General features: G+C 34.2%; 5 protein-coding genes and 1 long non-coding RNA gene across 11 annotated transcripts; 3 read left to right on the forward strand and 3 right to left on the reverse strand.

Moving 5' to 3' along the window:
- Window positions 1-3,473: 3,473 nt before the first annotated feature.
- Window positions 3,474-32,758, reverse strand: LOC126825196 (leucine-rich repeat-containing protein 74B). 5 transcript variants are annotated; one of them, XM_056101931.1, is made up of 15 exons: window positions 32,675-32,758; window positions 32,136-32,190; window positions 30,827-31,738; window positions 16,606-16,801; window positions 15,704-15,876; window positions 14,846-14,953; window positions 14,282-14,375; window positions 12,205-12,254; window positions 11,358-11,525; window positions 10,775-10,890; window positions 10,150-10,228; window positions 9,714-9,809; window positions 8,785-9,027; window positions 6,223-6,308; window positions 3,474-5,418 (listed from the first exon to the last, which is right to left on the reverse strand). In XM_056101931.1, exons 3-15 carry the CDS (start codon window positions 31,355-31,357, stop codon window positions 5,331-5,333), a joined length of 2,028 nt encoding a protein of 675 aa, XP_055957906.1. In that variant the 5' UTR covers window positions 31,358-31,738; window positions 32,136-32,190; window positions 32,675-32,758; the 3' UTR covers window positions 3,474-5,330. The 5 variants fall into 5 exon arrangements, with proteins under 5 accessions (XP_055957906.1, XP_050410652.1, XP_055957907.1 ...); XM_050554695.2 differs by having other exon boundaries at window positions 32,663-32,706; XM_056101932.1 differs by lacking the exons at window positions 30,827-31,738; window positions 32,136-32,190; window positions 32,675-32,758 and adding an exon at window positions 27,692-27,784.
- A 98-nt stretch (window positions 32,759-32,856) lies between these two features.
- On the forward strand, window positions 32,857-36,662 carry LOC126825197 (coiled-coil-helix-coiled-coil-helix domain-containing protein 2). The gene is made up of 4 exons (XM_050554699.2): window positions 32,857-33,015; window positions 34,530-34,665; window positions 35,091-35,313; window positions 36,101-36,662. The coding sequence occupies exons 1-4, from the start codon at window positions 32,978-32,980 to the stop codon at window positions 36,106-36,108; spliced, it is 405 nt and encodes a 134-aa protein (XP_050410656.1). The 5' UTR covers window positions 32,857-32,977; the 3' UTR covers window positions 36,109-36,662.
- Window positions 36,663-37,177: 515 nt separating this feature from the next.
- Window positions 37,178-57,019, reverse strand: LOC126825194 (kinesin-like protein KIF22). Of its 2 annotated transcripts, none has more exons than XM_050554694.1 (16): window positions 56,895-57,019; window positions 53,474-53,640; window positions 52,776-52,903; window positions 52,152-52,324; window positions 51,309-51,454; window positions 50,909-51,082; window positions 49,579-49,654; window positions 48,828-48,872; window positions 47,954-48,122; window positions 47,448-47,613; window positions 44,318-44,709; window positions 43,338-43,499; window positions 42,974-43,036; window positions 41,541-41,665; window positions 39,763-39,822; window positions 37,178-38,837 (listed from the first exon to the last, which is right to left on the reverse strand). In XM_050554694.1, exons 2-16 carry the CDS (start codon window positions 53,626-53,628, stop codon window positions 38,817-38,819), a joined length of 2,055 nt encoding a protein of 684 aa, XP_050410651.1. In that variant the 5' UTR covers window positions 53,629-53,640; window positions 56,895-57,019; the 3' UTR covers window positions 37,178-38,816. The 2 variants fall into 2 exon arrangements, with proteins under 2 accessions (XP_050410651.1, XP_050410650.1); XM_050554693.2 differs by having other exon boundaries at window positions 53,474-53,637; window positions 56,895-56,920.
- A 238-nt stretch (window positions 57,020-57,257) lies between these two features.
- Window positions 57,258-81,103, forward strand: LOC126825126 (ecdysteroid-phosphate phosphatase). Its single transcript, XM_050554619.2, has 12 exons — window positions 57,258-57,393; window positions 61,262-61,315; window positions 64,269-64,455; window positions 65,882-66,074; window positions 67,229-67,398; window positions 68,462-68,670; window positions 69,664-69,790; window positions 71,406-71,526; window positions 73,409-73,528; window positions 76,577-76,669; window positions 77,143-77,385; window positions 78,822-81,103. The coding sequence occupies exons 1-12, from the start codon at window positions 57,275-57,277 to the stop codon at window positions 79,079-79,081; spliced, it is 1,896 nt and encodes a 631-aa protein (XP_050410576.1). The 5' UTR covers window positions 57,258-57,274; the 3' UTR covers window positions 79,082-81,103.
- Window positions 81,104-87,700: 6,597 nt separating this feature from the next.
- Window positions 87,701-90,754, reverse strand: LOC126825128 (uncharacterized). The gene is made up of 3 exons (XR_008788567.1): window positions 90,347-90,754; window positions 89,957-90,071; window positions 87,701-88,753 (listed from the first exon to the last, which is right to left on the reverse strand). It is a non-coding gene; the product is annotated as an uncharacterized LOC126825128 (long non-coding RNA).
- Window positions 90,755-91,564: 810 nt separating this feature from the next.
- LOC130013146 (xanthine dehydrogenase-like) lies at window positions 91,565-143,568 on the forward strand. Its single transcript, XM_056101756.1, has 15 exons — window positions 91,565-91,668; window positions 117,385-117,501; window positions 118,302-118,359; window positions 119,225-119,321; window positions 120,086-120,194; window positions 123,751-123,877; window positions 124,224-124,285; window positions 125,404-125,478; window positions 126,003-126,065; window positions 128,129-128,273; window positions 136,030-136,197; window positions 137,391-137,467; window positions 138,868-138,962; window positions 142,991-143,004; window positions 143,564-143,568. The coding sequence occupies exons 2-15, from the start codon at window positions 117,451-117,453 to the stop codon at window positions 143,566-143,568; spliced, it is 1,146 nt and encodes a 381-aa protein (XP_055957731.1). The 5' UTR covers window positions 91,565-91,668; window positions 117,385-117,450.
- Window positions 143,569-144,179: the final 611 nt, after the last annotated feature.

A 144,179-nucleotide genomic window follows, 5' to 3' on the forward strand; every position in this document is an offset into this window, starting at 1 on the left:
ATTGAGCAAATTACATAGAAATAATTATGGTTTGACTTTCTTAGAAAATATGAAATTTTAACTTTAAGACAAAATAAACATTTTACCATTGGTACTCGAATCGTGTACCATAACGCGGTCCAACACCATTTGTAACAAGGGTCTCGAAGAACGATGCTTGACATATTCCACGAGTCATGTCAAACGGTAACTTCATATTCTTATCTGAAGAGCATGCGCAATAAATACTCTCTGTGTACTGGTATAACCAGGCGCTAGAGATTGCCATTCGATTGAGACTTCTGGCGTATTTCGCCGAACATAACTGATTTGAAATTAGAGTAAAAACGGAAACTGTTTACGAACATTCATTACATTATTATATGTGTTGCGATCCATTTGTGTCAATTTCTAGGTCACAAATATTAGCGATTTATCTCCTTTAAAGTAATCAAGTAATGCGGAAATTTGAAACACGTTTTAACATCCTATCTTTCCCCTCCCTTTTCAGGGATTAGCTGAAAAAGACGAATGGTAGACTCAGGGGTCCCTAAACTAGTTAATGATCTTGTGTAGTCATAAATTTACGTCATTTTGATGAACCGTTAAGATATATTATGCATAAGCTAATAACACCAGGATATACTCTAGAAAGCAAAATTTATGTTTTTTATAGTATGCCTGAAGTTTTTGCACACATTTGATGTGTAACAGTCTTATCGGAAATTAATTTTTGAACCCAATATTGAATTCAGTAACCCCGAAATGAAATGAAATGGGGTTTAACGTCCTATACTGTTCATCTCCTATGCTGGGCTAATGAAGAAACCATTGAATGTAAATCAGTTTATATACATTCATATTACAGGATTATGTGCGTTGCGACCCACTTCTGTCAATTTCTAGGTCCCAAATGTTACCTATTTAGCTCCTTTAACTCTATTTTTATGTCAAGCTTGCGGCAATTTGCTGGATTTTGTTGCGCTGTATAAATGAGATTTAAAGACGACAAGTCCGTCTAATGTCTCGAATGATAAATAAATGAAATGAAATGGGGGTTTAACATCCTACTGTTGTCTCGATAATAGAAGTGAATAAGTTTATTATGACGTCACAAGTAGAAAATATTGAGAGCCAGAGACTGGGTAAGGCACAGGGTTCGCTCTCGGCATTTGTCGAGAAAATTCCTCGTGGTTTTCCGGTTGGTTTCACCCTGTCAATGTCACTGGCCGACAAGGAACAACGTCTAGTTCGGATGGGACGAGAAAACGAATACCTCATTTACTGTTTAAATATATATTATGTAATATTAGATAAAGAGCTGGCAGCTTTCACTATGATAGTTAAAAACTACATACTGTAAAGGAAATATGCTGAAAATTCCAGTCAAATTGCTTCACTCTAAGCCGAGAAAATCGATTGTCATTGTTTGTCATGATAATTAACAATGTCTCGGTTATCCACTTTACGGTTAATGGGCGTTGAACAGCAGATCAGATTCAAATCTAATGAAAATGGGACACATCTCTTATAAAACTAAGAATGAATTCAACTTTCATTAGAGCTAGATCTATATGCGCTATAGAATAAATTTAAAAGCTGTAATATGACGAGAAATACTTACAAATTATGTTTCCATACATCCGATGAAATATGTTCACCAAGGAAGGTGAGAATCAGTAAATTTATCAGAGAATATCTGAAACACATCTTGACAGCTTGAAAATTCTGTCTCGATTGATAAAAAGACAATAAGTAACCATAGATATTTTATAGAAATGAAGAAGTATAACGCACTTTTATTATGACGTCACAATCGACTTCTTGAAAAGTAGAAAAATATAAAAATAAAATGTAGTGTGTTTAGGGGTGTTTTGTGCGTTTGTGTGGGGGTATGGGGGGTATTTTTGTTTACAAGGATCACTATTAATGATTTTGAAATGATTAATATAACCTATAATTATGCTTTGATGGTTAGGTATGGAGAGGTATCTAGATAGGGGTGCTGGAACGTCCGGGGCCCTAAGGGTGCGTATGTTGATTAAAGGGTTCCCGGGTTCCATTACGGAGAAATTTTTGGAAATTTTGTTCCAGAAGAGATTGGATCAGATGTCTTCTGACCGGTTACTATCTGAATTCCATCTGATGAGAATGCACTAGTAACAAGAAACGATTTGAGGCGCTTTGACGTAAGGTACCAAACAAAAATCTTAAAAACAGGTTCCATCTGATAGTTACCCGTTGAACCATCTCAGCTCTGATGAAGGTTGACAAGATATAGTCAAAATATCGACCATAGTGTTTATTTTTTGTTTGTTGGGGCGGGTTACCCCTTATAGACACGCCACTGTCTGGCAGTGATCATTCATGATACCTGTAGTGGTACTGAACAACTCCAAAGCTGTTTTAGGTGGCACAGATTTCAGCTAGCTGTGGTCTGGAAATTAGAAAACTCTTGTCAGGGATACTCCACCACTACAAATGTCTGACAATTATATAGCTCTGTCAGGGGTACCCCACCACTACAAATGGCTGTCAGAGTGTTTTTGTAACACCTGAACATGTACGGTACACTGCAGTGAGATTTTCGTGCGGTACACTTTTGAGCTAATCTAGCCTAGTTGGGGGGCATGACATTTTGGGCGTGGAATACCACACCCACCATATTAAAAAGCCACCAATCGATGCGCAATTGTCCAAGGAACTAGCACGTCAAGTGTCATGTCGATCTGTTTTCGAACTAAAACAAGAACAACCGTACGTAGCTAATGTACGAAAATTAAATGTTGTTTTTTTCTATTTACTACAGACGGATACTTATAACTCAAAACTTTCTGTGGATTAAAATTATGTAGAATAAAATTATTATTGTTCTTCGATAATGTCATGTTGTTGTTTTCGTACGGTGTTATTTATTTCTTTTTCGGTGGATTTGGGGTTTTAAAATCGAACTCTATATTTGTATAAATTACATCAGACACAAAATGGGTAGTCCGGTCTCCTAACCGTAAATACGAACGACTTTCCTTGTTGTTTTCAGAAAGTTACAACATCTAAACCATGTTTTATGTTATTTCTCGCATATTCTGGGGTGACTGTTGCCAGATTTCAAGAAAATTTAATAAATCAGCTCACGTTGATTCCTCAGGTTGGAATAGGACTATCAACAAGTTTATTGTTTTATTCAAGGAACACATTTGTTGAGATGGGAAAGGGCGGTAGAAATGTAGTTTCACAAGAGGGTGTGTTTCGTATAGATAACAAAACTCACCCAGTTGCTTGGGTACTGAAAATCGGCGTCTCGTCCCAAGATATACCGACACGTGCAAGCCCTCTCGAGAAGACTATTTTGAGCTTGATGCGTCAAGGGATACAACCAGTTTCATAACTCCTTCTCCACTTGCACGAATTTTATGTATTTCAATTGTTGCCAATAACAAAATGACGCTAATAGTTTGTAAGGAGAGATGGTTGTATTTTATAGAGTAATTAACTAAAGATATACAAATGTTTTTATTCCATTAAACGGACGGCTAATAAACAAGTATTATCACAAATAGACAATTTTATCACATACAAACAATTTTATCATGATAATGCTGCGTTGGTATCACTCTAAGCTTTTATTAACAAATACTTCAAATGAACAAATACTTAACACAACATGAACAAAATTTAACTTAAAAACTAACAAATACTTACAATATGAACAAATCTATCACATTAATAAAGTTGAATTTCATAACTTATAATAATATTGTAAAACATTAAATTGTTTTGTAAACTGTAAGTGGTGGATTAAATTGTGTCATGAAATTAAAGTTAAATATAAGTACCCTAACAATGATTTAAAATAAAATAAAATAGAAAAAACATTGGCCATTTTAAGTTAACAGCCTCACAATATTCACTAGCAATTATCACTCTTCGGTCGTAATGGGATTGTTATTGAGAAAGCAGAGATGCTTTTCCCAGAAATCATAAACAAATACACAATATAATTTTGAAGATATACAATATATAAGGAATAATAATTAAGGCTAAATTTGGTAACTTTCACATTTTACTAATACTCATAATCTTTACTCAAAACTACCAGGAAAACCCCGCAAAAAAACGTACAGGCAATTCTTATAAAACACCAGTTTTTACACTTTGCCCAGACTATCATTTTCCCTTATAAATACAATCTGTTTAAACTAAAGATGTAAATTTCATCTGTTTCTATTATACTTTTGATGTCCTCCATAAAATCTGACTGGATTATATGGAAGGTTGTATCAGGGTTCACAGGCGAAAACTCTTAATATTTATAATCAACCATTGTCTCCCAGAATTCCATGAACGATTTCATTGGCCAATCCCCACCATCAAAGAGAACGTAGTTTATTTAAAAACACATCCCGATCCAAGTGTAGTGAAGATATATAAAAGGAAATTTGAAAAATAAAAAACGAAATGGACTAGGATCTGAGATTTATAAATAGAACAAGAACTTATTTTCACATGTAGGTAATCACATAATATAACATTATGAGTATGCATCATTGTATGTATCATGCATGAAACATACTGATTACTAATATTTATATATTAAAGAAACATGATATGTAAGATTTAGATAAAGACCTGTGGACTGTTTCATGAAATTTTAACTAAGATAAAATCCAAATTTTAGTAATTTGATTGGATAATATTAGATTGATTTTAGTGCTTAGCCAATCAAAATTGAAGTATCTACTAAAATTTGGATTTTATCTTTAGTTAAGATTTCGAGAAACAGGGCCCTGGCCATTCTTGCTGTAATATAATAGCTCAGCAGACACTGATAATGAAAAATTAATATATTGAAATTTCAGTCAAATTACTTTTTTCTGGGTGTGGTTATGAATGTTTGAAATTCTAACAAGAAATAACCATAAATTGCCAATCATAATCTGGATTGTCAAGGACCATTGCCATGATAATAAACAAAACCCTTTTTTTGTCAGTCTTCGTAAGTGAAGTCATGCATTACCTGAACATTTTTACTTGACTGGCCATATTAGCATTTAAAGCAGATACAGCTGGCATTGACTAATGCACTAAATATCTCATCCGCACAATGATCTAGAGAGTTGATTATGGGTTTGTCAGGTGAATAAACATCTAAATAACATAAGATTTGAATAAAAAAGCCCTGCAATGGTCAAATTTAACTCTAGCAAAAAGATTCTTTATATACATTTAATAAACATGTCATAGTGAATAATTCACATGTTATCTATTTATCTTTTCTACCTGTATTAATGTATAAATATATCACAGACTGAATTGATGTAATTATAAAATGTTTAATATGAAATATGTTTTTACGTAGTAATAGGTCTCATACTGCTTATCACCATGTTCATTTGTCTTTCTTTCTCCTGGAAATCTGTATGACCTATTACTAACTCACTGTAATATAAAAAAAACACATTAATGAAGGCATGCATACACTATACTGTTTGCTATGAAGGAATTTGTCCCTATCAGCAACACTGTTGTCTAGTGTCTACTCTTATTTCCCCGGACAGCGTCACTATAGGTCTACACTCTTATATTGAATTCCAACTGCCCAGGGTTCTTTTACGTGCACGCCAATGTGCATCGGGTACATGGGACCGCCGTTTTTTTGGCACTTCTGAGTGACTAGATACTGTTCTTGAAAGGCTCTCCCCACCCAAGACTTCCTGGTTGTTTTACTCACTGGACCACTGCAGCTCCCAATAAACATAGGTTATGAATGGAGTTTAACATCTTTTAAACACAGTTATTAGGTCATCTTTAGACTAATTTCCTGATTTTGTCCACAAAATTTTCAAAACTTCCAAGGAAAATAAGTGGTTGGGAATATGTCCTAGTTAAAGAATATAATTAACAGAAATAGTTAATAATTGCATCTTAGCATTGATTAGAATGGGGGAAAATTGGCCACACAATTTTCAAAACTTCCAAGGAAAATAAGTGGTTGGGAATATGTTCCAATTAAGGAATGTAATTAACAGAAATAGTTAATAATTGCATCTTAGCATTGATTAGAATGGGGGAAAATTGGTCCCAGCATGCTAGCTTCGAATGAAAAGTACATACATCCCTCCCACAAGCCTGTGAGATAGAGGAGGGTAGATGGGGAGCATGTGCCACTGCTATCTCAGAGGCCAGCAAATTATCAGATAATGTCTTTTGGTACCAATGATAACATAAGTAGGTAATACGAACCTATAATTTATTTCACCATCTCCATCTCGATCTAATTCTTCTAATAACTGTTGAGTTTCTTCTTCTGTTAAATTAATTCCAGTTTCCTTTTAAAAAATTACATAAAAGTTACTCTTGTACTAGTATATTATTTACTCTGCAAAAAACTAAATTTATTTAACCTTGATATTTGTCATGCTACAATTGATTAACGAGTTGAGAACCTCAAATGTGGACAGTGATAATATATTGCTATGGGGTGAAATAAGGAGAAGATGCAATAAACACAGAGAACATGCTGTTGCACTAATTCAAAAGGGCACAAGTACCAGAGTCATTGTTCAAAGGTCATCACACTACCCTCCAGATCATTTCCAACGGATCGCCCAAAGCCTGGTTATAATGTATTTTCATTGAATCCCAGTATATATATGTAATTGTTTTGAACAATTTACAGACTACTACTAGCATAAAACACTAATACAGAGAGTACAAAAGTAAACGGAATAAATTTTCTTGCTCGGTAATTATGTGTCACTTATTCATCAAATATTAACCCAGAAATAAAGTTTAATAATTCCATTAGAAGTGCAGGTTGTGTATTCTCAAAAAGCATTAGTTTTCTAATTAACCATTACCTGATTTTTTAAGCAATATAAATCCACACAAGCTATATTATAAACTCGTAAACACAAGCTATATTATAAACTCGTGAACACAAGCTATATTATAAACTTGTGAACACAAGCTATATTATAAACTCTTGAACACAAGCTATGTTATAAACTTGTGAACACAAGCTATATTATAAACTCTTGAACACAAGCTATGTTATAAACTTGTGAACACAATCTATATGATAAACTTGTGAACACAAGCTATATGATAAACTCGTGAACACAAGCTATATTATAAACTCATGAACACAAGCAATATGATAAACTCATGAACACAAGTTATATTATAAACTCATGAACACAAGCTATATTATAAACTCATTAACAGAAGCTATATTATAAACTCATTAACACAAGCTATATTATAAACTCATGAAAACAAGCTATATCATAAACTCATGAATACAAGCTATATCATAAACTCATGAACACAATATAATATATAATTACCATAAATTAATAATATATAATTTTTATGATATAACAATCCAACAAAATATAATATTTGGCAGGCACATGAAAGGGATTCTATAGGGTTACTAAATTGTTCTATAAGGGATTAAAGGTCAATGTTAAGGAAATGGATCATAAAGTACAAATTTCATGCATCAAATATAACCATGTATACAGTGTTTTGTTTGAAAAATCTGCACTTAACACTGCTGTATTAAGGCATAAGTTTTATGTCTAACAAATACACTTTTAGTCTACTGGCCATCTCAATTGCTCACTACAAGTGGCGGTTTCCTACTGTCTATTTAAATAAAAATAGGGATGTATTTAGTCAAAGTTGTGACTCATACCTTTTTTATATAAAAAGATAATTGGTTTTGATTAATCTTGCTTCAATTTCTTGGGCAGTTATTGATTGATTGATTGTTAAATTAAATAGTAATCTGACACGGAAAATGCCTTTCAGTTGACATTTCAAAGAAAGCATTCGGCACTTCCACAATAGCAATTACAACATAAAGATATATGTGGCATGAATTGTTTTTAGCATATATATCTGACATTATCATTTGCTGGTATATCAATGCAGAATAGCTAATATATGAGGCATCAACTGTGGCATATATATGTGGGATAGATGTGGCATTAGCATTTGCTGGCATATAAAGGTTGGATAGCTAATATGTGGCATCAATTGTGGTTGGCATATAAAGGATATAAACGTGGAATAACAAATATATGTGGTATCAGTTGTGTTTGGAATACCTGGCATTAGCAGTTGCTGGCATATAAAGGTTATAAATATGGGATAATACATAAAAACTTACTTTTTTAATCCTCTAATATAAACAAATAAAACAAAGTTGACAGAATATAAATGGCTGACTGAGAATTGACAGTCTCTACTCATGCTAATGAAGTTCCAAGAAGTAGAACAATCAAGTTAGATAATTATGGCTAAGGCAGATACACAATCCATCTAACCATCATTAACTATATGCTGTATTGTAATTCATATTCATTCATAGTAGTCGATAAATGAGTAAGGCATATTAATTATGGGTGAGACAGAGATATTTCTTATGGATGGAGGGATTACATACATGTATCATGCCTCCTTTGCCCTATATTTTGAAGCATCTCTAAACAACATGCTAAAATTTTTGAGTAATCTTAAAATTCAGTACCAGTTTAATTTGCAATACCCCTGATAGAATTAGTCATATACTTCATCATAAAGCCTAGCCCCCTTGGACAAAATTTGGGTTACTGAGCACAGTTTTTATTCTCTGTAAAACTTAGTACAAATTCCTAGAATCAAACAATTGGAGTGATATTTGTTTCTCCATCTTTGAAAATCAAACATTTTTGACCACAACACTAGGGACTTTTCTTTTAAAACAAAATTTATTTTTTCCAGTAAAAATCTATGATCAATACATTTTTAACTTACCACTAAACCAGTTAAGAATTCTTCATGGGTGACACTCATACTCTTATCTTTGTCAAATTTATTAAAGAAATCAACAAGTCGTAAGTTATTTTTCTGGATATAGCTGTGTAGTTTAACCATGGGATGGACTCTAGCTTTAGGGTTGAGTGGCGGTTCCATACCCCCATGTCTCATCTTTAATTCTGGGAACTGTTCCTGTACTTTTTTGAATATCTCATTAAAATCTTGATTCACTAATATATCCTAAAATTACACAAAAGTAAGAAAAATCCTTATCATTGATGAAAATGTCATATAAAAATGGGCAACAATAAAGGAATTTCAGTTCATTCTGCCAGCGGTCATAACCCATATTCGGTTTACAGGCAGTCACTGACTGAATCTTCGCAACCGTCACTATGAAAAATAGGTATTTAAATCATTCTAATAATTTCTAATTCCAGAACAATCTTAGTTTTTGCACCTGCATTCAGCGTCGGATAATTATGAGTAAGAAGCGGTAGCCTAAGTAAAACTTTCAACATAAATCATCTTAGATTAAAATCAAAGTAAAACTCCTTCATAATCCTTTAAATTATTAATCCACATTCTTCATTTATACTCCCAGAGTAAAAGGGAGCCACAGTGGCTTAGCGAGTAAGATGCTGGCTCGCTAACCTGTAGGTTGCGTGTTCGATCCCTGCATTGGGCGAAAAACTTCATCATGATTTTCCGACGTGGTTTCCCCTTGTCAGTGGTTCAAGACAGAGGGCCTGACAAGGATGAAAAAACCAAGGTCCCATTGGCGTGCACGTAAAAGATCACTTGGCAGTTGGAATTCGATATAAGAGTAGGCCATAGTGCTGCTGCCTGGGCAAAATTTCCCAGAGGAAAAAGTGCATCTTAGGTATTACTATTACAGGATGAACAATACATAAACTAATACTTACTGAGAAGTCTAACGTCTCCAATATACAGTTAGGATTCTTTAATATAGCAGCACAGATTCCCCAACAACCAGCACTCTGCATCGGATTCTTACCAATCTTTAAAAATTAAATGTAGTACGGAACATAAATTTATCTTATATGAGCAGAATAACTGTTGTTTTTTCAAATCTAATACCAAAATAGGAGAGAATAAATGGACAGACATCATTCATCTTTATCATACTTTATCTTTAAGACTAAATCTGGTTTATGGAGGCTACAATAGGGCAACAAAATTAAAATGATTTAAGCCCAAACATGGCAGAATAAAAGTTAAAAATAAAAAGTACTTTCTTTAAATAAAATGTTTTAATTTGGTCAATTTTGACTTGTTATTGCCATTTACACTATTTAAAAGCTTCACATTACTAGTAAAAAAAATACCATCAAAATATACCTTAAGCACTTTTAAAGTTTCATTAACAGCAAGACCTTTACCAATTATTACTGCTCCCTCGGTATTAATTCGATTGTTTCTAAAATGAAAAAATAATAAACATAGATTAATGAAGCATTTTATCAATCTCACAAAATAAATGTAATTACCTTTGAATAATTTCATATTCAAAATAACTGTAGTATCACCTTATTATGGAAATTCCAAGCAACAACCTACTTAAAGTGAGATATTGGTTTTTCACAATTAATGGTTAAATTCATAAATTAACAGCTAAAGTCAGACTTGTGTACAATCTAATTTGAATAAAAGAAATGAAATGAAACAGGGTTTAACGTCCTACTGTTCTGCTCCGACTGGGCAAATGAAGATGGCTAATTTGAATAAGCCTGATGTCACTAAAGTGTTAATGTCTCTTTAAGGTTTGTTAAAAGAGAAATTTTTTGCAGTTGATCTGATGTCATACACATATGCTATTACATTTATTGTCTAATCGACCTCTTATATCCATTTGTGATGCATGTAATAAGAGACAATTAATTATTAACTAGAAGATCAACCAGAGTTGACAAGCATGAATATAATTTCAGTTAAAAATCAATACGAAATATGTAACAAGACTTACGAAATATCAAGGTCCTCAAGAACAGAATTTCCTTTTAAAGCATCTCCAACAGCAAAGGCACCTTCAACACCAAAACCATTCCATGATAAATTAATCTTCTTCATAAATACATTTGTCTGTAATGGAGTAGGTATAAAATTGCTACAAAGATATCGTTTTCTTTCATTTAATTTTTTTTTTATACAATATTTTCTGTCATAGATTTTCAGGAGTATTTCACAAGTTAGAATCCAAATTATAATTCAAAATCAAATTTTGGAAATTCTGTGCATTAAAGGGGAATAACTCATCATCAAAGAATATAAACCCCTTCAACACTCTAACTTCTGCTTGATCATTTTCATCAAGAGTTCATCTTGGATAGAGTGCACTTTTGTCCGAATAAAATCTTTGATTACTACCCGAAAATAACTCTTGTTTGCCATAAACATCTATCTTCAAACCCTTTTAGCTCCCCTCAACTGACTGCCTCATACCACTCACACGCCTTATAATAAAAGCAAATTGAAATACTTCTCAATGATCCAAACCATGCTCCGAATCATCTAGGTATCAATAAGAGTATTATTATTATAAATGTTACCTTAACACCTTGAGCAACACTGACAGCACCTCTTCTTCTGATATGATTCCAACTGAGATCTAATTCTTTAATACAACTATTCTCTGATATAGCTGGTCCAAATACCACTCCAGCAGTCTCACAAAAATTATTCTTACTCAGATTCAAATATTCCAAAGTTTTAGTTAACTGTAAAAAAAATTAAATAAGCTACCTGTCTGAATTTGCATGAAACTAAAGAAAAATTTGTAAGACTTTTTCCCTCAAGGTTAATTAGATCATCTAGTGCAAACTGAAAACTTAATTTTTATCTAAAAATAAAATTATAGACTGAAAGTGATTAGCAAACTCACAATAAAATAAATAAAGACCCAAGCTTTACCTTACACATGCAGTTTGCCTTCTGCTTTAAGTGACGGCTGTAATCGCAATGGTGGCATATTTAGATTTAAAAGTGAACCTATTGAGGCACTTGTCTGTCAAGGAAATATAGTTTACGAAAAGGGTTTCTTTGTTTTTACTATGCTAAATAAATATTGCATGGAACAGGGCACTGTAGTCGATATTGGCACTCATACTCTCCATGCCAACATATTTATGTTACATGTCAATTTTTACGCCACATATGATTCATCTGTATATAAGATCCAATTAATATGTTTGAAGGAAAATTTCATTGATAACCTAGTCTGGTTTGCATTAATTTATTCATATTTAAAAGATCTCAAGACTAACAGTGAAGATGATCCACAGTACCGATCCCTCCCATTTCACTCCCTGTCTCCACACACATTTCTCCACAAAACCCAAACATACACAATGCACATGCAGATTTGAATGTTAAGCTAGTGAATGTAATAAAAATTACCATTATAGTGTTAGCGAAATGTACAGCAGATTTATCATCAAAGTCATTACCTGAAGTAAAAGTGATTAAAACAAAACAACAGTGAATCAGTGCTATTAATGTATTAAATAATAAAATTAATTAATGTGATAAAAAAACAAACTTGTTCCAGACTAGCCGATAATGTTTATCTATATTTAATTTTGATTAACATTTGTATTAGATTGTGATAGTAGTCTTTTATAAAGATTTAGTGATTTGGAGGTTTTCACAGATTCGAAACAGTTCTAATTGGCATCTACAAATTGGATTGTATATATTCATTGAGGCAGATCTACCATACCACCACGGAATGCTTGTGAATAATACTAATACTGTACTCTTAGTTGTTCAATGCTCAGATTTTCAATAATAAGAAGAGTTTAAGGTTATTTGAATACGTTATTAATCAAAATTAATTACATATTTTGAATGTGAGAGTGGTAAAAATCATCAAAATTAACTATATTTATTTTCTTAGTGAGAGTGGTAACGATCTTGGTGAGAGTGGTAATAATCTTGGTGAGAGTGGTATTAATCTTGGTGAGAGTGGTAATAATCTTGGTGAGAGTGGTAATAATTTTGGTGAGAGTGGTAATAATCTTGGTGTGAGTGGTAATAATCTTTGTGAGAATGGTAATAATCTTGGTGAGAGTGGTAATAATATTGGTGACAGTGGTAACACTCTTTAAAATTAACTACGGGTACATATATTTTCTTGCTGAGAGTGGTTAATTATAATTTATATTTATTTTCTTGCTGAGAATGGTAATAATCTTCAAATTTAACTATATCTATTTTCTTGGTGAGAATAGTAATAATCTTCAAATTTATCTATATCTATTTTCTTGGTGAGATTGGTTAACTATATTGTAATGGTAATGGTAATAATCTTCAAACTTCAATATTTATTATCTTGTTGAGAGTGATAATACCTCTCTAAGTAAACTAGTATGTTTTATGGACTGTCTGGTAATTTGTCCATTTCAAACAAATTTTGTAAAATTTTAGGTAGAATAAATATTTCTTTCTATGGAAACAAGTCAGTCTGAATTAAAGAATAGACTTTGGCTAGTCTGGTCTGCAGAAAAAAATAAATCTGCGATCTTCTAAGGAGCTCAACACACACAAATGACACACAAGTCTCACGCATGGGTTTACTAAAAATTTCCCCTATAGACTTCTCTTGGTAGCACGTACAGCGGGTTGTGAGCTAGGTGTAAAGAAAGGAGATCATCTGCCTATTTCTGTATTTGGAACCACGGTGGCTTGGTTAGAACACATGAGATCACAAACCAGGAGAATCTGGGTTTGATCCAAGTGTAGGCTAAACCATTTTCTCAAAATTTATCCCAGTGCTGGCCGAGAAATTTTTTCTTTCGGGATGGCTGGAGGGCCAGGCATGTAAAAACATCTAATCATCTGGATTGGATGAAAAAAAAATGAGGTATGGCAGTATTAGACCAGTTGGTGCAGAAAAGTTAAACAAAATTACAATACAGAAATAGGAGAACAATGTTCGCTAATAGAACCCATGTTTTTGGCAATCTGGTTAAAACGCAGATCCTATTTCGTTTCGTTTTTATAGTTCAAAATTTTGTTTTACTTGTCTTTACTACACTTGGATCTGGAAGAGTTGTTATTTAACTCGTGTTCTGAATTGTGTCAGGGATAAGCCAATGAAAAGGTCTGTTACGGCGAGCTTTAGGCATGTTTTGCACGGAACTGTGGGTAATCCACTAGTAACATCAATGCTGATAGGTTAATCAAATGTCTGACGTCATAGGCCATCGAAAGTATAAAAAAACGAAAAGAAATATAGATCTGTATTTTAATCAGATTGTGTTTTTTGTTACCAAAACCTTTATTGTGCATGGTATTAAAATGAGAAATAATTGAATATGTATACCCTACTTGTGATAATAACAGATGAAATAATTGAATATGTATACCCTACTTGTGATAATAACAGATGAAATAATTGAATATGATAATAATGTATAACCTACCTGTGAGAATAACAGGTGATAAATTGAATACGATAAAATGTATAACTTACCTGTGAGAATAACATGTCTTAATGTATCATTCTGTAATAATATTTCACACAAACTTTGTGCACATTGATAATTTAATTTATTATCAGATAAATCCTGTAAAAAAAAAAATACCCAATAAATTCATCAAATTTACTCGGAATAGACTAACTTTACAAGAAAAAAACAAATGTTATGTTAAAGAGTCAAATACAACTACTAGATCTTACCCTGCACTCATCAAGAACAGGGCCATCTTCTATCTGGCAAACACAAGATACTGATTCCTCATCACTGATTTTTACTATAGTTATCAGGTAACTTTCCTGTTTCCACTTACTAAAATCTCGCACACAATATTACCCTTTGCATTATGTAGGGTCCGGTCATCGGTTCATCCCACAGTTCATCACACAGAACCTATTCCATTATTAAAATAGCTTAGAATAGTAACCAGTTGTCATTATGTGAGGCCCCGTCAGTCACTTAAACTGTCTGTGGGCTATTTTTTTTTTATTAGAACAGCCTATCATAGGTGACCACTAATAAAATAGCTACATGATAACTCAAAATGAAATAAAACCTACCAGATGTGATATAAAACAATTTTCTTTTAACATTTGACATACTGCCATACCACCAGTAAATCCTAGCCAATTATCAGCTAAATTTAACTCTGTTATTTCTGTATTGGACTGAAATATAAATACATCGAAATGAAATGAAATGGAGTTGAACATCCTGCTGTTCTCCAACTACTGGGCTAATCAAGACAGGCACCATACAGTGTGATATGAAGGAAATTGTGCCCAGGCAGCAGCGCTACAGCCTACTCTTACATCAAATTCCAACTGTCATGTAAACGGGATGTGTACTCCGTCCTGCATAACTCCTATAAAAAATCCTATTGAACTTTCTCGGCCAACACAGGGATCGAACACAGGACCTCCAGGTTAGTGAGTCAACATCTTACGCAGTGAACCGCAGCGGCACCCAATATACATCGAAATTCACTTTATACCATCACATAAATTTAGAATTGGAGTGGAATAGATGTCCTATCCTACTTATCGCTGAGGGGATATATCTTTAAGTCAATGACTTTTCCTCTGACCACCTGGTAGAGAAGCCTGATTATAACAGAATCCTGTCTGGCGACATGTTAAGCCGTATTTTGTACTAAGAACCTAAGTTGCTATTTTTATGAAAAGGGCTAAATATTATGGATTCAGATATACAAACTACAAGGGGCAATAAAAATGAAAGGAATGGGTTTATATTGAGACTAATAATATGGTTTTTTTTTCTACGTTTATGTCTGTAATACTTGGGAAAACAATTTCTATTGTTCTTCGAACTCCAAATGTCAGTGGATGTTTGATAAGCACAATTAAGACTAACAAATGACGTCCGTGGTCCTCCCAGAATATGTAAATAGATCTTACCACTAAAGACATGGCTATAGCTTTCATTCCATTAGCACCTAATCCATGATGACTTAAATTAACTTTATTATCCTGCATGTGCCGTAGAAAGTAAGAAACAGGAATTACACCAACCAGTTTACATGCTTCTATATAGGCTGTTTTACCACTGTGATCATAAGTAGGTGTATTATCTACAATATCAATTAAAACAAAATTTAAAGAGCACATAAATAGACCATAACAAAATTAAATGTACTTAAAGCCAGTGTTTATTATATACGTTTCACCACTGTGATCATTTAATAAGTAGGTGTATTATTTACAAATCAATTTAGAAAAAGGTTTAAGTGGGCTCTAATTTATCCAACATGATTATTATGGGAGGTCAGGGAATATAATTATTTTGATGTCTATTAGTATTTGAATAATGTTTATATTTGTAATGTTGTCTTGTCATTTATTTGTATTTTTCAATAATAAATGACATTTTACACCTTAGCAAGATGTTTTATTTGAGTTATTGGATTGAGGGGCACAAATCATCTTAAGACCTGTTTACAAGGAGTGTAGCAGCATATACACAGCATGGACAGAAATCCATATTGATGTCATCCATTAAAGCAGAAAGTAGGAAACAGTATTTCAAAATTATATGGACAATCAACATGATAATCTTGAAGATTAAATTTCTTAACCCAAAATCTGTGCAACATGTAAATTTTTAAATTTTAGCTTTTTGTTGGTTGGTGTGATGCAGCTGACATAAAATAACCAAATTTTTACAAAATTTTCACAGAGAATCTCTGAAAAAACACTTCAGACAGGGGAAGAAAGATACACACCCTACCATGGGTCCCCCATAACCTAATATCCTGCACCCACTGCCCACCCAATCATGAAATGAGAATTAATTAACTCACCATCTCCTTCTAAATCAGTATCCCAGGCCTTATCATCAAATATATCCACTTTTTTAAAATCCAGATCAGATGTGACTTCACGGCTACTAAGTTCCACATCAGATTCTGTATCTGAACCAGTTTGTAAGGTTTTAGATTTAGAGGTAGCTGCACTAGCGGTTCCTGATTTTCTGCTACTGCTGGTTCGACTTATAGTCTACAAGATAAAATAAATGTGATTAATTTAATTTATGTAATCTTTAATATCTTTTGTCAAACTCCTAAAATTTGCTCTGTAATGTCTAATCTTTTCAATACTATAAAAATATGTCCTCCAATAGTAACCCATTCTTATACACTTAGTTCTATTAATTCCTTGGGGGCAAAGGCGGCTATTCTGTCCCACTAGCCTGGAGGCCGCGGGTTCGCTCCCGGTCTAGTCGTTCAGATGGGACGACAACCTGAGGTGTTGCATTTTGGCTTGGTACGCGTATTGGTGCCTTCTTACTGACATCAATAAATACAAAAATATGACTAAGTCAAAAGTCAACAAGACGGTACACAAGCCAAAATGCAAATCGAAAATAAGAAATTAGAAAAAAAAGGCCATGTGCTACGCTGTGTATTATTTTTTAATTTCCTATTTTCAAGTTGATTTTGGCTTCTATAGTGTGCTTTCGCCTCACATTTTGACGTAACTTCTACTTTGCGACTTTTCGACTTGCGGGTTTTGAAGGGGTGAAAAGTAGAAATTATGAACAGTAGTTATAGGCTTCCATACAATTAATATATGGACCATATACAATATTATGATTAATACATGGACATATACAATATCAAATAAACATTTATATGAATATTATTAATATTCCACCATTAAACAGTCACTAATATATGGATATATTATTATTCCATCATCAAATAGTCACACATTTGTCATTAATATATTCTTACCTTACGCACTGGCCTTAGAAACATTTTATTCATTATAAATTGATAGAATCCTCAAATCTGACAGAAATATAGATTGGATGGTTTGTTACATTTCTGTCATACATGCTCAATAAAATAACAAACTATAATCTATTTGTCATATAATAATGGCATTCTCTCCATAGAAATCAAATAAATATCAAGGGACAATTTACCAACCACAAATAATGAATCAAATTCATAATTTATGATTTGGAGAAGCTATAGTTTAATGACAATACAAATTTTGATGAATTCAGGAAGGTATTATTCATATTGGCTCTCTTGAAGAAGGAGAGAGGAATGGGGTTTAATGTCCACTTGACACAAACTATGTCATTACGGGACTAACATATGGTTCAATTTTATTTCAATAATTCACTTGTGCGTAGGGGGGTGGTGAAAACCCAAGAGATTCAACGGTCAACCCTACTGCTTGTCATGTACAATGCCACTTGATTCAATGACATACCTTCAGATCTAAGGTGCAGACATTTAATCATTTGACCCCTTCACCCCAGTCCCATCGGTTTCCTTGAAACTTGGCATTATGGTAGGTTTTGTGGACCAATGAATACAAATTCCCATAATTGCTATCTAAATATGGCCATCATGAATGAGCTGATGCCAGTTCTTGATACCATTATTTCAGGAATATGATTTAAATATGATTGCTGTGTGTCGTACAAGTAGGTTGTCAAACTATTGTGCAGATCAACAGATTTCCAGAGGCAAAATATCAGTGGGCATCTACTTCCCTCTTGTTCATCCCAACGATAAAAATTCTCTAGCATGAGGCTTTAATCTTTGCTGCGCTTATTTCTTGTAAAATATTCTAACGACTTGAACCCTGAAAATCTTGTTAAAGATGAATTCATTTCTTAGTAGTTTCAATCAATGAAGAAGTGCTGAACTTTTTACTATTTACTTCAGACTCAACAGAACAATGACAATAATAATAAGTATATCTCCATGCCCTTATAAGTTTTAATTAGTAGAAACTTGAGACTTTTTATTACGAACAGGTTTAAAAATAAATATTACTTGGATAGTTATGGTCATATTTATAAACGACATACAGTTAGGTTATTACACTTGAGCCAGATTATAATTTTGTAGAACTGTGGGCTACAGATACTGTGAGACACCCAGAAAGAAAAGTCATGTGCTATGAATCTAGCACTGTCTTTTTTATTCCTAGCCTGTTGATTGAACCAATTTTTTGAATAGATAATTGAAAGTACTTATACTTTGGTTCAGCATTCACATATGAAATATCTGTTCACTTAAAGGACAATATTGGTGCCAGTCATTGTCACATATGAAATATCTGTTCACTTAAAGGAGCTAAATCGCTATTCTTTAGCACATAGAAATGGATGCAAATGGGTCGCAATGCATATAATAATATAATATGAATGTGTATAAATTGATTTACATTCAAACCTTTCTGTTTTTACTGTAATTTCTAATCAGTTATGTTCGGCGAAATATGCGAAGAGTCTGAATTAAATGGCAGTCATTGGTGTCTGGTTACTCCAGTCTACACCGGTAGTATTCTCCTACATGGGATATGTTTAGCCTTGTTCACTGAGTCGCTTCATAAAACTGGCGCTCGAAAGCATTCTGGCACACGATTCGTGTGCCAATTTTAAATTTTTTATTTTGTTTTAGATATTGGATATTAGAAGCCCAACTTTTCATAGTAAGATAACAACATCAATGTTGATTTAAATTGTTCAATAAGTCGTGTTTGCAATGTCGAAGATTGTGGATGATATTGAGTTAAAGACTTGACTCCCTTAATACTCTTAATCGCTGCAGGATCTAAAGCCAATGCTATAATCCTGCTCTGCACATGGGTGAAAAACATACAAATGCTATGTTTTGATGTTTTATTTTGGGTTTATAAACAGCAAACAACGAAATTGTCTCAATTAAAATTGTAATATCTGGCAATACCCCTTTAAACATGTGCATGAAGAACTATTTTTGGTGAAATGTCCCTTTATGGCATGTATATAATTTGGTATGCTATAAGAATACATATATTTGTATAAGTGTGAGAGATGAATAGAGCTATGTAATATTCTATTCACCTGAGTTTGACTATAGTTATAAGGTATAGAAACCTAACTATTTCACTTATAGTGTATAGAACACTGTCACACGTATAACAACAGTGCTCACAAAATAACAAAACTCTTTATTTACACCATTACCTATTGTTCTCTTATCAAACAATGACAAGTTTATTGACACTATATCATTGTTTATATCTATACACATATCATAAAAGTATATCTTTAGAACACCCTGTAACACTTCTTATTTATATTTCAAATTAAGAAAGTTGACAATTTTTTTTGTACTTTTGTATTAAATAATAATAATATATAGTAATAATAATATGACTAGTGTGGTTTCTCCTTGTCAGTGGCACATGACAGACAGCGTGGTAAGGAACAGTGTCTAGTCGTTCAGATGGGACGAAAAACCTTTGGTGCTGTATACACACTGACGTGCATGTAAAAGAGACCTTGACTGTTGAAAATTGAAATAAGAGTAGGTTGTAGCACCACTATAATTCCTGGCAATATTTACCTCATAGTACACACTGCATGGCTTATGTCTGTCTTCATTACAACAGTCATTATAGAAAAATAAGACATTAAAACTCATTTCATTTCATAATGTGACTAACTCTAATTACAGGAAAATGTGGGATTCATTAATAGGTGATATGAAAGGACCAACACTCCAGATCATACACAATAACAAGTAGTCGTAACAAATAGAATACTGGTTCAAAAGTTACCTTAGTCGATCAATCCTATCGTAACTAAACTTAAATTTCACATTAGTTTCTATCTATTCGACACCACCTATCTTTAAATTTCTCTAATTTTCTATGAACACACCGACAATAATTCATTTTTATCTATGACCATCCAGCATAGACGTACGGGCTAGATGAATGTTAGTGGGGTAGAACCTGAAATACCTGAAAGAATTTCAGGATACAGACGGCGGTGCCGGTTGTCTGTGAGAGGCGAAGGAGCGGAGCTTACCGTGTATATATGGAAAGTAGAAACATCCAATCTGACTAGAAAAAATACTGGATTCCCGGAAAAACACCCATGGAGCGCATACAGGACAAAAATTAGGTAGGTCTACTCGAGTGACGTCAAAGGTTGCAAATAAAAATTATCCGATCTCTCAGTAGAGAGCACTTGATCTATATGTTGATAAACTTGATAATAACCAGAAGTCTCTAGAAATATCAGTATAAATTTATACATAAATGGTCCTGTATACATAGGCTTATGAACTCGATGCATGTTTGAAAATGTATCTTGCCGCAAACGTGCTTTCCTGCTATTCCAACCCGAGAATACATCCCAAACAACCAATCAATCCTTGCGGAGTATGGGGGCTTCATGCTCCCCGAGAAAATTTTGAAAATTTAACTGCCACAAATGCATTTTTCTGCTATTCTAGCCCGGAAATTAAGTAACTTTAAACTTTCCAAACGGTTTGCAACCGAAATCCCACTCTGTTCCAACCTGAATTCCAACTATCCAATCAAACTGTTGCAGCTGCATTCACAAAAAATAATCGATGCCCGAAAAATGACGTACAAAGAAGAGTGACTCCAGACAAAATGCTTTAATCCATAGTTAATTCAGTACAAATTCGTTGTATTTAATTAAAAGTAAAATTAGTGTGTTATTAGATTTCTGATTTTGCCAACCAGATAAAATAATAAGTTTTGTTTTCACTTTACCCATCTGCCCGAAAAGTCCCCCCCCCCCTCTCTATGACTTCCCTTTATACTGGGATGAAACCGGAGAAAACCCATTATATCTTGGCACCTATAACTGTCCTTATGACCTGAAGCGTATCTGTTAAGACCACACAGTCATCTCTAATCAAAGCTTAAGATCATTACAACTACATTGCATTTATTTGGTAAGTTGAGAGAGCTAATTGAAAACTGCACACAAAATATACAGACAGAACAATAGATACAGCAGAGACAAGAGCCCACAATAATGCTATGTTCCCACTGTCGTGCGATGTGTTATGCCATCAAAGATCGTATATAATACAGTTCTATGATGTCATTTCTAATTAATATAAACCATTTTGAATAATTAAATTGGCCCTACCTACCTCCATTACGGAACTGATATGTTTCTAGGTGTTCATGTAACTCTTGTATATGATTTAGACGGTTTCTAAGATATTTTGTTGATAACCCATGGTAGATATATAATAGGAATGTAACAGTAGAGGTCAGATATAGTATATCATTATATACTATAGTGAATACGTGTAGTAATGGACTAATAATTGTAATATGAGAGATATCTACAAAGTTTGAAGACAAAAAAAATACTGATAACAGTAAACTGTCCATTTTCAATATTATCATTATATAAGTCTTGTATACACATACATGGTGACTTAATGGGCTAAAAAAGGGTCAGAACAAATATTGCAACACAACTAGACCACTTAGCCTAGATATCCAGGAGAAACAAAAAGATTTAAACCAGAAACAATATTCACGTAATATCTGTTTATGGCCCATTTGAAATGAAATGGGGTTAAAATATTCATGTAATATCTGTTTTTGGCCAATTTGAAATGGCATCAAATGGGGTTAAAATATTCACATAAGATCTGTTTGTGGCCCATATGAAATATTCATGCAACATCTGTTTGTGGCCCATTTAAAATGAAATGAAATGGGGTTAAAATATTCATGTAATATCTGTTTATGGCCCATTTGAAATGAAATGGGATTAAAATATTCATGTAATATCTGTTTGTTGTGGCCCATTTGAAATGAAATGAAATGGGGTTAAAATATTCACATCTGTTTGTGGCCAATATGAAATGAAATGGGGTTAAAATATTCATGCAACATCTGTTTGTGGCCCATTTGAAATGAAATGGGGTTAATGAAATATTCGCGTAATATCTGTTTGTGGCCCATATGAATTTAAATGAAATGAAATTAAAATATTCACGTAACATCTGTTTGTGGCCCATTTCAAATGAAATGAAATGGGGTTAAAATATTCACATATCTGTTTGTGGCCCATATGAAATGAAATGGGGTTAAAATATTCATGCAACATCTATTTGTGGCCCATTTGAAATGAAATGAAATGGGGTTAAAATATTTGCGTAATATCTGTTTGTGGCCCATATGCAATTAAATGAAATGAAATTAAAATATTCACATAACATCTGTTTGTGGCCCATTTGAAATGAAATGAAATGGGGTTAAAATATTCACGTAAAATTTGTTTGTGGCCCATTTGAAATGAAATGAAATGGGATTAAAATATTCATGTAATATCTGAAATGGGTTAAAATATTCATGTAATATCTGTTTGTTGCAAATTTGAAATGAAATGGGGTTCAAATATTCATTTAATATCTGTTTGTGGCCCATTTGAAATGAAATCAAATAGGGTTAAGATATTCACAAAATATCTGTTTGTGACTCATTTGAAATGAAATGAAATGGGGCTAAAATATTCACGTAATATCTGTTTATGGCTCATTTGAAATGAAATGAACTGAAATGGGGATAAAATATTCACGTAATATCTTTTTATGGCTCATTTGAAATAAAATGAACTGAAATGGGTTTAACATCCTACTTTTCTGCACCAACCGGACTAATAAAGTCTACATTACTTTCTAATGAAATCATCTTGCCATTTTATGCGTATGGGTTTATAAAAGTATCAATAATTCTGAAATTATTTCTAAAACAAGCCAGTTCCTTCTTTATAAAAGTTATTTTTATGTTCAGACTTATTCAAGTTGCAGTAAAAGTTCTCCTAAGTTAAATATCTATTTATAGGAAACAAGAGGGGGAACAGGAACACTCCCTTAAAAGAGTAGCCGGGGCTGGACAGGCCAGTAGATCTGAGTAAGTACTGGAGGCTCTGGAGCAAAGGATGATATCAGTGGAGAGAGTAGATATTAATATATTTAAAAATCCCTGCTCTACAGCAGAACAAGAACAGAGTTTTGGTAGAAATAAGAGGAGGGTTTAGGGTTAAAATACCCTTTATCAAATAATAAAATATCTATATTAACCATGTATCATATATTGCCTGTTAGAATATATTGTGATTTGATATACATAAATCTTTGTTTATTTAATAATTATATAACACCAGAACATTGTTTAATAAACCACATACAAACAACCTGATCTAATGTCTCTCTGAATACAAGGGGTTTAAAGTTTCATTAACACAATACATGTACTTATTTTAGTTAGGGCATAGCAGAGAGAGAAAGAGAGAGAGAGAGAGAGAGAGAGAGAGAGAGAGAGTTTTAACATCCACCTGACATGAACTTCAGGACTAAAATATGGTTCAATTTAATTTCAATAAAATGCTTGAACGTAGGGGCATTCAGCTGTGGGAGGAAACAGAAAGTCCCAGAGAATAACCACAGGGTCGGACAGGCGACCCTACTCCTTGACACATACAAGTGGGGAATCGAAACCATGCCACTTGATTCCATGATGTAACATGCATGTGTTAAACCATTTGCCCTCCCCGCAAATCTAAACAGAAATTAAGTGGATTAGGCACAATGACCACACTTAAGGAGATATAAGCATTATTGACAATCTAAAGTTTCCATAGTTTTTAAACACTATACTGGCAAAGAAGTGTACCGGGGCGGTTCCAGAGGGAGGGGGGGTGGCTCAGCTGCATAAATTTTTTTATTAATCAACACTTTTTATGAGAAAAGTTTCTCGGCCGTGTGCTTTATCCTTTATCGTCAGATGTGGGACAGGATGGGCACTCAAAGCACGAGATAAAGACATAGACATTATGTGATATCACAATTAATACCTTGCATCCATGAAATTAAATCACAATGTCATTGTATTGACTCATAATATAAATTGACATCAAATGAGGTGTTGAATTTCTCTTTAAAAAGCTCAATGTGTATGTATATATGCCAAAATGACGATAGAGACCATGTGTGGGGGGGGGGGGGGGAGAGATACATTGTCTCAGGAACCTGGCAAACCCCCTCCTGCAAAAATTCCTGGATCCGCCCCTGTGTACCTTATTTCATATGGTTTTAGGGATCAAGAAAATAATCTTTTTAATTTAGAACTTAGATTGCCAGAAACTACCCTAACTCGGGCTTCCTAAACTGCCCTGTCATGTGCACAGCTGTGGCACATGAAAAATTGTCCCATAATACGGAAAACTATTCACATATCTCCGACGGTTTGAGGCAGTCTAAGAAACAGCAGTTTCAGATTGTTTCTGCTTTTTCATGGATATTTTTGGGGGTAATAAGTACTAAATGTTTAAGCTGAGGCTCAATGAGTGACTTAATTTTCCGTTTTTAGCTTCGGAAGAACAGGAAAACAAATATTTGACACAATTAAAAAATTTCTTTTAGCTATAAAAAGTTTGATATCCCTACCTTCCTTTTCTTAATTAACAATTCACCTGTCAATAATCGTATCTTGACTCTACCATTAACCATCGCATCAATTGGATCCCTTACAACGTAACACAAAGTCTTTGCATAAGAATGTCAGATAAGATTAACCTTTTTTTTAGGCTACATTATTTTCATCAAATTTATTTTAATAATTGTAATAAGAATCCTATGATGTTGGAATATTCTGATTTAACTTAAACATAGAATCAACATCTAGCACCGATAATTCCTTCAAGCAGCTTGTCATTGAAAATTTTTCAATCGATACAGAGTCATCTTCTACCTAATGCTTCCTTTTTAAGACACACCTGAATGATAATTTAATCAAGTCTTTGGAAATATTCCAACAAAATTAATAATCTTCTAAAGCTTAATATATTTTCTTAAAGACTTCAAGGCACAATAGAATAAAAATACTTGATTTCAACTATCAATATAGCAAAATCTATAAGTCGGCCATGTTGTCTTTGAGCCTTAATGATATCAGGATGTTGTAAACATTCTATACCTATTGTTAATCTTTCATTGCCACTACACAAGACACAGTGATCATGCACTGATCTAAATAAACCAGGAATCAATTCTCTGATTTTCTACAGTTCTATGGATAATTATATCTAGGTTTCATCTACTATCTGGTATAAAGAAAGTCAGTATTGACTGGAATTGATTTTATAAACTTTTATACTTTATCAGATTTATCTTGTTTTATAATAAAAGAGTGAGGAAAGGTTGAACATAAATATTTATTTTGGATATATTCCAATTTCCAGTTGAACAATTTTTGTGTTAATCTTGCTTAAATTGATCAGTTCAGACAAGAAATTAGACGTTTTGGCCAGTGGACTTTTCTGCCATTTTTTTTTAACCCGTTAAGCGTGACGTTTTTTAAAACGTTAACTACCCCCTATTGTGTAATTAATTTGATGAAGTGACGAAGAACTATGTACTATGTTCTAAGAATAGGTTGGGGAAAATACCTCCAAGGCGTTATATTACGCTCTACACACAGTGAGTGGCAATTGTCCAGCACGTAATATAACGTCCTACACATGCTGCGAAGGTGGGGGAATTCCCAAGGGACAAACTATGTTCTAAGAATAGGTTGGGGAAAATACCTCCAATGCGCTGTATTACGCCCTACACACAGTGAGTGGCAGTTGTCCAGGACGTTATATAACGACCTACGCACTTAACAGGTTAAGAAAGTGGACGTTTCAGCCAGATTTATTTGTTTGTTTTCTAGTACGGATTTTTTTCTTTCTGCGACTTCTGGCATATTCTGCTTAATATACTGCATTCCTTCTTCAACATCCCAAAGTGGAAAAATGAATCAAGTGGATCTAGATGTCCACAAAAAAGTCTGAACTCATTTTTGGGGAATATTTTTGCATGTCTTAGTGACTGGATGATGTGTCTCCAAGTTGATTGAGCAAGGTGATAAAAAACATTACTGAATCTGTACTTGTGGCCCATACACTGCATGAAGAGTAAGATCTACAGAGTGTTCAAAGTTGATGTGTCACAACCATGCTTCTCCAAAAAACAAAACATTAATTCATATGTTGTCTGAATCATTCTTTGTAAAAGTATGTACACTAATAGAACAAAAACTCCTGAAACACGACCCTGGATGACATACAACTGCATAAAAATACTGAGTGCCATTGTGTAGTTACTGTCCATACCATACTCCCTTTAAAGTAGCTAAGTCTCTAACTCAATATTATCCATTGAAAACACGAATTATTTGTCAATTTAAATCAACATTGATGTTGTGATCTTACCGGGAAAAGATGGGCTTTTGATATCCAATATTTAAGGCAAAATAAACATTTTACCATTGGTACATGAATCACGTACCACAATGCGTTTCAGCGCCATTTGTAATGAGGGACTAGAAGAACGAGGCTAAAAACTTACATTACTTGTAAAATTGGCTGAAACGTCCTGGGCCGAAATGTGCACTGGCCGAAACGGTCGTCTGCCCATTCCTGCATACAAACTTATAAATATACCGAGTCAATTTTTTTTATAAATATACAAAAATACCAACGGTAGATTAATTATGATTCAGAGTAGCACATGGAATTTTTCACAGAATTTATACCCGTCATCCAAATCTGGTAAAATCTATACATGCTACTGATATTTTCTGTGTTTTTTTAGATTGCCAGAAAAAGAAAGAATCAAGAGTATAACAACATCAACATAGTCTTCTGTGAAGCTCCTGCTTCTCAGTGAGACATTTTTTTTATAGACATTAATTGTATCTTTAATGGTACCTAGCCAGTATCATAATAGCATGAATGTATTCAAATGGACTGATTGCATATACTGGTTTTGCAACCAGAGGAGCATGGAGTAGTTGTGGCAGGGAGTAGGGGGGATACAAAGTTTCATTCAAAGCCATCCATATTCAAACTCTGTGAGTCAATTTACCCTAATCCTTGTCAAGCTTGAGCTAACAGACCTTATGATTTAAAGTAAATTCATTATGCCACTAAAACATCAAACAATCGAGCAACCGATAGTGGAACCAATAAAAATTCACAGAATTTTGTGAAATATATAACACCTGATATCATCCCCTGATTTTGAAGACATTAAAAATTAAACTTACTTTTATCTCTGGTTGTGTTTTTGATAATCTATCTCTAACTATTACCAGACGGTCAGGCATCACAATAGTCTTACTGGTATACATACTTTAAATTATCAACTATTAATTTCAATGAAATTAATACCATTTATGAAGGAAAAAAAAATCCTGGTACACATTAAATCAACATAAATTTATTTCTGTGTTCAGGTCAATTTCTGAACAAATTTCTTGTCACAATACACCGCCAATTGATTTCCAAAAATTTGTTTTTGTTCATACCATTTATTATAAGAAAAGAATCCTGGTACACATTAAATCAACATATAATCCATTTCTGTGTTTTGGTCAAATTATTCTTGTCACAAGAAACCACTAATCAAATCTTAATAACATGCATGTATAACATGTCTCTCAATTTTCCTCAAAGCACAGATTTTTATTTTATCACTTTAAAAACATTGATGAAATCACTAAACCCAAAAATATCTAATTTCAGATAAAGACCAAAAATACTCCATTCATAATTTCCATCAAATTTACAGATAACACAGAAAACAATCGATTTTCTTTTTTATCTTGTTGAATGAAATGACGTTAATCACTGTTAATAAATCTAATCCTGAATATCTGCATATGGCGCTGTCTAGATTTATACACACATAATTACATTTTTTTATGATTCGATCAGGCAATGGTATTATCAACTTAATAACGTAAAATTATAATAATGATCAGCCAGGACACTTTCATTTTCTATGGGTGTCTATTTCTCATTGAAGATTTTCTTTTATAAATGAGGGTGTAATGGTGTCTATAGGTTATTGAGATAGAGAGACTCTTTAATCTATAGACAATGATAATATTTAATATTGGACACGTCTGTTCTTCATAACCTCTTAAAAATCTCTTAAGTTGCTTGTCTCAGATTGACAACTCTTGCCTTGAAAACAACTTGAATATTTCTAAGGCATGAAAGATAAGGGATTTATTTATAATGTAATGAAGATTATTAAACAGATTATATTCAGCCAGAGTATAATAATACTATTTGCTTATTTTAATTCACTATTTCTTCTTTTAAAATGCTAGGTTTTTGATATTTATACAAAGTACTGTACATGTACCCACTGTCTCGACCATAAAAATAAACACCATTTTACTGCTATTAAAATACTCATCAGTTGTATTCAACAAAGCTTGTACTTCTATATTCACTTTCCACCAAACATACATAAATTAAAAGTTCATTCAACTTATTTCTATTTTGGGTAAAATATCCTTAGTACAAAATTAGATATGCTTATTTTTTAAATCCACAATATTTTTCGAAGTAATCAAGGGCCATAACTCTGACAGTAATTATCAGAAATCCTTAATAGATGACCTTAAATATGATATATAACTTTAAAATGAATCGGATGATAACTTTGGTCTCTGGAGCATCTATAAGATTTTTTTTCAAAGTGATTAATGAACATAAGTCTGGAAGTAAATACTGGAAATCTTTGAAAATCAATAGGCTTCTTCGTAGCATTATCTTAAACACTGTGTATAAAGTCAGTTGGTTACCAACTTTAGCCTCTAGCGCATCCACAAGATTTTTCCAAGTGATCAAGGGCCATTACTCTGGTAGTAATTATCATAAATCATTGAAAAGCAATAGACTTCTTCATCTCGTGGCCTTAAACACTGTGCATAAATCTAAAGTCAATCAGATTTTAACTTTAGCCGCTAGAGAATCCACAAGCAATTGTGGGCGTCGGACAGCTGGACCTACTGACGACAATATACGACCACATTTAAATGTGGGCATATAAAAAGGAAAAAATGACCCACAACGGTGGCATTAAACTAGCAGATATATACAGACATGAATTTTATAAAGAGGCAGGCAAATAAAATTATGGAGGTGTACTTAGGGAGGCAAGGTGGGAGTGATACCATGAGAAGAGGACTGCGAAAGGGTATTCAGTGGAAGATCTGCCACTGAGTGTGTGCCCAGGTAAAATCATGTGATCTCCACAAGTAATGTGTTTTACTAGACATATTTTAGAAGTATCTAAATCCCCTTTAATTTAAAACATTTCGTGAACTCCTTCCCAGATTTCTTTAGTTTTGGATATCCAGCATGTTGCTGCAGTATTTCATTCAACTGTACACTTGGGGGTAAGATACTTATTATGCCCCATTAACATATAGAGAGGTTGTTATAGCTACATATCAATATTGACATACAGTGTTTGTCATTAGATGTTAAGTGTTTGTTATTTGTAGATTATTGTGTTATAATTACTGTTTGTTTTATCATGGCTAGATATATATTTATTGGCTCATCTTCACCAAGTCAAGTGTGAAAAGTTCAACAAGCTGAGGCTTTTGATTGGATGCACCTGACAAGCAGTCGGGGGGGGGCAAAACATTTTTTCAGGGGGGCAGTGCCCTCCCTTGCCACGGGCCTGCTGACAAGTGGACACTCACATTGGAAAAGAAGAGAATGGAGTTTAATGTCATATCAATACAATACTTCAATCATATGGAACTTTGCATACAGCTAAATTTTGTTTCTATGGCCACATGTGCAATGCTATAGAGAAGAATTCTGTCCAGACATCCATGTTTCCACCTACTCTTCATCAAATACCAACTGTCAGTGGTTCTTTTATATGCATACCAACTGTCAGTGGTTCTTTTACATGCATACCAACTGTCAGTGGTTCTTTTACATGCATACCAACAGCATTTACACATGATCATCCAAATGCCTAGGCAATACTTTAGTTGTCAGCCCCACAGGCAGTACATGTACATATGACAAGTAGAAACCAGGCTCAGATTCTTCTTGCCCCAACCAAACCCAGACCAAAAGGGGCAACCCTTCTCCTTTTCATGTACAAGCCTGGAATTGTAATCATGGCCATTTTAAGACTAATAAAAAGTAACTTTCTTTTCAGTGGTTACGTGTGCAATGTTGGGGGGGGGGGGAATTTTCACAGACATTCTGATACTTTTGTACACCCAGCCTTTATGATTTAGAATGTGTAAATAGTATCTGGTGTTCCAGAAAGTTTAAGTATGCCCTGCCTGATGTACATAGTTTAGGATGAATCTTTGGATTTTTTGAGGGAATCAAAGACAAAATAATAAATAACTCACCCTTGTGTTTTCCCAACAATTAGTAGGATGATGTACAGATGGCAATGTTGTTTCTGCTAAAGAATCTACATCATCTGCATCTAACACGATTGGAATACATGTACTGTTTCTACTGAATAATGACGATTCCCTTCCATTATTTCTTTTAGAAGAATCAAGTCCCAGGTAAATTAAGTCTACATCATCACTCTCATTCTCTAAATCATCTAGTTCTTGAACAAATTGTTGTAGTTTTTCTTCTGTAGCAGAACCAAATTTAGTTTTAAATTCAATTCCATTATTTCTTGTTTCAGAGTCATCACCAAAGCTTTGGTTGGCAAAGCTAACATTTAAAATCGAATTTTCGAAGCAATTTTCATTCAGTTCTATCTCTCCATTCACCAAAACTGTTGGACTACTGACTGGAGGTACTTTTCTTGGAACTTTTTTTCGTTGATAGCGATTCCTAAACACTTTGAATTGTTGTTGTCTGGGTTCTGGAGCTGAATGACATCCTCTTTTGTGGTTCCCTGATAATTTGTTGATCTCCATTTTCAGAATTTTGAAAAGACTGTTAGATAAATGTGTAGTCACGTTGCAGAATTAAAACTTTATGAATACATTTTAATTTTTTTCCTGACATACATATATAACTGACTCGGTCGTGCTGTTCTGTATTAAGTTATATTTGATCTAAGATGATATGAATTCGTCTACTAATGGAAATATCATTATATTCCCTTCACGATTTTTCAAGGATTATTATGTTCTATTAACATGAACACAAAAGAAGTTTATATTTCTCAGTCCATCAATATGTAATTATGAATAGATTTGTGTAAGACTTATCCTTTGGTTTGAATAAAAGGCCTACTATATGATAAGTTGTAGGATATTCTAGATCTATAAGTTGGGGCTTGAAGATTACTGAACCTGAAACATATTATTATATTAAAGTTATAAGAATGGAAGGATTATTGTGGTAAATAATTTAAAATAAACAGCTTATTGTAATATATGAGCTCCTAAAGAAAATCAAAAAAAAAAGAAGAAAAATCTGTGCATACTTTTGTTTGGAAATTGTTATTATTTGGTATAAAAATACCTATCTATATCAAAAACACATTAGAAATTATCAACCCATATCTAATAACATATTTCGAAAATAGAAAATAGAAAATATCCATTATTGATAAGATCAGAGTTCAAAATGATTGTCGTTTTTTTTTTTTTTTTTAATTGACTGCATATCAAAACACATTAAACGTGGATATAATATATCAAACAAAAATATATTAGTTTGGCAATATAGAGCAAATATAAAAAAAACCTGGTCATCTTCCAATATTTAATTTCCACAAATATCATTTAACCATGATCCACACCTTTTAAAAGAAAATAATAATAAAAAATAAGTAAATGTTTAAAGGTTTTAATTTTTTTATTTACATTTTCATTGAATAATGAATTTCCCTGTGGCCTGTACGGTTGTCAATGTCTCTGGGTGTAATTCAACATATTATTTGAAGTGGCGTTTTGGGCATTTTCGATATTGCAAAATCTGAGAAAGATTTGTCAACCCAAGCAATGTGGTATGAGTAAGTTCAACAGCGTCCCATGCAGTAATTGCCTCAGTCCAGAAGTGATTGGATTTTCTATAATTAACATGGCCTAGTATGCTTTTTGTTTTCTTCAAAAATATGATCTTTTAAAATTTATTTTCTTGTAGATACTGCAGGTGAGTAGTAAGTTATGTAAATGTCAAACAGATTGAATGCATAATAAGCAATCATTATTGTTTCTTGTGTTAATAAATATGTGACTTTTATATTGATAAGATATACATCTAAGTCATACTTATAGTCTTACTCAAGCGTAAAATTAATTCTTTACATAGTTATCATTACGAGCCTTACGGCCGATTTTTATCTCTTCAAAGTCAAGTTTGGACACGACTCAAAAAATCACTTCAATTTGTAAACAAAACCACGTGGTAAAAAAACTTATTTATAGTAACCATCATTTGATTGGATAGATTTTATCCTATCAAATGCAAAATATTATTTTGCCCGAACCACTTATTATATAACGGAAGTAGCGTGTTACAAAAGTAATTTTGTATTTATTTGCTATTTATTTTAAAGAAATTCGCCAGTTAAATTAGAACTAACCATGCCACGAAGAGGAAGAGCCAGTTCCCCTATGTCTAGGTAAACTAAGGGCAAAACTTAATCCACATATAAGTTGGAAATTAATTTGAGACAGTTGAATTTCAGGCGGTAGAAGTCGTTCTGGACAAGACAAGGTCAAAACTTCCAGAAAAGATTTTATTTCGTCATTTATTCGTACTTCGTAACATCCAAGGGCTTAACTGCACTAGACGTAGATCGAAAATGAAAATATAGCTCATCATAGCTCTTAAAATAAAACTGATTATGTTCAACAACGATTACATTTCTGTCCGAGACAGAAACCAGAAATGTATCGTTACGTTATGTATTAATTTATACTGAGTAGTGAGTACGTACTCAAGTCAAGTGTAGATAAATAAGAAGATAAAGAAGACTACTTTTACTCATTAAGGTACAGGATCCGACAATCGATTGATCCAACAACACATGACGATTCAATCAACTCAATAGATTTTAAAAAACGGACGACTTGATAGTAACGTCATCTGTCGAATCAATCAACTCAGTGGATTCTCAATTGAAACGCACGATCGATACGATCGACAATGATGGAACGTCATCTGTCGAATCAATCAACTCAGTGGATTTTCAATTGAAACGCACGATCGAACGTCATCTGTCGAATCAATCAACTCAGTGGATTTTCAATTGAAACGCAATTGAAAGTGTCGATTGAATCGATTGTCGGATACTGTACCTGTGTCCTTTTACTTTAGGTGACCTTACATTTTTTTTACTTACCAAAAACTGGACTACCATGTACCAAGTTTTTTTTATGAAAATGTGGACATATTTGGCCATCGCTCCTGTCCGTCCGGATGGGTTTGATTTTGGCACATATTGGATCATAACTTCCTGTAGAATTCTTAAGTCTTATAGAGTTCATGCATAATGATAATGAGCTCCAATTAAATATTTTTATTACGTTAGTTTTAAACTTTTTTATTAATTAGAACTCTGCGTTCACATACATGTATAACACCTTCGCAGTGGCACAGTGAGTAAAGCGGCATTGCTCAGTATCCTATCTCTAGTGGTCCCTTGATCCAGATGATAGCCAAGAAAGTTTCTAATGATTTTCCGGCATGGCTTCCCTCTTGTCAGTGGTGCAGGTGGAGGGCCTGCAAGGATGGGACGAAAAACAGGGGTCCAATATACATGTTGGCATGCATGTAAAAAAACTCTTGACAGATGGAATTTGATATAAAAGTAGGTCCTAGTGCTGCTACCCAGCCAAAAATTTTATCATATCACACTGAATGGCTTATACCAGTGAGTCTCAGCACAGTTGGAGAAGAAAAGAAGTACAGACACAGGTCACAGGAGAGATAACTCACAAAATACCTTGTGACCCAATGACGATCCTTGCCAATTTTAAAATAAACTACCAAGAACTCTGATCTGTATGGTGTTCCACACTGGTAACAATATGCATCCAGATTTTAGCATACATGTACTCATATAAATCAGTAATACCTTGTTTTCATAGTTAAAACATGTATTGAAGTGTACTTTACTATACTTACTTTTAGGCCATCTCCTAGTCGAAATCTACCAGCTCGACCACCACCATCTGCTCCTGCCCCAATACAAACACAGCCAAGACAGCCTGGTTTAATGGCACAGATGGCTACAACTGCTGCTGGTGTTGCTGTAGGATCAGCTGTGGTTAGTATGTTATGAAAAACCTCTTTGATTCAGCTAAAAATAGTCGGATGTCAATTATTACATTTTTATTTCAAGACATTATTGTCAAGTTGAAGTCTGTTTGTCTGCTTGATTTAGTTTATCCTTAAAGGGGAAGCCTAAAGATTATCAACAGGTTTCCATAAATTTAGAAATAATCAGCCCTGTATAACAAGAGCAACATTGGTTTAATCTGTGGACCTAAAATTTTAAATGTAGACAGGTACATATATTGTCTTGCTGGATTGAATGAAACATGTGATACATGACCTCCATTTTAATTTCTAATTTACAGTTAGAAGTCTGTTGACATAAATTAGTAAAATATAAGGAAGAGTATTGTATGCAGAAGAAAATCTGCTTTAATCATTAGACTTAAAGACTGAACCTTGTATTTGTTTTTAAAGGGTCACACTATTGGACATGCTATGACAGGTGGTATGGGCGGTGGAGGAGGAAACCAGGAAGCCCAACAAGCACCTGCCCAGCAACAACAACAACAACAAAATGAACAGCGCAATCCCTGTCAGATGGAATTTCAAAGCTTTGTGGATTGTGCCCAAAATAATCATGATATAACATTATGCCAGGGATTTAGCCATGCTCTTAAAGATTGCAAACTACAATATGGTAAGAGTTTAATACTAGCCAGAAATACTAGTTTTTGTTACTTTCTTGCACATAGCCAAGATATGTCTGTCATATCATTTCCAATAATTTTTATGTTTAACCAAGTCATATTCTTTTTTATCGCTCTGTCATCAGTAGAAAAAAAAACAAATACAGTACCTAAACTCTTGACTTATTCTACATCTTGTATAAAAGAAAATACATGTGTATCGGTAATCAATCTACACCTATTAGGCAAAAGCTGAAAGGAAGTCCTATTGTTAGAAATTCATACTTATCATGATGCATACAATTATATTTTTAACAAGAAAATAATGTAATGAATTTGGGTACATCCATCTGCCCCTCACGTTATTTGGGATACAATAACTGCTTCTAATAGGCGTGAATATCTTGACCAGAGTTCGGTGATGAGCCTTTTCTGCTGACGCTAAGCATCTGTTGTCACAGCTTGGGAACAAAATAACCCTGCTTTCTAATTGGTTAGAATTTTCAAAACTAGGTGTAGATGAATTTCTTTTAACATATTTAAAATAACTCTACTCACCTATATGTAATTATCGAAAGTTGAAGCAAGGGTACACTTTAGATAAAGGTATATGGGAACAGCTTCCACTGAACACAACAGACGGTAATGGAAAGCTAGTAATCAAATTTAAAACATCTATATCTCGGCAGATCGATCTTGTATTTAGCATACAATCTAATCTAAACAAAGTGATAATGCTTCTTTGATGATTTTAATAAACTGGACACAATAACTTACAGTAGAAAGTATATTTTTCAGGACTATGAGAGGGTAATGGTAAATGAAATGACCGTAAAAATGGAACAGAATTATACAAGGATATACTGAATGAATGTTGAAATGTTATTTATTAATTATATCTAGAAGTTATATACAATTTTAACTAGATGTTTGAGATTTCAATATTTTATAAAGTGATGTTTTGCTTTGTACAAATTAGTCTTGATTAATATACAATAAAATTGTTGTTTGTTATAGAACTCGTACATATATTAGGGTTTTTCTAAAACAATAACTTTTTTGATTGTCTAATTTCTGGTAATACTTGTATGTCGTGTACCTGTTCATAGTAATATTTTGTAAATAAAACAATCAGCTACCACCTTATCAGTAGATATTATCTCCGGTAAAAAAAAATATGGTTGTGTCTTAAATTTCAGGCCGTTAACAATTTTCAAAACTTTATATTATAACTAGAAAGAGAAAAAAAAAGGTACCAGTGTTCCATCCACAATTTAGTAATAAGTTTTTGAATTCTTGTTTCTCCACAATATGTAGCTCAATCAAACATGAATAAATTATGTTCTTTTAATAGATTGGAGATACTGAAAATTGTCTTGTTTTATTCAAATTGATGAAGATTATATTCTGATTAGATATCCAAATATGAGACACATCACCAATGACAATGTTTTTTATATACAGCAGTCATTCAGATTTTGTGGTCCTTTATGATATTCATGTAAAATTAAATTTCTCTTGGGGGAAACACAGTAAGATCGATCATCTACGAAGAAAAAGATTTAGTCAAGATTATCATGCATTAACCTCTGTCAGCCGGCGAACATGTATCAATATCAAAAGTAGCACTACGGGGCTGAGGCAATACTGTTAATCTTAATAATCTGAAACTCGCATGTGTAAACGGAAAATTAACACAGAGAGAGATGGAGTTTAACGTCCACATGACACAAAGTAGGTTACTTTGGGACTAACATGGTTCAATTTTACTTCAATAATTCGCTTGCACATAGGGGTCTTTAGCAGTGGGAGGAAACCGGAGGACCCGAAGAAAACCCACAAGGTTGGAGAAAATTTAATAGGCACAAGAAGGCATATTTTGAAGAATTTATTACATAATGTACATTATTCAGTTAAAATTTGTTTAAAACAAAATAAATAAAGGACATGAGCAATTATACCATACAAGATCGGTTGCTAGGCAATAAAACATTTGCCCACAGTAGCCAAGTCGTCAGTGGAGTCAACAAGGGTTGTCGTATATCAGAAATTGTTGAGAATCAATAGGCTTCTTCGTTTCGACTTTACACACTGTGTATAAATTTAAAGCCAATCCAATATTAACTTAAGCCTCTAGGGCGTCTACAATTGCTTGTGGCAATATATGACCACATATGCGTATAATAAAATGAACTTACATAAAGGTAACTTAATGTACAGAGTTTAAGATAATACAATTTAAAGTACATTTTGGTCTATGACGGCCTTTTTATACTCTTTTACATTTAAGTAAATAATGACAGTTGTCCTTACATTAAAATAGTAATTTTTTTTAGTTATTTAACCTCGCCTTAAAAAGAAAAGTATTAAAAATAAAAATACTGATGTATTTAATTAAAAACAGATGTGGTCGAGATGTAAATTTTATAAAAATATAATAATATCAACAACAATCTAAATCTAACAACTACACACACTGTAATCCGGGTATCATATAATCTTGTGTATTTAGCACTAATTTCTTTCACATTCATTCAATATCAAATCTTTGATTAAAAACTCAAAAAGATCGTTTAAAGTCGTCAAAAACTTGTACTGGTGTCCCGTGTAAATCTGACCATTCAATTTTGATAATGAGTGTCCAATTTTCAAGTGTTTAATTTCTCGATCACTGTTAAAAAACCCAACCCAATTGATTATTGATGTATAACGGTTAATTTTTGAACAGTGGTCAGGAAATTCAACACTTGTAAATTGGATACTCATTATCAAAATTAATCAGTCCGCTTTAAACTGGACACACATTCAAATTAGATGATTTGGTGTGATGTTAAATAAATTCTTAAACAAAGATTTGATATTAAACGAATGTGAAAGAAATGAGTGCTAAATACACAAGATTAAATAATATCCAGGTTAGTGAAAAAAACTACAATCTTTTTTTTAATTTTGTTTTAAGAAAATTTGTCAATACATGCTAATTTCATTAGTGAATATAAAAAAAGATTTATATATACAATTATATACATTGGATAAAGTCTTGTCAAACAGATTATTCTGTACATTATGAATAAGCAATGTGAAATGTATTGGAATACACATTTAATGGGATGGGAGAATGATATTCTTCATGAAATAATAACTATCACCGACCATTATCCAATTCATTTTAGGGACATTCTATATTACAGAAATAAATGTGCTCAAGTTTCAAGGCCCTTGAACTGGGCAATAAATATGTTAATTTAAAGCTGGCCAAATGATAAAATAGATACATGTATTATTGCTAGCAATATGAAATGCTTTGAAATTACTTATGAATAAAAGTAAAAAAAATTTTACTCGTTCAGTCTTTTTAAATACTGATCAACTATCAATGTTTGAATAAAAAAACATACATGTGATTAATAATATCAGTAGCTATTGCTTATAATTACAAAACATTCAAAATTGATCTTTTGCAATATGATAAAATTATGAATATATACAATGCCATTTATGATTAAAAACAGATCTATGTTGTCACCATATTGCTCTGAAAAAGAAAAAGATTTTTACAGATAACCCAAACAACATAACTCTGATCAGGATCTTTTAAATTATATCTTTACAGATTAAAACTAATAGAGACCAATATCTTTGACAACAATTAGGTCATACAATATGCAATAAAACAAATTACTGAACATATCTCAATTCTAATAGGAAATGACATTTTTTTACATGAAAATTGCACTACAGTATGAAAATAATTTTCATGAGGCCAACCAAATTTTCAAAATATTAATCATATCTAAATTGTTCTGCTTCTATGCATCTCAATTATTTAAAAGTGTATATCTGTTTGCTTTATATGGAAATTCTCAATATTATTTTACCAAATGGGTTTAAATAATAAATGAAGCCTAGGCCTATTACCAATTGATGATTTTAACAGATTAACTTAAATATGCTATCGTAAAGTACATTCATTGCTATTTATTGTTGTAATTTACGATTTAAGAGGAGTCCAAATAGTAATGTCATTATAGCATGTTCAATAAAATGAAACTAGATTGACGTTGTGGTCATGCAATCTTTCAGATTGCCAAAATAGAGAGAGAGAAATGGGTTTAATGCCCACTCAATGCAAACTAGATCATTTCGAGATTAACATATGGTTTTCAAACCACAATTAAGAATCATGTGTCAACAAAATATTCAAATTCATAGTAATGAAAGATAGGTAGGGATCTTTAGTAGTTGGAGGACCTGGAGAAAACCAACTGGGTCGTACAGGCGACCCTACTCCTTGTCACATACAACCGAGGAATCGACAGCCTATGATACAGCGCGCATGTGCTAACCATTCGGCCATCCAACCCATTTGTTAAAATTGATGTTCCTGAGTTAAAACTCCTGAAAGTTTGTTTTGATTAGGCTATTACAATAAATAAATATATGTACATATACCAACTTACATGTAGTAAATTTTTGATGTATTTATCTGTTAATGTAGGTATATTCTTCAGCCCATCAACCTGCAGTGTAAAGTCATAATCAATACTACTATTAAAGAAATGAAACAGGGTTTAACGTCCTACACACACACGGACTGGACTAATTAAGATGGATATACAGTGGGCTATGAGGGAAATTTTCACTACTCTTATATCAAATTCCAAATGCCAAGGGATCTTTTATGTGCACACCAATGTTTACATGGGTCCTTGGATTTTCATCCCATCCTAACAACTATGTTTTCCCTTGCTAGGCCCTCTGTCATGCACCACTGACACAGAGAGAAACCACATGTAAGAGAAAAAAAATAAGCCAATGAACAAATAATTTGACGGGAATTATTGGAAATCTTCAGCCTCTAGAGAATCCATAAGCACCTGTGGAGAGAGAGAGAGAGAGAGAGAGAGAAATGGGGTTTAACATCCACTTGACACAATCTAGGTTATTTCAGGATTAACATATGGTTCAATTTTATTTCAATAATTTGCTGGCGCGTAAGGATCTTTAATGGTGGGAGGAAGCAGAGAAAACCTACAAGATTTTGTCATGTACTGCAACTGTGGACAGACAGACAGGGTTGACAACAATAGATGACCCCAGTTCAATGTTGGTGTATAAACATGAACTTTCTTGATAAAACTGACAAATATCTCATTAATAACTTTAGTAAATATTTGAAGCTATATATCTGCCTAAATAAAAGATGATTATATGATTGCCATGGCAACCAGCATTATTTGATATGAAAGCAGATCTCTGTTAGAATTTGATTATAAGAATATCACTTGAATCAAATTTCAAATATTTAAATGAAACCATGTATGTTGGGAGGTTAAGCTATCATCATGTTTAATTTACTTTGTTTCAATTTGTACTGTCATTAAAAAAAATAGGTTGCCAGGCAACGAAACATACGCCCACAGCAGCTATATCGTCCGGGCAGTCAACACGAGTTGTCGCATATTTTTACTTTTTTCGGTAATGAAACATTTATAATACATTAAAATCTGATTAAGAGTAACACCTCATTAAGTAATTATCAGAAAACCATTAGAATTTGTTTGGTTTTTATAAAGTTCGGCCCCATGCTAACGTTTAGTATACGAAACTTTTAACATCATGGATTTAGCTGTTCAAGTCATAAAGATTCGTTGAAAATCAATATACTTGTTCGTCTCAAGACCGTAAACTCTGTGTATCAATCTGAAGTCAATCGGATGATAACTTTAGCCTCTAGAGCGTCACAAGATTTTTTAAAGTGATCAAGGGCCATAACTTTGGCAGTAATTATCGGAACTCGTTGAAAATCAATAGGCTTCTTCGTCTCATGGTCTTAAACACTGTAACTGTATATAAATTTAAAGTCAGTCGGATATTAACTTTAGCCTGTAGAGCGTCCACAAGCAGTTGTGGAAGCCGGACGGACGGGGGCGACGACAATATACGACCACATTTCAATATGGGCGTATAAAAACGTTTTATCCGACTCCTACTCCTAGAAACCAATGCAGACAATATACAACCACACTCCAATGTTAAAATAGTTTCAAAAATACACAACCCCAAATACAAATAATTTTGATTTTGATTAGCAAATTGAAACACCACCTACCAAAACTCCATTTACTAGAAGTAAATGTTGTTCCTTTAAATTATTAATTTCATATCATGTGTATATTCCACTGTATCGGGTTTCTTATTATGCATATAACATACATTAACAGTAGTTTATACTTACACTCTCAAATTCTCCATGAAGCTGCCTCCATTCAAATATAAGTCGAGCTCGTTTATTACCGACAGTGTGTAATTGCTGTAAGTCTTTAATGGATGACGTGTTGAGAATGTTCAAAAAATCAGTATCTAGTAAGAAGAATAAAACAATTGCTAGTAACAATAGTGAACAATCTGGGTATGTATATCTAGTTAGCTTATAATAAGGAATTTTTAATATTGATTGGGATAGAGAGAGAGTGAGAGACAGAGAGTTTATCCTGCACTAAATTATTTCGGGACTAACATATGGTTTAATATGATTTCTATGTGAAATAAAAACCATAGCTTGCAAGGTAAGGTAACATATTCCCACCAACAGCTTTATTGTCCACACTGATATACTGAAATTAAAAACTTGACACTCAGGATTTTGGGGACTAGATTTTTAATATTTGGTTTAAGGCAACTATTTTAGAGTTATGTTGTGCACAGACGACCTTGACATCAACAGAAAGCAAGAATACGTCTCGCCGAAAGTCCTTGACATTGATAACGTTCGTGATGTCACAGTACCCCCCCAAAATGAAATTCAGAGACTTGGAGAACAATCGGAATAAAGTGTTTAGTAACGGTTGTGGCCTCCTCTAGCGTCTCGTACTGCCACACAACGTCTTCTCATGGATCTCAGAACATTAGTAAACACTACCCGAGGAAGACGTCGCCACTGCTCAGCAAGAGCATGTTGAAGGTCCTGCAACGTCAGTGGTGGATTCACTTGCTGACGAACACGTCGACCCAGTTCGTCCCAGATGTGTTCAATAGGATTAAGGTCGGGCTAGGCGACGGCCAATCCAGGACTTGGACACCGGCATTTCTTAAAAAATTCTGGGTAGCAATTGCTGTATGGGGTCGAGCATTGGCTTGTTGAAACGTTAGCCCAGGTCCACGTGACTTTACAATTTTATGAAATTAAAGGCTTCTTACTACTTACTATCGTTAGAAACACTTTAAAATTTATTTGACTTACCAGAAAAATTTTTTTGTTGAAATTCATCAGTGTCAAGTTTTTAATTTGGCTGAGTATATATACTAGATATACTAGATAGAGCACAATGGATTGTAATTTTATTTGTCGCAGTTATAACTTATTCCCACGTCAAAAAGGTTTGGTTATATATAATCTATGTTAATTAGAGTCAGAATGGAATGCGGTTTAAGTTGAACACATTGTGTAAAGTAATTATTAATTCTACAAGTTAAAACTGCTGGGCATGAAATATTATGAAGGCCCTTCGAAACAAGGAACATATTTGAAAAGAGTGAACAGAACATTTCTGTAGTAAACAATATCCAATTCTCAACTACTGTTATTTTACTCTCAAATAACAAGACATGGACATCTAGTTGTAGCTTTAGGGCAAAATTAAATCTTATTAACATATTCTTTGAACTTACTGTGTTGGTGTTGTACTTCACTGTTTAATGGTGTTTCATTTTCTTGAAAATCATCATCTTCATCTAAAAAATAAATAAAATAAAATTACTAAGAATGATTAGTGAAATGGTTTTATTTACACAGGCCATGGTCTAAGGGGAGACAACTATTGTTGTCAGTAACACAATTCAACTTGCTTGTGCCTCTATCAAAAGGAATTGCGTCCCCTTGAAAGTACACATTCTGGAAGAATTTCACATTGGTGTCTTTGCCATGAATTAAATAATAAACATATCAGAAAATTTGTGTATTAACTCTGCTGGCATCAAAATAATTACCCAAAAGTCTGTAACAGAAATAGATCACAGAAATGATTTTACTTACCATCTTCAAATATCTTCTTACAAGCTGTAGAACGGAATCCTTTTTTAAATATTCTAGGAACTGAAGCAAATAAAGGACTAAAGGACACCTCCGCTAACTTCTCTTTCTTTTTGATTATTTTCTCCTTCTTTGTGATGACAACTATATTTTGATTTGTTTTATCTGTTAAAAGAAAAATATTTAATTTAATTTTGAAAAATAATTGTACAGATTTTTGTAACAACTTATTTCATCACAAAATTATTTCGAATAAATCTGTGATAAAATACATGTACTGTACATTGTATTTGTGACATCTTGTGATATCAAAAGAAATATGTTGCAGTTGAATTGAAAAATAAGGAGTACTTTGTCAGTGATCATTTTAGATTAGAGAAAAACCTAAGGTTTTGTGTGCACCACTGACAGCGTGCTAAAGATCCCCTAATATTTGTATTAACATGAATATTCATGACCTTTGTATATATGAATAGTAATGAGTTGTGTGAGTGTGCAGCCATAGATTTAGTTGTCATAGTAAAGCATGCACTTGTCTTCTGTACATCAAGCGATAACATGATGTGCTGTAATGGCATATGGCTGTGAGAATAAATACAATGGAATTAATATAGTGTGGTCATTTAACATTTGGAAAGTAAAATAAGATTAAGCTATAGCATCACAGTCCAGGTAAAATTTCCCTCATCATAGCACACTGTATGGCATATCCCAGTGTTCATTAGTCTGGTTGGTTCAAAAGAGTAAGATGTTAAATGCCATTTCCTTTAATTTCGCAAAATTATGTTTGCAATTTTACGTGTATCACGAAAATATTCCTAATCCAGTCCACAAAAGACATGCTAGGAAAACAAAATGTCTGGATGTCAAATTATGTATGACTAAAATACTCCTATTCCAGTCCACAAAAATCATGCTAGGAAAACAAAATGACTGGTTGTCAAATTTTACAGGGACAGCACAGGATAAAATCAAAATCATACCTTGCAGGCCTTTTCTTTCCTTTTCAACAACGTTCGGCTGTGATATGATCTTTTCACTTTTCTTGGATTTTTGGCTCACTTTTTCTACGTTATTCTCATTCTCTTCAGGCAGGGACTTCTTCAAATCTTTGCTGCTAATGCTTTTAGAATTTAGCTTTTTCCCCACTTTTCGATTGGCTTCTTTATTTGGTTTCTCCAGCAAATGTTTTTCCTCTTTCATTTTCTGTAATTCTTCCCTACAGAGAATCAACTGGCGCTGTATTTCGGTCATGGCTGTGTCGCTGTTGGTGGATATGTTGTTTTGTGTTATTTTCTGTAGTATATTTTGTTCCATTTCCTGCAGTCGAAGGTTAACTATGTTCTCTAGGTTATTCTGTCTTCTCATTAATGGACTGGAACACAAACACAATGAAATTTACAGAGACACAATGAAATTTACAAACAAAATAAAAATAAAATCAAAATCATAATTAAAAAAAAATGCAGTTCAAGTACAATCAAGATTATCTTGTTTAAATTTAAAGATGTTCTTCAGATAGTAATTAAACAAACATTATGTAAGAGCTAAATCTGCCTATTGTAAGTCTTTATTTAGGCTTCAGATGTTTAGAAATTATCAATTAGACCTTTATTTACACAACAAGCTCAAAATCAACTCTGTAGACCCACGGATGGCTTGGATACAGTTTGGATTTAAACAGTCGTCCATTTAAAATTAAATCAATAGATGGCGGACCAAGCTAACGTTTACCGTTAGTGGCTGATGTCCCTAGCGGAAACTGGTGATGTAAGGCCTGCCAAGCAAGGCTACAATACATGCAGCCATTGAGCATGTTACTTGATAATCGAGAATACGTGGATGGAGTTATCATCTGTCAATCAAACAATCGCCAATTCTCATAGATGGTACAGACACAATTGATGCCTATTTCTAGTCTAAACATCCAACAGTGACAATTCCGTTCAGGACAAAGTAATTTGACTGAGATTTTCAACATTTTCTTTTTTTATCATCTAGATTTGAATTATTATAGCAAGAATGGCCAACTCTTTATAAAACTCGTAACTAATGTATCTTTAAGAAATTAAAACATAAACTAAATATAGGTTGGATACCGTCTTTGCCCTGGTGTTCATGGTTTAAAATGAGTTATCATTCAAATGATTACATCAAAATCAATTTTAGGTAAAGTGAACTTTTGATGGCCAAAAAACACTAAATACCGGAAAATACCCTAAATAGGTAACCCGGAGACTGGCACCCTAAATAGGTAACCCAGAGCCTGGTCCTCTGTGTGCCTGGGTTAGGGTTAGTTTCCGGTTTATAGTATAGCCCTTCTCCTGGTTACCTATTTAGTGTTAATGCAAAATTCAAAATAAGGATTTTTAAAAAGACAACGTTTTACTGTCATTTGTCCATTTCCACAAAAAGTATATACCACATTACGTGAAGATGTACCATAAAGGAGCTAACCCACTAACTCAATATTTCCCATAATAATCGAAATTAAAACATCAATTAGAATTCAATATTGGTCTATTTCAATCGATATTGGTGTTGTTGTCTTGTCGTGAAAATATACGATCCTAACATCCAATATTTAAGACAAGTGTACTCTATGGTTTCAGGCAATATTTGTAATGAACAAAGAAAAATATATCCTTCAAGATAATACACAAGTAATTAGTAATAAAAACATGCAGAATGGTATAAGCAGACATAAATGACTAACGTTCAATTTGGACTTATTTCACCGAATATAATTGATCAAAATTACAATTATCTTTTTTTTTAAAAATTGAATATAAATCACTTTATACATTCATATTACATTGAAATGTGCTCTTAGACCCATTTTCATCTATTTTAATTAAAGTAACAATGCACCATTGACATTTCTCGTTAAAATATCAAATTTCTAATAGCTTAAAGGGGCATTATGGAAGATTAGATAAAGAGCTGGCAGTTCTCACTATAATAGTTAAAAAGTAAACAATGTAAAGGAAATATGCTGAAAATTTAAGTCAAATTGTTCCACTCTGAACCAAGATATTAGCGATTGAATTTATGTCTAGCCTCAATCATCATTCCTAAAGTCGGTACGATAAAAAAACAGTCCCGATTATCCATTTTTGCATTTAATCATCAGTGAGCGTTGAAGAGCAGATCGGATTGAAATCCAGTGAAAATCTAACACATAAGATGGCATTGAGTGTTGATTATGGTCTTTTCATGTAAATAAATGTCTAATTAATAGTTTAGATAACATTTCAGGCCTAAAGAAAGACCTGCAATAGGCAGATTTACCTCTTGCATATGTGTGTTTAATCCACGCTAATATGTTCTCAGATTATTTATCATTCAAAATACCATGCTAAATAATGTCCCAGCTTGCACTGTAACCCAGGTATCGTTTAATCTTGTGTATCTAGCACTAATTTCTTTCACATTCGTTTAATATCAAATCTTTGTTTAAAAATTCGTAAAAATTGTTTAAAATCACCAAAAGTTTAAAGCTGACTGATTAATTTTGATAATGAGTGTCCAATTTACAAGTATTTAATTTCCTGATCACTGTTCAAAAATTGATCATTATACATCATTAATCAATTGGGTTGTTTATTTTTTAACAATGATTGAGAAATTAAACACTTGTAAATTGGACACTCATTATCAAAATTGAATGGTCATCTTTAAACTGGACAGAAGTACAAATTAAACGATTTATGGTGATTTTAAACAGTTTTTACAAATTTTTAAACAAAGATTTAATATTAAACGAATGTGAAAGAAATTAGTGCTAGATACACAAGATTAAACGATACCTGGGTTACAGTGTTGGATTCAATCAGATCTAAAATAGGTCTATCATTAAATTTTCATAGACAACGTAATGGCAACAGTAGATTGCATAGCGTGCAGCATAGATTGATGAAATTTCAATTCCACAAATCTTTGTAAAAATACTTTACGAAACTGAACCATTATTGGACTGATATCCTGTTTCATTTGACACTGAACACAAGATGACAGGTGCCTCAGGGATGTCGTGTCTGACATTTAAAGTTTAAAATTAACTGATATTTATCAATTACTTCCTAATAGAAGTGATTTGTTGATTTTACTAACCTGAGCAATGGAGCTGGATCTGTAGAAACTGGGGCTTCAGCAGATATTAAAGGACTGGGAGATAATCTGGGTTTTTTGGCATTTTCATTTAATAATTTACTGGAATTGTTTCTCTTTAAGAAATTATGAGTTGTTTGAGCTGTTTCTCCACTGGTGCTCGTGTTTCCTGAAGAAAAAAATAAAATAAAAGAAACGGTATTTAATGTCTGCTAAAACTTTTTTCGTCAAGCCAAAATTGTTCACAAATCAGTATTTATTTTTTCCCCTAAATAGCATATGAAAAACTGATAGGAAATGTTTGACAATAACATAGACATAATTTTGAAATTTAGAGAATTAAAAGTGTGACATGTTCTAATTATCATGCATATAAAATGTTTTTCACCCCTAAAAGGCCCAGCATTGCTTCAACCTTCTGTGGTCTAAGAGGAGAACCACGTCGGATAAGCCAACATCTTACTCACTGAGTGTATTTAATTAATCTGGATCAGGAGTCCCACACTTACCTGATAATGACGATGTTGATGTTTGTTGTTTTAAACAAGTTGTATTGGTGTTGACTATCTTTTTACTCTTACTAGCAAAGTTTAATGTACAGTATGTATCATAGTAATAATGTTCTTCAGGTGCTATGTTAGTTATCATTATAGAATGACATGAACCGCCAATAGAATCCTACAATAACAAAATAAACATCACTAGTTAAAGCCTCAGGGATTTTGTATCACCAATTGACTCAGTGGCAGACCTTATGATCTTAACTGCATGATTTAGACCCCTCTGCCCTTCTTGATGATGTTTAAGTTTGCGAAAAGGAAACATGAAAAGTCAAGGAAAATTTCCGTTAGTACAACGTTTTACCCAATTGGATTAGGGTTGCCTGCCTAATCTCAATGGTTATTTCTTTGGTACTCCAGTTTAGTTACACTTGAGCAAATTGTTGGGAGAAGAGAGGTTGCCAGATAACAAAACATACACCCACAGCAGCTAAGTCGTCCAGAAATGAAAACATTTACAACACACTAAAATCTGATTACAAGTAACAACCCATTTAGCTTCTAGTTCTGCCCTATTCTTACATTTAGCATATAAAACATTTAATACCAATTGCCATAATTTGAAAATTGATAGGCTCCTTCGTTTCATGACCTTATAAACACTGTATTACGTATAAAGTCAATCGGATATTAACTTTAGTCCGTAGAGTGTCCACAAGCAATTGTGGAAGCCAGACCACCGGACGGGCGGGGGCGACAACAACAACAACCACATTTCAATGTGGGTGTATAAAAATAAATACAAAATAATGTTAGTCTTGAAATGATTGAGTCAGTGTTGTCCAGACTCAAAACCCTTCTAGACATTTATTTACAAACCTACCTGTAAAAGTCTTGTTAATTTACTGTTTCTGTAAGGTATTCTTGGCTGCAACAATCAAAGCAGTAAAATAAATGACATTCGAAATAAAAAAAAATCTTTACCGAGACAGTAACCAAACAAAAAATGGTAACGAAAAAAATCCATACCAACAACATTTTTGTATTTGCATCCAAACAAAAACTTGCTTTGGTTTTACAATGATACAAAAAATTAAAATCTTATTTATTTTAAGGGAATAATTAGAGAATTAAACATACATTATGCAAGAGCTAAATCTGTCTATTGCAGGTCTTTCTTTAGGCCTGAAATGTTATCTATATTATTAATTAGACATTAATTAACTTATCCAGACCATAATCAACTCTAGATGGCATCGCTAGTCTGCGATCTTAAGTGGATTGTGAGCCGATTTACTGCATAACTTTCCTTCTCGATTAAACGATTAAATGGATAATCGAGACTATGCTGTTTATCGTACTGACTTTAGTAATGATGACCGAGGCTAGGCAGAAATTGCATTCGCTTAGTTCTCGGTTCATAGTGGATCAATTTGAATGAAATTTTCAGCTAATTGCCTTTACGTTATCTAGTTTTTAATTATTATAGTGAGAACTGCCAACTCGTTATCGAATCTCCCATAATGTATCTTTAACTATTTGAAACTTTAAACATTTTCTTGAAAACAGCAAGTGATAAATTTTGAAGTCAATGCATCATAAATTTCTAGTTTAAGACACAGTTCAGTACCCACCTGATTATTATTAATAGCATCTACAACTTCTCCCAATACAAACAATGATTTATTAATAGCTCCACTCTCTTTTAATCTGATCAAATAAAAATTCAATTTTAATTTTTAACTCAGATAAAAGCACAAATTTACACAATCTGATTAAACAACAGATCTATATTTCGTTTTGTTTCTTATACTTTCAATGACCTACACTACACGAAGATCTGACCAGTTGTTTTGGGAGGTAGCGTCAGAGGTCATACCAGCGGCTTTTGACCATATGACGTCAGATATTTGTTTAGCCAATCAGCATTGATGTTTCTAGTGGATTACCCACAGTTCCGTGCAGCTCACGCCAAAAGCTCATTGGCAAATCACTTACATCATACAGAACACGTCAATGATAGAGTCTTCCAGAGTAGTAAAGACAAGTAAAACGAAATTTTGAACTTTAAAAAACAAAACGAAATAGGATCTATGTTTTAATCAGATTTAAATTTAGAGACCATCAAGACAGGATTAATTAAATACAAGTTGATTACACTTTTATCATTGAATAGGACTTCACTAAAAAAGATTAGATTGAAACATTGTAGTTAGATGTTGATATAAGGCATTAATGTTGGGACTTGGCATGAGACTTATTGTGCATATTAGTAGTTCAATTTATGTTTGCTCACAAGAAATACAATTTCATATCATCTACTAGGCTAGTCACATATGCATTGATGTTCAAATTATGTGAGAAATTGAAATAATGACCATATAGTTCAATCCACTTAGTATGCACAGATATGTGTCGATATTTTACATCCACTCAACACAAACTAGGTCATACACATTGTGTAATTTTAATTCAAGAATTTGCTTGCGCATAGGGTTCTTTAGCAGAGGGAGGGAACCGGAGGACCTAGAGAAAACATGAGGTTTAACAGGCGATCCTGCTCCTCGTCACGTATGTAACCGGGGAATTGAAACCGTGCCAGTTGACTCAATGACAGGCCTTTTGATAGATCACGCACATGCTAACCATTTGCCGATCCAACAGCCCTCCATGGGCATAGGCCGGTCGTTTGTTATCTGATTCAAATAAACGATACATCATTTTAAAGTTATCGGGGCAGGGCATGTGAAAATAACAATAACTCATATTGCCAGTGCAGAGTCATAAATGAGCCAAATATGTTAAGTGAACAAGAAATTTAACATTATTGTTTGACTGTCTTTCCAGACATCGACATGTATATATAGACAAACGATTTTGATATTCAGGTAATATGAGGCTGTAATATCCACAACTAAAAATAGGAGCAAAGTTTGGAGTTACAAATTTAGAATGTTTTATTACCTTATTCCTTGATTACCAGTTCGACGATTATCTTCAGAGCCAGCTAAATCTATCAAATATATTTTACCCTGAAATTCTCTATTAGGTGGAAACATGGCGTTCTTTTTTACTTTTAACATAAGAATGCTATGACTTCTGCTTGATCTATCATTCAATTTAGTAGCAGCTACAGTCCTAAAGATAAACCATTACAATAGTTAAATGTTAAATGTATCATTCGATCATTGAATGACTTTTTGGGTGGGAGGTGGGGGGGGGGGGGGGGGAGAGTCACTGTGTTACCATGAGGTGATGCATGCTGCATGCAAATTGGAAAAATTTCCTTGAGACCTGATTTTCAAAACTGCTCCCTACTGATGAAGGAATGACCACTGCTCCAGTAATGAGCGTGCAAGCTTACCTGTTGTTTGAAGCAGGACCAAAATAGTTTTTAAATTCTTCAAAGCTAGTGATCCCTTTTTCTGCCAAACCTGCTACAAATATATTATGATCACCATCTTCTCTGATAGGCAAGTCTACAGATGCTGGTTCTAATAAATCTTGTACCTACAATTACAGAAAGTCTAATAATTTATATACAGAACAAAGCAACAGAGGTCATTGGTTCAATAATTCTAATAGCTCAAATTAAAGACTTAGACTGCTGTATAAAATAAATTAAACAGTCTATTCTTCCCCATAGGCATACATATTCAAGGGCAATGATCAACCTTTGAGGCTTTTGAATCCCTTGAGAACTACAATACTGTCAAAGTTGAATGTCTAAAAGGAATATCAGTCCAAATATGGTTTAATTATGTTCAGTATTTACAACGATATTTCGTATTTGGCATCCTTTGTAGATGATATAAATAAATTGGATATGGTCAAAACAAGTGATATACGGTAGATCGAATATCAATTATCATTGCTACATAATAAACAAAATCTTGAGACAGCGAGAAAGAGAGGCCACTCGACACAAACCAGGTCATTTCGGGACTAACATGGTTCAATTTTATTTCAATAATTCGCTGGCAAGTAGGGGTCTTTAACAGTGGGAGGAAGAAACCGGAGAAATCCACAAGGCTGGACAGGTGACCCTACTTCTTATGTACAACTGGAGAATCGAAACCATGCCAGCTGACTCAATGACTACGGACCTTATGATACAGCGCACATGTGCTAACCATTCGGCCATCCAAACCCCTAAAACCACTGGTTGAGTTAGAAAATAACATTGCTGACTGCAAGAATTACCCACCTTTTCATTATAAATTTCAAGATAAGAGAAAGTAACTGTATATTGCCATCTATCTTTCTGTGGTTTATCATTAACTGTGTTTTGTTCATTCTCTATAGTTAATAACAAATCATTGATAACTCTTGGTATCATACCAGGATCTGTACCACTACCCAACATAGTATGTGTCTTCCCTAAAATAAACAAAGCACAAATACTGGAATCTAAAGGAGGAAAAATTGTAAAACTCTTATTTCTAGTGGTCACATCAAATGCTGATTTTACTATTTCGATATTCTCAGTCATTTACTCATTACTCAAATGCTGTTTGAATATTTGATTCTACTGAAATAATAATTGTATGGACACTTTTTAAAACATTTTCAGATTTTTTAATCTGTAATTGTAATTTTGGGTTATTTTTGAACATTAGTTGATATCACTGAATTGATATCAGTAAATATTTCATAGGAGAAAAAAAGCAGATCACATTCCATTAGTTTTGATTGATATCAAATAACGAATACGAATAGCAAGTATTTGGCATATATGAACAAATTCCGTTACAATTTTATTTTTATGGCCAATGATTATTCAATGATTTTATGACTAGTTTCTGGTTCCTACATGTATAGAAATACCTACCTGCTCCAGTTGGTCCATATGCAAATATGGAGACATTCTGTCCATTTAACGATTTACTAATCATAGATTTGATACTATTATTATAGATGTGTTGTTGACTACATGTCTCATCATATACAGCACTAAAACTACAATAAAAAAAATTATTATACAACTATCATATCTTTATACTGTCTTCGTTAGCCCAGTAGGACGTTAAACCCCATTTCATTTCATTTTTTTTTATATATTTATTTGTAAATATTTATACATCTAGTACAGTATCTAATCAAAATCATTCTATATGTAGTAATGTGTAAAACTGCCTGTTATTTTCTGTTGAAATAATGTTCTGCATGATTTGAATACAATCTTTGAATTAAATTCTTTTGGAACTAGGGGCTAACAAAAATAATATGACCAATGAATAGATCTATGCAATCGGGGATTTTTTAAAAGAATCCTAAAGTGTAGAGATTTTTAGTGTTTACCTTCACAGAACTATATGCATCTGTATCAGTCAAACAAACTCTTAATAATAAACCCAATAAAATCACTTGTAAATGCATGAATTTGAAAATTTCCACGATTCTTAAATGCAGAACTGTATACCTACATATATGCTGGCAATCTGATATACCAACGCTGGCAATCTTATTGGCCAATAAGGTCAAGGGATCAGACCACCAAAACTCCAAATCGAATTTATCTTTACTTACTCATACATGAGATTTTCTCTGATGTTTCTATGATTCAATATTTGTACTGTGTTTGGTTTGTTGTTCGTATTAACACATGTTTTCACACCATCCTTCAGTGTTGGTCGAACTCTAACAATAACTTTTACTCTTGTCTGTTTCTTCTCTGAAGACATTTTCTCGACCTACTAAAAGACAAGAGAAAAGGTCTGAAATCGTCTACACACTACATGTACATGTGTATGTGTAGAATACTGTAGATCATATAATAGTAATACGCACTTTTAAAGTAGCACTATTTTTATATCATAAGACATAGGGGTCTTTAGCACTGGGAGGAAACCAGAGGAGCCAGAGAAAACCCACGAGGTTGGACAGGCGACCCTACTCCTCGTCACGTACAAGTGGGGAATCGAAACAACGCAACTTGACCTAATGACAAACCGTCTGATCCAACACGGATATAAATTTTATAATAAATTATTAAAAATCCCACTCTAGAGAAATTCTTAAATATTTGGTTTCTGAAATTAATTTTTTGACATGCCCAAAGAACGGCAATACTATATACCGGAAAGCACTGGAAAACTACCAGAAAACACCACCCTAAATAGGTAACCCGAAGCCTGGTAATCTGTGTGCCTGGGTTAGGATTAGGGTTAGGGTTAGTTTCCGGTTTATAGTATAGCCCTTCTCCGGGTTACCTATTTAGGGTGTTTAGTGTTTTTCTGGTGTTTTCCAGTATTCAGTATAACACATCTTCCGGTAGTTTTCCGGTGTTTTCTGGTATATAGTATAGTCCCCCAAAGAATCTTACTGGGGGATCCTCATTTCAATAACCTTGATTGTCATTACTGTTTTTATGATAATAAACAAAATCTCGATTATCTTATGGTTAATCGTCAACTGCCATTGAACCGCAGATCGGATTCAAATCTGTTGAAAATCAGACCAATCAGATGGCATCTAGAGTTAATAATTATGGTCTTGTCATGTTAATAAAAGTCTAATTATTTGTTTATATAACATTTTTAAGGCCTAAGCCTAAACAAGGATCCGGAATAATAGGCAGATTTAGCTCTTGCATAATAATAATGCCTGTTTAATGTCATAAATAATTAATAGATACAAATATGATTATTTTCGAAAATTTCCCAAAAGCTTTTACTTTTCTTTTATGAAGACAGCAACGGGATTTAGATCTACTGTGTGAACCATCATAAATTTAAAATGGATTTCTTCGATTATGAACAAACTACTCAACTTTGGTTATTATAAACTTACCTGTGTGTTTGAAATCAACTCCCGTTAAATAAAATCCTCTGCACAACTAATTATCCCAACGAACAAAAAAGTTCTCTCTTGAAAAAAAAATTGAATTTCCACAAACTTTGACACAGAAAAATACCAATATGGAAGCTGATTACGTCACTCTCTGGGAGATATCATTTCGTATAAGGGGTGACAGCATAGCAAATCGGCACTTTTACAACAATTCAAGTTTGGTTTAAGAAAAAGCTACAGTACAAATCTCGGCTCGGCATTGAGTTTGGGCGTTCACACACATAACTATCTGTATTCTTTTATTTTGTTGCCGTCTTTTACATTCTAGTAAAATCTCTGCAAATTTTATTACTTTACACCTTTTGAAATATTTTGTTTTAATTATTTGATTAGCTACTCTGACGAGATCATTTTCTTTTGAACACACATGCTGCACAACAACAATTACATTTGTTTTACGGGCCTTAACTATTACCCATGATTATCTTTAATATGATAAATTAATAACATATTTTTAGTTTATATATGACTTTATTTTTACGAGTATCAGTGATATTTTCATTGTGAATAAAATTGAAAAGACTGGCGATCAATGGTTTCAACATGGACCGTGTATGCACAGGAAACGTCAACGAAGCCTTTAGAATTCTGTGCCGCAACAAAAAATAGACCGGACAATCATGACTAAAATAAAATTACCTCCCCTCGCGCAATTACCAGTATTAAGTTTAAAAGCAAAGAAACATAAATCAATTCATAATATTTTTTATTAATCTTGCTACTCTTTTTTTCTTTGTAACCCATACATGTACATAGATAGACTACTATAAATGTAGTAAATGTATCAACACATCGTCTTTGTTTACTTTGGACGCGCCAATGTGAATTCGAAAAAACCAAGTCGAGTTTTCGTTAAAAACAAACCTACTAAAACATTCTTTTAATTTTTACTTCTGCACAATTAATCATCATTCCGGACAGTATTATTCCTGAACTTTATTTTCATAATTTTAAAATCCTTCGTCCATGCGGGAATTTGGACTATTTGGAGTATTTTTTAGCAAAACCAAAGTGCTTACAAAAACTACGAAAATATTGAAATCGATCATTCCACAATTTTCAACTGCTGCATTTGGAAATTTCACAGTTCTAAACTTGAGAAATTCGTCACTACCGGATAGGAATACTTATAGTTATTGGGTTGAAAAATTACCATGTAACTATAAGAATACTGTAAGTTCGAGAAATTAATCTGTATAAAATCCAGCTATGTCAAATATCACATCGCTTGAATTGCCGTTGAAAATTGAGGTCTCGTCATGTCTCGAGTGAGCAGCAGAGAATCCAACCAACGGGACTATACGGTCCATGGTTTTAATATAAATCTTCAGAACTTTGATATTTTCCGTCTCCCAAACTCAAACGATCGTAATGATCGCGCTTTGTTTTCATTGCAACATGTGGTTATCAAACTATCTGTCAAAATTAAACCACCCCCTCAACAGCTGCAATGGGGTCGTCCAACATGTAACGAAATCATTGTTGTCGTCGATTCAGTCGAAAATACAAGTAAATAGTCAAATTTGTCAAGAGAGAACTTTTTTATACGTTGGGATATTTAGTTGTGCAATGGATTTTATTGGACGGGAGTTGATTTCAAACACACAGGTAAGTTTATAATAACGAAAGTTAAGTGGTTTGTTCATAATCGAAGAAATGCATGTAACATTTACGATGGTTCTCACAGAATGGGAGGGCACAACAACAACAAAAATTTCCGGAAATAAATTCCAAATAAATTTACTCACAGAACCATGTTATTGCCAATCATTTTAAAGACATTTATTATTTGTCAATCAATTCAAAGACATTTATTATTTAACTTATTATGTCAATCATGACTATCACTATGGCCTGCACTGATATAGACAACAAAAAAAAAAGGAAATTCGTGGCACCAGCACTGCAGTTGTAGTAGTGCAGAAAATGACCAGGGGCTGAAACGACGAGAGGGGATTAATGATATTCCGCTAAATCTCTGATCAATCTCATAAAGTAAAAAGAAATTTAAGATTAGCAGGAACAACTGTGAGATATAATAAGAAGAAATTACGCCTAATTTGTTGCCTAATAGATTAAAAGTATAATAATTCTTCACCATCAAAATACACAAAACTCTTTCAAATATGGCTCCTTTCTTTGGGCCAATCACTTTTCATCGGAAGTAGACTTTGATGAACCAGGTCATTTTTCGCTTTAACAATTCAACATTTCCAAACATTAATTTTAAGATTCTTTCACAACATGTATAACGTGCTAAGACGCAAACTAAAATACGTAAAAATGACTATTAAATGAAATAAAACATTGCCCCAAGATCTAGATATATGGTAATAAAATTACCCGATTTCGAGGAAGTGCTGCGAAGCAAGGTAACCACAGAGTAACTGATTATCGCCACGCCCCTTTTTTCACAGCAATCATTCGATTATCCAGACATTCAATGAAAGAGGAAGTTGGCTTGTTTATTTCAGGAAAATGGCAGCGGCTGCAGTTCCTCCTCGAATTATCAAAAAAGAACACAAATCAAAAACGGATTGTAATGGAAAAGAGGCGATAGACGTTCTACTTCAGATGGGGTTCCCGAAAAATAGAGCGTAAGTTTACAGAAGAGGACAGTTTGCATATCCAGTTGACATGACTGACAAAATGTATGACAACTCGGGCTAAAAAAGACGACTAATCGCTAGACCACTCGGCCCAATAAAAAAAAGATAATTCATCCCAAAGATAGGATACCACTCATCCCAAAGATATCAGACCACTCATACTCAATTTATTGTTTTTTATTTATCATTATTTATAAAATTGATATATATTACTATTACATCAACAATTTCTAAAACAATTGAATTTACAAGAATAAAATAATTAATATAAAATATAAATTAAATAAGTAGCTAATAAGTCTCTAACTCAATATCATACAAATTCTTACACGTTGAAAACACGAATTATTTGTCAATTAAAATCAACATTGATGTTGTGATCTTACCGGGAAAAGGTAGGCTTCTGATATCCATTTTACCATTGGTACACGAATCGTGTACCATAGTCACCAGTGCGTTTCAGCGTCACTTGTAACAAGTGACCAGAAAGAATGAGACTAGACATATTCCACAACTCATGTCAAACGGTGACGCCATGAGAGCATGCGCAATAGACTGGAATAACCAGACACTAGAAATAGCGATTCGGTTGAGACTCATGCGGTATTTCGCTGGAGATACATGTAACTGATTTGAAATTAGAGTCAAAACAGAAACAATTGAATGTAAATCAGTTTATATTTATATACAATCAGATTACATTATTATATGTGTTGCGACCCATTTGGGTCATTTTCTAGATCCCAAATATTAGCGATTTAGCTCCTTTAATCTTTATTACATCAACATCAACTATCAGTATCAACAGTTTATTAAAGGGGCATTATGGGAGATGAGATAAATATTGCAGGCTAGTAATGACACCGAGAGTTGATTATTGTTTGGATAAGTTAATTAATGTCTAATTAATGATTTAGATAACATTTCAGGCCTAAAGAAAGACCGGCAATAGGCAGATTTAGCTCTTGCATAATTTATGTTTAAACAATAATTTATTTTTGTCCCCCCGCCTTTCGAAGAAAGCAGGGACTATTAAAATGGGTTTGTCTGTCTGTAACACTTTTTGGGACACAATAACTCTCCTTCTAATTGAGCTAGAATGTTCAAACTTGGTGTAGGTGTTTATTAGGTCAGTGTCTTGATGGAGTTTGGAGATGGGCATTTTCTGCTTAGGATAAGGAGAGATAAGCAATTTGATTGGTTGATGCTTTGGGACACGATAACTTTAGTTCTAATTAAGTGAGAGTGATGAAACTTGGTGTATAGTTTCATTACATCAATACCTTGACTAAGTTCGATAATGAGCATTTTCTGCTCAGGGTAAGCAGAACGATAAGCAATTTGATTGGCAGAGACTTTGGAACACAATAACCCTCCTTCTAATTGAGCTAGAACGTTCAAATTTGGTGTAGGTGTTCATCAGGTGAGTGCCTTGATGGAGTCCGAAGATGGGCATTGTCTGCTTAGGGTAAGCAGAGATAAGCAATTTGATTGGTTGATGCTTTGGGCATTATCACATTAATACCTTGACTAAGTTCCATAATAAATAAGCATTTTCTGCTTAGGGTAAGCAGAGCGATAAGCAATTTGGTTGATCGAGACTTTGAAACACAATAACTCTCCTTCTAGTTGAGGTAGAACAATCAAACTTGGTGTAGGTGTTCATTAGGTGAATGTCTTGATAGAGTTTAATGATAAACATCGTCTGCTTATACGGTAAGCAGAGATAAGCAATTTGATTGGTTGATGCTTTGGGACATGATAACTTTAGTTCTAATTAAATGAGAGTGATGACACTTGGTCACAGGTGTATGGTTTTATCACATTAATACCTTGACTAAGTTCCATAATAAGCATTTTCTGCTTAGGGTAAGCAGAGCGATGAGCAATTTGGTTGATCGAGACTTTGAAACACAATAACTCTCCTTCTAGTTGAGGTAGAACAATCAAACTTGGTGTAGGTGTTCATTAGGTGAATGTCTTGATGGAGTTTAATGATAAACATCGTCTGCTTATACAGTAAGCAGAGATAAGCAATCTGATTGGTTGATGCTTTGGGGCCAATAACTTTAGTTTTAATTAAGTGAGCGTGATGAAGCTCTGAGTATAGATTTAATATATGATTACCTTGACTAAGTTTGATGATGAAAATTTTCTGTTTGGCTAACAACTCTGCTTTTAATTGAGGTAAAATGTTTAAACATCTATGTAGATGTTCATTAGGTGAATGTCTTGACTGAGTTCAATGATTAACATTAATATTGTAATTGCGTGTTACAGCCGTGACAAGACAGTCAAAGTAATTAGTATACACCACTGTCACCAATCTAGTATAAGTGTCAAAAGTGCATGAGTCATCTCATTCGATTGTCATGACCCGGGCTATAGTATGAGTATTAAAATGAGGACAAGCACATGCAGTCACTCTAGTCATGAAGTGATTGATATGTAAATTCATGAATAACAGTAAATACTAATATATGTGTATTATTATGTAAGCTGTGTATCCTGCAAATAAAATATTTTTATATAGCTTTTTAAAAACTATATAGTAAGTGCAGGGACACTGCACCACACATAAACTCGATATTATCCATAATATTTGACTTTCATACACAAATTAGAATTCAGTATTTTAAATTCTAAATGTTGCTATCTGACCGTAAAAATATGGGCACCAGATATCCAATGTTTAAAGGGTGTATGGCTCTATCTTTAGAACGAAAAAGGGTCTAGAAGCACATATTGTTTAATGTAATATCAATGTATACAGATTTATATTCAATTTTTTAGTTTTTTATTGTAATTTCTGATCAATTATAATGTTTGGTGAAATACTTGAACAGTCCAAAGTGAACAGCAGCCATTTACGTCTGTTTAGTCCACTCGACACATATTTTTGAAATATTATTTTGTCATACATCAATGTATGTGAATCAGCCATTACTATTTACTTCTCAATTGTCTTGTAGGATATGTTTCTCTTTCTTTGTTCATTACAAATGGTGTCCAAAACCATAGAAATACATGGCTCCAGTACTAATTTTTATATGTTCATTATGTCTTAAATATTGGATATTAGGGTCCCATATTTTCATGGCAAGATAACATCATCCATACTGATTGAAATGGGCCAAAATTGAATTTTAAATTATGTTTTATGTTTTAATTTAGAAGATTTTTAGCTCCTTAAGACACAACAAAATTTTAAAATCAGTTCCCAATATTGGGTTCTCAGTGTGAAAGAAATTAAAAATAGCTGATTCACAAATGGCAAAAAGAAAAAGCGATAAATCTATAGACTACGCTAACCATAGACTCAAACCACTGCCATTCAATTTGGACTGCTTATTTCAAAGATCAGAAGCTTACATGTAACTGATTTGAAATGACAATAAAATTTTAAAAAATTGAATGTAAATCAGTTTATATATAATTATATATTACATTAATGTAGGATTGAGGTCTTTTCCACCCATTTTCGTCTGTTTCAAAGAAAAGAGCAACACACCCTTTATGATTATTGATTCGAAGAGTCAGTATAAATAAGTTTTTAAACATACATTATGCAAAAGCTAAATCTGGCATCAGATACTCGAGATTTTAACTAGATTAGAACGATTCGCCATTTAAAAATGGGAAAGCGAGGCTAAGTCTCGAATATACCAGTGCCCTGGTTACCATTATGCACAGATCTTGTCAGAACTACAAACAGTGATAGTTTGGCTCAGAATGAAGTAATTTGAATGAAATTATTATCATCTATTTTTGAATTATTATATCAAGAATGACCAACTCTTTATTAAACTCTTAATTAATGTATCTTTAACAGAAAGCTTATATTCTATCTGTTTAGGTTGAAAGCTATAGCAACAACGGGCGATAAAGGTGTTCAGTTAGCATCAGATTGGTAAATATAACCCCCGTCTTTATTTTTGTACAAGTATCTGGTTTATTGTGATTATTTTATTATAATTTTATGTATTATTACAAGGGCTTTTTATCATGAAAGAGGCATTAGAACTTCAAAGATCTTCAATCATTAGCGGAGTCTAGGGTTATTTTAATTAAATGAAATAAATCTGATTTTTGAAAGTTCTAATTCCTCTTTATTTAGCTAACAACCTAAATAAATGACTGTGATAATGAAGATAGTCATACACCATACAGTGTGCTATGACTAGTATGAGGGAAATTTTGTTTGGACAGCGGCACTACGGCCTACTCTTAATATCAAACTCCAACTGCCAAGGGTTCTTTTCGCGTACAGGACCTCAGGTTTTTCGTACCATCTGAATGATTATACATTGTTCCATGCCAGGACCTCTGTCCTACATCTCTGACAAGGGGGAACCATGCTTGAAAATTCTGATGAACTTTCTCGGCCAACAGCAGGATTTGAACACAAGACCTCCATGTTAGCGAGCCAACGTCTTAACCACTGAGCCATCATATAGCTCCCACAGCCTAAATAACATTCTCAACTAAGTATTGTTTACAAGGTTGGTTCTGCTTGTTTGTTATATGTTATATTTCTGTAAAACCAGTTAAACAGGATTTTCTGGCTAAACAGGAGGATGAGTACATGAATGTACAATCACAATAAATTATCTAAACTTATGTTGACTGGGGATATTAGACTAAACATCTTCTTAAACTTAAAGGGTTTCAAGTTAATATTTTATTGTACCCAACTTTCTAAAAAAAAGTGGTGACTATTAAATTGGGTATGTCCATCTGTCTGTCCATCACTCTTTTAGTGACACAATGACTCTGCTTCTGATTGAGCTAGAATGTTAAAACATAGGTGTTTATTAGGTGAATACCTTAATGGACTTCGAAGATGAGCATTTTCTGCTTAGGGTAAACAGAGATAAGCAATTTGATTCGTTGATGCTCTGGGACATAATAACTTTAGTTCTAATTAAGTGAGAGTGATGAAACTTAGTGTATAGTTTCACTACTCAATACCTTGACTAAGTTCGATAATGAGCGTTTTCTGCTCAGGATAAACAGAACGATAAGCAATTTAATTGGTCGAGACTTTGGAACACAATAACTTTCCTTCTAATTGTTCAAACTTGGTGTAGGCGTTTATTAGGTGAATGCCTTGACGGAGTGCAAAGATGAGTATGTTCTGCTTAGTTAGGGTAAGCAGAGATAAGCAATTTGATTGGTTGATGCTTTGGGACACGATAACTTTAGTTTTAATTAAGTGAGAGTGATGAAGCTTGGTGTATAAATTCATTACATCAATACCTTGAATAAGTTCAATAATGAGCATTTTATGCTTAGACTAAGTAGCGATAAGCAATTTGATTGGTCAAGACTTTGGAACATAACAACTCTGCTTTTAATTGAGGTAGAATGTTTAAACTTGATATAGATGTTCATTAGGTGAATTCAATAATTAACATTTCCCACTAAAGCTAAGCAGAGCTAAGCAATTTCATTGATAGATGCTTTAGGACAAGATAACTTTGATTCTAACTGATGGAGAGTGATGAAACTTAGTGTAAAGTTCCACTACCAGGTATAGATAGTCATTTTGATTGCTCAATAATTTTGAAAAAGATAAAATTAATCAATATGTGTCATCTATTTATTTTGGGATTTTGGCGGGGGACATCAGCCTCACTGTTGGCTTGTTTTATTATTAATTGAAGTATGATGTTATCTGTGTAGTTGTCACGCTTGAAAAACTGAAGTTGTCATGGTTTATGAATTATGGGCTTGTGATTATCGATGGACATCACATTAGCCTTTAAGATATTTAAATGTTAAAGATATCACTGTTTGAATAGAAATAGCAGAAACATAACCATAGACATAGTTTGTTTACATTATTTCAATGTAAAATAAACCATAATAGTATAGTGTTTACCTTAAACAATAATTTGTAGAAAAGTTGACTTTGTAGTACCAATGCAAATGTCTGTAAAATAAAGTTGCTTTGTGCCTTGAAATAGACATATATATTCTACAAACTGGAGGCTATTTTCTCTTGATCAAAAGATTTAAATTGTAGTGTTCGATCAGTAAATGATTCACCTTTAAAGATACATTGTCCCAAAAGTATTTATCGGTTGGTTATTTCCAATAAAAGTATGGCAAATTTGGGAAATATGGAAAGTATAGACACCCAATCTTACTAGAAAAATAAGATTACCCGAAAAACACACATGGGGCAAGCACTGTGCAAAAATGTCAGGGTATCACTAACTGGCAACCCATCTATTGTCTGTCAGCTTATTGTGTGCTAGCTTGATTGAGGGAGCGGTTGTTATTTCTTGATCAAATGGTTCAGTGATTTTGGGAACATTGAGGAATGTCAAAGTACAAATGACTCTTCAATTTGATGGAGAAAAAGGTGGGTGACAGAAAATAATTAAGAATTTACTTAGGCCTCAATATGTATGGTAAATGGACAGTAAGTAACGAAAAATACATTCTGAAAAAGGGACCCTCCCTCAGTGAATTGAGCTGACATACATGGCATCTAACAACAGTTTATATATAGCTTGAGGTATCCCCCGATGAATACAGAATTTTGAGAAAGATATGAAGCAAATTTTGATAGATTAATTAGTTTGAATATGTTTTTAGTCCAAATATATCATGAAATCACCCAGTTTGTACGCGGGAAAGTATCTTTAAAATTTAATGAAAACCAAGGATTGAATCCATGTGAAAATTCTAAAAGAACATATAAACTTTCAATGGTTTGGAAAAAATTGACGAAGGAGTAAGGACATTCTCAAGCTTTAACTTCTGACACTGGCTGTCAGACATCGAAATAGCCAACAAAAAGGCTATCAGTGTAAAGACTTTGTATGTTTTATTTTGTATGTTTTATTTTGCAGGTTGTTATCACATGTAAATGATAAAACATTAGATGAGAAAATAGATCGAGAATATATCCTCTATTTATGCCCTGTAGGAGAACTTCAGGCAGAACTAACAGCATTCTGGGAAAAATCACAAAATCTATGTGGCTGGAATGGTGCTCATTCCTATTTTCCTCATGTAACATTATGTCCTTTTTTTAAGGTAAGTTGTATAGCTCTACATCTGGGCTTGAAACAAAAGGAAGACTAGATAGTCAAAAAATGCTCCCCTAGAGTTGCAAATCAGGAAATCTCTCCCCAAGAAAAGCTCTCTATAACCTGCTTATATGCAGGTGAGCCTTTTCTCTCTTGCAGTATACAAAGGGACTTTTAGCTACAAGAAATCAATCTGATTAAAACACAGATCCAATTTCGTTTCGTTTTTATAGTTCAAAATTTTGATTTTACTTGTCTTTACTACACTTGGATCTGGAAGCGTTGTTATTTAACTCATGTTCTGCTTGAAATGAGGGGTCAGCCTATCAAATGGTCTGTCGAATTGAGCATTTGACCTTTTTTGCGTGGAACTGTGGGTAGACCTTAGCGGCAATAGAAATCAAAACAAAGCAAAAGTAGATAAAAAAATGCATGGCGGTCGCTAATTGGTTAATCGAATGACTGGCGTAATCGGGTAAAATGTCGCTTGCTTGGTACCTGACGTCATAGAACGTGAACTCCCACTATAACTTGTTAGATCTACATGTAGTGTAGGCCATCGAAAGTATAAAAAACAAAACGAAATATAGATCTATATTTTAATTAGATTGACAGGAAATTTAACACATGTTTCTTGGATCTTATTGTCTGTCATCAAGTCAAGTAACGTGGTTTCGATTCTCAGTTTGTACGTGTCAAGGAGCAGGGTCGTCTGTCCAACCTCGTGGGTTTTCTCTTGTGTCCTCCGGTTACCTCCCACTGCTTAAGACCCACACACACATGCCATTTATTGAAATAAAAAATTGAATTGTAGTTTGATTCCACAATGACCTAGTTTGTGTTAAACACAATTTCTCATTCTCTCCTTATTTGGAGTTGCATGTGAGTTTTTACACTGTATGTTGAAATCTCATGTTCTTGACCCTAATAAGATATTTAATGCAGGGTTCAGATTTCTAGAAACAGTATTGGACTCTGGACTCTGGAGTAAAGATGGTCTGTATCCATTTTGATTTTTTTTTTTGCGAAATTGTAGACCCTAACAGGTATTAATTTTGATGAAGGTGCATTATTAATATTATGTACTCATCAAATTTTCAGGAATAATTTTGGTGAAGATGGTCCCTATTAAGTTTTATCGTTCTCTCAAAAGTAATTCCAGAGTTATCACCCCTGGTTGTTGATGAATATATACATTCATATACAGACAAAAATAAAATTATGTGTTCTTAGAATAAAATGGTTTCTTTTAATTTATACACAAAATCTTTTTTTCTCTTATTACATAAGCAGGCAGATGAACGTCATGTTCCATTTTTGGCCAAAACTTTGTTAAATTTAGAACCAAGAGTTAAATATGCTCCTGGGAAACCGCATCTAGAATTTTTCGCACAGCAGAACTTTATACAAAAAATCTTTTTTTCTCTTTCCAGGCAGATGATCGTCATGTTCCATTTTTGGCCAAAACTTTGTCAAATTTAGAACCAAAAGTTAAAAATTGTCCGGAGAATCCGCATCTAGAATTTTTTGCACAGCAGAACTTTATAGGATTATTCATAGGAGGATCTCAGTATGAATATTTTAAAAATATAGTTCTAGACTATTCAGCTGCTTTAAAGAAAGAAGGTAAAGTTAATAAATTAAACGTTATAAATAGGTTACACATAAAGGAAATGATTCTGCTGTTTCTGTATTCTGGGAACCATGGTGTCTCTGTTTGCAGAGAAAATTCATCAGGATTTTCTGGTGTGGCTCCCCCTTGTCAGTGGTGCAGCATAAAGGACCTGGCAAGGGACAACGTATAGTCTTTGGATGGGACGAAAAACCAGGGTTCCATGTGCACACTGATGTGCACGTAAAAGAACCATTGACAGTTGGAATTTGAAATAAGAGTAGACTGTAGTGCCATGTACTACACCATGGCATACCTGTGTTTATTAGCCCAGTCGGTGCAGAACAGTAGGACGTTAAACCCCATTTCATTTCACTTGTTTTTATATTCTGAAAAACATAGATAATAAAGACAGCTGCTTGAATCAACTGTACGTGCCCCCTTTCAAGTGTTACCTTTAATTAAAGAAACAATATGTGATTTGCAAATATAAGATGGCACAAGTCTTGTTACATGCTGCATAGATGGATGGAATTTTCAATTCACCATAACTTTGTAAATACTAAACGGTATTGAACCATTTTTGGACTGATATTCCTCTTAGAGATTAAAATTTCTAAATATTGTACTTTGCAAGGGATTCTATAGCGCTATAATTAGAAGATAAACCCTTCCTGTTTCGCATTTAGAGTAATTAGAGGGGTGTTATTGTACAAAAGACATGTCCTGAGATCATTAGGACCCAAGAAGCGTTAGCGTCACAGGTTCTATTGTAAAATCTCAGGACATGTCTATTGCACAATAATCCCCCTCTAAATGCGAAACAGGAAGTGTTTATCGACATTGTAACATGCAATTTTAGGATTTTGAAAGGAATTACTAAAACAGAGGGGTGTTATTGTCCAATCGACAGTGTCTAATTGACCAATCACAATGATGCATAGATTGTTTAAAGAATGTGTTAGTGAGGTCATCAATACTACCAGATGATGTCCCCAGGTTTAATTGTTTTAATCTATCAACTTATTTTATTTTGTGTTTATCAAATTAACTGACAGTCGTGTTTCTGCTCTTTCTGACTGACATTTGCTAGTTTTGATTCCACTAGTGATGTCACACCAATGCAATCTTTTAAAAGTTTGTAAAAGTTTGTTCTTGTTTTTAATAGGAATTATTATGGAAGCCCCAAAGAAACAATTTCACATTACCTGTGCCTACCAGTATAAACCTGAACATCATGAAACATTGATGAAATTAGCCAAAGAGATTAATGTACAGGCTGAGGCACGGTGGTCCATACGATTATATTCAAGGGATCCTAAAATTGCGCACAGTGAGGTATATGCAGAATTAATTTATTTGTTAGTTTGTAATATTGTTTGTCTATTAGGACATGTGACAGACCTCGGATTTTGGAGTATCACCAATGTGATGAATTAATTCAATCATGGTTTTCAGTTAGCCTGATGTCTGAAGTGTTCAAATTTGATTGATGGACTTCCGGTTCACTTAGCGTAATACCATTTTGGCGACCATCTTTAAAAAATGGCAGTAGTAACTTCATTGAAATTGAGCGCGCCAAGGAAACCTTTATAACTCCTCAACAGTCAACAGATTTACCTATTGATATGGAATATGGCTTAAAATGTTCGCAATAAAATGCTAAAGCTGCTGTTATATGGAGAAGGAGATGCTGTAACAAACAATCATGATGGGGATTTGCTTTTGCATGATGTTGGGATGTTTTCGTCACCCCTTTCATTCTGTTTGTCAGTAATTCTTGTCAACACTCTACATGTCAGAGTTTTTGACCTTTTTAAAAAAAGTTGGGATAGTTCGTCTTAGATATTTTAATGCGAAACCCTGCTATTGAAATTCAGAATTGCAAAGTTTTTGCCCCTGTAACTGAAACCTTGTAAATGGTGAAAATCTTATAAAAATAAAAATTTCAAACTTCATGGCATTGTTTCACATGTCATACTGGAGAAATCCTGTTGAAATTTAGAGATTATGAACCTACCTCTCTTCTGAAAGTTAATGTTGAGGCATGCTGTGTGTAGACCTTAAGCAAAAGTAAATGCCACATTTGTTATTTCAACACGCATTACCGTAGTTAACAGATCTCATATTAAGCTGGCATGATTTTGATTCCCTGCTTGTATTTGACAAGGAGTAGTGTTACTGTCCAACCTCGTGGGTTCTCATTGAGTCTTACAGTTTCCTCCCACAGCTAAAGGTCCCTATGCACATGCGAATTATTGAAATAAAATTGAACCATATGTTAGTCCCGAAATAACCTAGATTGTCAAGTGGAGGTTAAACCCCATCTCTCTCTCTCTCTCTCTCTCTCTCTCTCTCTTATTGAGCTGTATACCAAATTAGAAACATTTTTTACTTGAAGGTTCGGAGAGTTTTACGACCGTATCATAAAGACCTGGCTGACGAGTTAGACTTGATTACTGATGATTATATGATAATCGACCCAGCAGAAGTCACAAAAAGTAAAGATGGCTGGTACAGTGGTTTGTCATGGGTCTCAGGAAATCAGGGCATGTTTCCAGGGTCTTTCACCAAAAAGACAGCAGAAACCTGGACGTGGACATTGCACAAGTAAATTTAATACAATTATTGATCTTTTAATCTCTCAGTAGTTTAATATTTTTTACTGTTTTGGTTACTCAGAAGCTCTGAAACAATAATTTTGTTTATTTAGATGTATAGTGTCAGAGTGAAGTGTTTGTTGATTGTTTGACATTATTTCAATATGTTTTACTTGAGCCGGAGAGAGGTTGGACTCCTTGCTCTCCCCCCTCCCCACCCCGGATCAATCTAACGATAATAAGGTAGGACACTACCATACAAAACGCTGTATACATCAATCTGTCAAATTTTGATATCAGGTAAAATTGCCCATTATAGTCAAAATTTGCTGAGTTTTCAAGTCGTGTTTAGCCTTTATATTATATAAGTGTTGAAAATTTAGTCATTTATAAAGGTAAATCATACTTTTAACTTGCATTTTTGTCTACTTTATTTTTCACCCATACCAGGTCTTAGAAAATCAAATTCTCAAAATCCAAGAGAGATAATGTTCTCATTTTTAGAATATGATTAATGCTATAGCTGCTGTGTGCAATAAGGTGATTTTCAAAGTGTTTGTTATACATTTCATTTGAACATTTTAGTGTACAAAATCTTGTTAATGGTTCGTTCGTCCACGCCCACTTGTTTTATTTGGGATATATAATTTTCTTTATTAACAGTCAAATAGTAAAATTTATGCCTTATTGCACTCTTTAATGTCTATAGATGTTATTCCAAACCACAAATAGTTTGTTTCAATAAAATTAATGAATATTTTGATTTCCTAATATACCCACCTTGAATATAAAAAATCCAATATGGCCTCCATTTCCATGGCAACCAATTAACATTTTACGCTCAAATTATCAAATCTGATTTGGGACATCATATACTAATATTATACTAAATGACAAGTTTCTGTTATCAATGTGAAATTCTTAGGTAGTGTCCTGCCTTGAAGACCTACTCTGCTCTGGAGATAAGATATAGGGTCAACTAATCAGTGTGTTTGAATTTCAGAGATATACCTATTGGTTATAAAATGTCAGAATCTAATCATGTTAATGGAGAATATGGTCAGTTGTGGGAGAGTAAGGCTGAACAAAAACCAGACTCAAAACAAGACCCAAAAGATCTTTATGCAAAGGTAATATTATACAAATTAATGTGAGCCTGATAAAGAAATGAAATGGGGTTTAACTTTTCTGCTCCAACCAGGTTGATGAAAATGGGTATATGCCATGCTGTTTCTTGCCTGGCGCTCTGTCCTGCTCCACTGACAAGGGTAAACCTCGCCAGAAAATCCTGAGGAACCCTGTCAAGCAACATAGGATAGGATCAAGCCCAAGTCCTCCAGGTTAGCGAGCCTGCGTCTTAGTCAATAAGTCACAGATAAAGAATTTTTGATTTACAGTCGACTGTGTTAGTCTGTTTATAAATGAAATGAAATGAAATGGAGTTTAACGTCCTACTGTTTTTCTCCTATACTGGGCTAATGGAGACGGGCATAGGCCATACAGTGTGCTATGAGGGAAATTTTGCCTGGGCAGCGGCACTACGCCTACTCTTATATCGAATTCCAACTGCCAAGGGATCTTTTACGTGCATTCTAATGTATACACGGGACCTCGGTTTTTCATCTCATCCGAAGGACTAGACAGCTGTCCTTGTCAGGCCTTCCGTCCTGCACCACTGACAAGGGGAAACCATGTCGGAAAATCCAGATAAACTTTCTCGGCCAATGCAGGGATCGAACACCCGACCTCAAGGCTAGCGAGTCAGCGTCTTAGCCACCGTGGCTCCAGTCTGTTTATAAATGTCATCCACTCCGACTATAGCTTTTAGAGTATCAATATGTGGTCAGCAGTGCTCAAATTGAATGCTGGTTTTCCTTTCCGCATGCTATTAATGGTATTCGGTTTTGGGACCATTTTCTATAAACTATAAATCTTTCAAATCAAAATATATCTACATTTATCAGTTGTATTAATTGATTAGTGGATCATTTAGGATTATTAGTTGATTAGTGGATCGTTTAGTAATATTAGTTGATTTGTTGATCATTTAGGAATATCAGTTGATTAGTTGATCTCAAATGACAAATAACATTCCAAATTCTGTGTTAGTATAAATAACCTCTATCTAAACATTAATTGCTTAAAATAACTTAATTAAATCATCCTGTTCATAATATCATATCAGAATGTATTGCGGGGAGGTCGGATGGCCCAATGGTTAGTGCGTGCGTGCGTGCTGTATCATATTGTCTGGATATACGTGACAAGGAGTAGGGTCACCTGTCCAACCTCCAGGTTTTTTTCCGTGTCATTGGACATTAAACCCAATTTCTCTCTCTGTCATAATGTATTGGACGTTAAATTTGTAATAAAAAAAAAGACACCCCCCTCTCCCCCCCCCCCCCCCACCCAAAAAAACCCCAACAAAACCATTAACTACCTCATTGGTCGTTACTCTTGACTCTTGTATTTTTAAAAGTTTCCATTGGCTACAAAGGACGAATATGCGACAACCTTTCTGGACTGCTCGAACAACTTAGCTGATGTGAGCCTATTTTTGGTTGCCTGACAACCTATCTTTTTATATTGAAGTTTTTGAAATTTTAAGCAAAACAGAATTCATGAGACACAAGTGGCCATTTATTATCCAGACCCCACAGAATTAATAATTAAGTTGCTTTGGCCTTATGGTAGCTGTACCTTTTCATGCAGTAATGACATATTCTATAATTACTATTTGAACAGGTATGTAAGATCAAAAAGAAACTACCACCTGCACCAAGACGTCTGTTTGTTATGAGACATGGAGAACGAGTAGATTTTTGTATTGGAAGAGACTGGATGGAAAAATGTTTTGATCAAGACGGTAAGGGTCTTTGAGGATCATATATTTATTGCTTACTATTAAAAAGGGGGATGGGTGGATTAATGGTTTAACGTTACATGTAAGATCATAAGGTCTGTCATTGAGTCAAGTGGCATGGTTTTGATTCCCTGCTTGTACATGATGTTGCCTGTTAAACCTCATGGGTTTTCTCTTGGTCTTCCAGTTTCCTACCATAACTAAAAATGACCTCTATGTGCAAGAAAATTATTATTGGTCCATATGTTAGTCTCAAAATGACTTAGTTTGTGTCAAGAGGATGTTAAACACCATTTTAATCTCTCTCTCACTTACTGTATGTTTTATTGTAGTTATAAATGGACGTTCTCTGTAGAAAATATTTTAAAATTTAATTAAACCATATATACAGGAAGTTTAGTTACCGATGTTTATCGCCTTTCAAAATCTTATCTTAGACAAATATGTCCATAATAATTAACTACTACAAACATGTTTCATCTAAATGACAATGTCGAGATATTTATATTAAGTTTGAGATTGGTGAAAAGAGACTAGGCCAGTATTTTTCAAGCTTACCAAATCGGGTAAAAGGAAATATGGCATTAAAACTAGCCTCTGATGGAATTTTTCTGTTAAAGTAAGAAATTAAAATGAAGCAAAGTATTGAAAAGGAAACCAGATTGCACTAGTCCAGTTTTTCTTCAAAGTTGACCCACAATTTATGTATCAATATGTGTACCTTTAAACTACACAAATATATATATTTTTATATTACTGAAATTTTTAATGCTACCGAGTTCAAGAGTCAGTTTTTACACTGGTGAAATGAAATGAAATGTGGTTTAAAGATACATTATGGGAGATAAGATAAAGAGACGGCAGTTCTCGCTATAATAGTTAAAAACTAGATAGTGTAAAGGTAATTTGCTGAAAATTTCAGTCAAATTGATCCACTATGAGCCGAGAAAGAAGCGGGTGAAATTTTAGCATAGTCTCGGTCATCATTACTAAAATCATTGATATAAACAGCTTAGTCTCGATTATCCACTTTTATTGATTTAATTATCAACGGCCGTTAGCGGCATATAGGAATCTAATCCAGCCAACATCAAAGGCTGGCCTTGACATTGAGAGTTTATTATGGTCTGGATAAGTTAATTAATGTCTAATTGATAATTTAGATAACATTTCAGGCCTAAAGAAAGACTTGTAATAAGCAGATTTTGCTCTTGCATAATGCATGTTTAACATCCTGCTTTTCTTCACCAAACAGCCTTATGAATATGTGCATGAGGGAAATTTTGCCTTGGCAGTGACATTTCTGCCTACTCATTGAATTCCAAGTTCCATGGGTTCTTCAATTTGTCCATGGGAACGTTTTTTGTTTTTGTTGTCTCCTCCATCCAGACACCACTGACAAGGGGACACCAGACACAATGTGACTTTCGCACCCAACACCGGGATTGAACTTTGAACCTGGTTACTCTCTGAACCACCATACATGTAGATCCCCCTTTATCAGTGAAATAGAGAGAGAAAGGGAGTTTAATGTCCACTCGACACAAACTAGGTCATTTCGGGACTAACATATGGTTTAATTTTATTTCAATAATTCGCTTGCGTGTAGGGGTCTTTAGCAGTGGGAGGAACCGGAGAAAACCCACGAGGTTGGACAGGCGACCCTACTCCTTGTCACGTACAACCGGGGATTCGAAACCACGCCCGTTGACCCAATGACAGGCCTTATGATACAGCGTGCACATGCTAACCATTCAGCCATCCAAACCCCCTTATCAGTGAAATAAAAAGTACCTTATTGTTTATATCTGAAGTGGTTGTATCCGGAAACAAGAGTATAGTTACCACTGGGTATTCACCATGTATCTTGTATTTAATGTTTTAGGAAAGTATAAACAAATTAACTTAAATCTACCACGAGTTCTGATGAAAAGACATTCACATCTAGAATATAATCGTGATGGTCCATTAACAGAGATTGGTAAATATCAAGCTAAATTAACAGGTACGTCACATTTTTATCTAATTAAAATCTAAGACTGTGACAAGTTAACGTCTTACTGAGAGTGCTGCCAATGTGTGGAAAGAATCTGTGTAAAGAACAAGCAATATTAGATCACAGTGATACGTTGGGGATGAAATTAAAGAAGTATAGGAAATATTCCCCAAGCAGCGAATTTAAAAAACTTTATTAGATGTAGAGTAGTTGATAAAGGTCAAAATGCCTAAAATGCGTCTTGGATTCAAACTACTGAAAGTACAGCAGATGGTTAGACGAATCGTGTACAGTGCAGGCATGATCGGATGTCAGTGATATGGTTGGAAGATTTAAAAAGTATAGGGAAGTAGAATAATTGATAACGGTCAAAATGCCTAAAACGAGTCCTGGATTAAAACTACTTCTAATAATATCGTCTTGTCAGGTTCATTGCTTGGCAAATATTACCTATACTTTTTTTTTGTTGAATTCTTATGATACGATTTTTACTGCGCTTGGATGCCCTGGACATGAATTCAATTGCCATATGAACCAATTGGCAGTGACAGTCAGTCAACCATTGATATCTACACCATAAACTCAGGACTTCATGCTTTCATTAAACAGATTGGTAGCCCAAATAAATTCTTTCCATCACATCCCAAAAATAACAGAAGATTTTCAAATTGATCCTTTGTTCGCATCACCTGTGAAAGAATAAGATATAATGTAAACTGATTGGAAAAAGTTTTATCAATAATCCTCAGGGGCGTACATAACGTTTTTGTTTGGGGGGGTGTTTAGCCAAAATGCGACCGACTGATGCACATACCCCAGTACGAGTGACACAGTCAGGAGCCGCGCACCACAGGCGCGAGTTTTCTAGGGGACTTGTGCAGAGCAGATCTAGAAGCTGGGAATAGGGGGTGGGGTGGGGGTGGTTCCAAATCTAGGGTGCCATCCACAATCCCACCCCACAATGAATGTCAACAAAATACTGGCTATAACATTAAGCGTCCCAATAGAACATACTTGTTCGCCGATGGTTGTCTCGTCGGAAAGCAGTTTTATTTAAGTTGACATAAAGTTTATGTCATATATGATTGTGCTTATAACACTGAGCAACCTGAGAAAATTTTGAAAAATTGAGTCAATATCCTAGCACTTGAGGTCATTGCTGGGGGAAAGTCTTGTGGATGAGAGGACCAGAAATGTGAGCCAATGGGACAGAATCTCGAGATCTCCCCCTGTCAATTCCGCCTGTTTTGCAAGAGTTGACATAACATTTGTATAGTCTGACGCCCCACGACCCACACACCAGTATAACTGGGTAGTTCACTATAACCGTGAATATGATAGTGCCGAGACAGTATAAGAAAACAGAGGAATAGAAGAATGTTGCTACAACGGAATCGAGCGCCGCAGGTGCGAAAAATTTTCAGATATGTAACCGGGCTTTTAATTTTTCGGGACTGGGCCTGAAAATTTTAGTCATTGTCATGGCAAATGGATCCAAATTCTCGCTAACGAGAGAATAAGAAATGAGACAGAATCTTGTGGCCTATCTGTCAATTTCGCCTGTTTTGTAATTGTTTGTTTACCTCATTAATTCATTTAGTCTGAGACCGACTGCGGTGAGTACTTTTTTTGAGACCGACTATTTTTTTACCATGGGGGAAAAAAATTTCATAGAACAACATACTCACAACAGCATAAGAGTGATAAACATTTTTTCAAACATGACAAGCAGACATAGTTATTTTATACTATAGTTTTGTGTGACGTTTGCAATTTAGGCTCACAGATTGACGCAAATACAGAGTATTTGGGATCTATTCTGGCATTGTTTGTTTACCTCATTAATTCATTGAGTCGCCGATGCATAATTTTGAGACCGACTGCAGTGACTGCACTTATTTTGAGACCGACTATTTTTCTCCCTGGGTGAAATTTTGTTCATAGACCAACAGAATAAGAGTGAAACACGGCATTTTTTCAAACATGATAAGTTGACATGGTTATTATATACTAAACAGAATAACAGTGAAACACAGCTTTTGACAAGGTTATTTTATACTAAAGTTTTGCGTGAGTAGTGTGACGTATGCAGTGTGCACTTATTTTGATACCGACTGCTCTTATTTTGTGACCGACTGCACTGATTTTGCGACCGACTATTTTTCTTCCTGGGGGGGTGTACCACCCCCACACACCCCCCCCACATTTACGTCCCTGATAATCCTTCTTACATTACACAACTATTATTGATAAAACTGGCATTGTCTTTATGAGGACTTTCACTTCAAATTTAATTATTTCAATGCAATACATTTATCTCATCATGTTGTTTATAGTAATGTATGATTATCCAGTATCATTTATCAGGGTTGCATGCTTGAAAAGTAAGCTTACTGTAACCTTCAAGTCTCATTGAAGAAATTTGAAATAGGTTTATCTCCAAAAGATCTCGGTTCCTTTCGATATTGGCATGTATCCGATCGAAACTTCATGGATTATGGCCCCTGATTGGACGAAAAATTGCATTTTTAGCTTGTGGTCCTCCTAAAGGTCACAATTTTTATCCAATTTATAAAACGTTGCACCTTAATGAACGTTGATTTCAAATTTCGTGAAAAACGGCCCGAAACTGATGGACAAAATGTCCGCTCCATGTACGTAAATAGTGTTAACGTAGGTACATATAATATCAAAATTGTGGAACCTCTAGAGGTCATAGTTTTGATTTGATTTTGATGAAACTTAGAGCATGTATTTATGCCCCAAAGATCTCAGTTCCTTTCAATATTTGTGCATATCGGACTGTAAGTTCCTGGGTTATGGCCGATGATTTTAGCTTGTTTTCTGTCCATCTCTTGCAAAGTGTGGGCATATCTTGCATGGCAACCATTGTTAGATGACACAAGAGTATCTGACAACCAGAATATTTTTTTTTTTTTTCATTGCCTAAATTGACTGACAGGTCAGTCCGTCAATAAAATAAGTTTGACAAATGAAACTGAAACAGGATCCACGCTCTCAATTAAACCTAATTATCACTCCTTTATTTTGTTCCAGGCGAGGCTTTAAAGAATGAAAATGTTGTTATATCCCATGTATTTGCATCACCAGCTTTACGATGTGTACAAACAGCTCAAGCTGTAATAGAGGGTATGTAGTATGTTAAAGGGGAGCAACTCCATTTTTAGTCGTTTATTTATTTAGATCTAGATACAAACTGATTTTTTATAAAAAGAATTATTATTTATTGCATAAGAACACCTTTTTGAATTTCCACTGGTGGATAGTCATTATTTCAGATTTGAAGGATGCACATCTAATTCTCCTTTTGATTTCCAAGCTTGCAAAAAGATTCTGGTCCACTGAATTAAAAGCTTATACCATCTGCGCTAAATTATCACATTAAATCAGTATAGCCTTAGGCCACCTAAAAAGAAAATCTGTAAGTTACTCAGACCATTGACTTTGAAATTTCCGCAATGCTGAAAAATAAAAACTTATCTAAAATATACCAAATATTTCTGTTTTCCAGAAAGTTATGGTTTGTAACAGACTAGTTAAGTGTGAGAGAGTTTTGATTTGTACAAACTATTTCAAAACATGTATTATTTTCAATATTCTAGGTTTAGGAATAGATATTAAGATGTCTATAGAGCCGTCGTTGTTTGAATGGTTAGGATGGTATCAACCCATTTGTCCACAGTGGATTTCTCCAGAAGATTTCTCTAAAAATGGTTACTCGGTAAACACAGCATACGCAGCTTATTTAACTGTTAAAAATTTAAATATGGATGAAACTGTGGAAGAGTGCTATAATAGAGGAGCCAACTTTTCTCGATTTGTTATTAAAAAATTTCCATCTGAAAGTGAGTTGCTTAATTGTATTTAATTTGTTAATTTATATGGTATTACTGTAAAGCCAGAACACTTTACAGATAAAGAATGAGATCATGAGGACTCGCCATTTGGTATATGATTGAAGTACGGTATTGTAGAAATGAAATGAAATAGGTCTTCCTTGTCTGCTCTAACTGGGTGTACTTTGCTATGATTGCAATTTTCCCCTGACAATGGCGTTACATACTCATCGTCCGCACATTGCCTTCAAGTAGGATATTTATGTACTGCTACCAGCAAGGTATTAAGATTCATAACCAGAAGTATCGAATCAGATAACATAATATGATGTCATAAACCAACCATGAAGCCGCTGTCCGGGCAAAATTTCCCTCATAGCACACTGTATGGCGTATGCTCGTCTTCATTAGCCCAGGTTAGGAGCAGAACAGTAGGACGTTAAACTCCATTTCATTTCATTTCACCAACCATGAAATGCAGCCATTTTGATAAGGGGAGTAACTCTATTTACAGATACCTTGAATTAAGATATATGACATGCTATTATTGCCAAGAATTCTACCCAATATTATTTTTCAATGATATTTTCCAGAGTTATGCACCTTTATGACAATACTTTGTTTATACCCTTACTCAATGAGCTAGTTGTAGCTGACAAACTATCAGGCACTAATGAATTAGGACGTCATGACATTCTTAAAGATACATTATGTAAGATTTAGATAAAGAGCTGGCCGTTCTTTCCGTAATAGTTCAAAAATAGAAAATGCAAAATAAATAGATTGAAAATTTCATTCAAAATACTTTATTATGAGCCAGGTTATCTCCATTTCTAGTTTTGACAAGATGTGGGCTTTCTCTGCTTAGGATAAGCAGAGATAAGCAATTTGATTGGTTGATGCTTTGGGATTCGATAACTCTAGTTCTAATGAAGTGAAAGTGATGAAACTTGGTGTATAGTTTCATTACATCAATATCTTGACAAAGTTCGATAATGAATTTGATTTGAAAAAGATAAATGATTGTCAATTAATTAAAATGTGTCATCTGTTTATTTTGGGATTTCGGCAGGTGACATTAGCCTCACTGTTGACTTGTTAACAATTGCTATAACATTTAAGGCCTAAAGAATGACCTGCAATAGATAAATTAAGCTCTTGTATAATGTATCTGCAAAACGACTTCTGTGCCAGACAAAATGACTGGCAACAAAATGGTTGTGCCTGACAAAATGATTATGCCTGACAAAATGGTTGTGCCTGACAAAGCCTGAATTTGTGCCTGACAATATCTGTGACATGTTCCTTATTTCCAGGCTTGCAATGGGTTCATGATTAACAACGGATCTTTAAGAATTTTTTACTGGGTATATAGGGTTGTTGAACTTGGTGAAAAGGATCACGTTTTGATTTGTACGACATTTATCTCCTACTTTCATTTTCAGGTGGAAATATTTTATTTGTTGGTCATGCTGGGAGTCTAGATATATGTACAAGACAAATATGTGGCCGGGCACCAAGAGGAACTACAGATTTCCACTCTCATCTTTCTAGTATACCTTATTGTGGTATTTGTATGTGTCAAGAAGAACCAACATCAAAGAAATGGGCCTTAGTGGATTGCCCTGTTAAACCCCTCAACCATTCTGCCAATAAATCCTTCAACTGGAAAACTGTTCTAACCAATCATATGGCAGCGGTTTAAAGAAAACTTATGGGGTTTTTATCATGAAGAAATTATCTTGAGAATGAAAACCGAATTAAAGTTTGAATCCCTTACAAAAGTTGAATCTCTAAAAAAACAAGATTTTGAGAATTACTGAATACTTTGGAGACTGCATGGAGCAAATAATTTAGTTCAAACACTAGAACACTTATATATTATTTAATATTTCTCAGTGTTCTACTTTACCTAGTTACTAAATATAATAAAAATATGTCAAGTTAATGTTCCCCAAAATATGCTTCTTTTTTTAAAAAAAAAAAAAAAATATGTACATTTGTGTAAAAAGTCTTTAGAAATTATTGTTACAAAATGTCCTCCTTTCTCTCTAGCTTAGCCTATCGAATAAGAGTTTTATATGATCATTGTTGTTACAGTATGCAAAAGATTTCTACCTCAATTTAGGAGACATTTTTTTCTGCTTTTTTATTTTGGAGGTGATGTGAGAAATGAGAGGTGAATATGACATTTAACTTGTATTTTGTTTTAAACCCAAATGGATTGTTTTGAGATTCTGCATGTTTAAACCTGAGTGCATTGTTTTGAGACCTTGCAGAGTTAACTCTGAATGCATTATTTTGAGACTCTGCATGGTTGACTCCAAATGCATTGGTTTGCGACTCTGTAGGGTAAACTCCAATCTGTACATAAGAGTTAAAGAAAATACACTTTTTAAACTAATTTATTTTGAAATTTAACCAAATATTATGATTACTGTAATAGTGTAATATATATTTTATACCGGTACTTAATTGTATCTTGCTATAGGAACAAAATGTCTAAACAGCGTGTCTTTCAAATTATACATACTAAAATTTATGTGTGTATTTAAAGATACATTATGTAAGATTTAGATAAAGAGCTAGCCATTCTTTCTATAATAGTTCGAAAATAGATAATGTAAAATGAATAATTTGAAAATTTCATTCAAATTACTATATTGCGAGCGAAGATATTAGGATATGAAGGTTTGACAAGGCGTGTGCAATAATTTCAACTACCGTACTGGTTGTTCGAAGCTAAATCTCGCTCCTCCATTTTTAGCTTAAATTAAAATATGGCTGAACTGTTCTAATCTATTTAACATCGGAGAAATCTTATGCCATCGACAGTTGATTATGGCCTGGATAAGATAATTAATGTCTAATTAGTAATTTAGAAAACATTTCAGGCCTAAAGAAAGACCTGCAATAGTCAGATTTAGCTATTGCATAATGTATGTTTAAGTTTTTCCCGATATGATTAAGAAACATGCATGTACTATCCTAAGAGGATACAGTACTCGATGAAACAATCTGATTAAAACATGGATCCTATTTTGTTTCGCTTTTTATAGTTCAAAATTTCGTTTTACTTGTCTTTACTACACTAATATCTGGAAGAGTTGTTTATATTACTGGCATTTTGGTTGAAGTGAGGGATAAGGCAACGAAACGTCTGTTAAAGCGACTCCTTGGTGTACGACCTTCGAGTACAACTTGTCAGATCTTCATGTAATATAGGCCATCGAAAGTATCAAAATATATATCTCAATTCTTCAAAAGGTGTGATATAATCTTGACTAATTGCTATACCTGAAACATTTGATCATGTCTCACACCACATCGTCATATGATTCAATTTCGGAGCAGTTGATTGCAATTCAGAACATTCTGGGCGAACAATCGAGTTTTCCCATAATAAAGAAACATTCAGCCATATTGGTTAAAGAAGTCCATCCGTATCAGATTCTTTATATTTTATGTATTATCTAATATTCAAATACTTTCCAGTTTCCACCATGCTCAACCTTAACTGCAAATCATTTCATTGCTCAAATTTTATTAATTCAATTGATTTACTCAATCCATAAAATTTGATTAATTCAATTGATTGACGCTGTTGATTTAGAAATAGGAGAACTTAGAAGTAAAGAACAGTTAAAACTGTATGATTTTCAAATTTCTTTTTTTGTTTAAATATTTAGATATCTTCCAAATGCTTGCCAAACCTTTCATTAATTTAATTGAATTATTTGATTCATTAATTTGATTGAATTATTTGATTCATTAATTTGATTGAATTATTTGATTCATTAATTTCATTGAATTATTTGATTCATTAATTTGATTGAATTATTTGATTCATTAATTTGATTGAATTATTTGATTCATTATTTGATTGAATTATTTGATTCATTAATTTGATTGAATTATTTGATTCATTAATTTGATTGAATTATTTGATTCATTAATTTGATTGAATTATTTGATTCATTAATTTGATTGAATTATTTGATTCATTAATTTGATTGATTCAGATCTATATTTTCAATTGATTGATTTTAATATATTTCATTTAGCATTTGAAGAACTAAGATGTGGAACATCAAATGCTCAGATAGAATTTGATAAAATATCCACAACTGAAAAGTCTGAAAGAATGTTTAGTAGAACAACAATATTTCAAAGATGTAATATAATTTGTTATGTTTGATACAGTTATTTATTCTAAGATAGTTTACATTGTCATCGCTACAGTTTGTCCAAAATTTATTTGGTCATATTTATTGATGTTAATATTTCCCTGTTATTGTATATTCCTGATGCAAAACAGTAAGGCCTTATTTCCACTGGCACCAATTAAATGTAATTCAGATTCCTTCAAATGGCACCTCTCTCGGAAAACTGATATATCCTTTAAAGATAGATGCATTTCATTTAATCACCATTAAGGCACATGTTAGTCAATTACTACATAGCTGTAGGCATTCAGCTGTGTAATAGCAGTTTTAGGAAACATATTAAATTGTGTAGGATTCTATCAAAATGTTCTTTGTTCTAGTGGTTTTACTTTAATTTTATTTCATTGCCTTGATGCCAGTGGTTATTGAGCTTAAGTTTTTGGAAATATCAGTTTCATATTTTTGTACTTTGATACCTGTGGCTTTATGCAGATGTGATTATATAAATTATTACACAAACAAGATTCTAATACAAATAATTCTGTGAATTATTATTTATATGAATATATCTATTTATCAAGTGCTATATGAATTGTAAAAGGTAATTATTAAAGATACATTATGTAAGACTTAGATAAAGAGCTGGTTGTTCTTGCTACAGTTGAAAAATAGATATTGGAAAATGAATATATTGAAAATTTCATTTAAATTACCTTATTTGGATCAAAGTTATGGGTGTTGGAAGATGTTGTGCAGATTGTTTATTATCGTTGCAGTGTTACTTGTTAATCGAGACTCAGCCTCGCTTTTCCATATTTTAATTAAATCATTTAATGGCGACCATCTTCCAATCTGTTTAAATCTCCACCATCTAGAGAGTTGATTCTAGGCTTGTCATGTGAATAAATGTCTAAATAATAATTTATATAACATTTGAAGTCAAGGTAAAAACCTGCAATGGCCAGATTTAGATCTTACATAATGCATCTTTAATTTAAATAAACATAAATTATTTATGAATGATTTCAATCAAAAGCACACATATTGTTTATATTTCATTGTTTGTTATTGTTATTGTTCATAAGAAAGTGTTTGTTATGCTATGAATTTCTCAATCTTTGTTACTGATTTTTATTTTTTATGCAAATTTGTACATATTGTTTAATTTAAAGATGTAGCTGATTTATAACTATAATTTAGTAAATCGTAACATTACTACATTCTACTTTAATCTAATTAAAAATTTGATCTGACTACTCCGTGTGAACTCTCTGTCAAGCCTTATTTTAGCCACTGTAAAATTATTCTATCTAACCCAAATAATTTGCTTTCTGATTTAGTGTAAACAGCTTAAAATTGAAAAGAAAATCCTCCTTTAACAGATAAGGGGGTTCTGTCTGGGCCCGATTAAGCTTGCATGGGACCCTTGGCTGAAATGTCACTGGGTCCCTTGCAACAACAGTGACAAAGAGGCATATTCTGGTCATTGTTCTGCAATTTGTATGTCAGTATGGTAGAAGATAGATTTATTTGGCACAATCATATACAACATAAATGAAATAATAAATTACTTTTTATTTTAAGATACCTAATTTGTCCCTTTAAATTGGGCCTGCTGTATACTAGCCATTATCCCCGGGTTCTGTTAATGTTGATAATTTTAAATCTTTTGTCATAAATATATATGTTACCACACAGGTAAACAGGAGAGGTATATTTTTTTTAAAAATCTAAATGTATTTTTAGAGGATTAAAAAATACAAAAAACAACTTTTGATGTTAATAAAAACATTTTTGTGGCTACAATTTAAAGTCCCAGTAACCCCATTATCACTTTCAGCAAGAAAAGAAATGTTCAAAGTTTGTGAGTTAAATTATAAAATTAAAAACATGTATAATACAAACTGTTTATCAGAAGTAAATGAAATATTTAAATGGGGTCTTACTCACAAAAAAACTCAAGCTAAAGTATTGAAATAATTTAGACCTTTCATTGGCCAAGAGCTAAACTTTGTACTATCATTGTTTTTAAACCTTAACAAATAAAAAGTCTGCATCTTTAAAATATGTTAGTTGAGTTTTTCGTGAATTAGATCCCTTGGCCCACTGGGACTTTAAGATAACAATATTTCTTTTATATCATAGTTTTGTTTATTACCAATAGAATAAATGCTTGGCTTTATTACCTTCCGACCATTAGTTCCTACAAAAAGTAAAACGATTATTTTGTGGAAGCCTACACATGTTCTCAATTGTACTAATTTCCCTTTCCGCTCCCCCCATTCCATCTCTCAAATAACTTAAAGGACCTAAGTCCGTAACTCAAAATCCTCCAAAATCTTCGACATCGAAAACACGAATTATTGGTCAATTTAAATCAACATTGATGATGTAAACTTACCGGGAAAAGATGAGCTTCTGATATCCGATATTTAAAATAAAATAATTTTTTTAACATTGGTACACGATAATGCGCTTCAGCCCCAGTTGTATTGAGAGACTCGAGGGACGAGGCTAGACATATTGCACCAAATCAAATGGAGTTATGTAGACTAGAATAACTAGACGCTAGAAATTTGCACTCGATTGAGATTGCTGACTTATTTCGCCGAACATAACTGATTTGAAATTGGAGTAAAAATGGAAACCATTAAATGTAAATCAGTTTATATACATTCATATTACAGTATTATATGCGTTGCGACCCACTTTTGTGAATTTCTAGGTCCCAAATGTTAGCGATTTAGCTCCTTTAAGTCAATAGTATCCCAAGCTGTCATCTATGCGATCTATTAGTACTTATGAATTTATTATTTAATACGAATTGTTTGTTATATTTCGATTTCCATTTGTCTGATAGCGATTTGTATTATAAATGTCATAAATTATGTTAAGCCAATACTATTGTTTATGATGTGGCGAAATCGTTTCAGTTGAAAATAAATATGCAAACTCCTGCTTTGAATGTACTATCATTTTCTCGAAGAAAATAAATTTCAAATCTAGAATCCAAACTCCATCTGCAAGTAACATCAGAAACTCGGAGCCGCCGAGAGTGGCGGTAGGATCCAGGCACAAAAATCGCACCTGGATCCCAGGTCTAGAGTTATTTAGGTTATTAGTGTATTTGGTTTCTTCGATAGTGGTTTGACAATGGTGATTTTTTTTTAACTGGCTTACATTACCTTGAATAATTGATGTATTAACAATGCGTGTAATTATTGGTAAGAGTTCATTTATATTAAAGATACATTATGGGAGATTCGATAATAGTTAAAAACTAGATAATGTAAAGGCAATTTGCTGTAAATTTCATTCAAATTGATCCAGTATGAACCGAGAACTAAGCCGTTGAAATTCCCGCCTAGCCTCGGCCATCATTACTAAAGTCAGTACGATAAACAGCATAGTCTCGATTATCCATTTAATCGTTAAATCGTGAAGGAAAGTTATGCAGTAAATCGGCTCACAATCCACTAAAGATCGCAGGCTAGCGATGCCATCTAGAGTTGATTATGGTCTTGATAAGTTAATTAATGTCTAATTAATAATTTAGATAACATTTCAGGCCTAAAGAAAGAACTGCAATAGACAGATTTAGCTCTTGCATAATGTATGTTTAAGTAAACGTGTTAGTGAGTTAGTGCTAAATGATAAAGCCAGCTAAATTTTTCGTCATAGGTCACGAGATATAAACATGGCTAGGGCTAATCTCACTTCAACCAACCAAATCATGACATTTCTGATCCCATTGTGTCATGGAGTCAACTGACGTGGTTTCCATTCCCCGGTTGTACGTGACGAGGAGTAGGGTCGCCTGTTCAACCTCGTGGTTTTTCTCCGGGTCCTCCGATTTCCTCCCACTGGTAAAGACGCATACACGCAAGCGAATTATTGAAATAAAACTGAACCATATGTTAGTCCCGAAATGACTTAGTTTGTGTCGAGTGAACGTTAAACTCTCTCTCTCTCTCTAATCCCATTGTCACGCCAATAGAAAAGAGTAAGAGCGACTTTTTCAAATTGAATTAAAACACTTAGGCTAATAAGCGAAAGATTCTGGATTGACAAATTGAAAACAACAGTCCCCCCAAACACCTCGCAGTGTTTTCTTTGATTAGAGCTAATCCCACTTAAAGAGACAATAACACTCTTGCTGGCTTGAAAGCTCCAGAAAATAAATAATATCTGAATCTAAGTACTAGATGGTTAAGTGTCCTACCTGTTGTGTAAATTATCCATTACATCCTATTTTAATTGTCCAGAGGGTTCGCAAATATTTTTAAATCGAAGTTTCATTTGAAAAGGTTTACGTTAGACGTTTCAAACCATTATGTTGAATTTTTCAAAATTTTTAAATAAGGTGTGTTAAGTTGAAATTTGTATCATCAATTAATTGAAATATTCTAAAATAGTACAATTTGTTGACCAGAATAAAGATTGGGACATATTATTCAGTTACATCAAGAGTGGTATTGAGCCTTTAACACTGCTGTTGAGGAAGCAAATTTATGTTCCAAATTATGACTGGTCCGATTAACAACTAATAGCTAACTGCGTAACAACATCATTACGCTTTAAGAGCTCAAAATTGGACCAAATATGTTTACATAACGTTACGTCATGACTCACAATTTTATTATGCCCAATTAATCAGAAGAGGTTATCAACACGGATACAATGTAAACAATATTGTTCAGAGACGAACAATACTTTCACCGTTTTTAATACCTTAAATCACTGTTTTAGGGAAGACCCCAGATTAAACGAAAGGCTGTCATGTTGCTGTTCTTGGGATAGATTTGATTGAACGGGAAGAATAGAAACACTCACTCAAAAGCTCAAGTATCAGAAGCCAATCCAGCAATGGCCAGAGAGGTACTTCTCGGGCCATTGCTTCAGAAATATGCAGTCCCCCTAGGTTTGAATATCCATACGGCTGACGCAATAGCTTCTTTTGTGTAGTCCCTTTTAGCGCAACAGCAGCAAGTAGATCCAAAATCATCAGAAAACACTATAATGATCTCCAGGAAAATCACCCGAAAATCTTCACACAGAAACTTATAATTACATATTCTAAAAAATTATTCGGTCATAAAATAATGTTTTTTGTCACTACTAGTGCATGTTTATCAAGAATGTTTGGTAGTACTGCATTATAAAGTGTAATCTGATCATCAACACCAGGAACTCGCTGGACACAATCTAAAAGTTTACTATACTTGTTATCGATGTCTTAAAATCTTCAATGTTCAATGTTTTTGTTTTTGTATTGCGATAGGAAATTAAAGTTCGAGTTGGTTTTGGTTAGTAAAAATTCAGTTCACCAATAACGGAATAGAGATCTGAGATTAGATTATATTCAACCTTCAAACATTTGATCAAGCCACTGTTGGCGCAGTTATCACTAAATCTAGAATGTGACCACCCTTGTGTGGTGTTTTTAGAAACAAACAACCTCGGATGAATTTGATTTTGGTGCACAATGTGAACGCTTTAACGGATTTATTTTCAAATTTATTTGAAGCATTTGGGTCATGGTGAGAAGACCAACACTATCGATATCAGGTTTCCACGAACTTTCGTCCCAGAGTTATGCCCCCTTAGCTGAAAACTCTGTGACTGCGATATTTTCAAATTTATTTGAAGCCTTCGGGTCATGATGAGAAGACCAACCCTATCGATAATCAGGTTTCCACGAACTTTCGTTCCAGAGTTATGCCCCTTAGCTGAAAACTTTGTGACTTCCATAGAGGGGATAGAGGCTACAGTTTTTAACAGATCGTTTTCAAATTTGGTGTGAATTTCAGATAGCCTTATGAAAGTGTCAACTCACTACAGATAAAAGATGGTGGAATAAGGAATACTGGGATTTCAGTGAGCAGATGGCACGACAGTTGGGTCATAATTGTTGACAATTTTAACCGGACATTTTGAGTAGAGAGATCACGACCTGATACCATTCAGCCACCATATGTATCAGTGTAAATGGCATTTATATACCTTCTACAGCTTAATAACTTCAGCAAATAAGAAAATAAAGACCTCCCACCCAGGGCCCGAGACTGCCCCCCCCCCCCGAGATTTAACACAACACAACTATGTCTTAGTTTTAGTAATGTAATACTAATCAGATGTACACGATTTTGACAACAAATTATAAGCAAGAAAACAAATGGAAAAACAAAGACCGTGACTATCAGACGTCAAAATATCAACAAAAAAAAATTGTTCATCACATAAACTATTCGTTTATTTTTTCAATACCCAAAATTATGTTGAACGGGATTCAAACGGAAGGAAGCTCGGAAACCCTGACGTTGACTAGAGCCTCAAGCGGAACTAGGACTGACAGAATCCGATTCTAACACTGGCCTCCGCTACTTACCCACATTCAGAAAAATCACCGGTTTTCTTCTACTTTACGATAAAGTAACAGTGCATAGTTGTTGGTTTTTTTTATTAATTTATACAAGCATTTATTTTAATAAAAAAATCATTACTCGGCATACCTCTGGGCCCCTCTAGGCCCCTGACCCCTGGACAAGTATCCCAGCTGCCCCCTCCTCTCATGGGCCCTGCTCCCACCCCACCAAGGCATAGATGCCACATTGGTTTCAAAAGGAAAATATCGACACGAAAAGATCAATTAGTTGGCTGTAGGGCTTCTGGACGAAATATTCACCGGTCAATTAGAGCAGTCATATATTTTATTCCAAGATAGAAGATGCATATAAGGTTTTGTATATTCCATTTAAATTAATATTTTTATATTTTAGAATGTTAACTATAGGGATCACGTAGATCAACCAAGTGTTCGGAAGGTTTCTTCACACGTAGAATAATTCAAACAATTGAAGTTATTTAAAATCTTCACTTCCTTTTTCTCGCACATCTGTGGGACAACTGTACAAGAGTTGCCTTTGCAGTTACTTTGTTTGAATCCACATTGATAATGGCGGACAATTTTGAGCATAAGCCGTCCCCAGCATTTATGATTGGACATAAAGCCATACAGTCTGTTTCTGTAGCTGTAGCATTTCGGTACAGATCCATCGCATCTCGCATCTCTAAGATCACTGGCAATATCTCGAACGCAGTCACAATGAGGTAATGCCTTATTGGGAGTCTCCATTCCACAGTGATGACAAACTGTGAATCTCGCACACGCCTGGTCAATGTTGTCTATCCCAGGCTTACATGTGAAATTCCTAAAAAGGAATAAGAAAAACATTACGGCACAATAATCGAGACTAAATGACGAATAATGACAATCAAACAATACACAAAACAATGAGATAATGCCTGATTAGGATTGTACATCCCAAATTAGGAGGCCATGGTGGTTCAGTGAGTAAGAGGTTGGCTCGCTAACCTGGGTCCTGTTTCACGAAATTTTAACTAAGATATAATCCAAATTTTAGTAATTTGATTGGATAATTTTAGATTGATTTGTGTGCTTAGCCAATTAAAATTGAAATATCTACTAAAAATGGATTTTATCTTTAGTTAAGATTTCGAGAAACAGGGCCCTGGATGTTCCGTGTTGGAGCTCTAAGTTGTCAGAAATAGTTCACCGGAATTCTCCCCCTTGTCAGTGGTAGTCTACATGACAGAGGGCAGGGGCGTAAATTTTTACTTGTTACATATTTAATCCCAATAGAAATTAAAACGTATTTTACTCATGTTGTAAGTATTTTCTGACCATCAGAATTCTGCAAAAATTATTCCCCAGACCCCAAAGTCCAGTAAATTGCATTTCAGAGACTCAAGTAAGCGCCCCCGTGAGACAAAGTCCCCTAAGGCCCAGCGCCCAAAAATTAAAAGCTCAGTTACATAATCTAAAATTTTTTCGCGCCTATGGCGCTCAATTTCATATTATGTTATTATTCTTCAACTTGTAAATCTCATCACTATCATATTCACAGCTACAGTGAATCGCCTAGTTGGTAGTACCATTAGTGAGTGGAGCGACAGACTAGAATTGTTATTTCTGCTCTCACAAAACAGGCGAAATTGACGGACGGACCTCAAGATTCTGTCCCATCAATGCCAAACCAAGGTCATGGGTTTTACTCCACATGTTTTGAGTGCAGTGAAAATTTCAGCATTCGAGAACTCTTCCTGGAAGACACAACAAAGTGCAGCAATCTCGAATTCACAGGAGCAATCACGTCTTACAAAGTCACCAACTCAGCTGTTGTTCACCTTTTGTTGCAAGACCTGATGAACTAATGACGCGCCTCCAGTACTGGCATATTTGTCGTGTTGTACGTATACGTGTTTTTAACAAACAGAACTTGTGGGGTGTCTTTTGATGATGTGAGATATTCTATTTGTATTAAACCGCCCATAGTGTTGATTTGAGAAGTCAAGTCAAATGTTCAATTCATTCATTCATTCATTATACTTACAAACATGGTGCTAGCTGGCAAGTAGGGCAACAGCCACCCCACGGCGCATGAGTCCAACTACCACACCAATTACCATAGGTGTTCAAACTAAATCTCTTCACTCGTGAATCTGTACCTATATTTTATAAAAAAAAAATTAGATTTAAGGTCTATTGATGCTAATGATTAGGTCTTGACATAATAAATATATAGACTGAAAGTGGTCAGTGCAATTTAATTTTATCACCGTTTCTAAAAATGCAATTAGTTGCATGTTACATTCTTAATACGGTTTTACGCGTTCGATTTAATGATTCGTATTGGGAGATGCTAATTGTAGGCCGGGTTGGGAGGTTCGGGAATCTCCACAATGGCCGCTTTAAATAAATGAGTATTTTGGAGAATACTAACCCTAACCCTTTTTAGAAGACTTTCCATGGGTGAAAACACCTAATATTTCCGAAAAAGGATTAAGAGAAGAGAGACAGGTAACAATTCAAACGTATTCTAGCTAGCCGAGTGGGACGAGGCAGGACTGATTCTTAAAACAATAGTAGTCTTCTTGAGACTGAGTCTAACTTGTCTGCTCCCGCTGGGGTAATGAAGACGGGCATGCGCCATGCAGTGTGCTATGAGGGCACAAGACCTCGGTTTTTCACCCCATCCGAACCACTACACGTCGTCCATTTTAAAATCCATAACAAAATCATACTGCTCAGATAGCCAAGAATTGTTTAGAAAAGTGTGATTATGCGAGAACCAGATACATTAATGAGGAATAGGGATAATGCAAATTTATATAGAATTGAGAAAGGAATCGGTAAAGAATATACTAGGCTAACAATAATAATATCGTAAACAGTCCACAGAAATGTATGCATACACACGTCCATCTTGATCATGATCTCATTAGCCCAATCTGGACAGAACAGTAGGACCTTAAACCCCACTTCATATCATTTCCATCTTTTATCCGACATTGCGTGAAGACAATTAAAAATTCGCCGTCTCCCATCAGCAGTATCCGCGCCTGCATTATGAAAAATCATTAGTAGATATGAAATTTGATAACACTGTCCGTGAACATACGCTGTTCGACCAAGACACTTATGGAAGACCAAGCAGCTCTTTATTCACCGAACCGGAACATTATGACGACATGAGTGGAAATGGTGACTTATTGTATGCCGCCAGGTTGATTACATAATGTTCCGGTTGGATGAATTTTGAGAAAAGTTTTTGGAGAAATGTTTTGTAAGATTTGAATTTGGAGATTTGTTGGAAATTTGTTCGAGATTTGTTTTTCGTTGTATGTCTCTGATGAAATGTAAATGTAGGCTATTTTTTTTTATTTTCTAAAATAAATTTTATATTTATATTAAACTACAATTAAATTTTAAAAAATACAATTTACAAATCTGATATGAAAAATGTCTGATTTGTAAAACAAATATTGATTTTTAAATACAAATGTTAATTTTAGAGTACAAATGTCGAAATACGGCAACAAATGAAGAAATAAGGACAATGAATTAAGAACTGAGAATTAAGAACGCTGAATAAAGAGCTGTTTGGTTTTCCATATACACTAACATATTTGGGTTAAGATAACATAGGGTATATAGATGTTGATGTATACAGTATTCGGTTATACGACTTGCTGAACGTTGAGGATTACCGTCAATACTGTCAAAAAATCTTTGTAGACAATACGCTTGACCCAGAGCACCACCGTAAGTTATATATTTGTATCTTTACAACTAGGTGTGTGTGTGTACGTTAAATGAACAAAATGAGTTTAATCTTTATTAAGTCCGTGTAGCCGTTATTAAGTCCGTGTAGCCGTTTCCTTAGTTATCCTGGCAAGGAACAACATTTAGTCGTTCGGATGGGACGAAAACCCGAAGTCCCGTGTACAAATTGACGTGCACGTAAAAGATCCCTTGGCAGTTGGAAGTCGATATACGAGTAGGCCGAAGCACCGCTGTCCGAACCAAATTTTCCTTATAGCACACTGTATGGCATATGCCCGTCTTCATTAGCCCAGTTAGAGCAGAACAGTAGGACGTTAAACACCGGCCATTTCTTATCATTTTCTTAGTTACTCCTTACATATTTCACAAATGAGAACGGTTCTGGCACAAGACATATTACGGGTCTCATCATGTAATGTAATGCTGGAGCAGTGACAATGACGAGGTCATCTTCTCGGACAGTGGTTTTATGCAGTCTTATTAGGGTGAACACATTTATGAAACCTTCGCTAACCAAAGTAACTGATATTATAGGCAAAGAGAATGTCAGCGCCTTTTAATCCTACTCTGCCGTCTCTGCCTTAACATTATCATATTTTAAAGGAGCTAAATCGCTAATATTTGGAACCTCTATAGGAATTGACACAAATGGGTCGCAACGCATATAATAATGTAATATGAATGTATATAAACTGATTTACATTCAATAGTTTCCGTTTTTACTCTAATTTCAAATCAGTTCTGTTCGGCGAAATACGCCAGAAGTCTCAATCGCATTGCAATCTATAGCGTCTGGTTGTTCCAGTCTACACCGATAGTATTTATTGCGCATGCTCTCCAGATAAGAATATGCCGTCACCGTTTGACATGACTTGTGAAATATGTCTAGCCTCGTTCTTCAAATCCCTTGTTACAAATGGCGCTGAAACGCATTATGGTACACGATTCGTTTAGCAATGGTAAAATGTTTATTTTGTCTTAAATATTGGATAGCAAAAGCCCATCTTTTCCCAGTAAGATCGTAACATCAATGTTGATTTAAATTGACAAATAATTCGTGTTTACAATGTCGAAGACTTTGGATGATACTGAGTTAGAGACTTAACTACTTTAAGTACGCCTAGAGCATAGATTAAATAATCTATTTAAAACAAAATGTCTCGAGTTATGCAACAATTTTGGTAATACTAGTAATATTAGAAATTGCCATTATCATTCATAGACCTACATCTATGCAACAGTGCTTCACACTAAATTTGAAAAAAGGTCCATCAAAAACTGTAGCATTGCCAACTGTTGACGGAGATACGGGCCGATGCACAGGGTGACGACTATATACTATTCCGAATCTATGGATGTTATACTTATCATATTATGTAACAGGAAAATGATTGAACAGGGTCTCGTCCTGGTACAGCCTAATGAAATCAACAGAATAGTATGTTAAATTGACGAGCGGATTTGTGGGCTATAGTCGCACGTTTAACCTTTAAATTTGACCCGTTCACTAGCCTTTTTACGATTATTTTGAGGTCGGTCGGAAACGAGATTTAGCTAATGAAATGTCAACATGTTCTAGGTCTTTTGTTTTTGTACACAAATTTAGATACAGTAATATCTAGGTCGGAGTATTATGGGTGAGGTTTTGATACGCGCTGAAATAGTTCAGCTTGCCATATGGAGGAAGACCACCTCTAATTTGCCCATTGATTTTAATGTTAATTCCCAGCCCGGCTCCAAATTTCCCCCACATCTCCGTTGGGCTGAACGCTTTTCACTTTGCTCCAAAGTTTATAGGAGGTTGGACAGTAAAATTTTGAGATATACAAACTTGAAGTAGCAGATAACCCTATTTAAACGTGTAACTATCATCCTCCGTACTTATCACCATAACCAACCTCTTAAGATTTGGATCCGTTTAACGTCCACTCGACACAAACCAGGTCATTTCGGGACGAACAAATGGTTCAATTTTATTTCAATAACCCGTTCGCGCGTAAAGGTCTGTATAGCAGTGGGAGGTAAATGGAGGACCTTACTCCTTGTCACGTACAACCGGGGAATGGAAAGCACGCCAGTTGACTCAATGACAGATCTTATGGCACAACGCGCACGCGTTAACCCTTCGCTCCCACCCCCCTTATTTTTAATGAAATTATTGCCTCTATTACTAAATACGCTGAAAAGAAAATTATTGTAGAGGCTTACCAGCAAAAAGACTAGGCGGAATGTCTTGGCAAGTATTGTATGGTATAATAGGTACATTATTTATATCAATGGTATGGAACGGCCGCTTTACTGTACTGCTATTGTCATCAGTCCTGAATTCCGCGTTCTGTAATAAAAAGGATGAAATTGTCGTACAATGGTCACAAACAAAACAGGGTTCGTGCTTTAAAAATCATCTACCCAATGACTTTGTTAGCATAATCGCCAAAGCCGTATGTTTACAGAACGCCAGGAGTGCAGGCAAACGCGGTGCTGTTTATAAACGATAACTGGCAGTTACCCTCATAATGTTACAGTCGGTGTCTGTCTTGCATGGTGGAAACTATATCAATAATAGATAATACATAATAACGGTCGGAAACGAGAAAACAAACCCAAGCCTATTATCTAGGCTTTGACCTAATTAATTAGGAACCGGTATTTGATGTAGTAATTTCTAAATATCATTTACAATATCATTGAATTTTGTAAAAGAGGGTCGAATTTAAATAAATATTAAAATATATTCCAAGTCCCCCCCCCCCCATTACAAAATTCGAGAGCACAATTTTCCCACGTGATTCCCCCTTGTCAGTGGTGTAGGATGGAGAGCCTGGCAAGGATAACATAATATAGTCTTTCGGATAGGACGAAAAACCGAGGCCCCGTTTACACATTGGTATGCAAGTAAAAGAACCCTTGACAGTTGGAATAAGAATAGGTCGTAGCGTCCGTTGTCCGGACAAAATTCCCCTTATGCCATGGCGTATGGCCGTTTAAATTAACCCAGTTGGAGCAGAACAGTAGGACGTTAAACCCCATTTCATTTCATTTTATTATTATTTTTTTTACAAAATTCAATAACAAATGGATTCGTTCATGTAGAGACTAACACTATAGCCTACATGTGAAAATAGGTTGTATCCACCCACTGGACTGGAATATCTCCCAATAACGCACATAGCACTAACGAAACGTTAGGGACCGTCTGTCGGGCGAGAAAACTGACCACAGACTAATACCTACCAGTGCTAAAACTATACATACCAAATACACAGACGCCGGTATAAAGGTTTCATTGGTTAGACTCCATTCCTCACAGTAGTGAATCTGATCATCATCTGACTGAACCAGCAACAAAGCTTTATTCTGAATATTAAAGATAGAAAGTTATAGACTGGACTGCCTTCAACATAATTTGACTGTGAAGGGCGATAATGTAAGGGAATCCGTAAATATAATCAAATGAACAAATAAAAAAGCAACCAAAAACACACACACATATATACATGCAACTAAATACATGTATTATGAATGATTGCTAATGTTCCTTTTTATACGCCCACATTGAAATGTGGTCGTATATTGTTGTCGCCCCCGTCCGTCCGTCCGTCGGTCCGGCGTCCACAATTGCTTGTGGACGCTCTATAGGCTAAAGTTAATATCCGATTGACTTTAAATTTATACAGTGTTTAAGGTCATGAGACGAAGAAACCTATTGATTTTCAGCGATTTTCGAAATTACTGTCGGAGTTATGGCCCTTGATCACTTCAAATAATTTTGTGGACGCTATAGAGGTCAAAGTTAATATCCGATTGACTCTAAATTTATACACAGTGCTTAAGGTCATAAGACAAAGAAGCCTATTGATTTTCAATGATTTTCGATAATTACTGCCAGAGTTATGGCCCTTGATCACACTAAAAAAATCTTTTTGGACACCCTAGAGGTCAAAGTTAATATCTGATTGACTTTAAATTTATACACAGTGTATAAGGTCATAAGTCAAAGAATCCTATTGATTTTCAGCGATTTCCGATAATTACTGCCAAAGTTATGACCCTTGATCACTTTGAAAAATCTTGTGGACGCTCTAGAGGCTGAAGTTAATATCCGATTAACTTTAAATTTATATACAGTGTTGAAGACCATGAGACGAAGAAGCCTATTAATTTTCATCGATTTCCGATAATTTTTGCCAGAGTTATGGCCCTTGATCACTTTGAAAAATCTTGTGGACGCTCTAGAGGCTAAAGTTAATATCCGATTGACTTTAAATTTATACACAGTGTTTAAGATCTTGAGACGAACAAGTATATTAATTTTCAAGAATTTTTATGACTTGAACAGCTAAATCCATGATGTTAAAAGTTTTGTATACTAAACGTTAGCATGGGGCAGAACTTTATAAAAACCAAACAAATTCTAGTGGTTTTCTGATAATTACTTAATGAGTTGTTACTCTTAATCAGATTTTAATGTATTATAAATGTTTCATTACCGAAACATGCCCGGACGATATAGCTGCTGTGGGCGTATGTTTCGTTGTCTGGTAACCTATCTTTCTAGAATACCTACTCCCTATACGCAATAAGAAAGTTATTGAATCGAATAAACTCTGTAACCCTTTGTTTATAAATAATGACTCATACATCACAGTCAATGTCTTGTTTTACTAATTTGTTCAAATAATTTGTATTTTAGTTTTTTTTTTTGTGTTTTTTTTAAATCTATTTTGATTGTAGATAATGAATAAAATATAAACAAATGACAGTGACTGGTGTTCTCCTCTTAAATCTACTAAATAAACATTAACTTGAAGTAAAAAAAAAGGTCCCCAACACATGATTATGTTCCAGTGGATTTCCTTTAGCAAATAGGAAATAGAATTTAGCAGAAGCAATGAATTTTTGAGTTTTAGTAAATATTTTTTCATGATATGCATCAGGGTTATCTTGACAGCATTATAGATCCTTTGGTAAGGTAGTGCACTTTGGCACTTGCTTGCACAAGCTCTCACAAGAATAAAAAAAATGTAATGGTCGATCAGATTATTTAACAAATATTTATAGTTTAGTTTTAGTTGGTATATTTATTGACAGCAAGTCACAAAACAAATAGATAAGCATGGGGGCAACTGCCCAACGTGCCCATGTGTTAAAACCACCCTGATAACCATAGTGTGGAAGGAATGTGGTTTATCAGCCAATAATACATTCTACAGTAGATATCGCTTGTGTGATATATTTCATAATCTACTGCCATAATCGCTTTACATGAATTTGATTGGTCAGTTGAAAAGGAACTACTTTTCTTTATTTTCAAAGAACAGTTCATTTCTTATTAAAAGTAACTTTTTTTTAATTAAAAATGAACTATTGTTATTCAATTGACCATGATGGAAACACTGGGTCAATATAAAGGGCTTTGCAATGGTTGAATTGTTGTCAAAAAATGATGTATCACTACGCCGTAATGTGCAGTAAAAGTGAAATCTACAGCAAAGAATTATATTTATTTATTTGTGTGTAAGAAAGGGTTGGGTGATAAATAAAATCTCCTACTCGTCTTTTTTTATATCAAAAAATATCAACACTCGTTGATAAAGTAAAAAAAAACCCGGAAGAGCCTCGTTTTTGTTACTTTATCAACTTGTGTTGATATTTTTTGATATCAAAAAAGACTGGTAGGAGATTCTCTATTTATCTTTGAATGTGGTTATGTTCTCCTTATTGATCATTTGACAATGCCGCTGTTTGTCCCAGCAAGCTATTTACTTGTTGCGAACAAATATACTTTTTTCAATTATTGAGTACTCATAATAAGTTATCAAATATAGTTTATAAATACCAAAATGGAATATATGTCAATAATTTTCTATAGTAAATAACTTGCTTATCAGCCTGCAGTAGGTCTATAGATAGACCTAATGTGAATTATACATAGCTTGATAGTCCTGTATCAGAGTACGAAACCTTATGTTTACAACATAGAAGTGAATAGCTTTTACTACAAGTAATAAAACATAGAGAGAAATGTAAACTGCACATAAATTAGGTCATTTTGGGTCTAACAAATGATAATCTTTATTTCCATGATAAACTTGCACGTAGGCGTCTTCAGTTTGAGAGGGTGGGGGTAGAGGACCCATAGACACAGACTTGACTCATTCAAAGGTTTGAGAGAGTTGCATTGCTATATTATGATAGTCTCAGGACATGCGGTTGTAGTTGTATCTTATTGTGAGTATTATGTTGTTATATATGTCTTTAGGGACGGTTTTTGGCACATTTGACCAACTTGCCCATATTGGGCCCTGCACTAGAAAAGGGCCCCCGCAGCTCACCAACTTTCCAGGCAATCCAGCAGCAGTAAAAAAAACTCCCATTAATACTTTAAATACATGTATTATTAATAAATTACTAATTGTAAAGATAGTTGGCCTTAAATATGAATGAATATAGGCCTAGTTAAAGTTATTGTTCATATCCTGCAATGTACATGTATTCATATCCTGTAACTAACTAACTCCAACATGTTTGTATGTATTGTATTACGAGGGTGGATAGAAAATAGAATAGGTTTGTTCTTTACACTTCACTACTTTATTTAAATTGTATATTTGATATAATTATCTACATTTCTCAAATATAACATTCTGTTTCATTATTCACTTTGAATTGAAATTGGGTGTGAATTGTTGTCGTATGTACATTATTTCATTCATCTTGTCTCATTTGTTTACAAGGTTCGTGTTCTAGTGAATCTGTGCTGCTGTGCACCGATCTGTACAACGCTGGGCGAGATAATAAATTAGTATATAATATGTGGTGTTAATTCTGTGTAATCAGGGATCTCAAATATATTACAGTGAATAAAGTTAGTTTATTCTGTGTAGAAGGCTCTTAGAATCCACTAAGTAACCATCTAAATATCTGTTATAAACGATTATCAAATATCTGCCTATGGGCTTATACTCTCAGGTAAATATGGGCTATTTATTCACATTTTGATTGGCATAGTGAAAACTTTGACTATTTCTTTAATATTAACAGTTAATTTGAAAGTTAAATATAGTGTTACAGTAGTTATACCACTGTCTATTTATGATTATACTAACACTTCTCTTTTATTAAATATTCACATGGATATAAACATTTATTTTATGATCAGTAGTGGAATACCGGGTTTTATCAGTGAAATAAAAGTATTATTCCACTGGCGAGCAGTAGTCCATGTTGTTTTTACCTAAAATGATTGTAAAATCATAAAATAAATAGAACATTTGTCGTTTTGTCGTGAATAACATATTTTATTTCATCTCTAAGCAAGAAAACGTTTATATTTTCACTCATGCTACGCATTCGTGAAAATATAAGTTTTCTTGCTTCTCGATGAAATAAAATATGTTATTCACTCTAAAACGACAAATATCCTCTATATATTTAATTTAAAAAAACACTATATATTAATAATAACACAGCTTTATGAATTTACTACTCCTGGCTGTATTCCATGCAACGTTTCAGTTACTATTATTTGCAGGTATCCACACAATCTGATTAAAATACAGATCTATATTTCGTTTCGTTTTGTTTTTTTTATACTTTCGATGGCCTATACTACATGAAGATCTGACAAGTTATAGCGATAGGTCACGTCAGGGGTCAAAAGACCAACTTATCAAAGCCTTATATAGATAAAGTTGCGACAACTGTGAAGCCAGAAATTTCATATGACGTCATGAAAATATGACGTCAAGTGTACAAAGACGCCATCTTGGGTCCCAAGTGTTTGTACCTACTCACTATCTTATTATGTCCTATCATACTTTAGTGTCGAAGTTCGCTGCCCCCGACAGGGATGTAGATGGATATCTCATAGAATTCCGCGAAAAAGAGATAAAACATACATTTTTTTAAACGAAAAGTAAAGAAGACCTATTATTATTATTATTATACAACAAAAAACGCACATTATTGTAATATAAGAATATAGTCTAATTCATATGATAATGAAATAAAAGATACATCAGATAAAAGCGCTATTAAATATGTTAACTTGCAAACGCTTTTAAAAATCAGATTTTGTGTGCAGACGGGTAAAGTGAAAAATGAAAACTTAAATATTAATTTGGGAGATAAAACCTTTTTGCCTTCTAGCCGGCAAAATAAATGCCTGAAATTCCATAATTTATTGGGGTCCGGGGCCGTTCCGGATTGTGTGTCAGTTTTCGGTCATCGATCATTAATTGTATCATCAATTTTTCGAAAATAGAAATTTCTTTAAATTGACTAAAAGAGATAAAACAAGTCAGTGTAAATTAAAATCAGTGTAAAATCAGCGTAATTTAAATAAAAAGGTGTCAGCTCTCTGAAACTTTCTGGTTTCATTTTGCAATTTGTTTATGGTAAGACGTTATCACTCCCCGCCCATCTGTAAATAATAATATTAATCAAATATATAAACGCACAAATTTAACAGATATAAATAATGTACATGTTATTCCACAGATAGACATACGTTGAAGCAGCCCAGTGAAGGAGACGCAGTTGGTTTAGAGTTTGTCCGACTGCTTTGGGTATTTGTTGCTCTGGTGCTCAACTAGGTGTCTGAGATTTGTTCGAGCATGTTCCACACATCTCAACATTTATCAGCTTTTTGTTCAATCTATAAATGCCTACATTCCTGCAGAATGTTTTGTTTAGTCAAGTGAAACAAGAAAAGGCTAAATGGAACAATAGAACAAGTACACCTTAATGTCTACAAATACGTAAAACTATGAAATAAGATACTTCTATGATATGATTCAACTAAAAGATCCTACATATGCAACATAGATATATAATATCTTCATTCAAGTTAACCGAACTGCATCCATTCATTTTAAGTATTGCGTCCAGCTGAATAAAGTATATGATTTATTGTCATTAAAAGATCTATGGGTGGTTGGTTAACAATGTGTAACTAAAAACTATGAAATTATCTTTACTACCAACATTTCAATGCACCTCGATTTTTCTACACCAAGTCTATTGCATCTAGATGTTTAAAGCGCGTTAACAATATATTCATTTAAGAGCAACTATGCCATATCGGGATTATATACCATATATTACAAGTCATACCCAACGGAAAGAAATGACGATTAATTAAAATTCCACCATTTTGGATTTCATTTTGCAGGCCATTTTGAATTTGTATCATCCAGAATTCTCGAAATTATTTTTTTGAGATTATCGCTGCCCTTTTATTACCAAATTGTTTTTTGGGGTTTTTTTTGTTGTTTTCATTTTTATTTTATTTTTAAATGGTATAATATTACCAAATTTGGCAGTCATTTTGAAAGAAATGCCCGCCACCAAGTGACAAATACATGTTTTTGTCAAATTCGATTTTTCGACACATTTCGCTTGCATAACCACTCTGTGGTTGAGGAATTTGAAAAGAAATTATTTACCCTCTCACCACTGAGTGAAAGTCTCTGATTACGAGATATCATTCTCCGAGAATTCCTGAAGTACGCCAAATTGAATTCTGTTAATCATGTCATTTTTCCTTGGCCGATTTTGAATATGATTTTGTCTGACATAATTTGTCATTGAACGAAACTGCATTGGGTTCTTTTGTAATTTGTTTAGGATAAATTGTAGCCCGTAAAACGTTATACCAAGTAAAAATTTAAAACATTTTGTTAAGTAACGCTATATGACGTCATAGTTTTTATGGCGTCATAGTTGAGACCCAGAATGGCGCCTGTAAATGAGTTGTCGTAACTTTCCCTATACAAGGCTTTGCAACTTATGACCTTATGACGTCAGACATTTGATTAACCAATCAGCATTGATGTTACTAGTGAATTACCCACAGTTCCGTAAAAAACACGCCTAAAGCTCGCCGTAACAGACCGTTTCATTGACTTATCCCTGACACCATTCAGAACGTGTTAAATAACAACTCTGTCAGATCCAAGTGTAGTAAAGACAAGTAAAACGAAATTTTGAACTATAAATACGAAACGAAATAGGATCTGTGTTTTAACCAGATTGGTATCCACATGTATAGATATGAAAAGGCTATTGGTGGCTTTAATAGTTAAAGTAGCTAAGTCTCTAACTCAATATCATCCAATGTCTTTGACATTAAATACACAAATTATTTGTCTTCAACATTAAAGACACAAATTATTTGTTAATTTAAATCAAAGTTGATGTTATGATCTTAAAGGGAAAAGATGAGCTTCTGATATCCATATTTAAGTCAAAATAAACATTTTACCATTGGTACACGAACCGAGTACCATAATGCGTTTTAGAGCCATTTGTAACAAGGGACTCGAAGAACGAGGCTAGACATTAACACATGGTACAATTTTATGGATACACAATTACTGAGTTTAATACTAAGTTTTGATTTTTGTTCCTGTTCCAATTCATACAAATGCTTCAATTCCGTCTCAGTTTAGATTGGAACTTGGAGGACAGTGATGATGAAGACGAAGAAGATGATGAAGATGACACAATATGATACATTAATATTAATAAGATTTACATATCGTATCTTTTTGTTACTTATAGCCTTACCTAAAATTGAAATTTCTGGAATGATATATCATAAATCTAGTGTGTGAAGTTTTTTTGTTTTCTATTTTCCGCCTTCGTGATGGGTCTTTTGTTAATATGTTGTCCGAATTCGCGTTAAGCGACCCCCAAAACATATAAAACGATACATCACAAGACCTAGTAGGGCGAAATATGAAATTCTTGTACTTCCTCCGCCATTTTGAATATCTTTGTCCGAATAGGTCGGATGTTAAAAATTTCGTGTTCAGCGACCCTGAAAACATATAAAACGATATATTACACGACCAAGGATGGTGAAAAATGATTCCTTTGTATTTTTCTCACCATTTTTGGCCGCCATCTTGAATATTTAATTTTCCCCAATGGTGACACGACAACACCCACCCTGGAAAAATCAAGGGGACCCTACCCAACAATAATCCACCAAGAAACATTATATATCAAACAAAAGTGGGTTCTCGGCCCTGGCGTCCGGACTAATATGCATATTCTATATATGCATATATAAGCACGTCGCTTCTATATATATTTGTGTTCCAAGAAAAAAACTTAAGCACAACTTCACTTCATTCTTAAACATTGTCAATCTAAGTCCCAAGCAAGGTATACGGCTTGCTTTCCAACCTTAAGCCTGTTTCTGCTTCAAACAAGATGACTGACCGTAAAGTTTCCTACATCTTTTGATACCAAAGAGACAATTGAAAGAAAGAGACAATCCTTTAGAAACATATTCTCGAGAAGAATGCTATTAAAAATTTCGCTTCTACCCTGAAACCATTTTATTTATTCACAAATTAGTAAACAACACAAACACGGGATACTTGAAGATCAGGCGCTCTCACAATTATTCCGTCTGTTTGCATGTGTTAGGGTTATTTTTCGCCCACATTGAAATGTGGTTGTATGTTGTCGTCGCCCCCAGCGGTCCGGCGTCCACAAATGCTTGTGAACGCTCTAGAGGCTACAGTTAATATCCGAATGACTTTAAATTTATACTTAGTGTTTAAGGTCGTGAGACGAAGAAGCTTATTGATTTTCAACGATATCCGATAATTACTGTCAGAGTTATAACCCTTGATCACTTTGAAATATCTTGTGGACGCTCTAGAGGCTACAGTTAATATCCGATTGACTTTAAATTTATACACGTCGTTTAAGGTCATGTGACGAAGAAGCCTATTGATTTTCAACGATATCCGATAATTACTGCCAGAGTTATGGCCCTTGATCACTTCGAAATATCTTGTGGACGCTCTAGAGGCTAAAGTTAATATCCGATTGACTTTAAATTTATACACAGTGTTTATTTAAGGCCGTGAGAAATCTTATGGATGCTCTAGAGACCAAAGTTATTATCCGATTGACTTTAGTTTTATAAACAGAGTTTAGGTCTTGAGACAAGAATTTTGATAACTTGAACAGCTAAATCCATGATATTAAATGTTTCGTATACTAAACGTTGGCATGGGGAAGAACTAAAAGCCAAAAAATTTCTAATGATTTTCGGATAATTACTTAATGAGTTGTTACTCTTAGTCAGAATAGAAAAAATATGCGACGATTCTTGTTGACTGACGGACGACTTAGCTACTGTGGGCGTATGTTTCGTCGCCTGGCAACCTATCTATTAGACTGTAAACGGAGCTATCAAAAACAAAGTTGTCAAAATAGTGGATCAGTTGGACATTAGAAGTCGCAAACCACGGATTCACTTGACTTTGATACGCTTTACGTGGATGCTGGTTTTCTTCTGGTGGTGATTTACTGCAAGGGTTCATGTGTGGTCACCACTGCCAGGCCCTTAGCCAGCCTGCTGGCTGCGGAGGGGCTGTGAACTTTCTTTATTGGGGGGGGGTCTCTCCCCCTGTACGAAGGGGGTACCGGGGTCCACCCCAGTGTCGGATCATGAGGTCGCGGGGCCCTGAGGTCGCCAGGCCCTGAGGAAGCCTAGCTGCCAGGCCCCAGTGACAAGATCACACCCTAAGGGAGGGGTGGCGGATCTCTCTTCTTAGGCTTTACAAAGTGACAATGTAAATCATAAATAAACAAGATTATGGACATGTTAACGATTGTATACAGAGTCAGTTAAAAGCCTGTTTTAATAAATGTGTTTTAAGTTGTTTTTTAAAAAGAATATAGAGATGTACAGCATCTTAAACTAAATGGTAGATTATTCCATAAAACAGGTGCTTGGTAACTAAAAGAGCGCTGACCATAAAAGACTAGTTGAACAGTTTTGGGCTTTAAAAGTAGTTTATCTGATGTACGTAATGTTCGGCCAGGTGTATAAAGTTCTAAAAGTTCTGAGAGGTAAACAGGAGCTAAATTATTTAAAGCGAGAATTTCAAATTTTCTAAGAAAGTCAAAACATAATTATTTCTATGTCTTTTGCTCAATAGGTTATCAACTCACTATTATACGATCATGGGCATTATTTCCCACCCTTAAAAATCTATGACACAGGAAATAACAACACAATTACCTCCCCTGTTTTGCTATTGACAACATGGGGAAGCCATTTTCAAACGTTGGAATTTGAAGATAAAAAAGATATTTTTGCCAATTTCTCAGCTGGCAATAGCGAATTATAGGATTAATAGGATTATTCTTTAACAAGGTAGGATTCTTTATGGATACCATCTATTTTAAGGCTTTAAATACATTTTAAAAATATTTTAAAAATATAACTTGAAAATTTGAAATTGCAACTTTAAACATTTAAAAGTAAGTAATAAAATCTTAAAATCAATTCGATATTTCACAGGTAACCAGTGTAAATTATATAAAAAAGGAGTTATGTGGTCATATTTCTTAGTTAAAGTAAAAAGTCTAGCCGCAGTATTCTGTACTTTTTGTAATTTATCTATAAGCTTTAAAGGTAAACCAACTAAAAGTGAATTAAAGTTATCTAATCGAGAATATTACGAGCAGAATAAGATGAAAATATATCACAATTACCAATTACAACAGGGGGGTTATCATGTGCAGATTTACTTAATTGATGCCTTGAGCCTAATAACAAATATTCGGTTTTATCATCATTCAATTTTAAAAAGTGCTTTGATATCCATTTTCTAATTTCAGTAATATGTTGCAATTTTGATAAATTGAAAGAAGATGGACAATTAGGTGTAAATGAAATATATAAATGAGTATCATCGGCATACAAATGAAAGCTGAGACCATATTTTCTGACAATATCGCCTAATAGTGACGTATAGGGGGTAAATAAAATCGGACCAAGAACAGAACCTTGGGGAACCCCAGATGACAAAACAGATTCAGACGACGATTTGCAATTAACTAAAATACACTGTTTTCTACCCACAAGATAGCTTTCTAAAAGATTTAATGCAGAGCCATAAATACCGAATTTAAATTGAAGTCTACGTAGAAGAATGGAAAGGTCCACCGTGTCGAAAGCAGCAGATAAATCTAATAAAATTAAAAATGTACATTTTCTATTATCAATTTCCATTAAAATATCATTTGAAATCCGGGTTAAAGCTGTTTCGGTAGTGTGAAATTGTTTATAAGCACTTTAAAATGGTTCATACAAACAGTTATCATCTAGATGGGCCTTTATCTGAGAAGCAATACATTTCTCCAATATTTTAGAAATAAAACTGAAGTTAGAGACAGGCCTGTAATTTTTAAAAAACATTAGGATCCAGTGTAGCAGTGTAGACTTTTTAATTAAAGAGGTAACATGAGCTCGTTAGAAAACGTTGGGAATAGTAGCGGATGATATACAAGAATTAATAATATTGGTAAAAACTGGAATAACTTCGTCTAGACAGTCCTTAAGAACAGAAGTCGGAACAGGATCTAATGGACAAGATTTAGGAGCAGACGATTTAATTAGCTTTAAAACAAAAGATTCACTAACCAAGTTAAAATTTTCTAAATAAACAGAATTTTCTAACTTATCAAAATCATGAGCGTTAAAGTCAATAGTTTTATTTAAATCATCAAGTTCAGTTCGTATTTTCTGTATTTTTATTTGAAAGAAATCAGAGAATAAATTTGCAAGTTCAGTGTCATTATCATTGTCTGGGAGAATAGTACGCTCAGCATTATGGTCCAAAAGGGAATTCACAACTTTATACAGGTCTTTTTGCCTGTTTTCGCCATTTTCTATTTTATCAGAGTAAAATTTAATTTTAGCGTCTTCAATTAATTTATTCACATTGTTTTTTAAAGATTTATAAATCTGATTTCAGCCTTATTACGGTCCCTTTTGGCTTCTAAAATAGAATCATTAAACCACTGCGTATTGGGACGAATGGTAAATGTTTTCGTTTGAAGAGGAACAAGCGAGTCCAAAATTTCAGCAAGCTTTAAGTGATATTGGGTTGCCTTCTCTTGTATATCTTGAATACGTTGAATGCCATTGAAATTCGAGTTCACTATTTCCGCTTTAAATTTATTAATGTCAAGTGATTTAAACCTTCGATACGTTAATGTCTTTCTTGTTGGTTGTGGTTTCTGGATCATAAGATTAAAAGTTGACGGGAAATGATCAGATATTAATTTGTCCGAGACAGAGAGATTATCCAGTTTAATATCACGTGGATTAGTTGGTTAGTAGGTTAATATTTTTATTTTTATTTTTGTTATTATGAGCTTGCTATTAATAGTAATATTTACGTGCAGACTATAATTTCATTTATCGGGGTACAAGATCTAGGTTTTATGTATATCTATATAGATAAGTTAATATGTGAACTACTATAATATTTAACCGAATTGTTGCCCCATTGATAAATCTTAATCAACCGACAATCAAAATTTGCTTCCTCTTAAGATTTCAAATCCACCAGCAATGTTATTTTACCTTCGTGTTGTTTTTTTTTTTATAAAACTGTTTTGTGGTTTATTTCGCTGTTTGTTATTCCATCACTTATAGAATTCGTAGATGACAAAACATAAATACATCACCCAGTAAACAATGAATTAACAAGCTGTAACACCTAATCATAATCATATCAAAAACTACGGATAAGTACGGACGCCATTCGTTGATACGACCACAAAGCCAGTGGTGCAACCAATACCGTGTGGACGACTCAACCGACGTATTGTGATATTTGTGGACGACTAAATTAAACTTTTCCGCGAGGACGAGTATGCGTATTGACGAGTTGATCTGTATTGATTTTTTCTGTCAGTAATAAAGGTGCGTCACTCGGCGCATAGTTACGAATTTAAAAATGATGCGGGGTCACACAAGGAAATAACCTAAGTCCACCTCTATTTAATATATTCACAGATAATTTGCAATCTAACTGACAGATTATGCCTTGGAGATAAACCCACATCAGCTCTATTGTATGCAGATTATATTAGTGTATTATCCCTTGATATTGTTAGCTAATATTGTAAACATTTCACCCTTTGATTTGGTTAGTTCATATTGTAAACATTTCAAGCCCTTGATATCGTTAACTCATATTGTAAACATGTCATCCCTTGATATTGTTTGCTCATATTAGAAATATAAATATCTTGATATGGTCTAGTTCTCGTATATAATTTTATTAATATGCCATTAAAACCATAATTTACGATTATAAAAGCTTTTTATCTTTTTCATGTATCACCTCACACATTACATTATTTGAACTATTTCATTCATTCATTAGTCAATCCAATAACACTGTATAATGCATGCATGTGGGGGTGAGTGTGTGTGTGTGTGTGTGTGAGAGAGAGAGAGAGAGAGAGAGAGAGAGAGAGAGAGAGATGTGGTTTTACATCCACTCGACACAAATTAGGTCATTTGGAGACTAACACATGGTTCAATTTTATTTCAATAATTCGCTTGCGCGTAGGGGTCTTTAGCAGAGGGAGGAAACCGGAGGACCCGGAGAAAACCCACGAGGTTGGACAGGCAACCCTACTCCTTATCACGTACAACCGGGAATCGAAACCACGCCAGTTGACTCAATGACAGACCGTATGATACAGCGCGCACGTGCTAACCATTCGGCCATCCAACCCCGCGATGCATGTGATGCTTGGGTGATATTTTTTTACCACAAATAAAAACATATAAAATTGGAAAGCTACATTTCAATGTGTGTAAGTATTTTGAAGGTTTACAATAAGGCTACTAACTTAAAGGAGCTAAATCGCTACTTCAAATCATGAAATGGATAATCGAGACTATTTTTTTTATCCTACCGACTTTAGTAATGATGATCGAGGCTAAACCGAAAATTTAATCGCGAAAATCTCGGTTCATAGTGGATCAATTTAACTGAAATTTTCAGCAAATTCCCTTTACAGTATCTAGTTTTTAACTATTATAGTGAGAATTGCCAGCTCTTTATCTAATCTCCCATAATGTATCTTTAAGTAAGAGACTTGGCTACTTTAAATGTTCTTGTCGAACTCGGCAGATTTCCCTTCTTTTTGGCTGTGAAATATAGAATAGTTAAGACATGGATAGAATAAGAAGTTATATGTTATAATCCATTAATATTAGTATATAGGTGTTGCCAAGAGATGAAAACTAAATGACTCAGTTAAATCCATATTATATTACAGGAAACTGTCACAATAACGAAATCAAATAAAAACATGCTCTTTATACATAGAAGGAGTGTCGAAAGTAAATTAATTATTGTGATTATGCTTCAGAAATCAATTTCCATTAAAAATACATTATGTAAGATTATTATCCATCTCTATCACATGCCCTTTTCTGGCTTCAAATGTTATCTAAATTATTATTTCTTACGGGAGATGAATTTATATAAGCCCCGGCTTATTTTCAGATCCCATAATTATATATTGTACTTTATAATATGCAAATTGCAAATATTTATTGAATACATGGTGGTAGAAAAAAAAACATGCTATTTAAACATCTATTAAATGGCTTTAATTTTAAGTAGAATAGAACACAGTAGACTTTTAAGCGCTTTACGATAAATAGATAACGGAGACAGTCTCGATTGTCAAGTACCGAAGATATGATAAACAATCTACGCTACATTTTGTCAAAAGAAAGTAATTTGACTGAAATTTTCAATTTATTCATTTTTCATTCTATCAGTATAGTGTGAATATGCTTACCGTGGCATATCTTTTGATAATAAATGTATCATAGTATTTCTGGTGAAGGTGAATAATGTTCTCTTGTGTCTCGTCATTAATAAACAAGTCTTCTTGGAGTCCCCCATCAGTAGTTATAACACCCTGAACAATCTGTGGGTCTACGTCTTCCGTATATAGACTATATTCATTAGGAATCTGAAAATTACGATATAAAACAAAACACATAGTTCAATCATTTACATTATTAAAAAAACGTACCCTTTTCTAGTGCCAGGAGAACTTCATTTGTTTAGATTTTATTTAACATCCCAAAAATAACATAGTTTCTGCAATGCGCATCCCAGACTAATCATTTTGACTTTATTTAAAGGAGCTAAATCGCTAATATTTGGGACCTAGAAATTGACCCAAATGGGTCGCAACGCATATTATAATGTAATCTGATTGTATATAAACTGATTTACATTCAATTGTTTCCGTTTTGACTCTCAATTTCAAATCAGTTATGTCCAGCGAAATACGGCCTGTGTCTCAACCCTATAGCAATTTCTAGCGTCTGGTTATTCCAGTCTATTGAGCAGGCTCTCTAGTTGGATGTCTAGCCTCGTTCTTTCTGGTCACTTGTTGCAAATGACGCTAAAACGCACTATGGTACACGATTCGTGTACCAATGGTTAAATGTTTATTTTGTCTTAAATATTGGATATCAGAAGCCTGTCTTTTCCTGGTAAGATCAAAACATCAATTTTGATTTAAATTGACAAATAATTGGTATTTTCAACGTGTATGACTTTGGATGGTATTGAGTTAGAGACTTAGCTACTTTAAGACGTGGGCTGTAACCTTATTAAGGGAGCTGTCAGTCACAATTTATAAACAAAGGGATTAACCATGGTGGGGGTCTTGGGCCTGGAGCATGTGGGGTCCCCAACCTAACACAAGTGACTAGAACTTAGGCAGTATTATTCCACACATATGAATGTAACTGCATCAAACCTAATTTAAAGGAGCTAAATCGCTAATATTTGAGACCTAGAAATTTGACACAAATGGTTCGCAACGAATATAATAATGTAATATGAATGTATATAAACTGATTTACATTCAATAGATTCTGTTTTTACTCTAATTTCTTATCAGTTATGTTCGGCGAAACGCGCCAGAAGTCTTAATGGAATAACAATCTCTGGCGTCTGGTTATTCCAGTCTACCCCGATGGTATTTATTGCGCATGCTCTCCGGATAAGAATATGGCATCAACGTTTGACATGACTTGTTGAATATGCCTAGCCTCGTTTTTCTAGCCCCTTTATACAAATGGCGCTGAAACGCATTATGGTACACGATTCGTGTACCAATGGTAAAGTGTTTATTCTGTCTTAAATGTTGGATATTAGAAGCCCATCTTTTCCCGATCAGATCAGAACATCAATGTTGATTTAAATTGGCAAATAATTCGCGTTTTGAATGTCGAAGATTTTGGATGATATTGAGTTAGAGACTTAGCTACTTTAAAGTCGGTCAAAATAACGGGGAAACCTTGATACCCGCGATGGCCTAACGCTACGACATAGTAACCGACCAGAGTCGAACATTGTAAGAACCATGCGATAATACGAGATTCAGTCAAGAAATCAGACTATTTCATTTCACGTGATCATATGTATGCACGAAAAAATTATTCAGCTTACTAAGTCAATCTAAGCCAATATTATGGCGCCAATGATCAATGGCGGAACACTCTTCTTTGAAAATTAGATAGAGGGCCCCGGGCCTCTGAAGGCCCTATCATAGCCATTAGCAGATGGAGTCCTCGGTCAGACCATGTTCACATCGCTTTATGCGCAACTGAGATTTTTCGTGGTGGACCCTGATGTGAGAACCCACCGTGCCCTGTGTTTAATTCAGCGCTGGATGTACCTTCTTTTCGATTCAAATAATTCCTTACCGTGTATTCGCAATTTGATTAAAACACAGATCTATATTTCGTTTCGTTTTTTTATACTTTCGATGACCTACACTACATGAAGATCTGACCAGTTGTAGCGATAGGTCGCGTCAGAGGTCATACGAGCAGCTTTTGACCTTATGACATCAGACATTTGATTAACCAATCAGCATTGATGTTATTACTGGATTACCCACAGTTCCGTGGATAACCCGAAAATTTAATTAGGATTCGATATTTGTAATAAATAGTAAGCGATTAAAGACAACATCGTCTTATTTATACAATGAATTCTCATTTGACTTCCAAGAGAGGTAAGTCGCGTGACGTAAACATGACCTGGTTTGATCGAATTTTTATAGCAGGGCATTCCTTTGCAATTACAATGTTTGAGAAGGATTTGAAGCAAAATTATGACAAATTAATTAGTTTGAATATTTTTTTAGTCCATATATACCATTAAATCACCCAGTTTCTACGCGGGAATGTATCTTTAAATATATTCAAATGAACACATCCCGTGATTAACTGAGAGCAGTACTCTAATTAGGACTGTTCCAATGGGGATTGTGTTAATTATTAGTCCTCTACTTCACTGTCTAAGATATGGGTGTCTAAGATATGGCTGTGTAACTTTTGGGAGATAACCCCTCAAATGAACAGTGTCAATTCCATTTGAACAAATCTTTGCCATTCGTAAACTGTAATTTAGTGTGACGTTTGGAAAAGGTAATCGATATCTTTATTATCAGAGAATTTATTATTGAAATAGGCGGAGAGAGAGAGAGAGAGAGAGAGAGAGAGGTGGTGTTAACGTACACTCGACACGAACCAAGTCATTTCGGGACTAACATATGGTTCAATCTTATCCAATAATTCGCTTGCGCGTAGCTTTAGCAGTGAGAGGAAACCGGGGGACCCGGAGAAAACCAACAGGATTTGACAGGTGACCCTACTCCTTGTCACGTAAAAGCGGGGGATCGAAACCACACCATTTTATGATAGACTGTCTGATCCAAGGCGCACGCGTTAACCAATCGGCCACCCAATCCCCAGCAATAGGCGGCCCATATCCTTTAACAATAACATGTTAATAAAACAAATGAAACAAAACACAACAAACAATCACAAACTTAATCTAATCTTACCTTTTCACAGAAACCGGATGTCAATAGTGCTACAAGGAAAACAAAAACGCCAATAGAATTACCAGAAGCAATAACTAATATGCGTGTGCTGTCCATTATATTAAACTGACAGTACTAAAGCATCACGCAGAGGACTGATCGGTAATGACTCCTTTGTATGAAATCCTAATGAAAACATGCGTTGTTAGTCTTTATAAATTGACAGAAGTACAAAACTTTGATTAATAACTTCCTAAACGATTTGTAAATATATTGGGAATGGCGTGACGGACCGTTATGTCACGAATAAATATCTAACATGATGAATTGGTAAATTGTTATAAAAAGCAAACAATACTTTTTTTTAATAATTTTTGTTAGTGGGATTAATACGTTGCCTTGGGGTATCGGTCCTTATCTCCAAGTACAGAAGAGTATAAAATAGCAAATGCTGTTCGTACTTTCTCGTCGATCAGGGATGTATTCAAGTACAATAAAATATAAGATATTTTGTTTTCTAAACACGGAAAATGCGAAAGTTTAATTTGTTTAATGTTACACGCAATAAATAGGCTGATGCTAATCTTTATTTGCTGTAAAGTTTACGTGAATAGATAAAGCCAGTGCTTTAGCGCCTTTAAAATGGAAATAAAATGGAGTTTAACGTTCTACTGTTCTGCCCATCTGCGTCAATGAAGACGTGCATAAAGTGTACTATGGGGAAAATTTTTCCCGGACAGAGGCGCTACGATTTACTCTTTATTTCGAATTCCAACTGTCAAGGGTTCATTTACGGGCACGTCAGAGTGTACACCCGACCTCAGTTTTTCGTCCCATCCGAACGTCCTACATTACAGACAAGCGGGAACCACGCTGCAACTTTCTCGGCCATCGCCGGGATCTAACACATCCACTTTAGCGAGTCAATGTCCTACTCATTCATCTTTTAGCCAGTAAGTATTTAATAAGAATAAAAATTACAATTTCATATTAAAGATGCATTATGTAAGACTTTTCTTGCTCTAGTTCAAAAATGGATAATGAGAAATGAATAGGCCAACTTTCTTTATTCTTAGCAACGTTATGAGTATTTGAAATTTTGACAATGTATTCTCGGTTGGTAGGAACGATTGCTACAATAATAAACAAAGTCGCGATTATCCATTGTATCGTTAAAATATTAAATGGTGAGAGGGTTCTAATCCAAGCAATATATTATTAAGCCGATGAGCTAGAGAGTTGATTATGGGCCTGTCATGTGAATGAATGCCTTAATAGTATTTAAAGCTAGTACAAAGACCTGCAATAAGCAGATTTAGCTCCTGCGTTATGCGTCTGTAATGAAGAGAATGTGTTTCTGTACAAAAACACAACCCCGTGAATTCTTTGAGAAGTTTCATCGGATGTTGTAGAGAGCCTACCAAAAGATAACCAGCAAACGCTTGCTTCCTCTTTTAATTGGTATTGCCCAAATTCCAATTCTTTCCCCGAAGACTATTTTGTATCGTTCCCACTTCAACATTCAACAGCAGCACAAATATATCTCGACGGAACAGCGTACATTTTAAAATGTAAGATGTTCTTTAGTACCTCCCACACTGCAATTTTTTTTTATTAAAGTATTTTTAAAACATACGTCTTAACCGCCTAACGTCATGACGTTTCTTTTGCAATAAAATATATTTTAATGTTAATCGTATATCAAATACGTTCTTTTAAGTCAAGTTACCGAGTGATCAAAATTCTGGAGTGCCCAAGGATATATTCTATAATGTTACCGTTCAGTGCGTAGCTTAAAGATGGGTTCCCAGAAAAGTATTTGTCGGGTGGTTATTTCCAATAAAAGTATGGTAATTTTGGTATATATGTCGGGTGGTCCGAGACAGAGTGCCGAACAAGGGACAACGTAGAGTCGTTCGTAAGTGACGAAGAGCCGAGTCTCGTGTACTCATTGGCGTGCACCTAAAAGGACCCATGACAATTGGAATAGGCCATTGCGCCGTGGACCGGACAAAATTTCCCTCAGCACATTGCATGGCATATGTCAGTTTTCATTTGCAGTTAGATATTGCTAAAAATTAATATTAAGACTAGAGCAAAACTATGATCCACTCTTCTTCAATAAATCGATTTATTGTAGGTAATCATTCCAAATCTATACGGATCCTCAAAACATAGTTTTAATATAGATGACGTTGCTATGGTTGATTCAACAAAAGATTTGAAGACTAGTTAAAATTATATTTTAAATTCATTTATCTGGTTTTATTATATATAATAATGTAAAAGTATTGGACACCACCATTGCCCTTTAAATCTATGAGATAATATCTGTGAGTAATTGTAGAAGGTTGTTAATATGTTTTCGTAAGTTAAGGGCGGTAACTATGTGAGTAATTGCCAGAAATTGTTTTAATTTATTTCCGTCTTTCTTTTAGACGATTGAATCTATATTAGAATTTCAAAAGATTCGATGAGAATTGCGACCTGTAGAATGACAACAAAACGACCTCACCATAACCCATGGTGCTGGTTGATATATGATAAAGGATATGTTGATTTTAACTTATAACATTTTATATTAGCATAAAAATACAATCAGACTTCATCGAATGCATTTACAATTTGGTCTTCCAATGACAACACCGAGTCTCTTTCGAGTCTGACTTAAAATCCCGCAAACCCCAAACTCCACTGTCCTGACGGTTAAGAGAGAGAGAGAGAAATGGGGTTTAACGTCCACTCAAACAAACTAGTTCATTTCGGGACCGACATATGGTCTAATTTTATTTCAATAATTCGCTTGTGCGCCGGGGTCTTTAGCAGTTGGGGGAAACCGGAGGACCCGGAGAAAACCCATGAGGTTGGACAGGCGACCCAATGACAGGCCGTATGAAACAGCACGCACGCTGACGGTTAAGTGTAAATGTGATAAGAATCCTATAAATAGGACAGATAAATAATAAGTCCATTTACATCGCGCTAATTCCACATATAGTCGTGCTCATAATCACTCTCGCAAATATTTTTCAAATAAGTATGTTTTCAATTTGGATTTAAAGGAGTCTAATAATGGACTGGATCGAAGATTTTCAGGTAGCGAGTTCCACATATTGGCAGCAACAACACTAAATGAGCGAGCTCCAAAGGAGCTTAGTTTATATTTTGGGACGACAAGGTTGTTCTTAGTACTTGATCTTAGATTTTCCGATGGCATGTAAGGTACCACCAGTTCTTTCAGATAAGATGGCATTTCACAGTATATGCATTGATATGTGAGAGACATCAATTTAAAGTCAATTCGTGTTTAGCCAGTGAAGTGACCTAAGTGCAGGGGTGATACGGTCTCTCAAAGGAGTTCGTGTTACGATCCGCGCTGCCCTGTTTTCAATGAGCTGCAGTTTATAAATTGACGTTTTATTAATTCCGGCAAGTAAACTATTGCAGTAGTCCAAACGGGAAAATACAAGGGAACGGGCTAGTGTAGCCGTGACAGAAGGAGTAATTAGATTTCGGATGGAACCAATATTGCGGACATGGAACACACATTTTGAACGAAATAAATGAGGTATAGGAATTACAAATGAATGACAAATAAATTAGTAAGGACAATAAAATGATAATATTGTAAATAGTATTATGACCAAGAGATGTTCCTAATGTTCTCCCCACCCCCTCCACCCCACAAAAAAAGGAGAAAAGAGGAACAGTAGGACGTTATTCTCACTCGTGTAGTAATACGTGAGAACGTGCTCTTATCTTGTCTTGGCCGATGTGACGCAACCCTTGGGTTATTTGTCACTAGTTCTCACAATGTTTACCTAATAATATGAAGATTTTGTTAACACATAATGTCTTTAATGTCTTCAAGAGATAATAATCATCATACAATATATATAGTAATTATACAATTATGAACATATGCAATTATGAAAGTATGCAATTGTGAAAATATGCAATTATAGGATTATAAAAATAACAGTAATTGTATAATAATTGAATTACACAATACATATAAATATGACATCATGTGTCAGTAATAACTAATTATGAAAATAATATTTCTAGAACGCTGATGCGTGATAATTAAAAAGTTTGAGATGCCTTCTCATTATTAATGATGGTTATGACGTAACCATATTACTGAACGTGAACTCTTAGGTTATTTGTTCCTCACATTCGATATGAACACGAAAGGTTATTTTATCGAATGTGAACGATCATTAATACTTCGTACAACAGTATAATTATTGATGATAATTAGCACACGGCTATTGTATCAATTATACTGCTATTTACAAGTATGTACTTTATGTATTACTATTTAAAACAAGATTTATTTAAAATGTCTAAAACCTTAAATCAGCATAATATATATTTAGCTGGACATATGCTAACAATATAAATTTACATAAAAGATATAATCAGCGTATACAATAAAAATGAAATATATTGAACATAGAATGACCTACCTAATAATTAGAAGAGGTTGTTAACACATAATGTCTTTAATGTCTTCAAGAGATATGAATTACTTGTTAGTGCACAACAAAAATATATTGTTTGTTGCACACTATGACATACGTACAGGAAAAGATTAAATGAAGGCACACTTACATACATAGCTATGTAAATAAAAATATATATATCTAGCCTGTGAGTTCGTGAGATTAACTTCATTCACAACTTTAAGAGCCATAGCGCGCTGGACGTCTTGGCCATTAGGCAAACAAATCTGACAATACAATTTACCTCCGAAGTGTCGTCGTCCCAGCCTTGAACTATTTTACAGGTTGTATGCATTTACAACGGTTTTCAGTTTAACGAACACTGGTACAAAATATGTCATTGTCGGTGTCGGAATTGTCGACAGCTGGAAAATCTAATGTTAATTTAAATTGTATAATTATCTTTCAAACTTTTTTCTTTTGTTTTCTTGGTGGACGTGATAATGCTTATCCTACTCCAGTTTATATTTTATAGGTAAATACAGTATTTATCACCAGGGAGTTAACTATAGTTTGTAATTGTTAAATACCAAGTGCTGTAATGGAAGGAAAATCAAACCAAAATCTTGTCTTCTACGTCAATGGCGAAAAGGTAAGTGGGGCAACCTGTTTATATTAGCATATTCGGACACGTATATAGCTTATACCTCTATATTCATACGTGCTCCGCCATGCTGGACCGAATTTAAAATGAATTAGATCCTAGATAAAACTGTGACCATAAATTTATATACATGTACCCTTCTTTTTCCTTCAATGCAAAGTCCATATCTAACTCATTTCATCTATATAATATTGGGACACGTATATAGCCCATATTCATACGTGTTCCGCCAGGCTGGACATAATTTAAAATGAATTAGCCACTAGATAAAGCTATGTCCATAAAATGTATATATGGACAGAATTCAAAATGAAGTAGTCCCCAGATAAAGCTGTGACCATAAAATGTATATACCTAACTCATTTCATCTTAACCAATGATTTCACATAGAAAGTAGACCTTATTGTTCAGTCGTACATCATAACAGGGCGCAAACCACCCTCGTAATTATGGTTTATATACCTGGGCCTGAGATAAACCCAAATTCGCCGGAAATTATCGAGGGAATCGCTGACTGCTGTTTACTCCCTCATTTCAGTGTACACCCACTTGTTTCATTGTGCACATGCATTCCTGACCCCCCTTTATCATGGTTATCGCCTATTTGTCTAAATTCAGCAAGATCCGATTCGATTATTACTTCTATGTCACCCGCAGGCCCATGGTAACCTTTATAAACTGCTCTGATATCGTAGCTGTTGTGGTTTTATGTTTCGTTGTTAGGCAACCTAAGATGGCTTCACTTAATATTAAATCTTATTAATAATACAATATATTATATCTTCCAGATAATTGAAAACCAACCAGACCCAAAATGCACCTTATTACAATATCTCCGAAATAAACGTATCCTTTATGAAATTCCTGTAGTTTGTATAGAAATGAGAAAAAGCGAAACGGCCCCGGATTTCACAGACTGTTGGTCGATTCAAGCATGTAAATTTAACGCATCTGTGTAATGATGTATGCTTCAAACGAATGTATTGAAATATTTGCATATGACCTCCAAAACTGCTTTATGGGGGTTATTTCCCCGAACTCTAAACAATAAGAACTATTCGGACAAGTAACGATCTTATGTATCTCTACGGTCATACTCGATTTCTCATGTGGAAATGACTATACAAATGAATTATTCGCGTTTTAATAACAACATGAAGTTGGTCTCGTCAAATTATTTAATGTTCCCCACCTCCACCCATACTCTGTATCCCCAGTGGTCTCATCCCGTTCTACTCCACTGCACCCTGATTTCATCCATGGGAGTATTCACGTATTCAAATTATCTGTCCTTTATCGTAGCTTGATTCTACGAACCAACCAAAAACAGTTTACAAACCAGTCTTAGCCCTGTTCGCTCGATTATGAGAAAGTTTGCAAGAAATTTAATATAAAAGATATAACATGCACACAAAACGATATGTTTTTATGTCAGTTTTTATGTATTTAACGATTTTTTTGATTGGTCGATAAAATTAGCACAATCATCAAGGACAGATAAGTTGATTACGTGTCTCGCCCATGGATAAACCCGGTGGTTAGTGAAGTGGAACGCAATGACACCACCGGGGATACCGAGGATGACCTCCACCAAACCGCCATGAAATTGAAGGCGAATGTATATACATGTAATGGGATTGGCGTTTGTGGATTCCGGATTTTCAGGCGTTCACGGTAATATGTATAAGATAAATACCTTAACTCGGTAAAGTAACTCTAACTGGTACTAAGTTAGTTTGTGGTGAAGGAGGGTGTGGTGCCTGTACTGTTATGATATCAAAATATGATGATAAAAACCACACAATTCGGTATCCTTTTTTTGAAAAAATAAAAATAAAAATCCAGCCAAATCTTAATTTATTAATAACATCAATAATAATATAAAAACAAATGATGAACGCAAACGATATTAAATGCGAGACAAATCAAGACACATTGTCCTATCATATAAAACATGATTTCACACCATGTCCATAACTTCTAAAATAAACACGATACACCAAATATCTACAAATCTGTATAATCATAATAAAATTCAACAACTCAAATAAACAGTTATAATCTCTCATTACCTGGTTACAATACTACTATAAAATATGTTTAGGTTTCGAATGCGCACATTGTGAATGAATCAGTTGTGGTAATTAAAAGCAATTAGACTAGAGGCTCAGTGGGGTGTGCGTGGGCAACGTATTCTACGCAACATTTTGCTATAGAAAAGTTAGGTTTGGTTTTGTGCCCACTTGATGGACCCCGCCCCCCACGCCCACCCACAATGGGCCTCTAGTTTAAATCTAGATCCCAATTGAATGATTTCAAAACTATCTTCATTATTTAAAACCCTTGTATTAAATGGCGAAACGCAACATTCATTCGCCACATGCACTAAAATAAGATATCTCATAACAACGTATAGATATACTAAATCTATCTTGAAGTATTGAACATGCCATCATTATTTAGTTCAATACATCTATCCCAAAATACAAAAAAATGTTACAATTACGAAACATTACATTTTTATCAATACTATCATTAAAAGTTACATTTTATATTTCTTATATTTGTAAAGACATTATTCAGTAAACGCGTGTTTAACACCCGTTTGTGCTGTACATGGTTTAGCTGTTACAACTACTGAAGGTATTGGTAGTCTTCGTACAAGATTACATCCAGTACAGGTACGATATACAATTATTATATACTAGTATATAATTATAGTATACTCAGCCAAATTAAAAACTTGACACTCGGGATTTTTGGGACTAGATTTTTAATATACTATTCAAAAAAAGTAGGGGATATTTGATTTGTTATTAAAGTCACCTAATGAAACTGACGAAGAAACAAATGACAAAATGAAATGAAGTTCACATTCATCGATTTATTCCAAATGATCGTTAGACTAAGTAAGGCACAGACTGACCATTATAAGGGTAAAATGATACCCGGGGTCAAACAGCAAAGTTACCACAGCATCACAACCAAGTCAGTAACGGGTAAATCCTCCTCTGTTTGCCAAACAAGCATTGGTCCGACGTGGCATACTCCTAATGAGACGTCTAAGGTCATTTTGGTCCAGATTGTCCCATTCCTGTTGCAACGCAGCAGCAAGTTCTTGGACATTGGCAGGACGTTGTTGACGTTGACGTAACCTCTTTCCAAGCATGTCCCAGACATGCTCGATGGGGGAGAGGTCGGGACTCAGTGCTGGCCAAGGTAATGTTGTGATGTTCTGTTGTTGGAGGTAACCTGTAACGATCCTGGCCCTGTGACATCTTGCGTTGTCATCCTGGAAGATGAAACGGCGGCCATGTTCTTCCAGCAACAGTGATGCCTCCCCACACCATAACAGAACCACCCCCAAATCGATCATGTCTGATGACGTTAACGTCTTGGAAGCGCTCGTTTCGACGACGCCACACCCTCCTACGTCTGTCCAAAAAAAAACCAGTGAACCTTGACTCATCTGAAAACATCACATTGCTCCAGCGTCGATTATCCCAGTGTTGACGATCCCTACACCAACGACGTCTTGCCTGAATGTGATGATCTCTCAAACAAGGGATCACGCGAGGACGTCGGGCGCGAAGGTGACCCCTATGCAGTCGATTCCGAATCGACTGGCCACTCACTCTCACACCAGTGTCTGTTTGAAGACGAGCGCTGATCTGATTTGCTGTGATGACACGATTTCTCAAGGCCAAAGTACGGATAAATCGATCCTGGGCTTGAGTTGTCGCCCTTGGTCGACCTGAGCGTGGTCTGTCCTGTACAGATTGTGTATCACGGTATCTGGACCATAGCCTGCTTATGACAGACCGAGAAACATTCATCGTCCGCGCCACAACCGCCTGTGTTGTGCCGATCTGTAGCATGCCAAGGGCACGTAACCTTTCATTTTGGGTAAGCCGACGCATATCAAAATGCGTTTGGGCGTCACATGTAACTGGAAATGTTTCTTCTGTTAGGTTCTATAGTGACTTTTTTCGTAGTCATTTGCATATTTTAGTATTATGCCCCCAAAATCAAATATCCCCTACTTTTTTTGAATAGTATATTTGGTTTAAGGCAACTATTTTAGTGTTATGTTGTGCACATACGACCTTGACATCAACAGAAAGCAAGAATACGTCTAGCCGAAAGTCCTTGACAATGATAACGTTCGTGATGTCACAGTACCCCCCAAAATGAAATTCACAGACTTGGAGAACAATCGCAATAAAGTGTTTAGTAACGGTTGTGGCCTCCTCTAGCGTCTCGTACTGCCACACAACGTCTTCTCATGGATCTCAGAACATTAGTAAACACTACCCGAGGAAGACGTCGCCACCGCTCAGCAAGAGAATGTTGAAGGTCCTGCAACGTCAGTGGTGGATTCACTTGCTGCAGAACACGTCGACCCAGTTCGTTCCAGATGTGTTCAATAGGATTAAGGTCGGGGTTAAGCGACGGCCAATCCAGGACTTGGACACCGGCATTTCTTAAAAAATTCTGGGTAGCAATTGCTGTATGGGGTCGAGCATTGTCTTGTTGAAACCTTAGTCCAGGCCCATGTCTCCGCATAAACGGAAGAAGAACAGGTTGTAAAATCTGATCCCTGTACTGGACAGCATTTAAGTTCCCTTGGACAACAACAAGAGGAGAACGTCCATGTGCACAAAAAGAAACCCAAACCATGACGCTGCCGCCACCAAATCGGTCAACCTCTCTGACGCATACTTGAGCGTAACGTTCACCTCGTCTGCGGTACACTCGGACCCTGCCATCGGCAAATCTCAAAGTGAATCGAGATTCGTCACTAAAGACAACCGAATTCCACTGTCTTTGAGTAAATCTTATGTGTCTTGTGGCCCACACAAGTCGGTTACGGCGATGAAGAGGTGTCAATATTGGTCCATTATAGGGCCTCCGAGCTCGAAGACCAGCAGCCTGCAAGCGATTTCGAACAGTTTGCGCAGTTACCCTTCCACCAAACATCTCTCTACTTGTGGAGGTTGCAGTGACAAATCTGTTTCTAAGATGACGTAATCGTATTGCTTGATCTTCCTGGAGTGACGTCACACGTGGCGCTCCCACCCTTGGGCGGTCGGCAATAGTTCCAGTTTGAAGCACTCTCATTCTAAGATTAATTATTGTCTGGCGTGAACAATTAAAGGCTCTTGCAACAGTGACCACAGACTGACCAGCATAGAGCCTACCTATAGCACGTAGACGTTCTACATTTGAAAGGCGCGGCATTTTCTAACAAAGATGAAAATAACAATTTTAATTTGTTTTTCCAGTTCAAGTTACGTGTGCGTGTTCAGTTTAAGCAAACTTGCATCGATTGACCTCACGAGTTTGTGTTTGCACGTGTTTTTCAGGTTTTTCATCTTTATATGCTCAAAAGTCACGTGATCCACGTGACTTTACAATTTTATGAAATTAAAGGCTTCTTACTACTTACTATCGTTAGAAACACTTTAAAATTTATTTGACTTACCAGAAAAAAAAAATTGTTGAAATTCATCAGTGTCAAGTTTTTAATTTGTCTGAGTGTACAAGATTACATACAGTACAAGATTACATACAGTACAAGATTACATACAGTACAAGATTACATACAGTACAGGTACGGTATAGCACTATTATATAATAGTACACGATTACACCCAGTACAGGTACGGTAGAACATTATTAGATAGTTATAATACGAGATTTCATATACTATTAGATAATTATAATACACGATTATATCCAGTAGATGTACAATATAACACTAGTATATAATTATATATTACAAGATTACATCCAGTACATGTACAATATAACACTAGTATATAATTATATATTACAAGATTACATCTAGTACATGTACAATATAACACTAGTATATAATTATATATTACAAGATTACATCCCGTACAGGTAAGATATAACACTAGTATATAATTATACTACGCATTACATCCAGTGCAGGAGCGGTATAGAAAATATATAAGATTACATCCAGTCATACACAGTACAGTTACATGTAATAAAATATTACATCCATAGTACAGACTAGCGAGTCTGTATAATTGGCAAAACAAGGTTAAATTACATTATCATTATATATTTATCTATACATGTATTTATAAGAACTGATGGCTAAATTCACATCGATTTTATATATTTTATCTGCATCTCCAGAAACAAAATATACATACTGATTTGTGAAAACAAATGGCTAAACGTCTTTCATCACATTTATAGGAACAGATAGCTAAAAGTCATGGATCACAATGTGGTTTTTGTACACCTGGCATGGTTATGTCTATGTACACTTTGTTAAGGAATAATCCACAACCTACGATGTTACAGATAGAAAAATACCTAGAAGGTAAGTTACTTTATGATACAAGATATATTTCAGTAGTGTCTCGTATTTCCAATATTAAAATTGATATTAGACACATCAGAATTTAGTTTTTCGTAATTAAATGCACCCCAAACAGTGTTATTTTTGTTGTTAAGTCAGTTACCCGGAGAATTTAGGTTATGTGTTGATATTAAAATTTCTAGCTATATGAACTTTTAAGATTTGGCATACTCGATTACATTTTCGCCTACTGAAAATAATTCTGAGTAATAATGACATTAACTGTTTTAATGTATAGAGTTGGACTGGTTTTGAATTGGTCTACTGAAAATAATTATAAATAAAGTTTTTTGCTAATACCTTGTAGGAAATTTGTGTAGATGTACAGGATATAGGCCGATATTACAAGGTTACGGTGTATTTTCTAAGGTAAACATTGATTTAGCATAAAAGCATACATACCCCCCCCCCCTCTCTCCGATCTATTAATAAAGCACATAAATGTCTTAAGAATCACATGAAAGCATAGCAAGTTATCATAACAGTAACATGATCATAATAGATCATTCGAGTAGCATGAAGGTATAACAAGTTATCATAATCTATCATTCAAGTAGCATGGAAGTATAAAAAGTTATAATAGATCATTCGAGTAACATGAAAGTATAACCAGTTATCATTAGAGTAACATGAAAGTATAGCAGTTATCATTAGAGTAACATGAAAGTATAGCAGTTATCATTAGAGTAACATGAAAGTATAACCAGTTATCATTAGAGTAACATGAAAGTATAACCAGTTATCATTAGAGTAACATGAAAGTATAGCAGTTATCATTAGAGTAACATGAAAGTATAGCACATAAATGTCTTAAGAATCACATGAAAGCACAGCAAGTTATCATAACAGTAACATGATCATAATAGATCATTCGAGTAGCATGAAAGTATAACAAGTTATCATAATCTATCATTCAAGTAGCATGGAAGTATAAAAAGTTATCATAATAGATCATTCGAGTAACATGAAAGTATAACCAGTTAGTATTAGAGTAACATGAAAGTATAACCAGTTATCATTAGAGTAACAAGTTTTATCATACGACTTCTCATTTGAGGAGCTCACAAGGCTAACCAATTTTTATCGCCCTTTTATATTGTACTAATTTATTGAGTGGAAGACACACTCAATATTTTTAAAACTGTCCATTGGTTTTTCGAAATCACCAGACGGTTCCAGGGACAACTATAAACACTCTTCATTGTAAATATATTCTCACTATAATCATACTTGCACGTGTACATTGATTATTAATTTCTAAAATGTAAATACATGTATCTATATCTAACAGGGAGAGGGGTTTAATATAGGCTATGCCTGTTCCCCATTCCATATTCAGATAAAAATCTGAATAAAATACTGCTTATAAAAAAATACGTAAAATTTAACCAGCTATTCCTACAATTCACGTGAACAGCAATTGTTTTTAAAATCTGATAGTTTTTCCCGTGTTTTTCTTTTTCATATTTTATTATAATGTAATGTAGGAAAGTTGTGGTATGGGAGAACAGTGCTGTAAAAACAAACCAAGGGACAAAGAAGACGACAATAGTAACAAAGAAGTAAGATAAAATAAATACTTTAGTAAAACGTTCAACTAACGTTTCTAGAGATTCTTGGCCCATGTCCTTCGTGGATCGAAAAGTCACTGGCTATATTTGAAATAATGATTTTGAAGAATAATATCGATACAAGAAAAGGGGTAATGTACATAAACCCGTACGATATTCAAGCGTTAGAAAAACGTCATACGGCTATCGGGGTAAAATTTATTAACTTGTCAATACCTTTACTAGAATGCACTGCAAGGCCACTGAACTATCGACGGTTTACTTGTGTGATGTAATTAGGTCCCTAGCACAATTATAGGCACGTAAAGGATCCCTTGGCATTGGAATTCCAAGAAGAATAGCCGGACCCCTAACCCCCTTCCATACTGCACACGTAACAATGGGAAACTGTTAACATCTAAAAGGTGACATCCATGAAAATTTAACGTTAAATCTCATTCCATTCGATGTTTTGACTTTATTATATTCTGATGGAACATTTTACAATACTGTAATCTTATTTGTATTTCTGATAGAATGAAAATTATATTCCGCCTTATGATCCTACACAAGAACCAATATTTCCACCTGATTTAAAGGTTAGTTTTCTTTCAATAACACAGCAATATGTGATTTTGTGTATACCATGACAGTAATGCTAATAAACACGTCCTTTTGTGTATTCGCTTGTTTTCTCCGGGTCCTTCAGTTTCCCCCAACTGCTAAAATTACCACCACGCGTAAGCGAATTATTGAAATAAAATTGAACCATAATGTTTGTGTAATATGGCCATGATTCGTACAACGAGCTGTGATGTAGGTCTAAACATTTTTCAGCTACAATGGTCTCACAACAACACTGCAGGAATCGTCTTCAAGAAATATATTGATGTAACCTTGATACTTGTGATTTATTCTGGACAAGGACGGACACGTACAAGTCATAGAATGCAAATAATTGTATAATAGAAATATTCTTTAATCATTAGTACTAGAAATTTTAATCTATATGTCCTAAATACAACATAATATTATTGAATATTTCCACTTACTAGGAAATAAAACAAATTACACATGTAATTATACTTGATATAAATTAAGGCAATAAATCGTAATTATTATGCATGAAAATGACAAATATAAATAATACAAATGCGTAATAGTGACGCACGGAAACTAAATATAAGTCAAGATTAAGTCTTAATATTTGAATATGACAGATGTTGTGTATACTCAATCATGAAATGAAATGAAATGGAGTTTAACGTCCTACTGTTCTGCTCCTAACCTGGGCTAATGAAGACGGGCATACGCCATACAGTGTGCTATGAGGGAAATTTTGCCCGGACAGCGGCACTACGGCCTACTCTTATATCGAATTCCAACTGCCAAGGGATCTTTTACGTGCACGCCAATGTGTACACGGGACCTCGGTTTTTCGTCCCATCCGAACGACTAGACAGCTTTCCTTGTCAGTCCCTCCGTCCTGCATCACTGACAAGGGAGAACCACGCCGGAAAAGCTGGATGAACTTTCTCGGCCAGTGCAGGGATCGAACACCCGACCTCCAGGCTAGCGAGCTAGCGTCTTACCCACATAGCCACGTGATCCCCGTATACTCAATCAGTTACATCTGTACTTAAAACTTATTTACGGCTTACAATGTGATGCGAACTAATTACATAACGATAAAAGACACATGACTGAAGACTGTCAATAGTAGATACATAAATTAAACACATTAAAAGCGATATGATTATTATATAATTTCAAGATATGTGTCAGTAATTATTATTTTAATTTCAAGATATGTGTTGGTAATTATTATGTAATTGCAATATATGTGTTTGGTATTATCCAATTTAAAGACATGTGTTGGTAATTAGTATTTAAATGCAAGATATGTTTTGTTAATTATAATTTAATTTCAAGACCTTAAGTACATTTGGCAGGGGGGGGGGGGTTGGATGGCTGAATGGTTAGCGTGCGCGCGCTGTATCATAAAGTCTGTCATTGAGTCGACTGGCGTGGTTTCGAATCCCCGGTTGTACGTGACAAGGAGTAGGGTCGCCTGTCCAACCTCGTGGGTTTTCTCCGGGTCCTCCGGTTTCCTCCCACTGCTAAAGACCCCTATGCGCAAGCGAATTATTGAAATAAAATTAAACCATATGTTAGTCCCGAAATGACCTAGTTTGTGTCGAGTGGACGTTTAACCCCATTTCTTTCTCTCTCTCTCTCTCTCTCTCTCTCTCTCTCTCTCTCTCTCTCTCTCTCTCTCTCTCTACATTTGGCAATACCTAATTTAAAGGAATTATGTAATAATGCTAATGGTTTGAAATATGAACTATAACAATAATATAAACTATATAATTTTGTATAGCCTATGTGATTTTGTGTATACCATGGCATTCATGTTATAAAGCATCTAGGTATGTGTATATACCATAGCAACCATGGTATATATCTGATTATGTTTATACTATAGCAACCATGCTATAAAACTTCAAGTTATGTCCCTACGATAGCAACCATGCTGACAGATTTTTTGAACTGAACAGTATACAGTAATAATAGTAGCCCTAGACAACAAGAAACTTTAGGATAAACGGGGTATATAAAATAAAGCTGCTTTTGGAACTAATTTTCATATTATTACATCCAGGTTAACTATAAAGAGTATAATGAGAAACGACTGATGTTTGAAACTAATCAAGTGAAATGGTATCGCCCAGTAACTTTAACTGATTTATTAGAATTAAAAGAAGAATATCCGGATTCTAAGATTATTATAGGCAACACTGAAGTCGGTAAGATTTTACTCGTCTTAAGTGAAAACTACCTAACTAAATACACCACACCCTTTTCATTACATGATTGAGATGAAATGGAAATGTGTTCGAAAACGTCTTAAAAATGTGATTAATTTAGATTGAGCTGTTTCAGAGAAGGTGTCTCAGATTGAAAGGTTAACGTCTATATATTACAGTTTTACAACTTAATGACTGTTCGGTTTAAATTTCGTGAAAATCAGACCGAAATTGCCCGACAAAATGACCGCTCCTTGTACTCAAATAGTGTAAATGTAGGTACATGTAATACTAAAGAACCGAGATCTGTGGGACATAAACACATGTTTTAAATTTCATCAAAATTGTGACCTTTAGAATGTTCACAACATTGATATTACATATTTTAACACTATTTTAGTGCGTAGAGCGGCCATTTCGTCTGGCAGTTTTGGTCCAATTTTCACGAAAAATCGTTTCGGTCCGATATCCCCGAATATCGAAAGGCAACCAGATCTTTGAGCTATAAACCTACATTTCAAGTTTCTTCAAAATCGGATAAAAAGAGTGTCCACAAGCTAAAAACGTGATTTTTCGTACACTCATGTTCCATAATCTATGAAGTTTCGATCCGATACATGCCAATATCGGAGGGAACCGGATCTTTTGGAGATAAACCTATATTTCAAGTTTCGTCAATATCGGTTAAGAATTGTGACCTGCAGAGTGTCCACAAACAAATTGTGAACGGACACACGGGCGGACAGGGGCGACGACAATATACGTCCACATGAAAATGTGGGCATATAAAAAACTTTCATAAGAATTTTATATATTCAAAGCCGCCCCGCAACTTTCAGACCGCAGGTTATTCCGGGCATAGAATATATCCCAAAGATCAAAGAGATTTACCGTTATAGGTTTATAAAAGTTACTAAAGTGTAGCTTGGAATGACCACAAGGAGTGAATGATATGGTAGCAGGAATTCAGCAGTACATGAATGATTATAAATAGGATTTAAAGTTTGCTTCACTCAAAGTGATACCGCGTTAAATTTAAAATAACACACGTTTGTGGTTTTGTTATCAACAAAATCAACAAAATCATACTGTATAATCGTCAACCAAGTCACGAGGCCATTCAAAACGTGTAGACCTTGTAGAGTTCACAAATAACTACTTTAACGTGACTCTAGTCTATTAGGGTCAAGATATTACGTGTAATGTAAATATATATTCATTGAATAGTGTATAAAATAAAAAGCATGTGGTATATTGACATTGTGATAAGATTCAACGTGCGGGAGAGGGACTGCCTCCAAGTACATTTGATAAAATTGTGGTGTAAATGGTGTTTGGAAACTTGCCATCACCCAAACCAACAAAAAGCGGAAATTTACATGTTTCATAGTAACAGAATAATCAGTGAATTTCTTTATGCTGCTCCATAAAAGGTGGTGGGGGTAAGCCCCCCCCCCCCACACACACACACACCTGGATCCGCCATGTCAATGTTTTATATAATTCGATTATTATTGTCAGTAGAAGTCTGATTAAAATACAGATCTATATTTCGTTTCGTTTTTTTATACTTTCGATGGCCTACACTACATGAAGATCTGACAAGTTGTACTAGAAGGTTGTGTCGGGGGTCGTACGTGCGGTTTTGTCCCCATGACGCCAGACACTAATTAATCAATCAGCGTTTCTAGTGGTTTACCCACAGTTCCGTGCATGACACGCCAAGAAGTCGCTGTAACAGACAATTTCATTGGCTAATCCCTCACTTCAAACAGATCCCAATGTAGTAAAGACAGGTAAAAAGAAATTTTGTACTAGAAAAAACGAAACGAAATAGGATCTGTGTTTTAATCAGATTGTACCAGTAGTCGACTACAAGTGCAAAATATATGCTGTCAAGGCTATATATTCTCGTGACACAGTTGCACCCACTCACACACAGCCAAAATCATACCAAAGGCGTGGCGACGGTGTTTGTATTTAAAGATATGACGAAGTGTATTTCTTAATTACACAACACTTATAAAACCAAATTTCTGTTATGTTTCGACATCAAGGATGAACTGATTACTCTTTCATCCCACAAAACTATATATCAAAGAATGGTGATGGTGTTTTTATTTATCCCTCTTCCTCCCCTTACAAATAAAAACACCACCAATAAAACAACAGCAACAAAAAAAAAAAAAAAAAAAAAACGCCCCCCCCCCCAAAAAAAAAACAAAACAACCAAACCCGCAAACAGTCCGAGTCATATTGTTAAGGTTACGGCTAAAATTGATTTTAATTAGAAAAAATTAATCATGAACAACATTCTTTGCCATACCTATTATTAATTTAGATAAAAAAATCAAATCATTTATTAAATTATGCTATATACTGACAGTGTACTGTTGCTTTGTTTCTTGGATTTAGTGCGTTTATTCACGATTCTTGCAATACGGTAGCAGAACATAATATTAGATGAACTTAGGGTCAAGGTAATTTGGGGTGACACGTCTGGTTAATTGATAATTATATTATGTTACAGTATTGGTTCATTGGTACTTTTTTTGTTCTTCAAACATATTCGTTCGTTCGTTCCTGGAGTTGTACGTTCACTTCCACCAAGGGTGATATCATAGACACATCCCAACATATCAAGTACAAAACTTCTTATAGTTAAAGACTTTGTAATTAGCTTGAGTTGGGGGAGCCATGGGTGCGAACTCCCAACTAACTTACATGGCCCCTCTCCTATCTTAACGTGACACCTGACTGGTCCCAAGTTCACCTTTTTACTCCCTGATCTCTTCTTTATACCCTTGGACCTTGTCAGATGCCAAGGTGATTACACAGCTGGCTATAAATAGGCTATAGATAATGCTATAGATAGGCTTTCTGCAAAAATTACTTTACAACACAAAGGACATTACATAAACAAGACCAGCTATCAATAGCCGACATAAGGATATTTTTATCAATTCCGCTTTCATGTGTCAAGATGGCACAATAACGTATCTATAACATCTGCCATTGTGTAACAATTACCGTGAATGTTTTCTTGTTTAGAGGAATCTCTGAAATAACCCAGAATAGCATACGCAGATTTGATTTGAGGCCAACTCGTGTTGAATCACATAGAGAAATTACATCTTTAAAATTAACTATTTGATAATGCTATACAACACAGGAGAGGTCATGCAGGCTATGCCAGTTCCCCAATCCCTTTAAATTTCTGAATGAAAAAATTGTTTAAAAATACACTACAAAGACGGGTAGTAATAATAACCCCAATAGGTTTGTTTGTACCAAACAACAAAACAGTTTGTTATCTGTATAACTTCCGGTTAAGGATGTTCAATCCAAATTAAGCATATATATCACACATATCCTACAAGACATATACATATCCTATCGCACATATCCTATACTACATCCTATACCACACATATCCTATCACACATATCCTATACTACACATATATCCTATACCACATATATCCTATCACACATTATCATATCACACATATCCTACACAACATATTATCCTATCACATTTCCTTTAACACACAGATTCTTTACCACACATATCCTATATCATATGCCACACATATCATATATCCTATACCAAACGTTGATTAATATACAATTACAAAATAAAACGTGGGGTTGCTGTTGTCCATTTGTATTAAGGTCATCAAATTGCACAATTGTAAATAAGCATTTAATCTTTTGTTATAGATAAACTTTATACGTGCATTGTCTCACACACAAATAAATCAAAATTCGTTGAGACGTGCTACATTTTGATTTGCAAAAACATATAGCCATTTGGTACTTTTTTTGAAAAAAAAAAGACAAGTAGGATATTTGACGAGTAAGGTCAACCTGTTTCACAGAGGTATTGCGAAAGCTTCTTATACCTCTGTAAAAGATGACGAACTTTCAAACGAATTCTACACGTGACATAGCATCGAGCAGCGTCAATCATTGGATTGTTCCGGGCAGAATGATGCTTTTTACTCATTTTATATATATTCCCATTTACACTATGTAGGAAATATTTTTTATTCACATATACTTCAAACACCTTTTTTTCTAATGCTTTAAACAAATTTGATAAAATTTAATTTGTAGAAGAAACAAAGTTAATATTGTAGCGGCCTGATAAGTGTTAGGTAAGGTGAGAGATAAACCAGCCTTATCCCAGTGTTCTTAAAAAGCAAACTGTTAAATTAAACCAGACGAATAGACATAAAACTATGCGTTTTGATAATTCGAAAAACAGCACACCCGGAATCAACTTGTAGAAAGAACTACCTTGACTTGTGAGGATTAGTAACGAAAACCACCCCGTTAACAATTATATATTTCTAAAAACAGGCCAATCCAAATTATTCATCAAAATATTCAGCTTTTAATTCATGACCAAGTCGTCATGGAAAAGGAAGCATTAGATTTGATCATGTTTCGGAGGACGCCATTCTATTTTGTTATGGTTAATGTTATAGAGTTAATATTTATTGTTACTCGAATATGAAAAATCATTTTTATTATGTCTTGTATATAGACCACCTTCTTCGTGTACAGGTTGGTTTGATGATTTTGAAACTAGTTTAAATTCCATAAATACTGGTCAATCTATTTATGTAATAGGAGATTTTAATATAGATTATTCAACTACTGTTCCAAAACGATGGGAAAACATAATCAATATGCAGGGATTACATCAATTAATTACTGCCCCTACACGCTGTTTTAAAAATTCTTCTACTGTCATTGACCATCTATATACAAACACACCGGATAATATTGTTGAAATTAAAGTTCCTCAATATGGTATTAGTGACCATTTTCCGATTATTTTTATCATTGGAAACTGCAAGAGAAAAATCACAAAACACAACCACTTGGAAATTCTATACAGAAATTACAAAAACTTTGATGATTCTAATTTTATTAATGATCTTGCTAAAATTCCATTTGAACTAGTCGAGTCAATTGATGACCCAAATTCTGCCCTTGATACTTGGTATAACCTTTTTATAGGTGTTTTAGACTGCCATGCTCCGCAAAAGCGAAAAAGAGTAAAAAGATACTATCAACCGAAGTGGTTTAATGAGGAAATAAATAAAGCCCGAAAGTTCAGGGACTTCTTTAAAGCCTCCAAGAGGTATGACGACTATAGAATATGGAGAAATAAAACCAAAAATCTCATTAATAAAGCCAAAAAAAACTTTATCAAGGACTCTATCGAAAATGAAGAGCAATCTAAAAACATATGGAGATATTTTAGTGACATACAGAATAAACCCAATAATTGCCCTTATCCCAATAGTATTAAATATGGAAAAACAACAGTTAATGATCTAAATGCTATTGCTAATGTGATGAATGATTACTTCACTAATTTAACTGATGACATTAAGCCCCCCTATACACCACTTTCTCAAGAGTGCAAACGAAAGATATCAGATTACGTAAATGATAAGATTCCCCCAAATAACAACTTTTCTATTAATTGTATTACTACCACAGAGGTATTAAAACATTTATTGAGTTTAAATAGTAACAAAGCAATTGGGTGTGATGGTATTGGACCCAAAATTTTAAAATTGTCTGCCTATACAATTTGTAGCAGTTTGACATATATCATTAATCTTTGTATTTCTCAAAACATGTTCCCCAGTGCCCTTAAACTGGCTAAAATTATTCCTATACATAAGAAGGGAGCTAAAGATGATCCGAACAATTATAGGCCAATCTCAATTCTCCCCACAATTTCAAAAATATTCGAAAGGCACTTGAGCACTCAAATTCAAACTTATTTGGAAACCTTCAATGTTCTTTATGCTTACCAATCTGGATTTAGATCAAATCATTCATGTGCTACTGCACTGATCCGAATGACAGATAATTGGCTTGATGCTATCGATAATGGTGCGATGAGTGGTATAGTGTATCTTGATTTTAGCAAAGCATTTGATCTCATTGATCATAAGCTTATTATTGAAAAACTACATCTTTATCGATTTGATAATAATTCACAAATTTTGATTGAATCATATCTTGACTCACGGAAGCAAAAAGTATGTTTAGGATCAATTACCTCCTCAATTACTACAGTCAAATGCGGGGTTCCACAAGGTTCGATCCTGGGTCCTCTCCTATTCCTAATTTTTATAAATGATCTCCCACTCAATATTGAATCAAGTCAGATAGATTTGTTTGCTGATGACAGTACCCTGCATTCTTCACACAAAGATATTTTATCCATCGCCAAAAATCTCCAAAATGATCTCTATTTGGTTGCTAAATAGTGTGAAAACAATGGGATGGTAATCAATCCTTCGAAAACAAAATCAATGCTGATTTCAACAAAACACAAAAGAAATCAGAAAAACCTAACTTTATCACTCCATGGTGAGAAAATTGAGACGGTTACTACCGCAAAATTACTTGGAATTCAAATTGACCAAGACCTTAATTGGGAAGCACAGATAGCAGATATGTCTAAAAAACTTGCATCAAAAATATTTCTCCTAAATAAGATAAAAGATCATTTACCTTACGAGACAAGAATTTTGTTTTATAACAGTTACATACTACCAATATTTGATTATTGCTCTATTATTTGGGGAAATGCTACCAAAAGTAGATTAGACATTCTTTTAAAATTACAAAAGAGGGCAGCAAGAGCTATTCTTGATGCACCGATTGAAACTCCGTCCACCTCTTTATTTACTAAACTCGGTTGGCTTACCCTTACACAGAGGATTCTTTACAATAAAATTGTCTTATCATTCAAAATTATTACATTTAATACTCCACTTTATCTAAATTTCCATTTTATTGAAAAATCTCTTGTTTCTAAAACGGATATCTTGCTCCGTTCACAGACCAGTAAATCTCTTTTTCTTCAAAAATGCAAAACGGAATCCATGAAACGTACTTTTCATTATTCTGCATGTCTTTTATGGAACAATCTGCCTTTTGATATAAAGATGTGTAAAAATGTTGAAAATTTTAAGATTAAACTGAAAACTCATTTATTTTGCACACTGAAGGAACCATAATATTCAGCTGATGACATACTTATTATTTTTAACTTGCAACTGCATTCTATTTTATTTTGTGTGTAATTATAGTGTTCTTCCTATATTCTACTTGTATAATGTATATGTTTTGTAGTTTGGGAGTGACTTATCAAACTTCCCACTTTAAAATGCTATTGCATTTCTAATGATTTTAAATTTATCCTGATATTACATGTATATATGTCTTTGTAGTTTAGGAGGGACCTATGGAAGATTAGTTTTTTTTTTTGCAAACTAAATACGTTGCCTCATTAAATAAAGTTTTTATTATTATTATTATTATTATACTCACTGTAAATATGAACTTTTAATGATATGCGAACTATATACTATGTTTGTTTTTTTTTTCTTTTGATAACGTTTTTTTATTAGAAAATGAGAAAAAAAAGCTAACAAAACAGAAAGAGAAAGAATTTTATTTGGGTTCAAAATAACCAAACTTTTAGTCTGTTTCTTTCGATTCATGTCTGTCATTGTAGTCACACCCACTTTGTCAGTAAAACTGAAGACACCGTAACGATGCAACAAATGGAAAAAGAAAAAAAAATAATAATAAGAAGAATATTCATCCTTATTAAGTAACTTTTAGAGTGTTATATCTGAACTATCAAACTTTGCTATTATTCATAAAGATATAATAAGCGAATTTTCTACTTAACCATGTCTTTTGTGTTCTAGGTATAGAATCTAGGTTTAAAAATATGAAGTATTCAGTATTAATCAACGCCAGTCATGTACCTGAATTAACAGATATAAAATCTACTGAAGATGGAATTAAATTTGGTGCCTCTGTTACATTGTCTAAAGTAGAAGAAGTTCTTGAAAAGGCTAAGGAAGATTTGCCAGGTAATAGAAACTGTTAGGGTTGAAGCGTTGGGCTACATTTAAATCCACGTTGTGTCCAATTTTAAGGGTGCAAGCATGTACATTTTCGACTAAAACACTTTAATTGCAATTAAACAGGTTACTAAACGCCATGCACATTTAAAGGCCATAAAGAATATATTTGCATTGGAAATTGACAAATCTAAAAGCGCAGCACGTACTAAAATCTACCAAGCATGAACTATCATAATTTAATTCATCGCAGATTAAACATGCATTATGCAAGAGCTTAATCTGCATGTTGCAGATCTTTCTTTTGACCCAAAGTCTTATATAAATTATTAATTAGACATTAATTAAACATACATTATGCAAGAGCTAAATCTGCCTATTGCAGGCCTGTCTTTAGGCCTGAAATAATATCTAAATTATTAATTAGACAATAATTAACTTATCCAGACTATAATCAACTCTCAATGTCACCGCTAGCCTGCGATAATTACTGGATTAGGATCCGATTTGCTGCTGAACTTTCATTCATGATTAAACCATGAAATGGATAATCGAGACTTTAGTAATTATGATCGAGGCTAGGCCGAAAATTCAATCGCTAAATTCTTGTTCAGAGTGGATCAGCAAATACCCTTTACATTATCTAGTTTTTAACTATTATAGTGAGAACTAATCAGGTCTTTATCTCGTCTCCCATAATGTATCTTTAATTTACCAAGACCGTAATCAACTCTCGATACCATCTGATGGCTCTGATATTTAGTAGATTTGAATACGTGTTGAATACCAAAAGATGGATAATAGAGACTTTGTTTATTATCGTAACAGCGGTAGTAATGACAGTCGAGACTAGACTAATTATTGAATCACCGATAGCTTAGCTCAGAGTAAAGTAATTTGACTTAAATTTTCAGCATTTTCTAGTTTCATTATCTATTTTTTAGCTATTATAGCGAACAATTTTAGCTCTTTATCTGATCTTACCTAATGCCGCTTTAAAAAAAGAAACACGAGCTTACTCTGAACTAGGGACCGAGTGTGACGTCATTGCAGCCATCTTGGAATTTTGACGTCAACCCAACCGATGCGCAATTGGGACCCAATTAATGGTCCAAAAATGCAGTTATAAAATGTCATCTTATGGCTGAAATACCAATAAAATAATGGGATGTGAAATAAAGTAAATGATTGTATTATTTCAGAATCCAGATGTAGAATATTTACAGCTGTTATTGAAATGTTAAAATGGTTTGCTGGTAAACAAATAAGAAATACTGCTGTAAGTCGTTTTTTATCTAAAAGCTAAACTAGTGTGTACTATTTACAATCAAGTTAATAGCATATTAATACTAAACATTATGTGATCTGCCATAGTAAAAGAAAACCCAGATAAGTCACTTTTTTTTTTTAAAGATAATCAATTACTTTAATTTGTAGACTTACCCAAATGACGCGGTGCGGCTAAAAATATCGTTCGGATTTTTCAAGCCCGTTTTCACTTTTAAGGTGTGGATCTGACAAGGCAAGTGTCCCTAGTGGTTTGAATGAGACGAAAAATCAAAGCCCATTCGTGGACACATCGGTACGTAACCTACGTAAACAAATATGACAGATGGAATCCGTTGTCCTGGCAAAATTATCCCCGCATTGCATACGTAAACATAAGAATAAGACATATATGTTGATGAGACGTTAAACCTCCTTTCCATTCCATTCTCCCGGGGAGATTCGCTGTTAAAGGACAATATTGATGTCTGTCATTATCACATATGTGATAGAACTAATTAAACACGTTCCAAATATAATTGTAACACAGAGACCATTGCTACGATAGATGCGTAAAGAAGCGTTCATGAAAGGGAAGCATGACGACCACAAAAGGAAAACACGAGTTATCCCCCTATATAACTGACTGAAGTGACGAGTGATAACAGATACATGGGCGAATTTCTGCTCATTAATAATTCCTTCGAGGACCTAAAGTTGTGTGATACTATGAAAGGATATCTAACAATTCATTAAAAGAATTGACTGTCACTAGATAAGAGAACACGAAAGAAAAATAGAAAAAGTCCGTGCATTACCATGTTTTTATTAAGTATAGAATGAATAAAAACAAGGGAATGTAGGGACTATTTCTATTTTTCTCGTGTTCTCTTATCTAATGGCATTCGATTACTTATTTGAATGATCAGCTATCCTCTTACAGTCTCATATAACAACTGTTGGTCTTCGAAGGAATTATTAGTGAGCAGAGATTCGCACCTGTATCTGTTATCACTCGTCACTTCAATCAGTTATATAGAAGGATAACTCGTGTTTTGCTTTGGCGTTCGCCACTTCCAATTGTTGAAACCTTGATTAGGCATCTATCGTAGCAATGATCCCCGTGTTAGAATTATATGCGGAACGTGTTTAACAAGTTCTATCACATGTGTGATAATGACTGACACCAATATTGTCCTTTAATTAATTGATCCTTGGTTAAGAAAGTCACATATTTGATACACCGGATATTCATGCAGTTTATGTAAATACAAACAATAAATAGTAGATTTCATAATTTATATACAGCCACGAATACAGAAATTTTCCAAATGTACGTCATAACATATATCATTTTAATTATTTCTTTAGAAGATTTACAATTGTTAAATCCCGTTTTGTAATAATTTCTAGGCTGTTGGAGGAAATATAATGACAGCAAGTCCTATTTCTGATTTAAATCCTATATTTCAAGCCAGCAGCGCCAAATTAGAAGTTGTGTCAAAAGGTTAGTAAAGAACTGAAGTACTGTGAAACAAAAGAGTGTTTGCGAAGTGGTATCAGATGTTCTTTTATCAGTTATACGTGTACTATAATGGATTGTCCGAAAATTGGTCCTGCCAAAAATTTAAAAGTAGAAGATTCCATTTCGGACAAAAGTCATACCGATCCTTACACATACATTATGCAAGAGCTAAGTTTGCCTATCAGGTCTTTCTTTAGGCCTAAAATGTTATCTAAATTATTAATCAGACATTAATCAACTTATCTAGACCATAATCAACCCTCGATCTCATCGCTAGTCTACGATATTTGCTGGATTTGAATTCGATCTGCTGCTCAACGCTAAATGATGATTAAATCCAAAAATGGATAATCGAGACTATGGTTTTTTTTATCGTATCGACTTTAGTAATGATGACCGAGGCTGGGCCTAAAATTCAAAAGCTAAGATCTCGGTTCAGAGTGGATCAATTTGACGGAAATTTTCAGCAAATTCCCTTTACATTATCTAGTTTTTAACTATTATAGTGATAACTGCCAGCGCTTTATCTAATCTCCCATAATTCCCCTTTAAAGTTGTGTTTGATGAATTAGAATCTCCTTCGTTACACAACCAATCCTAAGAAAACAAAACTAAAAACAAAAAACTTAAAAAACTAGTATACCTAATTTGTAGTCATTACTGTTAGTTTTAATGTAATCATTCGAAACAAAAACATAAATAGGTAAATTTTTCTATAATGAAATTATGGGTTGATAGACCCAACAAGGTTTTTTAACTTCCACACCTAATGAATTACAATTTAATCATAACCAATCGCTTTGCCAAATAATAAACACGTGCAATTAGAATACCTCAGTGTTTTACTAAAAACGCTAGAGGGCCCTCACACAATGATTTAGTAGTTTATGACATCATCTATCATTTTTGGTCTATAAATTCTAATGGGAACAGATTCTGTCTAAATTTCGAAGCACAATAAATTTAATGTCCAAATGGTTTATTTCCGGCTAAACAGGTGGCGGTATAGTCTGTCACGGTGACTTTTTTAAACATGCATTATATAAGATTTAGATAAAGAGCTGACATTTCTGGCTATAATAGTTTGGAAATAGATACTAAAAATTTCAGTGAAATTACTTCATTATGACATTTTGAGCGTAGTCTCGATTTCAATTGCTACCGTTGTTACGCTTATAAACAAATGGATAATAAACGATATCTCAATTAGTCAGTTTTGAATTGAATTATTATATGACGATTGTGTTTTAATCCTTTTAAAATCACCACCATCCGACAATCTAAAGAGTTGATTATGGACTTGACATGCGACTAATTAATGTCTAATCAATAATTTATATAGCATTTGAGGCCAAGAGAAAGATCCGCAATAGGCAGATTTAGTTCTAACAGGCATCTTTAATGTTATTGAGTTAAACATTCAATACAACGAAGACAATGCCCAAATTAATTTCTGTCGGCTAAACAGAATTGGTGACAGTCGTTGTCACCGTGACTTTGTTATTGAGTTCAGCATTCAGTACAAAATTTATTTTATTCAAAGCATCAACAATATTCAATAAGTTGAACAGTGACGTTGGGTCCATGATATTGTTTATGTAGAGATATTTCAGACCAATACTCTGGATAAGGTGACTGCAAATGCATTCTACACGTGATATCGCGCAGCGTCGATCATTGACTCGAGGGGGGCGTGCACGGACTACATAACGTCAACATGGTGCTGGTAGACAAATGATTTTTTTACTCCTTTTATCTACCCATTTACACAAAATAGGAAATATTTTGATCCAGATTTACTTCAAAACACCGTTATTTTTTTTTCTAATACTTCAATACTAACCATAATCCTAACCCTTTTTAGAAGATTGAACTTGGAACCAATTTATTCCGGAAATTATCGAACCTCCCCAACCGGCCTACAATTAGCATCTCCCCTCTTAGTGACTATAGCGAATAGTCATTACTGATCAGTGTGATTTCAGACTGCGATAAAGATTCAAGTTCGAAGCAAGAGAGATAACCCCAATTAGTTATACATAAACATTAAAATATGCAGTTGAAATTTTAAATTAAGAGTGTAAAAAAGAATCTAGTATTGCTTTAACGCCGATCTAATTTTGAAAGCATTAAAAAATAAGAATTGGCTGATCACCCGTCAGGTAATCATTTATAGTCAATCAGTCTATATATCATTAAAGTCTTAAGCTGTCAAAAGTGAAGGGTTTTTCCCCGGTACTAAATAACAAATATAAAAGTGTTTTAGATAGGCCTATAATCCAACGCCCTATGGCAACAAAAGCTAAAACGAGAGGGCAAATAAATGCACTTTAATAATATAGACATCACAATAAATTAAAATCATGGTTGTTTTTTATGGTTTAACACATGCAGGTTTTAATGAAAATTTGTTGATTCGTCGTGTTTTTTTTTAATTGGACCGTTACCTATAATGTATGTAAACTACACAAATATATACACTCATAAAGCTGAAGGTTGTCATGTTGCTAAGAACACGTCTCTGCAACACACTGGTTAAACATGCATTATGCAAGAGCAAAATCTGCTTATTACAAGTCTTTCTTTAGGCCTGAAATGTTATCTAAATTATCAATTAGACATTAATTAACTTATCCAGACCATAATAAACTCTAGATGTCAAGGCTAGCCTTGGATGTTGGCTGGATTAGATTCCTATATGCCGCTTAACGGTCATTGATAATTAAATCAAAACAGTGGATAATCGAGACTATGCTGTTTATATTAATGATTTTAGTAATGATGACCGAGACTATGCGAAAATTTCACCCGCTTCGTTCTCGGCTCATAGTGGATCAATTTGACTGAAATTTTCAGCAAATTACACTATCTAGTTTTTAACTATTATAGCGAGAACTGCCATCTCTTTATCTTATCTCCCATAATGTATCTTTAACTTATCAATAAAATATTAGATACATTATAGTTTAAGATCATCATACAAAATCTGAAACGACTATTAGCTAGGCGCTTAGCCACATTTACGTTTTAAAATAGCTAAATCTCTTTGATTCTGATCAATAATGAAATACTGGATTTTATTTTGGATTCTATGTATTTAAGTTTATAGATAAAGCCAGTTTTGAGATATATAACCGATTAGGAGTTCCACTGTCGACACAGTAGTGTCGCAATAACACACCAATCTAATTCCATTTAAAGGGCAATATTGTCAAGTTTTCGGGTGTTCGATCCCTGCATTGGCCGAGAAAGTTCATCCAGATTTTCCGACGTGGTTTCCCCTTGTCAGTGGTGCAGAACGCAGGGCCCGACAAGGACAGCTGTCTAGTCCTTCGGATGAGACGAAAAACCGAGGTCTCGTGTATATATTGGATCCCCTGGCAGTTGGAATTCGATATAAGATAGGCGATAGTGCCGCTGCCCGGGCAAAATTCCCCCCATAGCACACTGTATGACGTATGCCCGTCTTCATTAGCCCAGTATAGGAACAGAACAGTAGGAAGTTAAACACCATTTCTTTTCATTTCATTTGTCAAGTTTTATCCCAGTTAACATGTTAACGTTAAAATAACGTTGCACCTACGTTAACTCAGTTTGTTCTATCGTCACTGTATGATCATTTCCTACCCCATTTAAACAATGAAATCAGATTAACTATGGAAACTTGTAGTTCATTAATACTGCTATTTTATGGTAAAATGAAATGAAATGTGTTTAACACCCTACGGTTTTTCTCCGACTGGGCTAGTGAAAGAAATTGATGTGTTTGAACCCCAACTGTTCTTCTTCTCCGAAGAGGGATTTTATGCAAAGCCATTTAATCAATATAATATGTAACAGCTGAATCGCTCAAAAAAATAGTAATTTTTGGATACGTGCTGTTCTTTTTCTCTGAAGAGGGATTTTATGCAAAGCCATTTAATCAATATATGTAACAGCTGAATCGCTAAAAAATAGTAATTTTTGGATACATGCCAAAAATACAGCCTTTCCCCTGTATATAAAAATATTTAAAACCACCCGAAGCAATAAACCCGTTTGTGTTACACCCTTCACTTGTATTTTATTTTTGTTTAGGTAAAACCACCCGAAGAGTTATGATGGATTCTGAATTTTTTCGAGGTTACAGAAAAACTGTTCTGAAGCCAGCTGAAATTCTGACATCTGTTAACATTCCATTTACTAGCAAGGTACACTGACTATATAAAACCATATTCAATGCTGGCGTTACCCATGAATGTGAGCGACTCATAAAGAAAACATTATATAAAGAGATTTAAACTGCTCGTAACAAGGGTCAGGTTACCAACCTAACCTATATGTAATGACATTAAGCGTGTTAGATACATGACGTATTTGATCATATTTTACCTTTAAATGAGAAAGACAGGACATGTGATGATGGCCGTTAATGTTTTTTCAATTTTAATCATTACGTGGTATCGTTCGAACTGTATTTTTATAAGCATGTTTAACCCAGTGCACTAACACCAAGCCAACGTTCATCGCCCTGTATGTCCCCAGACGTTTATCTTTACTTTGCCTCTATCAACCATTAGGGAATTTTTTTATTGTTGTTTTTAGAATGAATATTTTGAAAGTTATAAACAAGCTCTAAGAAAAGATGATGATATTGCTATAGTTAATGCCGGTATGAGGGTAATTTTTGAAAATGAATCTGACATCATCAAAGAACTCTATTTATCCTATGGCGGAATGGCACCGACAACAGTCATGGCGAAAACGGCAATGAAGAAGCTTATTGGCAGGTAAGATTTAAGAAGATCTAAACATTGGTTTTATTATGGACGTAAACTATTGAAGGATTGTCACCCTACAGAAAATATGTTCATCATACTGAAACGCTTCTCATCTCACAGAAAACATTTTCATCATACAGAAACGATTGTCATTCTGCTAAAATGATCAACTTAAACCTAATGAAATCAACAACTTGACGGACTTCCATTTTGGATATGCCATCAAAATTCCAAGATGGCGAAAATGACGTCATGCTCGGTTCCTGGTCCTGATCCTGGTCCATAGTACGCTGATATTTGTTAATGAGGTTTAGACTTATTCATTGCCAAGGACATAGTCAGCTTATAGATTATATGAGCGGTAGCGGGGGTAGACAGAATTAGCATAAGCTAATTAGGCAGATTAACACAATATAAAACGATATATTTCTCCATTATAT

This window comes from Patella vulgata, chromosome 6, assembly GCF_932274485.2.
Source record: "Patella vulgata chromosome 6, xgPatVulg1.2, whole genome shotgun sequence".
Taxonomy (NCBI): Eukaryota; Metazoa; Mollusca; class Gastropoda; family Patellidae; genus Patella; species Patella vulgata.

Excerpts from the sequence above, each read along its gene's own strand:
- LOC126825126 (XM_050554619.2), top strand. The coding sequence starts at position 57,275 with ATGGCAGCGGCTGCAGTTCCTCCTCGAATTATCAAAAAAGAACACAAA. Across the intron at positions 67,399-68,461 it reads CTAAAATTGCGCACAGTGAG|GTTCGGAGAGTTTTACGACC; the intron begins GTATATGCAGAA and ends TTTTACTTGAAG. Across the intron at positions 68,671-69,663 it reads TGGACGTGGACATTGCACAA|AGATATACCTATTGGTTATA; the intron begins GTAAATTTAATA and ends TTTGAATTTCAG.
- LOC126825197 (XM_050554699.2), top strand. The coding sequence starts at position 32,978 with ATGCCACGAAGAGGAAGAGCCAGTTCCCCTATGTCTAG. Across the intron at positions 33,016-34,529 it reads GCCAGTTCCCCTATGTCTAG|GCCATCTCCTAGTCGAAATC; the intron begins GTAAACTAAGGG and ends ACTTACTTTTAG. Across the intron at positions 34,666-35,090 it reads TTGCTGTAGGATCAGCTGTG|GGTCACACTATTGGACATGC; the intron begins GTTAGTATGTTA and ends TTGTTTTTAAAG.
- LOC126825194 (XM_050554693.2), bottom strand. Across the intron at positions 39,823-41,540 it reads TTCATGGAGAATTTGAGAGT|GTTGATGGGCTGAAGAATAT; the intron begins GTAAGTATAAAC and ends TTTACACTGCAG. Across the intron at positions 38,838-39,762 it reads ACATCAAAAATTTACTACAT|AGCAATATGGTGACAACATA; the intron begins GTAAGTTGGTAT and ends TTTCTTTTTCAG.
- LOC130013146 (XM_056101756.1), top strand. The coding sequence starts at position 117,451 with ATGGAAGGAAAATCAAACCAAAATCTTGTCTTCTACGTCAATGGCGAA. Across the intron at positions 119,322-120,085 it reads GATAAAAACCACACAATTCG|ACATTATTCAGTAAACGCGT; the intron begins GTATCCTTTTTT and ends ATATTTGTAAAG. Across the intron at positions 136,198-137,390 it reads GGCTAAGGAAGATTTGCCAG|AATCCAGATGTAGAATATTT; the intron begins GTAATAGAAACT and ends GTATTATTTCAG.
- LOC126825196 (XM_056101931.1), bottom strand. The coding sequence starts at position 31,357 with ATGGAGATCAACAAATTATCAGGGAACCACAAAAGAGGATGTCATTCA. Across the intron at positions 14,376-14,845 it reads ATTGTTTTATATCACATCTG|GATTTATCTGATAATAAATT; the intron begins GTAGGTTTTATT and ends TTTTTTTTACAG. Across the intron at positions 6,309-8,784 it reads AATTCTTAACTGGTTTAGTG|GAAACTGGAATTAATTTAAC; the intron begins GTAAGTTAAAAA and ends ATTTTTTAAAAG.